General features: G+C 37.8%; 1 protein-coding gene across 2 annotated transcripts; it reads left to right on the top strand.

The window, feature by feature from the left end:
* The first annotated feature begins 25772 nt into the window (after nucleotides 1-25772).
* Nucleotides 25773-105168, top strand: KITLG (KIT ligand). Of its 2 annotated transcripts, XM_004459836.5 has the most exons (10): nucleotides 25773-26326; nucleotides 57686-57799; nucleotides 66860-66922; nucleotides 80309-80479; nucleotides 82677-82833; nucleotides 84016-84099; nucleotides 93390-93499; nucleotides 94187-94254; nucleotides 95266-95342; nucleotides 100783-105168. In XM_004459836.5, exons 1-9 carry the CDS (start codon nucleotides 26312-26314, stop codon nucleotides 95303-95305), a joined length of 822 nt encoding a protein of 273 aa, XP_004459893.1. In that variant the 5' UTR covers nucleotides 25773-26311; the 3' UTR covers nucleotides 95306-95342; nucleotides 100783-105168. The 2 variants fall into 2 exon arrangements, with proteins under 2 accessions (XP_004459893.1, XP_004459894.1); XM_004459837.5 differs by lacking the exon at nucleotides 84016-84099 and having other exon boundaries at nucleotides 25779-26326.
* The last annotated feature ends 39011 nt before the right edge of the window (nucleotides 105169-144179 follow it).

The raw sequence follows: 144179 nt of genomic DNA, 5'->3' as shown, positions 1-144179 counted from the left end.
CAGCTCCACGTGGGTCAAGGAGGCCTGGGGTTTGAACCGCGGACCTCCCATGTGGTAGATGGACGCCCTAACCACTGGGCCAAGTCCGCTTCCCTTTCTTTTTTTTTCAATTCCTAGGATATAATTATACATTTCACATGCATTTGTGAGATAAGATAAACACTTTGCTTATATCCCACCTGAGTCAGGCTTGAAGGTTTTCTAAACACTGTGTGTGGCACTAGAAACTTCATGCTGTCTTAAATCAGTATCAGTATTAAGCTACTGAAATCTATAATTAAATATCACAGATTTTTACTGAAAAACATATAAAAATCTGGCCCAGAAAGACCAGAACAGAAATAAATATGCAATTTTCATCATGTAATATGGTCAAAATGTGTTTTTTTTTAAAAGCTCCACACACTATAACAAGTATGTGCAAGAAGCCTTTTTCCACATTTGCTTGACTTTATCATGACCACTCTAGCCGATTCTTTATGAAGGATTAGGAATACACATCTTCAGCAGTGCACATGAGAAATAAACTCTGAAAAATGCAATTCCTTGGGTTTAGGAAGGACTGTGTTCTGGGAAGTATTTCAGAGGAACTGACAATAATTTTAGGCAAGAAGGACTGGAAGACAGCAGGAACTTCTTTGGCTTCTTCTGGATTTTGAATATTGAATTAGCCACTGAAGTGTGAGGTCTACATTGTCCTTTTCTTTGCAAGAAATTGCATAGCAGCAAATTTCTTTATCCTGAAGAGCTGAGAGATTCATTTTCTCAATTACCTGTTTCTCATCCAAGGCATTGGGAAGATTTCTCTTGTTGCTAGCACTGGAATTCCTTGTAACTGTGGCTTATCTAGATTAGGTAGCTCAATTTGAGAGGCTTCTATCTTTTCACGATCTGCAGCATCTGAGCGCCCACTCCTCTGAAGCACCGTTCCCACAGCCCGGAATGCAGGTCGCCCTCCTACGTCTCAGATCTTCATTGTGCCCTTACCTTTAGTTATTTTCTCATGCTGAAGCCCACTGTGGGTATCATACCTTCCCTGAATTGACCTGCCTGGAAGACACTGACGAAGGTGGCCTTGCCCGAGTACTGCAACCCTGGAGAGTCAGCTCCATCTCCCCTCCGGAACAGGGAGCGGAGCCAGGCCAGCAGGCGGGAGAGGGGCGCAGGCGGGCGCGGCGGCTTCCCCACCAGCGGCCTGGCGCCAGGGCTGGAGCTAGGAAGCCAAACCATTCAACAGCTCTCCTGAGCGCCAGGCACAGCTCTAGATGCCGCGGACAGGGCAGTGAACAGTGAACAAGATGACAAAACCTCCTGCAATTTACATTCTAGTGGGGAAAACAGACAATAGACAAATCTACAAGTAGAATATATGGTATTCCAGACAATGGTAAGTGTTAGGAAGGAAAACAAAGCGCTGATGGGGAAAAAGAGCTGTAAGGGCATTGGAGGAGGGCATGATTTTTTTAAAAAAATTTATTCCCCGCCCCACCCCCGTTGTCTTCTATCTGTGTCCATTTGCTGTGTGTTCTTCTGAGCCTGCTTGCATTGTCAGGCAGCACCAGAAAACTGAGTCTCTTTTTTGTTGAGTCGTATTGTTGCATCAGCTCTCTGTATGTGCAGCACCACTCCTGGGTGGGCTGTGCTTTTTCCCCTCAGCGTGGCTCTCCTTGCCGGGACACTCCTTGTGTATGGGGCACCCCTACATGGGGGCGCACCTGTGTGGCACAGCACTCTTTGCAGCACTGCACGTGGGCCAGCTTAGCACACAGGTTCAGGAGGCCCTGGGTATTGAACCCTGGACCTTCTATATGATAGGTGGATGCTCTATCAGTTGAGCCAAGTCCTCTTCCCAGGGTGTATGATTTTAAATAGCGTGATCAGAGAATGGTTTCGAGTGGCATAATTCTGGTTTGTACTCCCAGGTCAGCTTCCTACAAAATCCAGGCCAAGTAGGATACTACGCCTACCTTCTCAGTTTCTTCTCAGGAAAGAAAAAAACATGGGAGAAATAAATGGTATATAATGATTCAGAACACAGAATCATGGCCTACCATGTGCCATAGATTCATGTGATGCAAGGTGGAAATGTTATCAAGGAGTAGATACAGTTACAAGTTCATCCTTGTCTTGGCAGAGCCTTGAGATTTTGTAAGAAAGAGAAAGCTTGACACCCTAGGGCCTTGTGTTTTGCTTTGGAGAAGAGGCTGTGGGTAAGTGATCAGGGACAGGCTTGGGCCTGAACTCACCCGTAAGGCTGGGACAGGCTTGGCCACGTGGAAAAGCAGAAGCAACCCAAGGTTAAGAGGTCTAGAATGAGAAATGAAATGGACAGTGGGATTGGGCAGGGTGCTTTACAAATTAAATTTTAAATTTTTATTTCTTTATCTCCTTTTCATTTCACTGGAGATACAGAATGTAATCACAAACTGTTTCCAATTCTGTGACTTCCAGTGCTTTTACGTGATTAATTTTATATATGCCTTTTTTAAAGTGTCAACAACAAATTTTATGGTGTAAGGTTGATATATCTTTAGAAAACACTATTTGTAGAATTATATACATAATGATATTTTATTAAAAGTAACACAAATCATTTGAAAGGTGATATTTTAATAAAGAAAATTTTTGTTTCATTCTCTAACAAAATTTGGCTCCTTACGTGCCATATTTAATCATTTTATTGCCATTCTGGAAGGCTTCTCTGGGCTTCTCTTACCTAATAATCGATAGGCAGAACATATTAATGGGAGGGCTATTATTAAAGTTGTGCCCAATGGCCAGATGCACAAAGGAATTGGCAGTTATTTTTAAAGGATTTAGTAAGTGACGAAAACTATAGTCATCTTGTCTTTTTTGAATTCCTTTACTATTGTTTAGGTTATAAATTTCTTCTGGAAATAAAGTAAGAGCTAAATAATAAATTTACAGATTTAAACACTGACAATTCTCATCCAAGCATACGGGCTAAAGAATTTTCTTGTAATACCGTATTTGTGAATGGTATCACTTGGAATGAGAGATTGCTTCAAATCAGGCAGAACATTTATAAGGCAGAGAAAGAGAGAGAGAAAGAGGGATAGAAAGAGAGAGCATGCACACCCTCACAAGAGTGTGTGAGAAAAGTTAGAAGCAGGTAACTAACTACTAGACTGTGAGTAGGACTTTCCTTCCGCCACTGTCTTTATGGATTCCTTAATTGTTAAGCTAATCATAGGGAAAAGCCAAGGCCTTGCTACTGATTCAGAAACCCAATGCATCTACCCAGGAGAAAGAAGACAGTGCTTCTTAGACCACTTAGTCCCCACTCTGACAGATAATCCAATTTACTCCACCTGCCTCTGACCTACTCCCATAGAGACTAGCGCTCCCTTGAAGGAAATATCCCCTGGAGGCCACGGCTCAGAAAAGCTTTAATAACCAACTAGCATTTTCTTGCTGATGATACTGGTACGTATCACCCAGAGAGGATGACTGGATGCAGACCACTTCTCAGCCAGACCCTTTACCTAAATCCTTGAACCCCTCCCGAGTTACAAATTTTCGTGCCTTATCGGTAGTATGCTCAAGTTGACTCATCCTAGCTCACAAGATCAGATTGCAAAAGTTTTAGGAATTTTCCAAGCCTGTTTGCCTCACATCGATAACTTTAAATTGATCAAAGTGGGAGTATTAACACCAGGGAAATTGACAAATGTTAAAGATTAGTGTTCCTACACCCTCACCCCAGAGGAACAGTTGTTAAACACTTTGTGCCACAATACTGCTTCTAATCACTGCCTGGCTTAATTCAAAGAATTTGCCTGCTAATTCCTGCCTTATCTGATTTCCTCAGATGAATCATCTTAGCTACCTGATCCCTTCTGCCTGGCAGGTTCCTAGTCCTGTTCCATTTTAAGGTACCCTTTCTTGCTGTTCTCCTTGACTTAGTATGGCAATATGGTCGGCAGTAGTTACCTCAGCAGAAGCAATAAATGTCCCTCTAGTTCAGAGGAGGATCTGACTTCAAAGTATGGGCAAACCTGAATGTGCAGGTGAATTGCCCATTCACCAACTCCTTTCCTCATAAATAGCTGATCTTCCTTGGTGCACCCCTTTGGTATCCCTAATAAAGACAACATGCTTCCTGCTTAAGAAAGCTTCTCTTGCCAATGTAGATGACCATTTCAAGGAGGGAAAGAAAAAGTATTGGGAGCAGGGAAAAAATACAATTCACTGACTTTTTTTCTTCAAATTTCACAGTATCAGTAGGGGTAGCAAGAGACCCAGCTTAGAGCTGTCTCTAGTTGAGCTTTAATTCTGAGTGGCCATGTTTGATGAACCAGTGCAGTTACCTGCTAAAAGTCTCTTCACAAGAAAGAGCTCTAGAAAACTAGGCACTGTGGGCCTTCCCATATGCAGGGGAAAGGTAATCCTGAGAAGAATGCAAATCAGAGGTCAGGTAGGGTCACCTTACTTTTTAGGAACAGGATAAGATTGCTTTAGCCCACTCATTTCATTGATTTGTTTTAGGTGCGCCTCAAGATTTCTGGGAAAAATCAGGGTGTTTAGTTTCTATGGTTTCAGCTCAAATTTTGTGCTACTGCTTTCATCAAATTTCTTCAATTTGAGGGTCATTTTGCCACCAGGCATATAGTATTCCTATCCTCCACAATGCAAACACAATGAAAGGATTCAGCCTGTTTCTTTAATCCCCCATTCCAGGTGGGGAGTTGGCAGAAAAAGTAACAACAAAAGTCAAGACATTTCTGCATATGGAAGACTTCACTAGGGAGATATTGGGATTTTTACAACATAGGCACCCAAAACAAATTAAAATTCCTAAAAATTATTTTAGGTATTATCAAAGTAGGGATTTACACCTGTGCTGCAACTCTTTGTGACTTACACCTTTTTTCTCTCTCTTCTTTCTCAGTCTCTGTCTCTGTCTCTCTCTCATGCCCCATTCCTCACAAGGGTAATAATAATATCAACAGAAACAATTCAGATCACCCTAATCTAGGCCATCGAAATCAGCAGAACAAAGAATTTTCTTAAAACAGAATACACACACACATGTGCACACATATCCCCTGCAAGTCTTTTGTGCAATGGTTTCCCTTGTTTAAAACGGTGTAGCTTCTGTAACTCATATTTGTCTCCTAGTCCATCCGCAATGAGATCACGCCTGAAACCCATGAAATAGGGCAGAGTTGAGAGAAAAAGCAAAGTTGTAGGTAAAACTATTCTTTCATTTAAACATCTGAAGATATCTGGACACAGATGTACTGTTTTGGTTCTGCCTTAGCATGACAAAGAGAAAAGAGAAAAGGGTTCTCTACTTTGCGATAAAGCACCATTCATCATTGACACGGAGAGCACCTGAGGGCTCCCTGTGCAGTAGAAGCTCAACTGAGCTTGGTGGAAAAGAGCTGTATCAGGAAAGAGGCTAAGGTAGGAAGCCGAAGTGAGGGGAGATGCCGGAAGAATTAATCCAAGGTAAAAGTGGCAGAATCAGACAAAAGCAACAGTAGTACTCCAGCAGGGGTGTAAATATAGGTTATGGTTGGAAAATTTTTATATAAAATTAAGTAATTTTTCAACTTTCCAGAGTTAAGAGTACTAAGCATGATTTAAACAGCTAAAAATGCACATTCATTTAATCATTCACCAAGCAGTTATTAAATATTTATTTTAATTCTATTAGCAGTTGAGGCTTAGGATTTGTATGTACAATATTGGGCTTTGCTTTCATAGTTCTAGCTATCTGTATGTATTTTAAAGAAATGTCAGCAATAAAAAGTAAAATGCTCTTTTTATAGAATTTTGCAGCCATCATGGGTTAGCAGTATAAAAATCTTTTTAAGATTAATAACCAAAGCATTGACAATATCATTAAGACAAAAAAAATTGGCAAGTATTTAGGTAAGAAAGATAAAATTGTAGAATAAAACCTTTAGGTGATATAGTAAGGATGAGAGGAGGAAAGATAAAGTATCCGAGTTTGCGTTTGGAGGATCTGTACTGGCCATGGCTGTAATTCAACACAGTTAAGAAATATTAATATAGTGGCTTTTTTTTTATGCCAATCATAACTATCAGTGATAATAAGTGGGTTTATCTCCCACAGAACCCCATGTGAAACCTGGTGTATTTTTTTTCATGATCATATGTATGTTCTACAACTGAGCCATAGAGAAAGGTTAACTATATGTTATACATAATAACTTGAGCATGGAAAAATAAGAATTTTTAAGCTAGAAGAAGCAAGATATCTATGTGAATGGTCTTCTAATAAGGATATTTTAGAGATCAAGTATTTTACAATTCATTATTCTACATTGAGCTTCTGATAGTCTCTGATACATTACAAACTGTTTTGAAATAAGCAAATGACTCAGTTTCAGATGGATTTAGATAAGGCAGAGAAAGTTCCAGCAGTGACGTGCCATTTGAATCCATGACAAAGGACTAGAAAAGCATTATCAGAATGAAGTCATCTTTGATCCTTCACTTTCCACATTTGAGTAGTTGTCTAGTTCTGCTCATGCTAATTTTCTACTATTTTTAACAGCCATTCCTTACTATTTCAATGATACCAAGTTTGGGTCTTCATTATCTCTTGCCTGACATTATTAAAAAATATTTCTGCTGCTAGGCTCTTTTTATTTCAATTTATTGCCAGAATTATTTGACTGAATATAAATCTTATCATGACATAAATATACTCAGAACTTTTGATGGTTGCCTATAGTATATTAACTCACATTTAAACTAATCAGAAGAATGTCCAAGGTCTAATCTGAACCCAATTTATCTTAACGTCAATGCTCTAAATACTGGCCCTCAGAAATAATACTCAAACCATCCTAAACTAGTCAACATTTTCTGTAGATACATTGCATTTTCAGTCATCTGATTTATCATTTCCCCATAACAAATTCTTATGTTCAAAAATTCTATCCTACCTTCAAATGCCATCTTTTTTTAAAAAAATTTATTTATTTTATTTCTCTCCCCTCCCCCACCCCCACCCCCACTCCAGTTGCCTGTTCTCTATGTCTATTTGCTGCGTGTTCTTCTTTGTCCGCTTCTGTTGTCAGTCAGCAGCACAGGAATCTGTGTTTCTTTTTGTTGCGTCATCTTGTTGTGTCAGGTCTCCGTGTGTGCTGTGTGTGCGGCACCATTCCTGGGCAGGCTGCACTTTCTTTCGCGCTGGGCGGCTCTCCTTACAGGGCACACTCCTTGCGCGTTGGGATCCCCAAAGCAGGGACACCCCTGCATGGCACGGCTCTCCTTGTGCACATCAGCACTGCACATGGACCAGCTCCACACGGTCCAAGAAGGCCCAGGGTTTGAACCGCAGACCTCCCGTGTGGTACACAGACACCCTAACCACTGGGCCAAGTCCGCTTCCTGATGTATGAGTTTTGTACCCATTTCTCTCAGGCCAATTATGAGTAGTGATATGATTGGATTAAATGGATGGTATATTTTTTAACTTTTGATGAAACTACATATTATTGATAAGGGTTTTTAAATTAAACTTCAAATAAAATGAAGGCAGAAACTCAATATTTAATTAAATATAATTTTATATCTGCACAAGGAATAAAAATTAAAACCATACAAGTTTAAACAAAATAATGCAAACCTCATTTGGTATCCATATATGCAAAGGCTGGTGATTATTCACTTTTTAGAATTATTAACATCCTGCTGCCATTATTGAAAATAATTAAGAATTAAATATGGGAGGTGGACATGTCTCAAATGATAGAGCATCCGCCTACCATATGGAGGGTCCAGGGTTCGATATCCAGGGCCTCCTGACCCATGTGGTGAGCTGGCCCATGCGCAGAGCTGCCGCACGCAAGGAGTGCCGTGCCACACAGGGGCACCCCTGTGTGGGGTTGCCCCACACACAAGGAGTGCGCCCTGCAAGGAGAGCCACTCTGAGTGAAAAAAGCACAACCTGCCCAGGAGTGGTGCTGCACACACAGAGAGCTGATGCCACAAGATGACACAACAAAAAAGAGTCACAGTTTCCTGGTGCCATTGAGGGTCCAAGGGGACACAGAAGAACACATAGGGAGTGAACATAGAGAGCAGACAAAAGTGGGGGGGGGGGGGAGGGGAAAGAAATAAGTAAAATAAATCTTAAAAAAAATAGACTTAAATATAATTCTACTTTAGTCCGGAAACTGCCTGTCTTAAAAAATTGCGCAACCAGAAATTACTTGAAAACTTTTTTAAGCATAACAATGTTATCAGGTTATTGTTTTTTTAAAAAAGAGTTTCCTGGGTACTACTCCAAAATACTATATCAGGATCTCCATGAAGAGGGACTTTGGACATTATAACAAGTATCCTTGGTAACTTTGTGGTTACACAAATCTGGAAAATACAAATTTGGTATAACCTCCCTTTTTTAGTAAATGAAGAAACTGGTCTAGAGAAGTAAAACATAGATGGTTAACACAAGCCAAACTGAGACCATTAAATTTCCATTAAACTATGCTGTCCTATATTATAGTTTAAGGAAACATATAGAATAATTCAAGGTTGATAAGGTATCTCCACAGTAAAAATAGATGACTGTAATTTACAGAGTGGCAAACAGATGTATTGCAATAAAACATCAACATCTATTGTATGAATCATTTTCAAGACAGTAAGTACAATTTTGAACTACATGCAGCATAAAAAAATCAAGCATATGTTTGTAGAGCATACTTAAAAATAGCCAACTAAACAAAATAAAAACAACTATAAAAATGTTCTCTAGACTATAGGGGCATATTGGAAGTCATGTGAGGTAATATTGTAATTAGGTTATATAACTAGGTTAATTACTACAAGTAATAAATGCAAAACCTCATACAATTGTATTGGCCCCTATATCAACTACCTAGTGGTTCCATATCAAAGACTAAGAAATACATCTGCCAAGAAACATCTTTTATTTTCCTTGACAAGTTTAACTTCTGTTTTACTTTATTCCTATCCACTCCTCAGCAGATATTCTCAGATTGTTCCATACTGATTTTACTGCCCTAATTTCATAACAATTGCTCTTTTCTCTTCTCATTCTCAGAATAACATGGTACACCCTGCCCTTAAATACTGAGAAGGCAAAAAAACAACCAGCCAACCAAACAAGAAAACCTGACTGTAGTGGCTTATAGTTATGTACCTCCAAAAAACACGTTCTTGATCTTAATCTATTCCTGTGGGTATTTACCCTTTGTAAATAAGACCTTTAGATGAGGTTACCTCGGTTAAGGTGTGGCTCAACTGAAAGAAGTTGGGTCTTAATTTATTACTGGAGGCCTGATAGAGAAGATCACAGGAGCAGCCAGAAACCAGAAATTAATGGGAATTGGAAGAGAAAGGAGAAGATGCTGCCATGTGCATTGCCATGTAACCAAAAACCAAGGACCAAGGCTCACTGTCAACCAGCCCCGGAATACCACAGTATTAGGAGAGAAAGCATTGCCTTGCTGCCACCTTAATTTTGGACTTCTAGCCTCAAAACTGAAATTCATGAAATTTCCTTTTGTTTAAGCTAACCTCTTATATGGTATTTGTTTTAGCAGTTAGGAAATTAAATCCCTCTTCTAAGTAGTTGATGATCAAAGAGGAAACAATAAGTGAAATAGCAGACTCTAAGAGTAAATTGCATTTAGATATGAAAACTTATGGGAGGCACCAAAGCAGAAGACAGAGGTAAATTCATAGGGAAAATAAATTAAGATTTTAGCATAAGAAAGTGAAAAACAGAAGGCAACTAATAAAAGCAGAAAGGAATAAAATAAAATAAAATAAATTTTGAAACAATGATAAATTAATCAAGGTCAATTTCTTTGGGAGAGCTTAAAATAGATAAGCTTCTGCAAAATAAGAGCAAAAGTAATTATAGCTGCAATAAAAATATTAGAAATTAAATATAGATATATGAGGAAAATTTCAGTCATAAAAATGCACACTAGAACATTAGTAAACATGTATACCTCTTTGAAATAGCTTATGTTTATGATATAGCACACATTGCCAAAAAAGACCTAGGAAAAAGTATGAAGTCTCAGTAGTCGTTATTAAGGTAGAAATGAGGGGAAAAAATTAAAGAATTTATCTAGAAAGTTCTAAGTCTAGATGATTTTAATGGGTGAACTTTTTTGCAACATAAAATCTGTTGAAAAACCATGTATTTTGACCTGACAGAAACTGTTGAGGGAAAAAACTATAAACAATGCCATTTCCAATGGGGGTGTAATGTGATTGCTTAGGGGTTTGGATTCTAAAACAATTTGAGTTCAATTCCACTCACATTTGCCCTAACCATTTGAACCTGAGCAAGATATTTAACCTCTCTAACTCTTGTTTCCTTCATTTACAAAATAGTGACAATGATAGTAAATACCACAAAGGGCTATTGTGAGGATGAAATAGTTAACAGGGATATTTTATATTCATGAAAGGCATAATAAACCATAAACTCACCAAAAATACATATGAAGATATATAGTATTAAAATGGGTGGGGGGGAGCGGACTTGGCCCAGTGGTTAGGGCATTTGTCTACCACATGGGAGGGCCGCGGTTCAAACCCCGGGCCTCCTTGACCCGTGTGGAGCTGGCCCATGCGCAGTGCTGATGCATGCAAGGAGTGCTGAGCCACGTGGGGGTGTCCCCCACATAGGGGAGCCCCATGTGCAAGGAGTGCGCCCCATAAGGAGAGCCGCCCAGCAGGAAAGAAAGTGCAGCCTGCCCAGGAATGGCGCCGCCCACACTTCCCATGCCGCTGACGACAACTGAAGCGGACAAAAGAAACAAGACGCAGCGAATGGACACAGAGAACAGACAATCGGGGGGCGGGGCGGGGAGGGGGGGGCGGATTAAATAAATAAATAAATCTTTAAAAAAAATAAATAAATAAAATAAAACGGGTGGGGACAACCAAATGCGAATGGAAAGAGAAACTGTGGAAGGTTCATATAATGGAATACTACTCAACAATAAAAAGGAACAAACTATTGATACAACATACAACCTAAATGAATCTAATGTTCACTTAGAACATTATTCTGAGTGAAAGAAGACACAGAAAAGGACTTCATGTGTATGATTCCATTTATATGAAATTCTATGAGAGAAAAAGCTATAGTGATAGAAAACTGATCAATGGTTGACGGGGCCTAACAGTCAAGGGAGGAAATTGACTGCAAACGGACATAAGGAAACTTTTGGGGGTGAAGAAGATGGTCTATCCCAGGAGTGTAGGTGATGGTTAAATGACTTTATATATTTGTCAAAATTCATTTAAAATTGGTGAGTTTTATTATATATCAATTATACCAAAATAAGGATGATTGTGTGTGTATCTGTGTGCCAAACTATTAGAAATAGTAAGATGAACTGGCAGAAACACTTTTTTGTGGGAGTTTTAATATGCCCCTTTTACACTTGATAGGTTCACACATATATTTATTTCATAAATATTTGTGTGCATCTACTATATGCCACACACTCCTCTGGGTGTTAGAGGTATGACCGCGGACAAGCAAAAGTCCATGAACTTTATATATTATTGTCAGTGAAAATAAACAAGTAGCAAGAAATCACTAATATATTTAAATAAATAACAAGATTTTCAAGAAAATAAGAGGGTGGGAAATAGTGACTGGGGAAGAGGAGTTTTCATTTCTCTAGGATAAACACATAGGAGTGGGATTGCTGTCATATGGTAGGTACACATTAACTCTTTGAGAGGAGACCAAATTGTTTCCCAGAGTGGCTATATTATTAATGTTTTGTATTTGATTCTCTCATATATGAGAATTCCTGTGACTCTACATCCCTGTCAACACTTGGTGTTTTATTTTTCTTTTACCCATTCCAAAAGGTGTATATCTCAACCAGTTTTAATTACATTTCTTTATGGGTTAATGATGTTGAGCTTATTTCATGTACTTATCTCCCTCTCTAAATACATATTTTTTATGAAATTCTGTTCAAATATTTTGCAATTTTTAAATTGGGTTCTTTGTTTTCTTATTGAGTTTTGAGCATTCTTAATTTATTCTGGATACAAATCCTTTCTTGCAGATAGTTGATTGGCCAATACTTTCCCTTGTGTGAATTGTTTCTACTTTCTTAACAACATCATTCACAGAGCACAAGTTTTTTGAAAAAGTACAATTTATCAATTTTTTATTTTCTGAATCACATTTTTGATGTATATAACCTATTATCAAACCCAGGGTGAAAATTTTTTTTTCTCTGTTTATTTTTTCCTTAGAAGTTTACAGTTTTCAGTCTTACCTTTAGGTCTATTATCCATATTAGAGTTAATTTTTGTTTAAGTTTCTATAGACTGATGTTTCGTTGTTTTGCATAGTTTTTCCTACACTATTTGTGGAAAATATTGTCTTTTATCTATTGAACTGTTTCTACACCTTAAGCAAAAATAAAGTGACCAGTTATATGTTAAAGATGCATACTATAAATGAAAAGGCAGCTACTAAAATAGCAAAACATATAGTTATAGCTAAAAAAAGAGGAAATATGTCGAATCATTAAAAAAAAAGACACCCACCCAATTAAAAACAAGGCAGGTGTATGCCTCCCTCTAATTCTGCTCAGCCCAGTGCAGCAAACTAAATGTTGTTAAACATCTCCAAGTATCCAGAACCATGAGCAGTACACAGTGTCACATACAAACGAACCACAAGATTGAGTCTTTGACTTGAAGGAATGTACATTCTTTCCTGGGAAAACAATATACTCACATGAAACAATCTGAGAATGGTCAAGACAAGAAAGCATTTGGGTGGGTTGGAAATTGGGGGAGAAATATACAAAATGTAAGATATGGGCTCTAGTTAGTTCATAGTTCATAATAAATGTTTCACAGCAATGCAAGGTGTTGGTGGTAGGGTGATGTATGGGAGCTCTGATGATGATACGCCTGTTTGTTTTGTAAGTTCACAACTTTTACTTCATACTTACTGTTTATGTATGTGCATGTATGTACACTTCAGTAAAATTTTATTTTAAAAAAAGACAGAGAAAGGAATAAACAAAAGGATAAAAGAGGAAATAGGGATACCAAAACAAAATTGCAATGTGATAGATTTAAACCTAACTATAGGGGAACAGGTGTAGGTCAATGGTTTAGCACCTGCTTCTTATGTACGAGGTCCTGGGTTTAATCCCTAGTACACCATTAAAAAATTTTAAGTGAATCTAACTATATCAATAATCACATTAAATTTAATGGTCCAAGTAAATCCAATTGAAAAAGGAGATTTTCATATTCAATTAAAAAATTTTTTTTGAAAAGGAAGATCCAACTACATTCTGTCTATAAGAAGCATACGTTAAAGGCATTTGATTTAAAAAGTAAAAATGTGGAAAGTGCTATTCTCTTTGCTGCTGTTTTCAGCCTCCTTTTCACTTCTATTTAAAATGGTTTGCAGCACCCTTTGGATGGAAAATAAAAGCAATTATTTAATAATATGAATTATTCTTATGGTCCTTTACTCAAATACTTATTTTCACAACTAAGGATTGAGAGGTATTTTTTTTAGTGGAAGTGAAGTACTTGTTGAAAGAAACACAGTAATTTACCAAGTCTAAACTTCTACTCTGTGCCCTTCCTAAACGTTTTGCTATTAGGTAAGTGTGGTAGCCAGAATAAGCAACCCCCAAAAGTGCCCACCTCTTAATCCCTGTGAATCTGTGACTTTGTTACATAATTTGGCAGTTACATGGCAAAGGGGAATTAAGGTTGTCAGCTGACCTTAAAATAGTGAGATCATCCTGGATTATTCAATATTATTATAAAAGTGAAATCATAAAAACCCTTAAAAGTGGAAAAGGTAGGCAAAACTCAAGGCTTAAGAGATTTGCTATGAGAAGGACTCAAGTCATCACTACTTACACACAACCATATTAATACTTACAGTAAAAGTCAATGAGGGAAGCAGACATAGCTCAACTGATAGAGCATCTGTCCACCATATGGAGGGTCCAGGGTTCAATCCTTAGGGCCTCCTGACCGGTGTGGCAAGCTGGCCCACATGCAGTGCTGCCGTGTGCAAGGAGTGCCATGCCATGCAGGGGCGCCCTCATGTAGGGGTACCCCATGTGCAAGGAGTATGCCCCATAAGGAGAGCCACCCCACGTGAAAAAAGTGCAGCCTTCCCAGGAGTGGCATCGCACACATGGAAAGCTGATGCAGCAAGATGACACAACAAAAAAGAAACGCAGTTTCCCAGTGACCCTGGATAATGCAAGCGGATGCAGAAGAATACACAACAAATGGACACAGAGAGCAGACAATGGGGTGGGGGTGGGAAGAGAAATAAATAAAAAATCTTAAAAAAAACACAAACTCAATGGCCTAAACATACCATTGCAAAGATAGCATCTTAGACTGGATATAAAGGCAAGCTCAACAAATGTTGTCTACAAGAAACTATTTTTTTAAAAATCATTGATTATATTTACACACACACTCCATATCCTTCAAACAGTTGCTCCTTTTTTCTCTATCCTCCCTTCTTCTGGTAACCCCTAAAATACTTTATGTCTCTGTGGATCTGCCATTTCTAGACACCTCTTTTAAGAGGCATCATGCAATATTTGTCCTTATGTGCCTTAATATTTCACTGAACATAATGTTTTCAAGTTTCTTCCATAATGCAGAACCTCATTTCTCTTATGGCCAAAGAATATGCCATTGTGTGTAAATAACCACTGTTTGTTTATCCATTCATCTGTTGGTGGACACTTGTTTCCACCTTTTGACCATTATGAATAATGCTGCTATAAACATTGATGTACAAGTACCTATTTGAGACTCTGTTCTAACTTTCTTTTGGTATATAACTAGGAGTGGAAATGCTGGGTCATATGGTAATTTGATATTTAACTTTCTGAGGAACCACCATATTGCTTTCCACAGGGGCTGCACCATTTTACATTCCTACCAACAATGCACTAGAGTTCCAATTTCTCTGCATCTTGGATATTTTGCCCATAAGTACAGGAAAAATTCTAGATTGAAGTAAAGGGGATTTTGTTATTCCCATTTTACAGATGGAGCTTCTGAGACTCAGAGAGGTTGAGTGGCCCAATCAAACAGAATGCTAGTGACAGATACAGGTCTCATTGCTGCTGAGACAGGTACTAGGAACTCTAATCTATGGAGAAACAGGCCCAGGGAGGTTAAAGAAGCTGCCTTAAATTTTCCCGGACAAAAATGGTGCAGCCAGGACTTAAATCCAGGTCTCTGTGGGCTGCAAAACTGAAATTCTTTCCACTATAACACAATGTAAATGGAACTATGTTAGATAGGATGACTAGTCCCTCCTTTCATCTAATGAACAGTAGTAAAATAAATCACTAGGAGGCACTCTTTTACTCTTTCATTTGATTTAACTGGTCTTCAGAAGTCAAATCTGAACTATTTTCTTTATAGTGAGTTAGGTTAATGTACCATTACACTTTCTATTAATAGTTTTTGGCCAGCTCTATTTACATTGCTAAGAGGTCAAGGAGTATCTTCCTAATAATGTCAGATCCTTAATTCATTAGATTTAGGAGGACTACTACAGCATAAAGATGAATGTACAAAAACCTTTATTGAGGTTCAAATAGGAAACCTTTGAATTCCTACAAATAAATAAGATTTCAGTCACCTTTCTTTGCTTGCATTGTTCTGTGGCATATGATATCCTTTAGTGAAGTGTCTCTCTAGGAAGCCTTCTTTCTTCAAACACTTTCTTTAGGATCACTGTTGGTGTTTTTCCGTCTTTAACTACCTTATTTCTGCTCAGTGAAAAGTCTTTAGGTTTTCTTTTCTAGTTAGCAGCATTGGAAACCAGTTGAAAGGCAGCTTCTCACTTTGCACTGATAACTGATCAAGACAAACCAACAAACACAAAGGTTACAGAAATGATATTGTACAAGCATACTAAGGTTGGGTAACCAGAATCCTAATAACAGAGATTCAGGGGGAAATCAGCACTGATAATCTGCAGCTTTCAGTGTTTGCCCTGAAAAGGCTCACTGCTAGCCTAACTATTGCCTTTGCTCTACATAAAAGAATCTTGTTCTGCTTTAGGAACCTTTCATTGTCATGGAATCAGTCATTTGAATCAAAGTCCTTAAGGACATTTTCCATGCTGAGAATACTGCTTTGAAAATCGTATAATTATCCTGTGGTCCTAGTAGCTACCCAGCATGCCCTAGGACTTGACAAATTATTCTCTACCTTACAGCCACATAAGGAAACTCCTATGAAAATACGGTATGTATCAGAAACATTCACGTTACTTCTTAGCTCATAAAAACTTCCTTTAACACTAAAAAATCATTAAGAGATGCCATAAAACATCATGGTTAGAAGATTGCAGGAAGATGGTAGAGTAAGAAGCTCCAGAAATCAGTCCTTTCAACAGAACAACTATTAAACAGGCGGCAACTGTCTGAATTAACTATTTTGAAATTACAGAGTCCAGTTGGAAACTGTACTGCAGCCAAGGAAGAGCAGGAGGAAGGGACTAGAAAATAATCATAAATACCAGTAAATCACTCTCTTGGTGGGCAGCAGTTATCAGCACACATGCCCCCCCCCCACCTTGTTTGTGCTCCCAGTCTGCTCTCTGTGTCCATTCACTGTGTGTTCTTCTGTGTCTGCTTGTCTTTGCTCCAGACAGTACCAGGAACCACTACTGGCACCTCGCGGAATGGGAGAGAGGCACTTAATCACTTGAACCAACTTGGCTCCCCATCTGCTGTGTCTCTTTTTGTTGCCTCTTCTTGCTACACTAGCTCTGCGCTCAGGCCAGCACTCCATGCAGATCAGCACGTCACCCAGGCCAGCACGCGAAGTGGGCCAGCACTCCGTGTGGACCAGCATTCCATGTGGGCCAGCTCTCTACTCGGGCCAGATCACCTTCACCAGGAGGCCCTGGGAATCAAACCCTGGACCTCCCATAGGGTAGGTGGGAGCCCAATCATTTGAGCCACATCTGTTCATGATAAATGTATTTTTTTATCCACCCCCCTCACTCTGCAGCTTGCTTGCTGGCTGCTCTCTGTGTCCATTCGTTGCGCCTCTTCAGAGTTTTCACTTGTCTCCCTTTTTGTTGGGTCACCTTGCTGAGTTGGCGAATGATAATCATGTTTGATGCTTACAAGACACTCTCAGTTTGGATCCCCACAATCCCAAAGCCATCTCTTCCTTCAAGACCTCTGGAAATAGGTTGAAAAGTAGTCAAGATCCTTGTAACCTCTGAAGATGGGGTCATCACAAACAGCCAGTTTCTTGCTGAAAGAAAACACAGACAAATGAAATACATTGTTAACAAATGTCTTTTATCCAAATTTGATAAGCGGTATGATGACGCTGAAGGGAGACATAAAAATCTGCTACTTGTCTAAACAAGTTGCTTAACCAATGAGAAAAGAAAAGAAGAGAAGAGAAAAGAAAAGAAAAGAGAATTGAAAAGAGAATAGAAAAGAGAATAGAAAAGGAAATAGAGGAAAAGAATCTACAATGCAATTTCAGACTATGGAACTCATAAGAGTAAAAGTTATCTGTTTCTAGCAAGTAACCTTATTTCAGACCTATTGCTTTCCCTCTAGCAGTCCCCCAGAAAAAGACTGAGGAAAGAAAAGTCCCAATTATGTGTTACCTTTTTCATCACTCCTTGTTCATAATTTTTATAGGATGAGATAATAAGATGACTTCCATTACACCTTGTGATGACGTTTAAAACTAGAGTTGGACATTCCAAAATAGTATATTTGTCTATGTCCTTACCTTCTTTATTAACTTTGTCATTAAAGAGTAATATAGAACCAACTTGCCCATTATAAAATAAGCCATTCCTAGAAACTCCTCATTTAAATGACTCTTTAGAGAACACAACTTTCAAAAGTAGTATGTAAAAAAGAACTGAAGAGGATAACATTACTGCCACAAACAGTAACCTAATTTAATTTATTTACTATACATAAAAGTTATGAGACATATATGATAAAAGGTATGATTATATGATATATTTTTAAATGGCCATGGAGAAGAGGGACCCATGGTACAAATATATAAAAGTTGTTATATTACCTGACATTTGAGCATCTAAAATATATGTATTCGAGGAAACGGACTTTGGCCCAGTGGTTAGGGCGTCCGTCTACCACATGGGAGGTCCGCGGTTCAAACCTGGGCCTCCTTGACCCGTGTGGAGCTGGCCCATGGGCAGTGCTGATGCGCGCAAGGAGTGCCGTGCTACACAGGGATGTCCCCTGCGTAGGGGAGCCCCACTCGCAAGGAGTGCGCCCCGTAAGGAGAGCCGCCCAGCGCGAAGGAGGGAGCAGCCTGCCGAGGAATGGCGCCGCCCACACTTCCCATGCCGCTGACGGCAACAGAAGCGGACAAAGAAACAAGACGAGGCAAAAAGACACAGAAAACAGACAACCGGGGGACAGGAGGGGAATTAAATAAATAAATAATAAATCTTTTAAAAAAATAAAAAATAAAAAAATAAAATAAAATGTATGTATTCGATAGTCTTCTACAGTCTGGGAAAATCAATTAGAAAATCAATTCCACCTTCTTCTCTAGAAATTCTGCTCTGAATAATCAAAAAATCATTATCTTATTAATAATAAATCACCCTTTACTATAAATAAGGTTGGACTATTTACTCTTTGATCTTGATTCCTTGGAAGTAGATTAATTAAGTATGTACCTTACATTATATCAAAATCCTCTTCCAGTTTTAAAACCTTTATGTTTTTTTAAATAATTCACAGCTTTGGAAACCATTCAGGAAATTAGAAAAAGACATTTACAATTCAAATAAAATATTTATAATTCTCTTCTTCAAAAATAAAATTTTGAGTAAAAAAATACTTGTTTAATTACACTTTCAACAGCAAAATAGAGCATGAAAACATAGTTAACCTTTAACCAGTCATATACACATATTCTCTCTTTAGATTATTCCCATAAAAATTTCACAGCTCATTTCATTCTTTCATCCAGTATATTTTTGAGCAGCATCCTTCTGTCCTTCACTTACTGAGGGCTTATGAATTACAAATTAATTTTCCATTAAGGGTAAACTCCATTAAAGTCATAAGGAATGAGCAACCACTCTGCTTCAAAGAGGAAGTGATATTTGAACCAGGCTTTGAATGATGAAAAGGAGATTTCAAGCAGAAAATGAAGGAAAAGCTATTCCATGCTGAAGGAACAATGAGAGTACAAGAAAAAAGGTGTTAAAGAGACAATGTTGAGAAGTCCCATATGGTTATTTGGAAGGAGGTGGATAGTACAATAGATGAGCATAGGCAGCTATTAATATTGGGGCCAAATTGTGGAAGCCTTGGATTTTATTCTCTAGGCCCCAGAGAGTTAAAAATACATTTATGGAGAAGTGGCTGTGGCTCAGTCAGTTGGGCTCCTGTCTACCACATGAGAGGCCCTGGATTCACATCCTGGGACCTCCTTGTGAAGGCAGGCTCGTCCTCACGCTGCAGAGAGCTGCCAAACCCACAAGCACCTCAGAAAGCCAACTCAGCAAGGTGACCCAACAAAAAGGGAGACAAGTGAAAACTCAGAAGAGGCGCAACGAATGGACACAGAGAGCAGCCAGCAAGCAAGCTGCAGGGTGAGGGGGGTGGATAAAAAAATACATTTATCATGAACAGATGTGGCTCAAATGATTGGGCTCCCACCTACCCTATGGGAGGTCCAGGGTTTGATTCCCAGGGCCTCCTGGTGAAGGTGATCTGGCCTGAGTAGAGAGCTGGCCCACATGGAATGCTGGTCCACACGGAGTGCTGGCCCACTTCGCGTGCTGGCCTGGGTGACGTGCTGATCTGCATGGAGTGCTGGCCTGAGCGCAGAGCTAGTGTAGCAAGATGAGGCAACAAAAAGAGACACAGCAGATGGGGAGCCAAGTTGGTTCAAGTGATTAAGTGCCTCTCTCCCATTCCGCGAGGTGCCCCTAGTGGTTCCTGGTACTGTCTGGAGCAACGACAAGCAGACACAGAAGAACACACAGTGAATGGACACAGAGAGCAGACTGGGAGCACAAACAAGGTGGGGGGGGGGATTAAAAATTTTAAAAATATACTAATCAACAGTGAAGTGGCTTGCCAAACTTTTTACAGATTCAAGTATAACTCTGGTAGCAAAGATGAAAATGGACTGGAATAATAAGAGACCAGAGGCAGGAAGGCCAATGAATCTGCTGAAACAGTTTAGGTAAGATACACGAGACTCCTAAGTAGTGCAGTGATAATAGGAATGAATAATGTTCTGGAAGAAATTATCAGTGTCATATGGAGGTATTGAAAAATATTGGATGAGAGAATGGGTTAATGAATTAATAGTTTTGAGATGCACTTGGAAATTCCATCTCTAAGATGCATTTGATTTTTTTTCTCCCTTAAGTCTGTACTAGAATGTTTAAATAATTTTTTTCCTTGAGAGTTTTTTTAAATCTCACTTTCCCATCAGGTCATAATGACCAATACCTTCTTGGTTATTTGATAGTCATTAAGTATAATGATCTATTCATATTATGATTTTCTCCATGGAACAATAATTACTTTATTTTTGTTGTCAAATTCTATTTGTTATGTGATCAGTATTTATTAATAATATTAAGTCGAACATTCTGAGTTAATATTATGAACGTTTCTGGAATGTCACAAGTTTAAAAAAACTATCTCTAAATTAGTATTATAAGGCCTCAACTTTTTAAAGGAATGCAATTATTACTGTTGATTTTTAAATTTGGCTTGTTATTAAATTTTAGGTACCAAATAAAAGGAAAAAACAAAGGTCAACAATTTAAAGTCTTTACTCTGCTTGGCAATGTTTGCCAATCTTCATTCCATTATCAGGAAAAACTGAACTTAACAAAGGAGGTTCAGTTTTTGAATATTAGAAAATTTGGATTATTCAAAGAATTCTCTTTGACCTGATGTCTTACATCATTCTCAAGGCTGCTCAAATCACACATCTGTAGGGTAAAGGAAGCTTCACATTCTTGTTGCTTGGCAACTCCAAAGGAAAGAGGTGGCATTTCTCGTCAGTTCTGGTAGGAAAATCTCACAGTGGATTCTGATTGGCCTACCTTAGGTGATGTATCCAACCACCAATCCGGAGATTAGACAGGACTGCATCCTAAATTCTCTCTTCCTTTTAGAAAGAGGTGGGGGGAATAGGAGCACAGAGCTTCATGAATGACAATCCCTTCTGAAAGACTTGGAACATAATGCAAATTCTCCAGATGAAAGTGGGGTGCTGATAATAGAAGGAAAGAGAAAGAAAAGTGTACTGGGCAGGAAAAAAAAATCCTAATCCTAATCCATAAACCTGGGTTAGATCAGGCTTTTTTCACTTACTCATTGAGGGAATTTAAACAATATACTTTAGCTTGCTGATCCTCATTTTCTTATTTATCAAACAGGAAATATCTCTCCTATATATGATTGTTGTAAGAAGATAATGATATAATTTAAGCTAAGGCCTAGTCCAATTCCTGTAGCATATCTAGCTCCTAATTATATTATATCTATTACAACCTAACAGAATTTAGGAGATTCCCTGGGTGCTGCTCATTGTGTTGGTGAGCAGACAAAGTCAGTGGCTTTGGGGCGGGTGTATCTCAGTGGTTGAACACCTGCTTACCATGTACAAGGCCCCAGGTTCAATCCCCAGTACCTCCTAAAAATAAAAAATAAATAAAAATAAAATTAAAAAAAGCAACAAAGTCAGTGGCTTTAATCAAATAATCATACACACAAATGTAAAACTGCAGCTTTGGTAAATGCTACAAAGGAGAGAAAATTTGTACTTGAGATCATAATTGGAAACTTGAACAAGATAATCATGGAAGGAATTTCTTCCCAATGTATTAAATGTTGAGCTTCATGAATTTTATAATGGGAGCCTACTATTCCCACAGGAAAAATTTTTTTCTCTAAGGCTTCTGTCTACACAGGGTATAACCCTACAATTTGCCGCTTTTTTTCTTTTTAATTGAGGTGAAAATGGTATAATAGAAAATTAACCATTTTAAAGTAAATAATTCAGTAGCATTTGGTACATCTGCAATATTGTGCAATCACTACCTCTATCTAGTTCCAAAACATTTTCTTCCCCGCTAAGGAAACTCCATAACCATGAAGCAGTTACTTTACTCTCCAATGCCTCCTCCTCTCATCTCCTGGCAACCATCAATATGTGTTCTTTCTCTAAGAATTTTACCTATTCTGAATATTTCATATAAATGGAATCATACTATATGTGACCTTTTGTATCTGGCTTCTTTCATTGAGTGAAATGTTTTAGAATTTTATCCACATTGCATGTGCTAGTACGTCGTTCCTTCCTGTGGCTAATATTCCAGTGTATGTACGTGTCAACATTTGTTTATCCATTCATCTGTTGATGGACATTTAGGCTGTTTTTACTGTTGGACTGTTGTGAATAGTGCTGCTGGGAACATACATGCACATACAATTTTTTGGACTGTGTATTTTCAGTTCTTTTGGGTATAAATCTAGGAATGGAACTGCTGGGTTATATGGCTATTCTGTTTAACTTTTTGAAGAACCACCAAACTTTTCCACAGCAGCTGTACCATTTTACATTCCTACCAGTAAATGTATGAGGGTTCCAATTTCTCCACATCCTCGTGAACACTTATTTCCCGTAGATTTTGTTTTGCTTTTTAAATTATAGCCTTTTGTCCACTTTTAAGTAGCTCCCCGGTTTTCTTTGCTAAGGAAATGGATGCTGACCTTATTATGTCTCCTCTCAAACACCTTCCTTAAGGACAGATCTCTGTCTTTCTGATGTTACTTATTCCAGTGAGTTTGCTTATAACCTTTGATTTGCATACTAGCTCTTACTAATCCCTTTGATATCTGCTTTTATATTCCTTTGACTTAATTCCAAGTAACATAATTATATAAAAATTGTCGTGCAGCAGGGTGAAGGAAACAAAAAATACAGTTATGAATGAGAAAACCAATAGTGATATTAATGTAGTTAGAGACACAGAGTAGCGGAGGGAGGTGTGAGGAAGAAGGGAGGGGAAGAAGGGAGATGAGTTGAATGAAAGAAGTTGAACTGAGTTTCTTTAATAGGGTCATTATATTGGTCTCATACATATTAGAATGGTTAGATTGCTGTTTCCCAAACTTCAGTAATTCTCATACAAACTACATGATTTTTAAAAAATAAAATTTTATTGAAGTATATCATTCACACATGAACATACATAATAAGTGTATAGTAAAATTTGTGAATTTATAAAACAAACAAGCATGTCATCATACAAGGCTCCTATACATCTGTCACCACCGTGTTGCATTGTTGTAAAACATTTGTTACAAATAGGAAAGAGCATTGTCAAAATATTACTAATAACTTTAGCCCATATCATACATTTGCTGTGTTTTTCCTGCAACCCACCCTGCTGTTAACACCATATATTTGTGTGATATATTTGTTATCATTCACATATTTATCCTGTTAATCACAGTCCATCTTCCACCACTGGATTCCCTGTGTTATACAGTCCCATGTTTTGTACAATCCATTCAACGTGTACACCCAGTGGCTCTCACTTTCATCAGTTATGCTGTCATCACCCAACTACATGATTTTTATCATATCCATTTCCTTTTATTACTTATTACTTATTTATTTTTGTGCACTGAAATAAATTGAATTATTTCTAAGCAACAAGTTGAAACCATTTGTTTGGTGTGAGATATATATGTGTGTGTATATATTTAAGATATGCATTTTAATATATACTCACTTGCTAATATTAAAAGCAATAGTCATCCATGGACCACCTAAAAACATCTTGGGTACCTTGACAGTTATGAATGCCACACTGCTAAACTCGATTTGAGGCAAGGTCACAAGGTGGGCCTGTAATGCATCTGAATTAGAACCCACGTTCTCCAAACTTGTGTCCCTTACCTTTAGACCATAATGATAAATTTCAGGAATGTAGCTCCTCTGTGCATAATATATATGCAGTTGTTTGAAAGATTCTGACAAAGCAAAATAATACCTAAGAGTTAGTTGTGTTAAGGTTAAGATGACCAGAGCCTTTAGTTAAATGATTTTTCCAATACTATTCTTTTTGCTGCTATTTTCAGCCTTCTGTTCACTTCTTTTTAAAATGGTTTGCAGCACCCTTTCCATGGGAAGTAAAAGCAATTATTTAATAGTCTGATTTTTTTTCTTGTGGTCCTTTCCTCAAATATTTATTTCCCCAACTATGGAGTGAGAAGTATTATTTTAGTGGGAGTGAAGCACTTGATGAAAGATGCACAGGAGTTTACCAAGTCGAAACTTCTGCTCTGTGCCTTCCCTACACTCTTGCTATTAGGTGAGTGGGGTAGCCAGAAAAATGCAACCCCCTCCCCAAAAGTGTCCATGCCTTAATACCTGGAATCTGTGAATAAGTCACATAACGTGACAATTATAAGAAAAACAAATTAAGGTTGTTAATCAGCTGACCTTAAAACAGTGAGAATATCCTGGATTATTTGATGTTATCATAAAAATGAAATCATAAAAATCCTTAAAAGTGGAAAGAGGTGGGCAGAAGTCAAGGCTTGAGAGATTCACTCTGAGAAGGACTCAACTCATCATTACTGGCTTTGAAGATTAATTGGGGTGGCAAGTCAAAGAATGTGGATACATCTAAAAGCTGGAGGAGGCAAGAAAATAGATTTTCCCCTAGAGTCTCCAGAAAAGAATACAGTCCTGCCCACAGAAAATTCAGAGACCCATTTCAGACTTCTGACTGCCAAACTGTAAAAAGATAAAGTTGTGTTTTTTTAAGTCGCTAACCTTGTGGTAATTTTTTATAGCAGCAATAGAAAACTTAGATAGTGAACTTCAAGATTTACTAATTTCTGAACTAATTAAGGCAAATTTGGAATATTATTCTCCTAGTAAAAATACCTAGTTCCTAAATTTACACATTATTCTTGCCAATAAAGTACTGGTGTTGGCACCCAGTTAACATTTTCTGAAAAAGAACAAAAAAGCTTTTTAATGTCTTTAGTTATTAAAAACAAATACAGAAGAGTTTTGGAGAGTTAAAAGTATCTGCACTAAGCATTTTGTAAAGGCAGGATAGTCAGAGCTCTGGATTCAAATTAGAGCTGTGGCAGTTTGGGGAAATTAACCTAAGTCTCTGTTTCTTATCTGTAAAATGAGAATAAAAATGATAGAACCTATCCAGTAGGTTTGCGGAAAAATAATTAGAGAGGTAATCCAGGTAAAATTTTTACCCTGAGGCCTAGCATATAATTAAGTACACCATATAATGGTGTTATCTATTATTATTACATTACTTTCTCGATTTCAAAAAACTTCTCAAAAAAAGTGCAGCTTTTTCAAAACCCTTGCATGTTTGAGACCTGCAGGTCAACGATATATGGCTTCTCTTTCAATCTTTATTTCTAAAGGCACAGCAGTAATCCATTCTGAAAATAGCATCTCCCTAAGCAATACTTAATCTTGAGTTAACAATTCTTTTAATTATTAAATATACATTGACTAAAGTGAGAGTTAAACAAAATTAGAGAGGTTAAGGCCTAACTATAGATCCTAATTAACCTTTTTTTAAATAAGTTTCCTCAGGCGGGACGGGGTGAATTCTTTGCTCGCTGTCAAGTGAGTTTCTCTTCCCCACCACCTGGGCATAAAAGGGAGCTCTGGGCCTCGCCAGCGCCCTGGGTCTTTTCCCGACCGCGGGTGGTGCCGGTGAGCGCGGCGCGGGGAGGCCGAGCTGGGACTCGCCACGCCCGGTGCGCAGTGCGAGCGGCGGCTGCAGGTTGCCAAGCTTAGCCCTCGGCGCGCGCGGCCTCCTGCCGGTGCGTGCCCAGCAGCTCCAGGCGAGGGGGAACATTTGGCTTTCTCGGTCCAACTTCTCGGGCTCTCGTGGCCCTCCCAGGTCTCCTCCCGCGCCCTCGCCGCCGTCTCGCCTCCCCAGGGCTCCGGAAGGGAAGGAGGCGTGTCCGGAGCAGGCGGGAGGGAGCTGTATAAAAGCACTGGCGGCAAGCCGGCCCGGGCTGCACTCGCCGCTTGTCGCCGAGACCTGGAGCGCCGCTGGAGGCAGGGGCCGCGGGTAGGGCGCTGTGCTCGGGCTACCAATGCGTGGACTATCTGCCGCCGCTGCCCGTGCAGTATGCTGGAGCTCCAGAGCAGCTGAACGGAGTCGCCACACCGCTGCCTGGGCTGGATCGCAGTGCTGCCTTTCCTTATGAAGAAGACACAAGTGAGTAGGACGCACCCTGGAGCTCACCGGCTCTCCAGGAAAATCGCGCCCGGCGCCCTGGGGAAGCCGGCGCGCGCGGGGACTGGTAGTCGGGGCGTGCGGGTGCGGGCTGGGCTGTGCACGCCCGACGTGCTCGGGGAGTGCGGGGGAGGCGGGTGTGGCGTGCGAGCCGGAGCCGCCCGGCCGGGGTGAGCTCGGGAGAGGAAGAGTGGGAGTGATGAGAGGGAGTCGGTGTCAAGTTTGGAGACGCGTAGTTTAAATTTGAAGCCGTCAATCCGGAATCTCAGTTCCAGTGAAATGGAAGGATCGGCCCTTTGGCCGAGGAGTTCAAGTTATCCCGGGCAAGCATGTCTTTGCATGGGAGACATTTTCCCATGGGTTCCGGAAGGTTATGAAACAGATCCCCATGCCCCACACGCTCACGCTTTCGCGTGCAGATTTGTACAGTTCACAGGAGGATGCGGGTACAGCCAGGGGAGCGTCGCCCATCCGAAGCTCCCTACCTGCAGCCCTCGCTGGGACCTGCCCGGCCCGTTTGGGAAAACTTGGCTCCTTGTAGCGTTATCCAGGTGTGAGGCTGTGGGTGAACTCACCGGAAAAGTCAACCTGGTGTGAAACCTCCACTTTGCATCCATCTTCTTCCCTTACAAAATAAAAAGTTTTTTTTTTTTAATGGGGACCCCTAATGATAGTTAATGAGATAATTCCTAGAGTTGCTAAATTGTGCATTGTGCATTAAAATCTGGGGAAAACACAGCCCAGGGAGACAATTAGATTGTTTTATCTTGAAGCAGGTATCTGGTTGTCGTTTAGAAGGGGCCACCCCCACCCCCATTCACAGTTCATTTCACCACGGCGTTATCTCCACGCTCTTACCCCTTAGCAATTGCTCTGTGCATCTGCCGCGGTTTGAGCAAGGCTGCCCTTTTACCCCCAGAGGTTCCATCGGAGATTGCAATTCCTGAAACGTGTTTAAGGGGTAGAAGTGGGGAGGGAAAAAGGGAATTGGGGGGTTGGTACCATTCGTTATTTTAAAATGAAGACATCCATGTGCTGAAAACCCTTTCTTAAATGATCCTAACACAATATTTTAAATAGAGCACTAGACCCGGAAAAGGTACACGTTGGAGGAAAGTAGGAAGTATCAAGTCCCCCACTGGGGTGGGAAAGCTAAGAGGTAAGGGGCTTGCCAGGCAGAAAGGAAGTTTGTGAAGTCTCTAGAGGAGCAGCCTGAGACGAAAAGAAGCAGAGTATGGATCTCATTTCTTGCAAGCACATTGGATTTTCAGGCAAAGCACCGGATGCCACACCAGGGGATCTCCACTGGGTGCTGTCGAAATGCAAATTGTTAAGTTTTCTTGCACCAAAAGGAAAGTTTTGATGTAATTACTTTATCTGTACAGCCTACTCCTTTGTGGAATAATAAGCAAGGACGGGTTGCTTATTCCTTTGTATAGCACCATTGGCTCACATGAATGGTAATGGTCAGGAGTAGGTGGAGAAAGCACCACCTTCTAATACAGGAAAACCCCAAAACGTCCTATTTAAACAAGAACACTGGAGACAGATCAGGCTGCTGTCCGACACTCTGAAAGGGGCAAGGAAATATCAAGTCACTTTCAGAGTAAGTAGGACTGATGATCCTCGAACCCTTGTTTTGCAAAACAAATGTGAACTCTGTAATCTCCTTTCTCGCTTTGATTAAATGGCCGTGTAAATCGGATTACATGGAATAATTCCATTGAAAACTAGAAAGAGGTCAATCCTAGCCTGAAACGCTGCCGCGTTAGGAACTCGGTGCTGCCGACCAGAGACATTTGAGACAGCTAAGTATTTTAGAAATGTGACCTGCTCTGACCAAGTTAAAGTGCAAGCCCTTTGAGGGAACTCGCTGATGTTGAAGGGCTTGCAGGCTAAGGAGGGCAGTGCCCTTGTTGAATGAAGGCATTCTTTGCCGGGGATCTAATGACCTTCAAGGTTTCCTTTAAGGATACTTATTCCTAGCAATTCCACATTCCTGCCACTGAAAAAGGAGACATTGAAAAAAGCACAGAATCAATAAAATAACCCTGTGGAAAGAGTAGAGGAGGTGTTTAGATCCTCTTTTATATTGCCAAATTTTCTAATCCAAAATTACTAAGAAATTTTCTGTGCAACAGTGCATTGATGGAGAGTAGAACAAGGGAACCAGCTTCTAAGAAGTAGGATCAGTTGTTCTCCTGAATGTAACGCTATCCATTTTAGAGAGGCACACTACTAGTATTCAAGCCGTTTAAATAGTCATTTATGAAGATGGTAATCAATTCCAGAGTTTTATTATAAGGCAACCAGTTCCTACTCTCCTGTTATCCAAGATATAGAAAGAGAATTTGATTAAGAAAAAGAAAAGACTTTAACTTGAATTACTCAGTTCTGTAAAAAAATCATGGGGACACTAGACATTCTGGCCTTTCAGTCAAGTTAAGTAGGTGTGAAAATTCCATCAACAACCACTTGGGATTTGATGAATGATTCTTTCATTTATGTAGTGCATGTGATGGACTTAAGTATTTGTAAAATGATTACACAGGCAATAGTCATGAGAATCAGTTGTAGCAATAAATATAATCACAAGTCTAGAGAAAGGAACATGTTTTACATTTTCTCAGGTTTTTGTTTGATTGGATTTATTGATATTGTGTGGTTTTGTAGTTTCCAAAGAAATTGTGGTTGTAGCTTAGAAAGAACATCTGTTTTGATGTATAACCTTTTTTTCAAACATAGTGCTCTGACGTACTGTATATTAAATTATGATTGGAACAGCATATTTTGTAACACCAGTTAAGAGTTGGTTAAAAGTGCCATCAGTTTGATGGGCCCAGTGCCATGTTTATTCAATGCTGTACTTATATTTCAGTGTTAAGATGGTTTTTGAATGTTTTCACAATGGTTATCAGTATCAGAAATACTGAAATATAGGACTCATCTTGCAAATACAGTAGTTCTCAGAGAAGAAGCAAATAGGTTTTGCTATTCTAAAGAAAATTTCCCTTTTGTTCTGTCTGTATTTGTCATGTGGGTGATGATACGAGTTTACTTTATAGAAAAAATTAACATTTATGAAAAGGGCATTTTAAAATCTTGTTTGTAAAATCACTCAGTTTGAAATATGTGCTTTTTATAATTCTGGTTATGTAGCTTCATACATTCTGCCAAGGATTTAAAACTCAAGTGCTATGTCAACTGTATTTAATATAAAACATGGAAAATAGCCACATGTAAAACTGAAGGCCTGGGCCAATCCCATTAAAATTGCTAAATTTTATTTACATCTAAGTGCTGATTTGAAGATAGCATATTGAGTCACATTTGTTCATGAATGATTGATGATGGGAATCGTTGCACCATCAGACATAACAAAAAAAAATTCTTGCTCTAATAATTAGTTTGAATATTGGAGGTTTCTTTGCATGGTCCTTTGACTCCAGGGCACAAAGCCCTTTTCAATTCCTATCTGGGAAGTATGTAAGATATAGTGGAATGATCAGAGGTTCTAGCCTCTGAAATCTATATTCTGAAGACCTAGATATTAATTCCTGTTTTACCACTTGTGAGATAAATGACCTTAGGCAAATGGTTAAACTTCTTGGGATTTTTGTTTTATAGCCTGTATTATAATTACTAAATAGTTATAAAGATTTTTCTCACATGGTGTTGTAAGGACTAAATGAGATTTTATATCTTTATCTCAACACAGTGTCTTACTGTAGTTAGAGTCTAAATTTATTGTCCCTGGAAAAGAAAAAAAAAAAAAAGAGTTGCCTGCCGGCTGACTTTTACAAGCCAGAGAAAAGCTGGCTATTGCAGGTAAATGATGCTTCACAAGGTACAGAGACCAAGTTTTCTTCAATTTGAATCTGTCAATTCAGTACATCCTATTAAAGATTGATCCCTGTTTATAGACCATAATTAACACACATCAAACCTGGAAAGTATGAAAACAAAAGTGATATTTGGGCATGAGTTATGTCAAATTCTTTTACACTTAAGAGACGTGGTCAGCTTCCTGTTCCTGGTGTTCTTTGCACTTGCTCTTCTGAGTGAGGCCATGCATTCATTTCAGCAGAGTTTCTTTGTTGTCTTTACCAGGCAACGTGGTGCAGTGACCTTTTTTTTTTTCATTTTGCAAGTTTGGGAGGTTTTTTTCCTTTCTTTCTTTCTTTCTTTTTCTTTTCTTTCTTCCTTTGTCTTTTCTTGATTACCTTAATGTTCCCTGTTTTAAATTAGGGTAGATATTGGATATAAATATCTCAGGAGTGAACTTTTATCTTTCTGTTCTAGTTCATGAATCATGAACAGCTTCAGGAGACTATGTTTTGGTTTTAGTCACCTGTGCAGTCAGAAGGATTTATAAAACAAATTAAGAGAACACCAGGATGCTTTATAATATATGCTGTTTTCTGAGTTGGCTTTGTTTAGTCTTGGTTTCATAGGAACCATTGGCTGCAGCCTGGCTGATTTATAGAGGCAGCAAGATGTTTTGCCTTTTCACTTAATTATGGGCATACTAAAATGTAACAGGGGCTGTCATCTTAATTCTACCTATCTCCTGTCCAGAAAAAAAGGAGGTGTGCATGGGGCTGGGGAGATGGGTGATTTTCTTATAAGTAGGCCTCATGGATTCCTTTTTAAAAATCACGTTGTGCATTATCGAAACAAATACTGGCTCTTTAATTCTCATCTCTTTATGGCTACATTTTACTATTAGACTAGGCTACCACACTGGATGTTGGGAGATGGAGTTCTTTTATACCAATTTGTATAACTTTGGAAAGTTACTTAAACCTCTTTGAACCTTGGTTTGTTCAATTGTAAACTGAGAAGGCAGGGTTAAGGTGATTTCTAAGTGCCTTCCAGTTCTAAAATTCTGTATTTCTACGATACTAATAAAACAGAGGTTTGAACCAGATGGTATTTAAGCTTCCTTTGATTCTGAGATTAAGTAGCCATTGCTTTGGTTGTGTATACAAATTATAACCATCATTTCATGATTGTGAACCAGCCAATAGGGAGAAATGAAGGAGATTTAAATTGAGGCTGTTCCCCTTTTAGCCATTTCTCCCACTACGTGATGTTTTTCTTTAACAAGAATTGTGTTTACACTTTCTTATTTTGGCTATATCCACAGTTTTAGAGGAGCTTTACTTTCTCTCCTATTCTGTACGTTCTTTAAGTGAGGAAGAATCATAGGGCAAAGTCAGACAGCAGGAGGAGATTAGCACACAAAAGGTAATAATGTTCTCCTCTATTTGCCTGTCTTCTTTGTCCCTGCAGTCTAAAATGTTTGTGTGAATGGAGTTGAAATGGAGAAAGCAAACCAATGAGTTATCTGACAGTGTAGTAGAAAGAGCATTTGTGGGGAGAAGTAGAGGACCCAGTCCTACACTTGGCATTGCCTTCAGGTGCATGACCTTGGCAACTCACTGCTGCTTCCTAGCTCTGAATCTCGCCAACACTTAATCCTGAGAAGGTAGTGAAGAGGAGAGGTCTGCAACTGGAGACCAGAGCCGGGAAGAGAAGGGAGCAGCTCTTTTGCCTCAGGGAAGGAGGGTTCTTGTGGATGACACTGTGCCTCCTCTCTCCTTGCTCTGGCTGTTTGCAGGTCCAGAATAATTTTTGCCTACCTCCTTTCCTGCACTCCTCCAGGACTGAAGTCAGCAGAGCTGTGGCAAGCCTGGGTAGCTTCCAGCAGGTTTTCCGTGGAAGTCAGAAGCCACAGCAATCCTTTTCTCCTTGACAAGAGAGTTTTCAAAGGTTAGCTGGATCTACTACTCTCCCTCCCACCCCTGTCAAAGAGACAGCGACTCCTCAGAAAATAGAACAATGACAATGAAGATAATGCTCTTCTCCTGAGCTACCCTCTAAAGAGAGTTTTAAATTGCAGCAATACTCCAGACAATTAAAAAAAAAAAGCCTGGAAATAGCTAGCATTCAGCCAGCAGGATGTGGGCCTCATTTCAGCCTTGCGCAGGGTAGCTAGCTGTTTAGAACATGGGGCTGTTGAACGCGGCTGGTTAGAACATCGTGTTATTGGGTGGTGGTGGCAATTAGTTTGACTTCTCTATATTCCGGGTGCACAGATAGAAGCTCAAAAATCCACCAGTTACCTTGCAAAGAATGTCTTCGCTCTCTGCTCTCTGCAGTCACTGTGCAAAAAAGCACGAAAAGACCCCAGGGCTCGCTTAAAAAAGCAAGCTTCTTTCACCTTTGAGTAAAAGGGTAAAACATCTTAACTGTATAACTTTGTCCCAGCTGCAGACCTCGGGGAAAGAGCACTGGGAAGCTGTTCTTGTGTTCTTGTGTTTGTCTAGCACACACACTCTCTGTTGCCCTTTCAGGAGCAGGGGTTCATCTTCTGAGCAAAGCCCTGTGGGTGCCCAGAACTTTTGCCTCTTTTTTTTTTTTTTTCACCTTGACACAAAAGCCCTGAAGCAAACAAATTTCCCTTAAGTGAGTTTACTAAAGGCAAGGGCTGAATTGAATCTCATAATTGGCTTGATTCTTCTAAACGTGAGTGAGTGGGAATAAACCAGGTTGCCTCTGTATGTCACAATTTAATATTTAAGGGCGGTTGTCTATAGGAAGGAGGAACTCTTGGGGCCCTGCTGTGCTGAGGTTTCCACTGTTTACTTGGGGTCCCATTCTCAAAGCCTTCCCAGCAGCTGCCTTGTGAAAACACACAGTCTTTGGCTTCCAAGAAAAGTGTTGCACAGAAAGTGTCTTGTGTTGTAAAAGGCATTGCCACCCTCCTGGGATGTGTTGTCTATATGTACTAGCTTTTAAAAATTTATATTCATGTCAAAGCTTTAGATGCGGGGCCAGGGAGGAAGCAATGTTTTCATGTATTAATAAAATGGTTTCTAACATGATATAGAAAACTCAAGGATTGCAAAACAAACAGCAGTCACACATTATTTATAGTTCTGTGTAAACCCACATTTTAATGCTTCTGAAACAGAGCATTAGAGATTTCCATTTTTTGATGACTAACCAAAAACCTCTGGTTGCTTTGGTTTGTGGTTGCTTTAGATTGGAGCTCTGGAGATTTTAGGAAATGGCTCTATTCCTGCCGCTGCCCATAGATCTTTAGTGAGTTGTTAGCAGAAGACTGGCCCTCGCATGTCATTCTGCTGTTTGTTAAAAAGATTAATTATCACAGTACAGGGGAATGGTGGGTACTCTCGGCTTCCAGGTGGTCTCAAAATGAGGGCTGAAATGAAGGTACTATAATGGGATTAGAAAACATTAGTGAAAAATAAAAGGACACTATTAGCTCAATGTTTTTAATATTTAGATAAAATTCTATGTGGAAAAACAGATCTACAAAATAGGGTTTATATAATTCTTCCACAGTTTTTGTAACAAATAACAGATTTTATTTTTTATTGTTAACCCCTGTCCAGGGAAGCGTTTTTTAAAACTTGAGCACATGTTGGTTTATAATACATTTTTATCTATAATATTCTGTGCCTTAACTGTACCTAGAAAATGGTGGACCTCTCGCTCTCTTTTTCCATTTAAGGCTTAGATTTCTTAAAATTTCAAACAATTAGACTTTTAAACCCATAAATGATTCGACCAAATATTATTAGAACCTTCTGCACAGATGTCACACACAAATGATTCAGTTTGAAGGAATGAAATTTACTTCAACATTGTCAAATGTTTGGCATTTAAATGTGTAGCCATTTTAAAAATAGCTTCCATTATTGCTTTTTATAAAATCAAACCACCCTGATAATAGAGAACGCCAAGTTGGTTCTTAGTAGAAACAATTCTAAGATTAATTAATTCATAGAATTTTCTTCTAAGTGGTAGGTACTATTTTTTTTAATATCCCATTTTACAGATGAGAAAACTAAAATAAGGTCTTTTCCCTGCCAACTCCAAGTATTTATTGCCAAGATTAACACCCAAGAGATTGAGCTGGCACAACTATAGTAAATTATTTGTCTTATGAAAACCTTAAAGATACACATTCTTTTTACAGGAACATTGAATTTTAAAAATGATATTTAGATATTCAAAACAGTGGCTTGTAATAGAATTTGAACAACAAAAAATTTATGATTCCAGTGCCTCCCAGTGTGGCCCATACTAGATGCCGTAAATAGATGCTGAATGTTGTTGAATGAAAAAATGCCTGATCCAGCATGTTAGGCAGTGAAATCTTTCACAAGATTTTCTTTCTTTTTTTCATGGAAGACAAAATTTTACTCCTGTACTTAGTCTGTTATACCTATCTATGTGTTGGGTTGAAATTGGAGAGGTTACTTTGTTCAGGATATTTAATTTAATTTTTAGTAAATACGCAACATTGTTTATTAAGTGAAAGTAGGAGCCAGGTCGGAAAACAGAAAGCATTGGACTCAGTTATAACTCAAATATAATACTGGTTCTGTCACTTATTAGCTGTGTGACCTTCAGAAAGTTTTCCTCTCAGAACTTCACTTTACCAGTCTTTAAAATGGGCAGAGAAATAATTAGTAGTCATATTGATATGAGGATTAAATGAGAAAGCCTGTGTAGACTAATAATACAGTGATTATGTATGTCCTCTGCTAGAGCAGCAAATCAAAGCATAACAGCAAATCACACCCTGTAAGAAGTAAATTTGTGTTAGTGGTTCCTGGCTTATACTCACTTGTAGGCCTTACATGAAACAGTGGATTAAAACAATCCTTAGAGACTAACAGTCTAACTCTCTTATTTATATACTGTCCACCTTCTTTAACCCTCATAAGCACTCAAAAAATTATCTTTTCTTTTTTCAATTTATCTCCTTTACCTTTCTCCCCTTCCTGTGAAAGGAAACAACTATATAAAATAGAACAAAAGACAAGCTGCTTAAGAAGAAGACAGTGGCTTGTTGAATGAGGAAATAGTAATATAGTTTATTATCTGTTCAGTTACTCACCCTGGATGAGACACCAGCCACATACTGTGCTCACTACACTTGATTCTAGCAAAAATGTTTGGAATGGATATTATTGTTAACACCATTTGTTCTAACAAAAGAGAAAGCTAAAGTTCAGAGAGATTAAGAAAATTTGCCCAATATTAAAAAAAAAGGCAAGGAAAGTGGGAGAGCGTGGATTTGAAGCCAAGTCTATTTAATTCTAAAGATTCTACACACCGATTCCCCTTAATCACTGCAAAATAATGTGCCCTAGACACACATATATACATATGACCAAGATAAATCATCTTGAGCTTTTTTTTTTCCTTCTTTCTGAAATATGTGAGTGGAGATGATGGACTTTAATCTTAAACCTGGAAGGCTGAGAGCAGGTAAATCTGTGTCTTCTGGGTGAATGACAGTTTGGGTTTGACCCCAGCTCCTCAGTACTTCCCCAAAGGCTGTGGGTGGGAGACATCCGCATGAGCCACAGAGCCTGCCTGGTGACCAGGCTCTCTAGCCTCTTGTCTCCTTAGCCATCAAATGGAAACCTCATGTCTACCTCATCCGACTCTTGTGAGGGTGACACTATAAACTGTAAAAAGGCCATTTTGCTTTTTGGAGTTAAGAATAATTGCAGAAACCTTTGTATCTTTCCAAATAAATGGTACTTTTGTAGGTAGAAGGTAGATTTTAAAATATTTTAAAATTGTGTTTACAGATAACTTCTTGGAGAAAGAAAGATGCTACAGAGATACTGCTAATTTACTTTGATCCTATTTTCATGCTTATTTTGAAGGAAATTTTAGGTGGCTGTGATTAGATTAGGAAACTGTTGAACAATAATGTCTTTATGCATAGGCTCTTAGGCCATTTACATTGTGACCTTTGCTTTGTAACTCCTTATCAATCCAACTGCAGTAATAGTTAAAATCCATTTTCTATGTTAATGCTATGAATTTTTAAACAAATAACTATCAGAATGCTGTTATTAGGTGCATCACCATGTGGCTTACTCATCAGCAGTGAAAGCATTAGCTAAAAAGTCATGGCATCATCTGAGTACAAGTGAGGCAGTCAACAAAATAGAAGTGTGGTTAACGGAACAGACTCTACAGACGGCCTCACCTGCTTTGGTTGGCTAAGCATGTTCTTCCAAACAGGTAGAGAGCAGTGGTAACTTTCTTATAGGGTGTTTATGAAGACTACATGAAATGATCCATGGAAAGCACTTAGCCCAGCCCCTGGCACATAGGAAGCAATAAATAGACATTTACCATCATTTTTAGCCTGAAGTAAATGATAACGCTTATCGGTGGTAATGACTCTCCTTTAGTTATAAAGTCACCGTGGCTAGAGTGAAAGGGAAAGGTGAAGCAATTTATCCAAATAATTTGGGCATCAAATTCACTTTCATCCTAATAATATGATTTTTTTGCTCACTATTTGACAAAAATTGAAAGGAGAAAAAAAAAGCTAAATTTAATGTATGTAAGTATAATCTCCAGTTAGTTTACCTAGAGCAAAGATGCTTCCTCTGTCATGTGCCCGGAGGTCACAGAGCTAATGCATGGTAGAACTGCCGTAGGAACTGGGTGGTCTGGATCCAGAGTCCACATTCTAACCTCTCTGCTCTATTTAGAACTGGGGTGACCGAACATTCGTCCTTTCCATTTTGAATTGGTGAATGATACCCTATGCTTCACTCTCTGGAAGAAATCATTTGCAGCATTGACAGGAATATAGTCATTTGTCAAAGGAGAATGGAAAGAGCATGGCTTTTGTGTTAAAAGCCCCTAGGTTTTACCTCTAGTTTGCCATGGGATCATAGGCAAATTATTGAACTTTTCTTACCCTTTCCTTAGTCTAAGTAACTTCTTCTGTAAAATGGAAGAACAATACCATGCAGCTTTCCTCCCCTTTCCCTCCCTCCCTCCCATTTTTAATCTAGAAATAATTTACTGTTACCTGGTCCATTATTGACACTCACAGACTGGTACTGTCATAAAAAATGGATGTTTTTCAGACTTACCGCATGTTTTCCTTCTGTACTATTAGCATTAAATTATATTTGGGTGAAGTGTTTGACTCATTGGCCTCATGTAGACACTGGAGGGAGTTTGAGTTTCACAGATTGGGGCTTCTGTCCTAGCTCTCTTATTCACTAAGACTGTATTCATATTATTCACTGTCTTAGTTTCCCTGCTGCTGTGATAAATACCACACAATGGGTTGATTTAAACAATTCTCATGGTCTTAGAATCTGGAAGGCTCACCTCCTTCTGGGGTTGGTAGTCTCCTGGCTTGCTGCCAATGCTGGGGTTCCTTGGCTTTCCACTCACAGGGCGTGTCCTCTCCCTTCTTTTCTGGGTCCCCACTGACCTCTCGCTTTTCACTCCTCCTGTGGCTTCTTCCTTGTAAGGCCCATCCTGATTCAGTTGGCGAAACCTGAACTACAAGTAACACCTTCAAAACGGTCTATTTACAATGGGTCATACCCACAGGTATGGGACTAAGATTAAGAACGTGTTTTTTTCTGGGGTACATTACTCAGTCTACGCTATTCACTTTCTTTCTCTGAGCTCAATGCCCTCATAAGTAAAATGGGGTAGGAGGATGTAACTGAAAGAATATAAAGATTAAATGAGCTAATATATGGAAATTAACTGCTCTAGAAGTAATGCTCACTGTGTGGCATCTCTAATCATAAAGGACTAGATTATGCCAACGAACAGATGAGCATGTATTAGCCTCTCTATTCTGCATTAGTTTACTCCATGATGGCTACCATAATTTAAAACTTGTTGTTGCTGAAAAGCGAAACAGGATTATGAGGATTATGGGAAACGGGGTTTGTATAACTAAGAACGCTGGCACACATTTTGGCTACCTCACCTGTTGTTTTGAGAGTCAAGGGAGGTGATTAATAAAGCTGTATCATGCCATCCAGAGGCCTAGATTCATATTATTACTCTAAAGACTTAAGTAATAAAGAATTTAAACTGTGAAATACGTGAAAGCTTAGTTTTTATTAATATCTTTGAAAATGAGCCGCAGACTCTCTTTGTATAATATGACCATTAATACTTTGAAGAGTTCTCACATACCTGGACCCACCTCTTGATTCTGTACGACTTTAAGTAACTCAATTTTTTTTACTTTCGATTTTCTCATTTATAAAATGAGATTTATGATAGCATCTAACGTCTGTCGTGGTTGTGAGGATTAAACGAGCTACTATGTGCAAAGGGCTTAGTACCATACCAGATACTCAGAAAACATCTGTAAATGTTAGCTGGTTTAAGAAAAGCCCATTCTTTTTTTTCAGCATGTGAAACTTTTAAAATAAGTTGTATATGTCTTTTAAGTAAGTACCTATGAGGAGCAGTTTGGAAATGTTTCCATTATGTATTCAGGTTTTATTTTCTTGTTGGTGGTTGTGTTTAGAGTTTAAGGGCTTGATTGTCCAGGTTAATCTTTGAGTAAGTTTTGTATCAATCAGACAGACATGGTTACTTTTATCAGTCCTTTTCTTCAGGTAAACAAGCATTCCATTCTTTGACAGAACATTAAACTGTTATGTTCCTTTTGACAGAGTGCTGACTTGTGCAAAGCACTTGTGAAAAAGAGAAAACAGCTCCAACATTGTATAATCAGAAGGCTGTGTCTAGAGGTTCCTTGACTGAATCTTTGCCTTTTTTTTTTTTTTTTTTTTTACCTCAGTGATTAATTTGCCAACCCAGAAATGTGTGACTAAATTTTGGGCTCAGTGCAGTGAAGATTTAACTCAGAAAAGCTTGAACAAAGACCAAACAGAAGGGAAATCTCTTTAAATATTGACAAAGGAAAAGCATATAAGTCATTCTTTAAAGGTCTAAGGAGACAGGGACGGAGACATTGGAATATATTATTTTGTAAATTGCTTGCTAGGAGAGTTACACTTAACAGTTGCCTAGTTTTGTGCCATTCCCTGGGGATTTGTATCCTAGCATTTGAGAGGTAATGCAGGAAAATGGAAACAAGAACTTGCTGGTCGCACAAGACATGCGTATCCTAAATTCAGAGATGTGATGTCGGTATGTTTAGGCCCTCTAAAGGCATCTCTTTCATTATCCAACAAAAAGAATGGTGGGTTCTATGGTTTTAAAGGTTCTCTCTAACTCAAAGCAATCTACGGTTATTAATGCAAACCTACCACGTCACTACCCTGGTTAAAACCTGGACTCACTTTGCATTGCCTGCAGGATAAAGTCCACACTCTCCATACACTATACAAGGTCCTCTGTGATTTGGCTGCTGCTTATCTCCACCACTCCCTGAGTGGTAAATTTCACTCCTCGGGCCCTAACTACACACAGTGACTTACCCAGCACGCTGCACTCCTTCTTGAAGACCCTGATGGCCCCTTCCTACCCTTCACTGGTCAAACTCATAGTTTCCCCTCTGGGTAGCCCTTCCTGATATCTTTTTGCCTGTTTTGCTCTTCTTTCTCACCTTCTCTCCCCAGCATGTTTCGTAATCTTATTCTGTGCTCCTTGTAGGATTTTTAAAAAATCATATCACTTATAACATTATTTTGCAATTATCTTTTTGCTGACCTGTTTCCCTGACTAAACTGACTCATGGTGGTATCCCCTGTGGGTGGCACAGTGCCAAAATCTTGGTAAAGATTTTCTGAACCAAGCTATGAGTTAATGAACCATGCAGGAGGTATCTTTGAAGGGAAACAGCCTCCTATCAGCATTCTCAGCAGGGATTTGTGACTTGAACAGTTTTACACCTTCTGACCATAATCCAGGTGGGGTGGCACTGCTGGAGGATAACCTGGAAGGTGGGAGGAACTTTAAAGCATTTCTTTTGTGCATTGTTGTCAGTAGGAAACGCATTTGCAGCACCAACACAAAACAGTCCCACACAAAGCCCTTGTACAAACATACCTGTGCTTGAAGTAAGTGATAGATAGGTTACTTGGAGTGTTAGAAAAGGGTATGGATAGTGGATTAAATAAGGGAGAGGGAATGGGGACAAGTTGCTTGCCATTCTGTTAAAAAAAAAAAGCACAATAAATGGAATGGCAAGTGGCAAGAGTAGCTTGTTGGTCCAGGATGTATAGAGGGTTTAAGAGTCAGCAAGGATTTTAGTTAGGACAGAGCACTTTTGTTGATGATGATGACAAGGATGGTGAGGAAAAAATGACCTTTCTCTGTGCCAGGACCTGAGCTCTGTGCTGCATCTCTCCTAATCCACTCCATCCACGAAGGTGATAGTGCAATTATTCCATTTCACAGAAGAGAAATTTGAGCTTAAAGGTTGAGCAAGTTTCTCACTATCTTAAAAACCTGGTCTGTTTGCTTCTAAGTCTTCCTTGTTAACTGGTGCTACTCTTCTTCTTTTATCTAGAAAAGATTTTTTCCCTTGATACATAGACTGTTATAAATACAGTAAATTTCCTTCCTTCCAGGCTCATCCACTTTCCTGTAATATTTTCTTTTCAGTTTGTTCTGGTTAACAAGTAGCCAGTGCAATAGACAAGGATATTGTGTAGTATTGGATGCTGATATATATAAATTTCTGTCTAGAAAGTGAAAAGAAACAAATATGATGAGTAATGAATGTTAAAAGATGTTTTAGATGGCTCATTTTGAGTGATATTTAAGGAAGACATGATTGAAGAGTTTAGCAAGAAGTATTTTTCAGTACTTAAGATCAGAGAGCATTTGAGAGTGGAGGAAGAAAGTTGGAAAACGATTAACAAGAACTAATGTTTTCAAATTCCATGGGTGATTAGAAGCCACTATTTTAAGTGTCCTGAGGCAAAAATACCACTGCTTTACAACAGTACTTTAAAGTAACATTACAGAGGTTTTGTGCACTTTAGAAAGTTTATTTTGGGTACACCCCTTTGAGAGCCAAATTTTGAAAAGTTCTGATTTCTTTTTTTTAAATTATGCAACCTTATAGCTTTGACTGTTTTCCTTTTTTTTTCTAATTAGGATAAGGCTCTTGCTTTGGGTATAGAACTGAAAGCCTGACATTTCTCACAGGAGTAAAACCTTTCAAATTTTAAATAATTATATCACAAAGTGCAAAATCTACCTCCTGTCTCAATTTGCACACAAAAGCTCCAAATTGAGTATCATAACTGAGGAGTTAAAAATTGAGCAGTGATGTACAGATGTGCAAGATAATTTGTACAGATTTGGCACTTATATAATACAGAAGCTGAAGCATATCTTTTTAAATTTCATTAACTGAATATACTGCTCACATGGCCTGCCTTCATTTCCTGAGGATGTGGATCCTCATTCTCTCCCATATTGTGAGAGAATCTGTGCTATCCAAGCAGTCTCTCTGTTTCTATTTATCCCTCCTCCTGTTTTATTTCTCAGCAAAACCTATTTTGGGGAGGTGGGATTGTCCCTTGAGTCAGCTCATAAGTAGCCCAAAATGTAACTTCATAATTTCTTGCAAGTAAGTCATTTGACTTGCCAGTGTTGCTCTGAATAAAAGGTAGCCACTACAATGATCTATATTGTATAAAATTTTTTCTGCCTTTAGTGGGGATGACAGATAAGAGTCAACCAGTGCTTTGGGAAAAGATAAGTTTAGCATTTAAATCTTACCATGTCCTCACTTCTGGATGTGTCTCCTCCCAAGTGTAATCATATTCTCTGGGTGTGTTTCCAATGCAGAATCACCATGCATAGTTTTGTGGGTGTTTTCCCCATGAATGGCTGCTTTAGAAATTTTGATGGATTGCAGCTCATTGAGGAGACAGATAAATTTATTGTTGTCTATTAAACTGAATTCTAAATAAAGTAGGAAATTGTAAACTTCTCAGAGACTTCCTTTGAACTTATTGCAGGAGAATTCCTACATTCCTGGTCTGTGTTTTTTTTTGTTGTTGTTTAATTTTTTAAAAATATGCCGTTGTTGGATCAATAAAGGAAAGTAATTCTACTTTATGCTTACCTAGTTCCTTCAGAAAAAAGAGCCCTGGGGATTTTACAGCCAGATTAGCACTTTGGTTTATTATCCCATTTTGGCCACATCTATCAGGTGTTGGCATTTTCCACTGGTTGTTTATTCATGAAAAAATGCTTAGCATTTACTACCAGCAAGGTGCTATGCTGTAGGGGCCAGAGGTACAATGGTGTGTGCAACACTTATATGGTCCCTGCCTTTCATAGAGCTGGCTGTCCTCACCTGGCTTATATCCACATTTTCCATTTACATGGAGCCGGAGAAGTGTTAAAGGTACAAATAAAATGGTTAAAGGTTCAAGTTGAGAGGTGTTTAGCTGATGTCAAATTGCAGATATTTAAGAGACTTTTGCAACATTGCTCACACTTAATTGTCACCATTAGGACCTAGCAGTTATTGCCCAGAGAGTGAGACGTATGACAATGGTTTACACCCAGCTGATGAACAAAATACTTGTTTATCCTTCATTCATTGACTCTAAAAACATTTATGGGAGTGCTTTCCTGGGCCAGTGCTATTCTGAGCACTGAGGACACAAGATTGAGTGACTGAAAGCCCCTGCCTTATCGTGTTCAGATTCAAGTGTGGAGACAGGTAATACGCAAAATTGGTTGTTGATATTGCAGTTCCATTGTGTAAATATGGACACATCTGCTGAAGATTATACTGTATGCTATCCAGACTTCATCTGTGCCCCATTTTATATCCTGGGTTTATTCTGTTGAAATTGTTTAGCTGTTGCCACCACCGTAGTCTGTGCTACATAAAAAAAAAAATGGTTGTGAGCATTTTTGTGGGTACTTAGTAACAGTTAACAATGCATGCGGTCTCCACAAATAAGGAGCACGGACTATGAGTGAGGACCAGTTCAAGGTGTAAAGATAAGAATGGTGAGCAAGAATAATATAATCCTTGTCCTCATGCCATTTACATTCTCCTGGAAGGAACAGATGGTGAAAACAATAAACTAATTGGGTTAGCAAGATAATTTATGAAAATAAAAAGTGTTTCAACAGAAATAAAACTGATGTGAGAGTGTTGGAGGTTGAGGGTTGTGCTAAGTACTTAAGACAGGTTATCTGGGAGGGTTTCTCTAGTATTTGAACTGCTCTTGAGTCCTGAACGCTGAGAAGGACTTGTCATTTCAGAACCCAAGAGGGAGGAAGCGTGCAGCAGCAATTGCTAAAGGCTTGAGGCAGGAATACATTCTTGGTGTTTCAGGGACGTGAAGGAGGTCAGTGTGGTTAAAGCATGATGGGAGAGAGGGAGGGGCAGGATTCGACTATGAGGGTGGGCAAGCGGGACCTTGTCAGCCTTGGTCGGCAGTTCGAGTTTTATTGTAAGTAGAGCAGAAAGGCTTTCAAGGGTTTTAAGTAGGTAGTGATGATGCTGTATTCCTGGAAGACCACATGATAGTGAACTGCAAGCATGAAAGCAAAGAGGGCTATTTAGAGGTTCCTTGTGGTCCTTCAGGCAAGAACAATGCAGCTTGGCACGAGCTGTAGTGGTAAAAGATGAGTTGCAGAGAAGTAAATGTTTTGAGATTTATTTTGCTGGTAGAATCGATAGGATTTGACAGACTGGGTATGGAAATAGGGGAATGGGAAGAATCAAGGGTGGTGTCCAGGTTTTTGGCTTGAAATAATATCCCTGAAATTTGGAAATTACATTACTGGGGCTGCTTGTTCTAGGTGGAGTTGAAAAAGCGGCAATGATAATAACTGTAGGGAACATTTAAAGGGTGTACTATGCTAAGTGCCTAGCATACATAATTTTAATTTTATTTAATCCCCACATTAAGCCTGGGGTGTAGGTTCTATTGTTTTGACTCTTTTACAACTGAGGAAACTGAGGCACAAAGAAATTTAAAAAAAAAAAAACTTTCTGAGGGCCACAAGGCTACTAAGTGGCAGAGTAAAGATCGAAACTTGGGCAGTTTGATTCCAGAATCCATGTCTTCTAGCCCCCTTTTCTCTATTGCTTCTCTGTGCTTTAGTAAATACACTCTGTTTTCTAAAGCTGTCTTGGATTTATTGCTGAAGCTGACAGTTATCTTTTGAAACTCTGCTATTTAGGTTAACATTCACCCATCGCCCAAACAGTTCAGCTCATTTTTGCACCAGGTGGGAATGATCCTGCCTCTGTAGGGAGAGCTGACCCAAATGCAAGCCCAGGGCAGTTTCACAACCTCTCTTTATCACCTTCCCGGTGCTGATCGTTAATCTGTGTAGGAGGCAGAGCAGAAACTGAATTGTGACATTTACTGTTAGTACATCTTTTAATTTCTTGACTTCAGCATTCAAGGGATTAGTAACAATGATAAAATAATAGCAGTCATGTCATGATCCCTTTTTATGTGCCAGTCATCTTGTGGGTGCTTTATAGCATTATTTTATTTATTTAATCTTTTCAAAAATCCAAAGAAATATTATCACCAGGAGGAAACTCAGGCTCGGAGAGGTTATATAATTTGTTAGGGCGTGTCGGTGGTAGAACCAGGGTTTTAATCTCTGTCATACTTGGGTGGTGTTTTTCTGTCCTAAACTTCATCTCCTTTATAAACAAAAAATTTGCACTTGAAGTGTATTGTTACCAGAGAGGAACATGTCCGGGGCATGTAAAAAGGTAAATGCTTTGCTATACTTCTGGTGGTAGAATTGTATTAAATTCTCATGGGTTGCCAATTAATGATTCCTTATCCCCCCCCCCCAAAGACCCTTATTTCACAATTTAAATTTAAATATTACTGAGAAGTTTCTAAAGAAAGGTTAGACCAAACTTTACGAGAAATAAGTGCTTAATAATTTGGTTCTTTTCTTCCAGTAGTGCATTGGGTTTAGTTTCAGACAATATAGTCCACTCTAGCTAGTTTAAACAGAAAAGAATATTTCGATGCATATTCGATTGCTTAAAAAAATCATTGGAACGCTGGAGGAACAGGCTGTGGGCTGAGCTCAGAGCACTCCTGGTACCCAGAGTTTGAACCCAGTTGAGTCTGCTACAGTCTATAAAGCTGTGAAAGCCACAGTTCAGGGAGCTGTTACTGCTGCTAATCGCAGGTTTTGGCTGCCTCTTCCGCCACACAGGCCAGCAAAATCCATGCCCAGGATCCAGCCTCTCTTCTCAAGTATTTTCTTTCCATATCAACTCATGGCAAGTTGTGCCTGACTATTGGAACCTAAGTCACATCTGCAACCCCAGCTAACTGCAAGAGAGTGCAAGAAATGGAGTTTTTACCTTTCCAGGCTTGCAGTAGACAAAGACATTCTGGGGGAGAGTTGGAATGGGAGTTCAAAGAGCCAATCTACAGATCCTCCATACTCATTATCCTTAGATTTTCTTTTATCAAATTACTCTAAATCAGGAGCATCCAAAAGCAACCTTAAAAACCTTTTTAGATTTTTTTTGTGCCTGTTTTCCCTAAGATGTATAGCACCCAGGCTCTAGTATATAGCATACTTTAGAAGATAGGTAATCACACAGAGGGCTTGTTAAAAATGCACATTCTTGAGCTGTACCCTCTGGGATTTGGATTCAGTTTAGTACTGAGGTCTGCAGTCTAAATAAGCACCCAGGTGATTACACTTACATCTAAACATGAAACAGTCAACTCCCCTTATTTCAGTTGGGGCCCCTTTAGTGAAGAGGATGAATATTTCAACAATTTATTTGATTCAACAAAAGGCAGTTGGTATGTCCAGCACACATTGCATAATCAGGAAGGTTACTGCTGTGACCTTTGCAAATCTGGCTTGTCATCTGATGTGACTGAGAAAATGATCAAGATTGTGAGTGCTGTTTGAGCTTATGCCTTTAACCCCCCTGATTTTGATTATATTTGGAAGCAGTTGAAACCGAGTATAAAGATTTGGTTTATTTTACTGTAGTAAAAAACCCAGGTGAGGGAAAAAAAAAAAAAACAAAAAAACTTTGTTTGGGGGATTTCCTGAGCTGCTTCCTCAGATTAAGGTTTTGTTTTTTTTTTCTAGATTAAAGGGCCCTGTGAGACCAAACTTGTCAGACCCCCAGTAGCTGACCTGACAAGCCATGCAAACACCTACAACCATGGAATAAAAAAACAAGAAGTCCTCGGAAGCTAGGTCATCAGTCTCAGAGTCAGCCTGTAGAAACAGAAGACAGTGGGAGACCACATTCATTTGGCCATTGCCAAATTGTTTGGAGTTCAAAACATTTTACGGATTTTAAAAAAGTACAGAGCTTTTGATTTGTATGAGATCACACTCTTAGAAGAGAGTCACATGTTTAAAAGAGTATACATTATGCTTTATGTTTTGGTAGCTGTCTTTGTCAGGATACAACCTTCAGATCCTTCAGATTCCTGCATATCATCGTGGTTTAATTTTTAGAGCAATTAATTGGCATAATAATGAACAGTGTCAACACAAAAGAACCAGTTAGTATCCATGGAGATCTGAAGATGGATATGTGAATTTCAAAATGATCATTAAATTTTTTTCTGTTTCCAAAATTTGGCTAATATTGGGGGCCTGTTTTTCTTGTTTCTTTAGGCTCATAATTGAACTAGATCTCTAGACTAGTTTGGTTTGTTACGTATCATCATCCTCATAAAATTGATCAGAATTAACCATTGCCTAACACTTTTCCTGAAATAAAGTAAATTACATTGTTTGGAAGGAATTTTTTTCCCCCTCTGATTTTGTATTTTCACTAACGATGTATATTTTTGAATAGCTAATGCCTTCTTACTAATTGAAATATTCTACACTGCTGGTACAATTCCTATTCTATTATGCAAGTGTCTTAAAAGATAATAACATCAAAGCTTGAACACCCAGGCCCTAGGGTCTAGCCCATCCCAGGGATTTGTACACAGGGTCAAAGCCTTGGAGATTTAACTTTTGTCACAGGAGAGTTGTTCCCTGTGCAGACCATTTTAGAAAGAGAAAGGTTTAAGTTTATCATTTTAGCCGCCTCTTTCAGAACTGCCTCTTCCATTCTACCAAGACGAAAGTTAATTTTCAAGCTCTTCTAGATGTTTTCCTCTTTTTTTTTTTAAGATTTATTTATTTATTTATTTCTCTCCCCTTCCCCCCCACCCCGGTTGTTTGTTTTCTGTGTCTATTTGTTTTCTGTGTCTATTTGCTGTGTCTTCTTTGTCTGCTTCTGTTGTCCTCAGCAGCACTGGAATCTGTGTTTCTTATCGTTGCGTCATCTTGTTGTGTCAGCTCTCTGTGTGTGCAGCGCCATTCCTGGGCAGGCTGCACTTTCTTTTGCGCTGGGCAGCTCTCCTTATGGGGCGCACTCCTTGCGTGTGGGGCTCCCCTACGGGGGACACCCCGTGTGGCAGGGCACTCCTCGGGCGCATCAGCACTGCGTATGGGCCAGCTCCACACGGGTCAAGGAGGCTGGGGGTTTGAACCGCGGACCTCCCATGTAGTAGATGGACGCTCTAACTACTGGGCCAAGTCTGCTGCCCTAGATGTTTTCCTCTTGTCTTCCTTTTCTAGGCAAGCTGTTGTAGTCTTTGCTTGACTTTCTTTCGCACCCATTCACACCTAACCCCCATCCACCATGGTCTAACTTCTAGATCCAGCACTCCCTAGAAATGGTCCTCGTCAAGGTAAACTCCATTAGATATTCTTCTACAGTCCTCCTGTTGACATCTTCTAGTACTTGTTTTATTGATCAAAACCTCCCCATAATGCTTTCTTTCCTATGGGATTGCAGTATCTCATAATCAATTGCTTTCCCTCCCTTTAATTTGACTTTTCATTCTCTCATCTCTTTTGCAAGTTGTTCTTTCCGCCTAGGTAAGTGGTGGTATTCATGGTTTTGGTGATGACTTGCCAATTTCCAGCTGCCACTTTCCCCACCCCCATATGTCCTGGCTCCGGGAATATCACTACCATTTACCCATTTGCCCAAACTGAAATCCGGAAGTCATTTGTGACACCACGCCCTCTCTCCCCACCCACTTTCCTTTCATTGTCCTTCCATAATCTCTTCAACTTGTTGGCTTCTCTGCATTTCCTGCCGTTTCCCTAGATGAGGCCCTCATCATGTCCATTCTGGAATACTGCAGTAGCCACCTAACTGGCCTCCTGCCCTCAGGCTTGTTGTCCCCCAGTCTATATCCTTCATTCTGATGCCCCAAGAACCTTTCAGAAATAAGTCACACCTTGACACTCCCCTGATTAAAATCCTTCCGAGATTTCTCAGTGCCTTTAAGATAAAATCCAAGTTCTAGCAAAATGAGGAGGGCATGTGCCTACCTCTCTAGCCTCACTTACTGTGCTTATTCCTTAAAACTCACTTTCCAGTCTTGCCATGAATTTGAAGTTTTATGAAAGTGCCTTTTTCTCTTACTTTTGTGGGCATCTGCTATGTCCTCTCTCAGGGGTCTTCCCCCATCGCCCCCTGATTTAGTTACAGCTTACCTTTAAGGAAGCTGTCATCTGTTCCCAGAAGCCGTCTTTGAGCCCCTCCCTCTAGCAAAGTCAGGTTTAGCTGCATCTCTTGTGTCCTTCCTCTCTCTGCATCTGTCACCCTCTGTTGCCCAGTAGCTTGAGTCTCCTGATCATATCTTTTGTATCTTGACTTATCAGTTCATTAGGTACTCAGAAATGTTTGTTGAATCAGTAGAAGCTCTTGGTATAATGCTATTACAAGTTTGAAAGTATCCAATTGTGTTTTTATCAGAAGGTACAACTGTCACTTTACTTTTGCAGTTTCGTCCCTTTCTCTAGCTATGTAATTTTTTTTTTAAAGCTGTAGCTAAGTATATACCTTGATTTACTTACACTACTTGTTTATTTTAGCTTAGTAATAACTTGGCATTGTGGCTTCAATTAGAAACTGATTAAGCTAAAGGGACCTATAGGCCTTCCACAGCATAAGCATTTTGAATAAAATTCAATAGTTCGTTTAAAAAAAATCATTTTAATTATCTGACTGGCTCAATGTTTTTCTTTTCCGTATATATATAGGTCTTGTTTAAAACGCAGCTGGGTGATTTACTAGCACGATGGCCATAAGCTAATTACTTAATCATGCTGAGTTAGGTTTTAATCACCTGAAATGGGTAGTAATATCTACCTGGTTGATGGAGGGTTATATAAAATATTATCTGTAAACTGCTGTCCTATACCTCACCCTTAGTAGGAGCCCAGTATATGTTGAGTCCCTTTCAGTAGCATTTACATATAGCACAAGGACTGACTATTATGGTTATTCCCTCTCCCCCATTGACTGATTACCCTAAATTCCTCCTTTTGTATTAAAGCCACTGTTTGCCTTTTTATGTTAAGCAGTTCCTTTCTAGGATATTCAGTTTTTGTTCTAGGAGCATTACATCCTTTTATTTTCACTTTATATTCTAGTGATCACCCAACTGAAAATATTTTTATTTCAATTCTTAACAAAAGGATCTATATGGAGAGAGGTGGAAGAGAATGTTCCAGATTTTAGAGCACCAATTTGGACTTAAAAGCTCATTTGATTTTTACTTAGCTAGCCTGTGAACGAATGCCTTCCTGATAACAGTAAAGTTTAAAAATTGAACAAATTTGATTGGTGTTTCCTTTGCCCCTTTAAGATGGCTGGCCAGTTATTAGAGAATCATTTGAGTGTGTGTGGGGTGATTATGTATTTTCTTTATAATGTTTAGTGGTAAATTTTTAAGAAATATAAGGAAGGATGCAATAAAAGGAAGAAGTCTTATAAAATTTAATATTTGATTATTCACCTAACCGGGATCTTGGTGTTGGTTTACTTCAGATTATATTTTAAAGGTTTTAGTTCCTCTCACCTCAGAAGACCTGAACTCAGGACTAATTATGGTACCTGTATCTTGGTAACTTGCTTTCCAGGCTCTGGGTGGCTGAACCAGTTGGCTCTCTTCCAAAGCACACTGGGCTACAAGGCAACTGCCTGCTTTGCTAGCTGGCATGCGAGATTAAAAAGAAGATGAATGCTGTTTTGGCAGCAGCTGCTGTTTTGTTCAGGGCAGTCAATACCATTTTGTAGGTCTGTGCATAAAGAAGATGAGCTACACAGTCACTCCACTACCTTTTCAACTTTGGGAAGTCTGTAATGTGGACCCTGGCAATGGGTATTTTATCCCAGCTTTTCGCATTCACAGAGAGAAAGGAGTTTGTGTTTTTCAAATTTTTGCAAGATTCAAATCTGGTTTCTTGAACAGCATATGTTCCCCTGATGTTTTTGGACTGCATGCATGTTCATTTCCACTAAAGGAAAAGAGTCTGCAACCTGACTGCTGTGTTATAACACATGTTCAAATCAAATAAATTGTTTGTTTTAGGGGACTTTGCAGCTCCTTTTCCTGGTATGGCTTTTTTATTACAAAGAAGGCTCTTTTTTTCAGGAGGAACTGAAGACTGGGAGTATATTCCACAGTGGTCAGCTGATGTTGGTTCTCAGTAAAAATGAGAGTGAGATCTGACCTTGTCTTTAGGGTCTTAAGCCTCTTCTTCCTGAAAAAATTTCCCCCTGCTTTTAAGGTGCATTTCTGACATTAAATGTTATTGTTAAAACCTATTCCTAGGAAAGGACCTGCTATATATCTGTCATTTTCAATTGAGTATGAGTTTTAGTCTCTATCACTTCCCTCTATTAGGACTGTTAGTATTGCATGCTATAGTCCTAACATTGCATGCTGATTTCTCATCAGTTGTTCATCTTGTACATAATTTGAAGGCAACTTCTGGCAATGAAAGGGTTATTGGAATTTTGTGTGTTATGGGGATCCGTGTGGGGGACACTTTTTTGAGCTTGGCTCTAAATGAAAAGAAACTGCCTACAAGATTAGTTTAATGTGTGTATGCAGTGAAAGGTTATCATGAAATAGGAGGTTATCACACAGTGAGCGTGACCTAGAGAGAAAAGTTGTACGATGCTAAAACAAAGTAGCCAAAGAAAAATGTCGTATGCAGAAGCAGAGAATGTTGCAGAAAAACACAGGGAGATGATTACCCAAACTGAAAAGATACATTTTAGAGCAGAAGTCACAAATATAGGGACATTTTGCTTCAGCGTCGTATCTCCATTAGGGTGTGTGCGTGCGTGTGTGCCCGCACCCACACATTTAGGCACCCGTATGCCCTTGTTGCAGTTTCCAGACGTTGGGGAAAGAGGAAGAGAGAGAAAACAAAGATTAATATTTTCTTGATATATTGGAACACCTCACTGAATTATAAGTCCGTTGTCTATTAAGTATAACTAACTTAAACACAGGTAAGAACTAAGAAATAAATTGTAAAAGGTACCTTGAACCCCAAATCAGTGTAAAAATATCCATGTATATTATTATCCATGTACATAGGTCATACTCTTTGTTCATGGAAGATTTATTCTATTAAGTTCTTTCTCAGACTGTTCTTTCAAACATTTATGAAACCTTGTTTCCCTGGTTTCCTAGCCAATCTGAAATCCAAAGGCCATGCAGTAGTGGATTGCAGATCACCTATCATTTGAAAAGTTTTTCATTTGTTTTTCACCACCAGCCCATGAGGTGGGTGAGGTCAAAATTATTGATTCTCATTTTATAGACTGATAAACTGATAGTCAGAGGGATTAAGTCAATTGTTCAGGGTCACACTGTCAGAGACTCAGATTTTCTGAATCCGTGTTCTGTATACTGTCCATGATACCACTGGTGTGGTGTGTATTTGTTTTGCTCTTGGAAACCTTGGCTCAAGCCAAAGCTTACCCAGAAGCATGAACAAATAAAGCAGAAAAATGATGAGCTTCTTTGCTTGAAGCATGGGTGAGGGCCCAGAATCCTGCAAGGGGCAGCTCACTCTCATCAACAGGTACATCTTGAGTATCACTTCACTATACCACATTCAGTAGTTCCTTCAGAAAGCAGTTTTTTGAATTGTCTTAGCTTTCTATCGCTGCTTTAACAAAGTCCCACAAAGTTAGTCACTTAAAACAGCACAGATTTATTATTTCACAGTTTTGTAACTCAGATGTCCAAAATAGAGCTTTCTGTGCTGAAATGGTATTGGGGTGGGGATGAGGGGTTGTGTTCCCTTTTCAAGGTTCAAGGAGAGCATCTCTTTCCTTGCCTTTCCCGGCTTCTAGATGCTTCCTGAATTCCTTGCTTCAGGCCCCCTTGCTCCATCTTCTAAGCCGGCAGTGGTGAGTCAAATCCTTCTCACATTATATCTCTCTGACCCTTCTTCCTTTATTGTGTGTCTCTCTGACCTCTGCTGGGAATGGATCTCCATTTTTAAAGACCCATGTCATTAGATTCACCCAGAGAATTCAGGATAATCTCCCCATCTCAAGGTCTTTGTATCTGCATAGTCTCTTTTTATCATATAAGGCTACATATTCCTAGATTTCCAGAGATTAGGATGTAAACATCCTGGGGGCGGGGAGGGACATTATTTTGTCTACCACACCAGCTCCCATATGGGCCTGGTGCTTTGCTTGCCATCAAGATTTGATGAAACCACAAATAAGCCCATTGACAGTAAAGATACATTGCAAGTAATGAGCTGACAGTCTAGAAGAAACAGGAAAACTGAAAACAAGCAACGGAGTTAACGGACTTTGGCCCAGTGGTTAGGGTGTCCATCTACCACATTGGAGGTCCGCGGTTCAAGCCCCGGGCCTCCTTGACCCGTGTGGAGCTGGCCCATGCGCAGTGCTGATGAGTGCAAGGAATGCCCTGCCACACAGGGGTGTCCCCCGCATAGGGGAGCCCCACGCGCAAGGAGTGCACCCCCGTAAGGAGAGCCGCCCAGCACGAAAGAAAGTGCAGCCTGCCCAGGAATGGTGCCGCCCACACTTCCCGTGCCGCTGACAACAACAGAAGCGGACAAAGAAACAAGACGCAGCAAAAAGACACAGAGAACGGACAACCGGATGGTGGGGGGGATTAAATAAATAAATAAATCTTAAAAAAAAAAAGAGAAACAGACAAATTTGCTTTAAAAAAAAAAAGAAACATTTAAAAACAGTCATTCAAACAAGTACAGTAATTTGGAGTTACTTGGAGAAGAGGGCAGTTAAAATTACATAATTGAGATGCTGTACAAGTCTTTCCCTTATTTGAAGAACCTGAGCCATCAAAAATAAGCAAAGTATAATATTTCTACCTAGTGTTTAAGCAAACAGAGAAGTATGTGTACTAAATTTTTAGAAAGATTTCTGTGTATGCTAGTGAGCATTGAAAACTTCTTTTCTGTGTACAGAAGTACACATGCATTTCAACCATCTGAGAATTCTCATTAAGGAGGTATTACTTCTGTTGTGCAGAGTTCCCAGTACATTTCTGCTTTGATTGCTTCTCCATCTTAACTTTAGCTATGCCAGAGTGAATCTTTGAATTTTATGGAAGGGGAAATATTCCTTAACAGTAGCGAAGCATCTTTATATATGCAAAATAAAGTTACAATGTGAGTTTATTTAATACCTTTAAAGTAAAACATTCAAGAAATACAGATTTTTTTCAGTGATATTTCAAAGTTTATTAAGTTAATAGAAATTTAATTTTAGCCATGAATCCATGCCTGTAGAATGAACAGAATCATATCTTTATAGATAATTGTATGTAATTGATACAAAAAATATTGATGCTGCCGTGGTGAAGACATAGCTTGCAATTATAGAAGTCTGTGTTAATATTTTATAAGAAACTATCAAAGAATATTAAAAATCATAATAATGTGAATAAAGTAGAATATTCATCTGGATATGGAATGTGAAACAAACTCTTTTCCATAACACTTGGTATTTTCAAAATCATTACTAATTGTGTTAGGGACATGTTTTGGATGTTCTCTTAAATGATCCAACAGATTTCTGGGAGTGCTCTATGGGGTGGTCAAGAGCACAGGATTTAGAATCGGACAGACCAGAGTTTTTATTCTGGTTTCACCACTTTGAAGTTGTTGAATCTCTCTGTGCCCCAGTTTCTTCAGCTTTTAAAATGAGAATATGTGAAACTTAAATTTTGTTTCTTATAATATATGCAAAATGCTTGGTACATAATAAATTGTTCATTAAATGGTAGCCATTACTGACTGTGTTGTACAACAAATACATCTGCATTCACGTATTCCAACATCCTGTCCAGCAGTATTGATGAACTATCCATACTTACTTAAAGCCAAACCATCTACCTGGGAACTTCTTTTCTACTCGTGGCATTGCACAAGCAGTTCTCTCTCTTCTGACTTATGTTCACTAATTGTTCCTTCTCTACTGGAGCATCCCCATAAGCATATGGCCATCCTGGTATTACTACCATCTCATGAATAAATCTTTTACTCCCAATTTCTTGCCAACTATCACCCCACGTTGGTTTTATTTAATTGTTTATATATTTGCTCTTCTTTCTCTTTGCAGGAAATTGCTTCAAAAGAGCAGTTTATACACACTGCAATCTGGCTTTGACCCTCACCATATCAATAAAAATGCTCTTGTCATTGTCAGCAGTAGCCTCCATGTTGCTAAGTCCAGTGGTCAGTTTTCATTCCTTATCTTACTTGACCTTTTAGCAGCATTTCACAGTGTTTGACCCCCTGTTCCTTAACATATTTCCTTTACATGGCTTCCTTCTGTACCTCTGGCTTTTCCCTCTTGAGCTTCTTTGAGGCTCTCACTCTTCTGTCAGACTTCTTAAGGGTCGAACATCTTAGGACTCAGTCCTTGGTTCTTTTCTCTTTTCTAGTTTTACTTCCTTGGTGATGCTGTTATTCCTTGGCTTAAAATTCAATTTACATTTCCAAGACTATCAAGTTTATATCTTCAGCCTAAATTCTGGATTCAAATATCCACCCATCATCATCAGTGGGATATCTCAACAACACTTCAAACTGATGTACCCAAACTTAACTTCTACTCAGTCCCCAAACCTTCTCTACCCCCAGCTTTCCCCATTTCAGTTGATGTCAACAGCTATCTCAGGCCAAAAACCTTGGAGTCATCTTGACTGGTCTCTTTCTCAAATCATACTCCAACCATCAGGAAATGATTAGCATTCAGAAGACAGAATATTACCACTTTTGGTCAAGGAATTGCTATGACCTTCTCTTGCTTGGCTTATAGCAATAACTAATCTTTAACTGGTCTCTGTTTCTACCTCTTGTTACTCAAAAGTCTGTCTTCATCTTATCAGAGTAGACTTTTTTTTTTTTCTTTCTTTTTCCATATCAGTAAAGAAGGTCTTGGAGAAATATACTTCAAGGTGGGGTTAGGTATAGGAATGATGATATAAAAGCAAGCTGAAGTTTCATCAATTACATTTACATATGTGAAGGAAGACTATGTTAATAGAGGATATTTTTTATCCTGTGATTCTACAAGAAGAATTCCCTAAACAGAAATTGTTTGCACCTATAGTCTTCACTGTGGTCCAGTGGAAACAGAGTCAAAGTAGTGCAGCATGTAATCCTGAAGAGTTTAATCCTGTTGTGGTAAGAGTGACTCAGGCTTTATCATCTGGTGTACAACATCTGCTAATTCTCTGGGATGTGATTCCTCACTTACTAAGCGATCTTCTATTGCTTCATAAGTTGACCTCTTTCATAGAGTTCCCTATAGACCAGAAAATGTGCTCATCAGCTGACACAGGATTTCAGTTTATCTGACAGTTATAATTCTCATTGTAAGTAATACATTTGTATTCTGATTCAGTGTTTTTTCTTTTGAGTTTGGGTATTCTGAGTCAGTCCCCCAGAATCTGATCAAATCTAGGTACACTGATAGATTGATTTTCCATGCTTGCAATGGAGAGCACTGGACCAGATCTTGGTCATACTCATGATTTTAACAAGCCTTTCCTCATGTACATTCTTTTCTGAAATACTTAAGGTTTAAGTTATGGATATTTAGTAATGTTCATAATAGAAAGATGTGATCCCACAGTGTTCAAAGTAGCCTTAAATGAAATTAAGGATAACTGCTAAAATAGACCATGATGGTTAAGCAATATGGACGACTGTTAAAACCCAATAAAAGGGTTTTTAGTTTTGTTTACAAGCCACTATATCCATATAGGAAGCATTTATTGTCTTAGAAATTTTAGCAAGTGAAAATCACTATTTGTTCTAGTGCAAATTCTAGCTATTAATTAAAAGTAATAATCAGTTCCAAGCTACACAAATAGGAAAGGTTTCATGCACTGTGCAGCTGAGCTTTTGTGTAATTTGAGGATGATGTAAGTTTCTGATAGCTCATAAAAGAAATCTCATGTATTTTATATATCTTCACCTCTCCATGCCTTTACTCATGCTGTTTTTTTTTCCTGGAATGCTCTTCCCTTCTTTGTCTACATGCTTGCAAACTCCTTGTCCTCCAAATTCCATCCAGATTCACCTTTTCTTTCCAACTTTTCTTGGCGCTGTCTTCCTTGCACAAGTTCTCCCCCTTAAGGTTAATTGATTAATTGCTTCCTCCTCTGTGTTCCCAAGCATTTATCACAAGATGTGCTTGTTATTTATTTACCTACCTCTGAGTTTCAAGGGCATCTTCATCATTTTTGTTTCCCTAGTGACTGGAGAACAACAGCTGTCTCATAGTAGGTGCTAAATAAATGTCTTATTAAATTGGAGCATTAGACTGTTTTTACCTTGTAAACTGATTTATCCAGCAAATATTTATCAAGGGCTTTTTATGTGCAAGGCATTGTGTTAAGTGTTGTAAAGATACCATAAAGAAGTCTCTTACCCAAGTTCTTAAAAACCTAATGTATACTATAATAAAGGAAAATAAATCATGCATAAAGTAACAATAATACATGATAGCAAAGGCTCATTTTTCAAAGATATATCTATATTATTTATGTATCAAATTTATAAAAGTGAATCATTCCTTTCTGGTAAGTTTCAAGAATGTCTTCCCATTTGTGAAGAAAATATTTCTCCTTATTAAATGCCTAAAAAGCTTTAATTGAAAACATAAGTTCTGTTGATATGTTATAAATTAGATTAAATTCTTTGCTAGATCTAAAAGTATATCTTTTCCCTCACTTTAACCTGGTATACTATTTTAGACTTTTGGAGTAAAATATTGCTCAAGAGTTGTGCTGCTACTTGGCAAGCAGTCTAGTAGAAAGAGTTTCTTTTGGTGCTGTAAGGTATAAATTTTATGCATTCCCTAATTTTTGGAAAGCATTCTAAGTGATAAACATTACATGTTGCTACAAGTTCATTCCTAATTGCCTATAAGAAATTGGCTGTAGAAAGCTTTTGACAAAAATTAACAATAACGTCATTAAATTTGAATAATTAAAACCAGATTTTAACTGAGAATTTTTTAAAAAATTTGGTCAGCAGAGTTGGAATGCATAGAATTTATTTGTGTTTTTTTTTTTTGAGTATGGAAAAGTTGGTTTTTCTACATCAAGGCAGGAGATGTTAGTATTTTGAGTAATAACAGATTTTAATGGATGGTCACCAAGCACTTTTTCTATTTTCATTTAGACTTGGATTATCACTTGCATTTATCTTCAACTGCTCCTCTTTAATCCTCTCGTCAAAACTAAAGGGATCTGTAGGAATCGTGTGACTGATGATGTGAAAGACGTTACAAAATTGGTAAGTAAGGAATGTTTTCAATATTTGTGAGTCTTTTTCTTGTGCTTGTTGATAAAAGATTACGCTTTATTAAGCCAAAATAAGTTTTTTTTTCTGAGTAAAGGAAGGGAATCACTGAATTATCCTAAAGGGTAGTAGAGAACAGAAGGAAGATAGTTAAAGTCATGGAGAATTTGTTGGTAAAATTGGCCTATTGGACACCATTGCAGTGACTCAGTTTCTTTGTGGGTCCTTTCAGACAGAGCTCACTGTGTGCCGATGTGCCATGCCAGCTTGTTCCCCATTATATTTTTAGTGGGTTCCTTAGCATGTCTTATTTTTCCTCCATGTGCCTTCCCAGTTATTCTTCTTTCACGAGCCTAACAAAAGGACATTTGAGATAACAAGTTTCCCCTTACAAGAGCTTGAAGACCCATTTGCATGTGGGTGAATGTTTGCTTCCTCAGTGAATATAGTTGGAGGAGCGATTTGTTGCCCTAATGTTGAATGGATTCAATCTTTCACATTTGTCATGTGGGAACTTGACAGCAAAAGCTTTTTTTCCCCATTTTTGCACTTTTGCCTTTTGATCAATTCCAGCTTCATGCTATGCTTCTCTTAAGATGGAGCTGTTGGAAAGGGCATACTGTAATATTGGAAGGCATTTTTCCCAACTCTCACACATTAGGGAGGATTTATATGCTCATATGTACTATGGCATATGAATTCAGGATGAACAAAGTTTGAGAAGCAGTTTTGTAAGTTCTGCTTCAAAATAGCCAGTTAGTTTCACTCAGTTATTTGATTAGAGAAAAAAAGTAATGCAAAATAGAGATGTAACTAGGGTTGTAATGTAGAAAGAAGAAAGAAATGTATATTTGTTGAGGTAATAGTGTGTGGAGTGGAAGGGTCTCTGTTTATTATCCTTCCCTTGATGTACCTTTCCTATTTTGCTTTTGTTTTTGGCTTTATAACTGAAATTCAAAACAGAATTTTTTTTTTAATTAATTATTTATTTATTTTTTTAAATTACATTATGAAAAATATGAGGTCCCATTCAACCCCACCGCCCCCGCCCCCCCAAAACAGAATTTTAATACTATAGTCAGTATCTTACTAGCTTAACCTCAATTCAGAGTTAGAAACACAAATTATACACATTTTCTCAGCAGGAAATCCAGAGTGTCCAGATTTAAAAGTATTCTTTGATGTAGCACCTGAAAATGTATCAACAGGTTTTATTTGAGAGGTTGGTGACGAGAAACAATGCAACAACATTTCTGCTATATGTCCAGCCTGGGTGTTGGGTATAAGGATGGGGAATGGGGAAAAATATGTTTTAGAAATATAGATCATGGTCATTTTCCTCAAGGTGTTTGTTAGTTTGTGACTGAAGAAACAATACTAAAATGATAATATACATTTATATACTAAATTTTGTGTGTATTGGTAGAAGGCACTCATTAAATGTTGTCAAATGAATTAAAGGCATGTTGTTCTCCGATGGTTCTCAAACTTTGGTGAGCTTCACAATTACCTGGGGTACTTACTAAAAATAAAGGTGCCTGGGTCCTACTCCAAAAACCTGATTCAGTAGGCCAGAGGAGGTGGCTCTAGGTATCTATAATTTTAACAAATTTCTGAAATCAAGTTTAAGAACCACATGCCAGATGGTCTGTTCTCTCAAAGTTTAGAGAACAAAATTAGGGTCTTGACCCTAATTTGATCTCTATTTTTTTTTTTAAGATTTGTTTATTTATTTCTCCCCTCTCCTTCCATTATCTGCTCTCTGTGTCCATTTGCTGCATGTTCTTCTGTGTCTCCTTGTATTCTTATTAGGTGGCTCTGGGAACTGATCCTGGAACCTTCTGGAGTGGGAGAGAGGCGATCATTCTCTTGCACCACCTCAGCTCCCTGGTCTGCTGTGTCTCTTATTGTCTCTCCTTTGGGTCTCTTTTTTTGTTGTTGTGGCATCTTGCTGCATCAGCTCTCCACATGGGCCAGCACTCCTGCACGGGGCAGCGCTTCTGCCTGGGGCAGTACTCCTTGCATGGGGCAGCACTTCTGCGTGGAGCAGTATTCCTTGCATGGGGCAGCACTCTGTGTGGGCCAGCTCACCACACGGGCCGGCTTGCCTTCACCAGGAGGCCCTGGGTATCAAACCCTGGACCTCCTGTATGGTAGACCCAGCTTGTGAGCCTATTACCAGTACCTTATTCCCTAGGACAGCGGTTTTCGAGCTGTGCCATGGAGTCTATAAAAATGCTATGCTTTTATTTATTTATCTGAGTTTCCAAATAAGACTTGTCTTGAAAAAAGAATTTAGCTTATAAAAAGTGTTTAAAAGCCACTGCTTTAACCAGAATTTCCTGAGATATCGAGAACCCATTAGATCAGAATCTCTTGGAGTATTTATTAAAAATACAGATGTTAGGGCCCCACCAAAGAAATATTGAATCACAACTTGTGGAAATGGGATGGAGGAATTTTAATGTTTTCGACTAGCATCCTAGGTGATAGCTATTTATATAAAAGTACCAGAACTTTTGCTTAGGCAATAATGCTTATAATGTTGTGGGTTTTTTTTGTTTTTCCTGTTTTATTTTTAAATTTATTTTTTAAATTTATTTTTCTCCCCCCGGCCCCAGTTGTCTGTTCTCTGTGTCTATTTGCTGCATGTTTTTCTTTGTCTGCTTCTGTTGTTGTCAGTAGCACAGGAATCTGTTTCTTTTTGGTTGCGTCATCTTGTTGCGTCAGCTCTCTGTGTGTGTGGCCATTCCTGGGCAGGGTGCACTTTCTTTCGTGCTGGGCGGCTCTCCTTATGGGGCACACTCCTTGCGCGTGGGGCTCCCCTACGTGGGGGACACTGTGTGGCAGGGCACTCCTTGCGCGCATTAGCACTGCTCCACATGGGTCAGGGAGGCCCGGGGTTTGAACTGGGGACCTCCCATGTGGTAGACAGACGGCCTAACCACCGGGCCAAGTCCGCTTCCCTGTTTTTCCTGTTTTAAAAGAAGCTACGGGTTTCTGTTCTTAGCCTGAAACTCATTGCTTTCACTAATTCAAATTGCAATGCCAGTGACTTTTGAGTTTTATGGATATAAATAATCATAAACTCTAAGGATTGGTGGGGCAAATTCATCTTGAATTAGCGGGAATATTAGTATTGTTTGAATGCTACCTGTGCTATTACCCAGCTGTATAACCTTGGACAAATCACTGAGTTTTTCTGTGTAATTAACTTTCCTGATCTGTAAAATGAAGAACATGGACAAGATCATTAGCTCTTAATCCAAGATTCATAAGCTTCAAATCCTTCCAAATGAAAACCCAAATTGTGCCTATATGTGCCTTCTGTGCCTTTCTGAGGGAAGGATACATTACTTTCATTGGCTACTCAGAGAAGTCTTTGATTTCCCTTAAACCCTCACCCCCCCCCCCCAAAAAAAAGATTAACACTCAATAAATTAGAATTTGGGGACCTTTTTCATCTCTAAAATTCTTTTTATTCATAATGATATGTCTTCAGCTTGTACCTCTTTGAGTTTATATAGTGTGAGAGAACTTTGCTCTGTTAGGATAACCTTGGTACCTTTTATTGGAGGGAAAGAAAATCAGCTGAAAATACTCTGTTCCCTCTGCACACAGTAATTCTTACAACTGCAATCATTCCTTTGCAATCTCTACCAGTTCCGCCTTTGCATTAGGGGGCATCTTGCACTCTGCCCACCAACCTTAAGTTTGTGTGCTTGGGGGTGATTCTCATGTCTTAGAAGTACATGATTTATGACTTTGATGTCCTTTTTTTTTTAAATTTCTTCTTGGAAACTTTGCACTCCCCTCCAGTCCCTATGGTTTTCATTTGAAATCCTTCTGGCATGTTTATTCAGCATAATAGTTCATTTATTTACAGAACCTTTTGCTTTGTTTCTAAAAAATGTTGCAAGACTTGTTTTAAATGGCAAAGTCAAACGCACTACCTAAAGAAAGGGTCAGGTGTCTGGGAGAAGAGGAATCTGGGCACAGTTAGGTTGCAGCTTCCAGTGGTTCTGTTAATATAAAGAGGAATCCAAATATCAAAACCGTTCAAATTAATTTTCACCTTTAGTTGCCCCTAACAAATGTCCTCCCTACTAAATGTTTAGTTCTCTGCTAGTAAATGTTCCCTTCGTTCATGATGATGTTTGGCCCTCTTTTGGGGAATTTAATGTGACTTTGTTCCTTTTTAAAAATATTCTTATCTTTAAATATCTATTGAATAATGATTTATTTTCCTCAAAATGATTTTTTTCTTTGTCTCTGTTTTTTTTAATTGAACTGAGCTGTCAAACTTTTGTGTTTGCATTTGAGTCTTCAAAAATGTTTGAATTTTGTATGCTTTGACTTTCTAACATAGGCAAAATCAATAGTATTACGTGCCCTATGTTGATTCAAACATTCAACAGATTTTATTCAGTTCTTCCCAAATGCAAAATGCTTCTGTAAAGTGAACCATAGTTCAGTTTTAACAGGACAATGTTTTCTAGGAAAAAAAATCCCCAGTTAAAATTTTAGAAGACTGATGACAAAGCAGGTAAAGAATTATTTCTTTGAGGTAGGTCACTCTCCCATCCCTACTTTGTACTGTTCTTTTGACCCATACATCAAACTAACTGCTCTCAAGGAACATCTTCAAAGTTCAAGGCCAAAAGCTCCCTCTGCTCTATAAAACTTTCCCAATGATCAATATGTATCAGAGAAGCCAAATTTATAACAAGGTTCTCTCTGCTTTTTGAATGCTGTTCAATTTAATATAAACGTTTTAGAAATAAAATTCAAGTAGTGATCATAAAAGTTTACAACTTGAATTCCTAAGTTCTCTTCCAAATGTACCTGGAAGGGAGCCGGTGAAAGCCAGGAAAGTAACAATGGAGAGACTGCTGTAGGTAATGGTGCTGAGCAGCAGAGCCAGGGCTTGCCTCCTACCTCCAATACTCCTATGCCCATGACCTTGGAGATGCCAGTTAACTTCTCTGTGCCTCCATGTCCTCATCTTAATAACTTATAATATGTACTGCATGGGGATGTGGTAGAGACTGTATATGAACACTTTTTAAGCATGGTAAAGTGTTTTTAAAATTAGGTTTCAGTCCATTCAGAAATTAACTATCAATAAATAGGCTTACATATCCTCCAAGTAGCAAGGTGTGGCGGGATTTCAGTGTCTTGGCCAGAGAACTTCCTGAAAACTTTCTTTGACTTCTTTGAACGAATTTTTGTATATACATTACTATAAAAATGGAATTTTTAAACAATGAGATATCACTGTATATATACCTATTACTATATCACATATATTAGAATGGCCAAAATTCAAAACACCAACACCAAATGCTGGTGAGGATGTGGAACAACAAGAATTTATTGCTAGTAGGAATGCAGAATGGTACAGCCACTTTGGAACACAGTTTGGCAGTTCCTTAAAAAGGTAGACATTGGATTATCATATAATCCAGCAGTTGTGTTGCTAAGTTTTACCCAAATAAGTTGAAAACTTACGGACACACAAAATATCTGCATACAATGTTTATAGCAGTTTTATTCATATTTGCCAAAAATTGGAAGCAACAAAGATATCCTTCAGTAGGTAAATGGATAAACAAATTGTGGTATATCTATACAATGCAATAGTATTCAGCAATCCAGGAAAAAAAGAACCCAAAAAACTGCCAAGCCACACAAGACTTGAAGGAACTATAAATGCATACTTCTAAGTGAAGGAAGCCAGTCTGAGAAAGTTATATACTGTGTGATTTCATCTACATGATATTTTGAAAAAGACAAAACAGATACAGTAAAAAGATCAGTGGTTGCTAGTGATTTGGGGAGAGAAGAGTGAGGGATGAATAGGTAGAGCACAGGGCGTTTTTAGGGTTGTCAAAACCCTTAGAACTGCACAACACAAAGAGTAAACCCTAATTTAAATTGTGGACTTCAATGAATAGTAATGTATCAGTAATGGCTCATTAGTCGAAACAAATGTACCATACTTAGGTAAGATGTTGATAATAGAGGAAACTGTGTGCAAGGGAGAGAGGATGTAAGGGAACTCTCTGTACTTTCTTTTTGTGAAATTTTTCTGTAAGCCTAAAAGTGCTCTAAAAAATAATTGCCTGTTAAAAATTTTAGTATGGAATTGGCCAGCATATCCCTAATATTTTCTCTGCTCTTTAGATAGATAGCCATATCTTAAGTTTTCTGAAAACAAAATCAAACCTGTTATTTATTTATTTATTTTAAATAATGTAAACTATACTTAAGAAGGGGCTAGATTTGTGTTCAGAATTCCTGTCACTTCTTGCTGTGATTTTCCACCTGGAATAGCTTTAACTTACATGGTTGATTCATAAAGAAATAGAAGGTTGCTGCTTGGTCTCATATTTCAATTTTCACACCTGCAAAGGTAGCTCTTGTGTCTTTGCTGCCAGGGCTTACACTGAGCACATGACATCAAATGACTAGGTCAAATAAATTATAAAATAAATTATAGAAGTCCAGTTGTAAGTTTGGCCAAGAGAAGGAAAGTTAAGCATAAAGAACATGAGAGTAACCCTAAAGTAAGTGGAAAAAATGAAAAGACCTTACATGGCATCCCAGATGTGTTTTTAGTAGGGAGTGAGGATTCTACTATTTTATTCGGATAGATGAGAGTGATGATGGTGGATTCTAAATTATTGAAGTGGGGAAAATACCCTGGACAAGTGTCCAGAGGATAATGTGTAGTAGAGCTAACAGGCAGGGGAGGCTCTGCTATCAGGGAGACCTGGTTCCAATCCAGACTGAACACGTGGCCAACGTGGGGTCGCCATGCCATCTGGGTCAAGTTGCTTGACCTTGCTGAACCTCCATTTCTTTATCTGTAAAATAGGGATATCACAGGGATCTGAGGATTGGATGGACCCTTAATAAGTGCAGTACCTTGCATATAGTAAATATTTAGGAAGTGCTAGTAATTGTTATTCTTATGATCAACTGAACTGAAGAAGGAACAAAGGAGCAGCCAGATCAGGTGGTTCTCAGCCGGATGGTGGAATGAGTTGGCCGAGGGTGAGATGGCACCACTGGAAGGAGTGTGGTAATGAGCACAGTGGGATCATTTGTTACCTCGGGCCCCCTATGACTTGCCTATGCCATTGCCTGGGTTTTTCTCTCAGCAAACTGCCCTCAGATTCTATAAGCTATTGGCAAGACCAAGAAGACACGTGTATTGTGCTGTAAGAGACCTGTGGGAGATCACCTAGTCCAGCAGACATGCACAAGATCACTGCTTGCTACAGGGACACATGAAGCCGTTAGAGACAGGATGAAGGGGAATGTAAGACTGCAGAGAAGGGAGAACCACTGAAGATACAACGGTGCAAAACCACTTTTTCTACTGGATATTGTTTTAAGACCCAATAGGCGAAATCCACTGTGGCCTCTATTATTCAGCTGGAAATTTTAACAAACAATGATATATAAGAAAGGTGGAAATGAGGGAGCTGGCCCTGTGTGTAGGAAGGGAGATAGGAGAACCTAGAACCCCATAACTTACTGAGGTATATGCCTACGAATTCAGTTGCCAGTAAACGAAATTGCTCTCAATAAACAAACAAACATGGAATAAGTGTTTGGCAGATTCACTTATCTTAGTTCTTACAAGGACCATTTAACAAAGGTATGCTTATCTCCATTTTGCAGATGAGAGAAAACAAGGTTTAGAGAAGTTAAATTTTGGGAAGCGGACTTGGCCTAGTGGTTAGGGCATCCGTTTACCACATGGGAGGTCCGCGGTTCAAACCCTGGGCTGCTTTGACCCGTGTGCAGCTGGCCCATGCACAGTGCTGATGTGCGCAGGGAGTGCCCTACCACGCAGGGGTGTCCCTGCGTAGGGGAGCCCCACGTGCAAGGAGTGCGCCCTGTAAGGAGAGCCACCCAGCGGGAAAGAAAGTGCAGCCTGCCCAGGAATGGCGCCACCCACACGGAGAGCTGACACAAGATGATGCGACAAAAAGAAACAGATTCCCTTGCAGCAACAAACGCAGCAAATGGCCACAGAGAACAGACAACTGGGGGGGAGGGGGGAGGGGGAAGGGGGGAGGGCGGAGGGGGAGGGAGGGGAGAGGGGGGAGGGGGAGGGAGGGGAAAGAAAGAAAGAAAATAAATCTTAAAAAAAAAAGGTTAAATTTTATCCAAATTCTCTGATTTCAAATCTGTTGCTTGTTCACCCATATTCCACAATGAATAATGGAAATATGTTACATAATTTTTAAAATCTTAAGAGTTGTGAGGCCAATGTTCAGAAAGTCAAGACAGGCCTAGGTAAGTGATTTCAGAAAATGGAATCTAAATTATTTAAGCCCTCAAACTTTTGGATCTCCAAAATAAGTGTTTTTCTTTTGAAGTTTCACTGACTTTTTAATTTTTTTTTAAAGATGTATTTATTTCTCTCCCCCCCCCATTGTCTGTTCTCTTTGTCTTTTTGCTGCGTCTTCTTTGTCCGCTTCTGTTGTTGTCAGCAGCATGGGAATCTGTGTGTCTTTTTGTTGCGTCATCTTGTTGTGTCAGCTCTCAGTGTGTGCAGCACCATTCCTGGGCAGGCTGAACTTTATTTCACGCTGGGCGGCTCTCCTTATGGGGCGCTCTCCTTGCGTGTGGGGCTCCCCTATGCGGGGGACACCCCTGTGTGGCAGGGCACTCCTTGCATGCATCAGCACTGCGCATGGGCCAGCTGCACACGGGTCAAGGAGGCCCGGGGTTTGAACCGCAGACCTCCTGTGTGGTAGATGGACGCCCTAACCACTGGGCCAAGTCCGCCGCCCTCACTGACTTTTTTAGAATCAAGATGGAGTAGTAGTTCTCTCAAACTTAGACATACATCAGAATCAGCTGGAGGGCTTGTTAATTAACTTCAGTTGGTCTGTTATGGCCAAGAATTTGCATTTTGAAAGATTTGCATGTCTTTTTCTTCAAACCTATAAAAACAATTAATTGATGTATATGAATTTTCTTATGTCATTCTTTTTTGTTTGTTTTGTTTTGTTTTGTTTTTGGTTTCTGTAGGTAGCAAATCTTCCAAAAGACTACTTGATAGCCCTCAACTATGTCCCCGGGATGGAAGTCTTGGTATGTAAACTGCATTTCTAATTTCCATTTTAGTGGCTAACAAAAACGGATGGGAACATTCATACTCAGAGTATTGCATGCCATTTGGGAGTGTGCTGATTGCCAGGATTTGAAGAAAGCATCTTTGGTATTTGACTTATACACCTTTTTTCTCTGGCTATAGCTAAACTTTACTTATGGATGAGGGTTACAGCACCTTTTAGGCCTATACTCCCAAAGTACATAAGATCATTTTCCTTGGAGCTAGCCACAGATTTCTCAAATTTCTCTTTTTCCTTGAGCCTACCCCAAAAAAGTTTGACTGCAAAATTATCTAATTTTTTTTTCATACTTGAAAAAGCCTTATAATTTGAGAGCACACAATATTTTATCTCTGAAATGATTAGTCAGATAGATTCTTGGAATATTTAAATGAAAATATGTGGATTATGATTATAGCTCACTTCGGTACTTAAACCAGGAATTATACTTTTCTCTTTATATAATATCAGAATTCATACATTAAGAAATATTCCAAGCATAGAGAATAATGTAATATCTGTTTATCTACCACATAGTTTACCAAACCTTACCATTGTTGCACTATTTGCTTCAAATATATTTTATTAATTATGAAACATTATACATATAACTAAAGCCTGCTGTGTGCCCCTTCTCTTTGTTTTTTGTTTTTTTGGGTGACAATTATTCTGAGTTGGAGTTTTCCATTCCAGTACCTGTTTTCAAGGCTTGGGTTGAGGTTAGCATCCCTGCAGTTGTACAGAGCAAAATGGTACACAGTAGCCCTGCATGTTTGTATGCTTTTACTACAAACTATGTATCCATAAACAGCATGTAATTTTTTTTGCATTTTTAAAAATTTTACATTAATGCCATTCATTATACTGTGTTTATAACTTTGCAACTTGCCTGTATTTTTCAACATGTTTTTGATGTGTATCACATTGTTCCATTTTTATCTGTTTTAACTACTGTTACGTGTTCCTTGAGTTCATTTAAAACCATTTGGATTACTCTCTGTTCTGCTCTGCAAGTCAACAACATCGTTCCATAATTTACCGAGTACTTACTCACGTATCTGCATTGTGCACGTTGTTTTAAAGCTTTGATTAATTTCTGTGGATTAGGCTATCAAAATTATTGCCAATTTAAAATGTAGCTAATATTTATTGAGCAGTGTCATCACTATGAGCTTGTGCTTAAAATGCCTTTAAGACACAAGACTCTCATTTCAGAAAAATGACAAAGGCTACATTTCTTCTCATTATTAAGCATTCTTAGAATGAACTACCTAAAATTCTCTAGAGAATGTATCTTCATGTTGAGTCAGATATCCTCAAGCCTAGGTCAATACCTGTCCTCTTAAGCTAGGGGAAGTTCTCTGATAATAGATATGCAAAATTATAGCAGCCTGAAAGTTAATTAATTTAATCATTCTATCGCTTAGCAAGATTTGTTTGGAGAAAACTATGGAACTGGCGCTTGGTCAGATACTTTAGGAGACAAACACAGTATTCAAAACCTTATTAATAACTGGGAAAAATTATTTGGTCTTTAAATAACACATTTCCATTTTCCAGGAGATTTCTTATATTCATTTCCTTGGAGCATGAATAAAATTGTGCAGGAAGGTAAGATAGCCATTATTATTCCTGCTTTACAAATGACACACTAAGGTTTACAGCAACGAAGTATTTTGCCCAAGGTTTTACTACTATAAAGTGATGGGGTCTTCAAAAGAAACCTGCAGGTCATCTGATTCTTATCCCTGGGTTACTGGATGTGGGGATCTAAATAACTACATTAGTGAGGGAAAATGTTCTAAGAGAATTACCTAGAGAACAGGTGATTATCTATTCAGCTCTATACAGCTTCTGACTGTCACAGCATTTAGGTGAGCAATTCCCAAACTTACTCAGCTAAACCATGCAGCTCTTTGAAAAAACATGTTAAACTGAAAATAACTAAGTAGATAATTTTGCACTGGTATAATCCTAGTTTGTGCTAACACAGAGATTCCAGTATTGGCTGGTGATAGCAAAGCTTACAAGAAAAAAAATAAAGTCGTTCCACTGCCACATATTTGTCACTTGTTTCTGTAATTGAGAAAAGCCCACTATTATTTGATCTTGGCATGCTGTCCTGGCACAAATGGAGAACACTGTTCTTGGCTACTGCAGTTGGCAAGAGAAATAAGCCAGTGTATAGGACTTTGAGCAGAAACAGGGGTCTCGCCCTTTGTTTTACCTTCATTTTAAAATGTTAGTTTCTGCCAAGACCAGAGGAGTTACCCAGTCAGGAGGCCGGTGATTAGTTGTCTGTAGTCCCAGTCGCAGCTGCCTTATCATTTGTCTTTAAACAATAGAGGGTGGAGTGAGGGTGGGGTGGGGGGGTCGTATTCAACTTCTGCTTTAGGCACTGGACAGAAAAAAGCTTCTAGAATAGAATGTACTTTTTAACTTTTGTTTTAAAAACCAGCTCAGTACGCCTGAAAAAGGAAAACTACATTTTAAGGACCTCCCTAGAAAATTATTGCACATTCTCTCACCCAAATAGAAGGGTGTGATCATCCAGTTAGTAATTAAATCTAACAATAATTACCAATTCTATTTTAAACTCTTAGAGACTATAATATTGCCCAAATGTTAGGTATTCCTTTAACTTTCTAACCTTAAAAAATTTCCTTTAACTTTCTAACCTTAAAAATACCTAAACATTCCTGGTCCTTTCCATGTACTAGTAATGATTTTACGAAACAAGGAAAAAAACAGAAAGAGTTGCAGAATTTGTGCCACACATCTGCATTTGTTCTAACATCTGTACCTTTGTATAAACTATGAGTTGCTTGTGGTATTTGAGTAAAAAAAAAAATTCTTCTGTCAGTTTTTTTTCAAATCCACCCTTTTAGTTGTGTCACCTTGCGGCGGCATATGGCATATGCCTAGACCGCAGCTCTCGGCAGTATTCGAGGGAGCCTGCCTTCACAAGGAGGCCCTGGGGCACGAACCCAGAGTCTCCCATATGGTAGACAGGAGCCCTGCTGATTGAGCCACAGCTGTTTCCCTCCATCAGTTTTTTAATTAAAGCAAATTATATATTCATTCTTTTTTAAAAACGTTATTGGGAAGTAATTTCAAATTTATAGAAAAGTTGCAAGATTATTCAAAGAACCACCTATATAAACTGGACTTTATGAAAAGTCACCTGTTTTGAGTATTTTGCCTCATCTGCTTTATTTTTTTAAAAATCAGGGTTTTTTTTCCTCTTGTTTCCCCGTCACCCCCCCCCCCCCCCAAACTCCCCTCTGTTGTCTACTCTCTGTGTCCATTCACTGTGTGTTCTTCTTGTCTGTTGTATTTTCATTAGGTGGCTCCCAGAACCCATCCTGGGACCTTCTGGAGTAGGAGAGAGAGGTGATCATTCTCTTGCTCCACCTCAGCTCCCTCATTCATTGTGTCTCATATTGTTTCTTCTCAGTGTCCCTTTTTTTGTTGTTGCATCATCTTGCTGCAACAGCTCTCCGTGTGGGTGGCGTCACTCCTGGGCGGCCAGCACTCCTGCACGGGGCTGCACTCCTTGTGCGGGGTGACACTCCTTGCACGCAGCAACACTCCTTGCACGCAGCAACACTCCACATGGGCCAGAAGGCCCTGGGTTTTGAGTCCTGGACCTCCTTTATGGTAGGAGGAAGCTCTGTCAATTGAGCCACATCCACTTCCCTCATCTGCTTTATGAATTGTTTCTTTCTGTATGTACATGTATGTTTTATTATTTTTCTGAACCTCTTGAGAGTAAGTAACATCATGGCTGTTTATCCTTAAATACTTCAGTATATATTTACAAAGTAAAGGATATTCTCTTACATAACTTCATTATAATTGTCAACATCAATAAACTTATTAGGAATTAAAATACTTTATTTATTATGGTGACTATATTCCAACTATCAAAGGCGCTGTGTAAGTTTCCTAGCTGTTAAAACAAATACCACACAATGGAATAGTTTAACAACAGGAATTTATTGGCTCATGGTTTCAGAGGCTAGACGACCTGCATCCCCCTGGGGTCAGTATCTTCTGGCTGGCCAGCAGTCTTTGAGGTTCCTTGACTTTTCTGGCAGATGGCAACACACATGACATGTCTCCCTTCTCCTCCGGGTTCTGTTGACTTCCGAATTTTAGCTGTTCCCTATGGTTTTCATCTGACTTTCATTCTACTTATAAAAGACTCCAGGAATGCAGATTAAAGTGTTAAAGCCCAATTTGATTGAGTTGAGTCACACCTTAACTGAAGTAACATCTTGAAACCATCTTATTTACAATGAGTCTACACTCACCAGAATGTGGATAAAGATGGAGAACATGTCAAAACAGGGGTGCACGGTTCAGTCTACCGCAGGGCCCAATAATATCCTTCTGTTGTTTTTGCATTTCTTTTCCGTAGGTACAAGATCCAATCTAGAATCATGATTTGCATTTAGATATCATGTGTGGCAATGCACAATAATGGGTTCCCCAAAGATATTCCAGCATAATCTCCCAAACCTGTAAATGTTACCATACATGGCAAAAAGACTTTGCAGCTGTGATCAAGTTAAGGATTTTGAGGAGGGAAGATTATCCTGGATTATCTGGTAGGGCCAATATAATTACAAAGCTCCTTAAAAGTGGGAGGCAGGAGTGTCAGAGCCAGAGAGGGAGATTTGAAGATGTGTTGTAAGTTTTGAAGATGGAGGAAGGGTAAATAAGCAAGCAAATGCCGGCAGCCTCTAGAAATTGGAAAGGGTAAGGAAACAGTTCTCCCCTAGAGCCTTGCAAAGAAACACAGCCTCACGAACACCTTCATTTTAACCTATTAAGAACCCACCTTGAATTTCTGACCTCCAGAACTGGAAGATAATTTGCATTGTTTTAAGCTACTAATTTTGTGGTAATTTGTTACAGAAGCAATGAGAAGCTAATGCATCATGTCTCTTTGGGCTCCTTTCATCTAGAAGAGTTCTTCAGCCTTTGTCCTTATGACATTAAAATTTGTGAATAATACATGCCCTCTCCCCACCTCCTTAAGTAGAGTGTTTCTCATTTGAGAGTTTGTTTGATGGTTCTTGAAGATTATATTCAGACTTTGCCTTGCTTCAGCCACAATGCTACATAATTGATGTGTCCTTCTCAGGTTATCTCATCCAGAGATACAAAATGTCCGTCTTCCCTAATTGGTGCTGTTAGTTTAGATCACATTGTTAAGATGTACAACTATTTCTATATATTTACTCACTGGCAACTAATACACTATCTTTGGGAGGACACTTTAAGAGCATGTAAATGTCCTGCTCCTTATCCAAGTTTCCCCCTACCCCCCTTCTTACCATCTATGGGTGATTCTTACCTGAGCTAATCTTTACTGTGATGTCTTCATCAGTTTTTAAGTAAATTGTTTTTTAAATGGAAAAGTCATTGGCGACATGTAATGTTCCTCTCACAATAAGCCTTCCAGTCATCTTTCCCTTTCGTAGGTATGCACAATTTCTCTTCCCATCTATGGCTACCACCTTTTGCCTGGTCCTGCTTCCTCTGGTCTCTTCTCATCTCCCTTGCCATGCAAGATTTAGCATTTGAAGTTTTGACTCTTTTTAAGTAGAGAGTGTTTTTGTAGACCTCCTTGTTTGTAGACTTTGAATAGCTTCCCACCCCTAATTCTCATTCCCAGATGCCACTGTTCCCTCACAAATGCCTTTCCCTCTGCCTGGAGTGCTGGTCAGTCCCTTTATTTAGGTAACTCCTGACTCTTTCACATTTCAATTTCACTTCTTCAAGGAAGCCTTACCTCACCTTCTTGATGAGGCCAAGTGTTCCTACTAGAAACCCTTTCATAGCACTTTTCAAAGTAGCAGTTCTCCATTTCTTTGTGGGATTATTTAATTGGTAATCTTTCATTAGCTTCTAAACTTCATGAGGACAGGAACTGAAGGATTGTATGTTCTTTTTGCTTTGTCCTATTGTACCTAATGCATGGTAGGCATTTAATAGTCACCAAAATAAAGAGAAGGAAGGTGGGGAGGGAGGGAGGGAAGAAGGAAGTTTAGGTAGGTAGGTAGTTAGGTCCTGGACATGGAATCATTTGTAATTTCACAGAGGCACACATTTGAACTGAATGTAGTTCACAGGGTTAATAGGATCAAATGTGTGCCTGTTGCTTGTCAAAGTGTCTGCACCTCAGTGTTATCTTCTTTTATATGTGTATGCATTTTATAAAAGATCTAAGGTTGTAAGAGTTGTATTATGCAATTTTGAGGGATCATGGGTCCCTTGAGCTTTCTGAGTCACTTCTTTATTGAGTCCATTCCGCACTCAGGAACCTTGACATTGTTACAGCTACTTAAATGAAAGGTGAACTACGGAGTCTGATGTATATGACTTAATGATCTTGTCCCATCCTGGTCATTTTATCTTAACTATTCTTCCCCTACACAAACTTGACAGATGGATCAACATCTCCATAAATCACTGTGATTATTCTTAATTCCAAAGCTTTTCTTAGTTCTGTTTCCCTCTTGCTAATAATGCCCTTTCCATTCCCATCTATTTATATAAATTCTACTCACAAAATAGTTAAATATTTGGCAACTAAGAGTGTCTTACTAGGTGATCTAAAGATTCCTCTCTCTCAAGGTCATTTCCTCCTGTTTCAGACCCATTATCTCTCCCCTCTATCATTTGGCTGGTGAAAATTGACATCACACCTACCCTGTGCTGGGCATTTTGCCCCGTGCCGGGGCTATAATGGTCAACAACATGAACACGGTACCTGTTTTGTGGACTGTACCATTTAGTTGGTTATCTCTGAACTTCTATAGAATTTGTCCATAAAATATTCATTTTAGGTACATTGTTGTATATTGCTTACATAAATGTTTAATATTTTTTGTGTTATGTATTTGCCTCAAAGTATTATTGAGAAGTAGTTAAGATGTGAAACTCAAGATGTGCTATGGGTTCAAAAATTGTCAAATGTTGTCATTGTTATTATTTTGTAGTTGTTACGTATATTTTTCTTTTTAACTTTCCAAAAAGTAGGGATTGAAACTCTTACTCTTTTGTATTTCCTTACCATTCTTTAGATAATCCAATGCATATGGTTAGTGCACAAAAAATATTTACCAGGAAAGATTTAACTCTTAGAACAAATGCCAGATATCCAAATCCTCAAACTTGAGTACTGGGCTCATCTTTAAAATAAGTCATTATATTCAGACACTTTTCAAACATGGCCCTGGTATTGGACAGCAGATATTGAAAAGTCCCCTTTATTTTTCAAATGGAGAAACTGAATCCCTGAATAGACTGACTTGTCTGAAATCACGAAGTAAATTGACAGAGTTGGGACTAGAAACTGTGCCTCTTGTACGTCACTGCTCTCCTCGCTTCCCCCATGCTGTTTCTTTCTCACTGTGCTATTTTGTGTCTGGTCAGTAGCTGTTGATAGGCGTGCCCTGGGAAATAACACATATTTATAGTGTTTGAGTTGATTACCATCCTAATCAGATTGTGGTTTCTACATCACTTTAATTCAGACAAGAAAATGCAAAGTTAGAAATCTAAAGTGAACACTGAAGGCCCAAATTAATTGTTGCAGGAGAGAACTAAAAGAAATTATTACAAAACCCAGCTTATTCAAAGGGGAGTTAAGGTTTTTTTTCCAGTTTTTTTTTTAATTGGAGACACTATGCTATTACAGTAATGTGAGCACACAGTGTTAATATTTTGCAAATATTAAGTGTTTTTATAGGAATGCTTTAAATTTGTCTGCCCATGGAATGTTGTAGGGTAGCAGGGACAAGTTCAGCATTCTGACAATAAAGGTAAAAATCAAAAGGATGGTAAAGAAAGTCCGCTGATAGCAACTGGCATTTGCTACTTGGTTGTCATGATTACTCAGACACTTCTGCATTTATCAGTATGACTCTAGACTAATCGAAATGAGACAGAAGGGTCTATTTCCTTTCTTAAGAGATCTCTAAGGGACAATGTGTCTGGGTCCAGATGTGAATCCCAATGAGTCATGATAAGTCTGACAGAAAAAAATATTTCAGTCCTATATGCTTTCACTAAACTTGATGATAAAAGAATTAGTCAGTGTTTCAGAGTCCTTGGGTTCTAACCCTGTTTCTGTTTCAAATCTTGGACAAACCTCTTCACTGTTCTAGGCCTTGATTTTCAAAGCATTAATCAAGTTAGTGGGACTGGACCAGAAGACCTTCATTTTTCCTTTCCGATCCAAAATATTGTGATTCTAATGACTTGGCTCTAGATTCTTCTGCTCAGTCAGGGGGTAGTTGCTGAAAGCACAAGAAGAAAGAAAAGAATGCTTTGTGCCCTTGGCGTTCGAACCTCTAATTCTGGCAAGACTGAGATTTGACATACATTAAAAGAAAACAAAGCAAAAACAGCCAACTAGGCAGTAATGCCAGTAATTAGATGAGAAGTCTGGGTGAAAACTCCTTGTGAATATTCCTGAGAGGCCTAAGAATTTATGAGCCAGAGCTTTTCTTCCTCAGAATCTCTAGCTGATATTCTATTCCAATTCTTTGTAGAGGGTTCACTCTCTCACCCTGTAGAGACCAACCTTAGGCTCAGTAAGGAAGCACTTAGGTATCTGTGTAGGAATAGCTTCTAGAAGAAAACAGAGCAAAATATCAATGAAAAAACTAGCCGTTTTTGTCCACTTTCAGCTTCTGATTCCATAAAGCTCATGCTTACTGCTCTTAATCCTACCCATGCAGAATAATGTCAAATTGTTTCAACTAATAAGCCAGAACAATTTCTTGAGTGAAGCAGGGGGTGGATGTTCCAGACTTGGCAAGTCCCCAGGATATTCTAAAGCACACAGTTCTTTTCAGCCAGTATCTCAGAGTTAGCAGTTCTAGAACTACAGAGGTGATATATCACATATCTTGTAGGGTTATCAGATTTAAATTTATGTTTGGTGCTTGAACGTGCATGGATATTTTCATTGTCTTCAGAAGCAGTCATTCCTACTTGTGTTTAAAATACTTAAATTGTATTAGTTTTTTTCAATACTTACTTAATCATTTAGATGAATCATTAATTTGCTGCTCCTGGCTCATTTAAATCCCTAAGGAAGTTACAGTTTTTAGCTAAGTCTTTAGGGGCAGTGGCCTACTAGCAGGTCAGGACATACTGATTGAATATATTTGATTCAGCTAGCATTTTAGAATAATCTACGTCATAAAAATATACAGAAAAAGAAAGTACGCTGTTTCAGTATTCCTAGCTAGAGTTGCTATAATTAACCAGAAAATGTGACACAGAAGCTAGAAAGTAAAAGGAGAGGCTAGAGTTAATGAAAATCCAGGTAAATTTTCTTTACAAAGCAGGGAATGTATTTCTTCTTTTATAAATTATATGTAATGGGTGAATGAAAAACTTCAAGAAATTGAAAACTATTCTTTACATCACCCCTTTGACATTTTGTGTGACTTTGTCAACTTTCCTAATCTTTCACATTCTTCTGCTAGTGAAAGAAAAAAATGTTACTCATATTTTACTTAATACATTCTTCTCATGAATATTTTAGGTTAATATTTATATGGAACTATTTAAGTCTATAATGCCTCTGAAAGATAAGAAGTAGTGATAACAGTGCCTTTTATTAAGACAGGAAAAAATTACATGTGTGAATTTCACAACCTTTAATCCACTTTATAGTCATAATCTTGGGAGAGTTGAAAAAAAACAAACTAAATATTTCATTTGTGAGATGATAAGTTTTTCTGTTTTTTTTTTCAACAAGAAAAACTTATCTCACAAATGAAATATTTAGTTTATCATGTTTTGTCCTTGCAAATCATTGACTATATTTAATTTAAAAAAAAAAACACAAAATGCTTGATGTTCTAGTCAAAACTGGTTTCCTTTCTTGCAGGCAAGCAGGTCAAACATCTGCCTGACATTTAATATTATTTGTTCACTTCTGTTTTATCTTTTAAAAAGTGAAGAATCTTAAAAGCTAACATAGCTGGTTAAACAAATTAATGAAAAGATAGGACTTTGAATTGATTATATAGCCTTTCCCATGGGAATTATGGCATAAGCAAGAATGAATAATGAATAAAATAAGATTGTAAACTGTTTGGAAACATATGGTATTCTTGCAGTGTGGTCAAAAAGTTTATCATATCAACTCTCAACTGTTTTGTGACTTTAAAATTTTAGGCAGATACTGGTATAGCGTTAGAGTGTGGGAATTCCATGATTTAACTATAAGAAATCTTAGATTTGAGGGTTGAAAATTTTTACTGGAAAAGTTGATTTCTCAGGTTTGCTTTAGGCATGTGAAAATGAAGGGATGGGGGTTGTTATAGCTATATAAAACCTACAATAAAGAACGTTAACCTAGAGTTTAGTTGTACATAGAGATAAACAGAGGTGGTAGTAAGTGCCCCAGAGTTCCCAGTTTCAAAATAAGAAACAAACAAATGAAAACTCCTTTCTACTTTAACCAAAAAGAAAACAAAACAGTGAAGGAACCCATTCATTTATGGCATAGACAACAGAACCAAAGAAGTGCTTTAGTTCAAAATAAGGGAATTTGATTTGGTTCTTATGTGTGAGAAGATCTGAATGAAGAATAGAGAAATATTTTCATAAAAAAGAGCAAGGGAAAAAATTTGAGAAGATTAATGTGGGGAATCTTCTTGCCACTGAAATATTTCCACAGTTACAGCTGAAGGAAAGAATTGGTGAAGGCTCTTCTACCATAAAACTGCTATTCAAACTATATTTGTAGTGTGTAATCTGTCCAGTATCCTAGGAAATCTGCCCCTTACTGACACAGCTGTCTTTAAAGGGAATTCTCACCACCTAAATGGGGGAAACTTGAAAAGCAATTCATCACCACAGGAAAGACTGACAGTTTCGAAGAGACCTGTTAATGATCCAAATATGAATTTACATGTGCTTGAGATAAGCGTTGATTTAACAAAATAAAATAATCCATTCTGAATATACTTAGGAAACACATTTTCTTTAGAACTTGGTTTGTTGAGTTGAAATGACTTATATATCTAATTCCTTTTGTGGGAATGTGTTTATATTATCTCAAGCCAAAGCCAACAATCTTTAACGTTTTGAATATTTAATTCTTTCAGGAATTGGGGCTTATCTATCTTTAGATAAGCCAGTTTCCTTTTTGGCTATTTTGCGTTAATTAAAATGGTTCTGTTAAATGAGTATAAAATGGCTCACTTTCATAATCTATAATAAATAAATTACTTGACCTGCAGAGTAGAGGAATAAAGCTTGGTGGTTTGATTAATTTTACATGGCATCAATTACCATGACTAAAATATTTTAATTATAGTGGAGGTATTAAATTATTTAGGACTTTAATAAGTAAATCAATTTTAGCTATTCCTGATTATAATCTGATTTTCCTCAATGTAGTATTTTAACAGTTAAAAAATAAATCAGAACCTCCATTTTTAAAAAGTTTTATAAGATCAGAGATAAAATAAAAATAATTAATTATGCAAATTTATGACCAATTATTATATTTTAAGTACTGTTACATTAATTTTTTTTACAGTGCTTAGTAATTTCTTTATTGATTTTTCCTTAAATAAAATCAATAAACTTCCATTATAAAAACCTCAAATACCACAGTAGGGTAAAAATACAAGATTAATAATTGTTAGTGTTTTCTTGCTTATCTACCTAGAACTACATATTTTAATATTTTAAATATTAAATTTAAATATTTCAATATTTAAGTAATTTTTAAAATCTTTAAATCTATTCAAGTATACAGAAAAGCTTTTCTTAATAATCTAGACATATCTTGACCCACAACCACTTAAAGAATTGGTACAGAAACTACACCCTGTGGACCAAATCTCTCCCCCTGCCTGTTTTTGCAGGGTCCATGAGCTAACATTGATTTTTACATGTGAACATTTGCAGTCTCTATGATGATGGAGAATGCTAACTTTAAACCTCAATTAAGCAAAATGTTATCCTCAAATAAATAATTCCATTCTTCTTATTAACAGACCTGTAATGTAAAAGAAATTATATTCAATTATTATTATTGCATTTTGAATTCTGTTAATAAGAATTGTGCAGAAAAAGTTGTTTTCTCTCATATATTTACCTATGTAATATCTTCAGTTTTGCCTCTTGGTGCACAAAGCTGAAAATATTTACTATCTAGCTCTTTACAGAGAAAGTTTGTGGACCCCAGGTTTACAGTCATTTTTCTCATTCATTTATTTTTTTATTCCCTTGTGCATCTGCTCAGCAAATGTTTTTTCAGCAATTCCCGTAAGCCAGTTACTGTTCTAGGCATTGGGGATACCATAGGGAACAAGACTTTAAAAAATTGCTATCCTCATGCAATTTATATTCAAATTATCTACATTATCTCATCACAGCTACTCCCTGTGGAAGGTTCCATTATTTCCACACTATCGACAAACAAAGTGAGGTTCAGAGAATTTAAACAGTTTACCTGGAGTCTCTCGACCTCCACCAAACTCAAGACAGCTTGAGCTTCTAACTGTTGGGCAGGACCTGCTTCATGGTTATGTGACCTCTGCACTGACATAGGGCCCATCCCATGCTTAGAAAGGCCTCTTGCTTTTGGTTTAATGCTCTTGTTCTTACTGCCTTGACATTCTTAATTGTTGTTGAACAAGGGAACCTACATTTAGATTTTGTCCTGGGTCCTGCAAATTCTGTAGCTGGTTCTGCCTGTAGGCAAAACTGCTTCTCTTTTAGACCACATTCTTCCCAGTGGCTGTTGTTGTTTGTTCAGTTGGTTGGTTGGTTTTGTTTTACTTTTAAATACCACATGAATTTATGTTATTCTTTAAATCTGTCAAGTATCCTAGAAATATAAGTTATTATTAATCAGTTGTGTCATGTGACATTCCAGTCCCCCAAAAGAATGGAAGTTCTTTGAGGGCTAGAACTCTACTGCCATTGCATTTGTAATTACTTCTGTGACCTAAAGCTCTTTTGAGAACACAAGGGGTACTACAATAAGTATTCCTAAATAGAATTCAATTCCATTAAGATCTGTTCCTTGTAAAACGTAAGAGTTGACTTTGTCTTGTCTTAATTTCCTTCCATGGAAAAGCACAGTCAGAATCATTAATGCTTTCCTTTGATCTTCATGCATTTGTAGATTTTGAAATAGGATATTAGATCTGAATTAAACAAAACACAAGAACTGATCTGTTCGGGTGTAAAGAAATCCTTTGGGTAGCTGTCTATCGATGACTGAAACACTGATGGCTTTGGAGAGTACTCTGAGTTTACTGATCTTTAAATAGATGATTTTATCTTCCTTTCTTTCACTTTCTTTCAGCCTAGTCACTGTTGGATAAATGTGATGGTGCAACAATTGACAGTCAGCTTGACTGAGCTTCTGGACAAGTTTTCAGATATCTCTGAAGGCCTGAGTAATTATTCTATCATAGACAAACTGGTGAAAATAGTAGATGACCTTCTGGACTGCATGGAAGTAGAGTTGCCTAAGGTAACCACATATTCAGTGGGATTGTTTTTCAGTGCTCCTCTTTAAAACCTATGCCATTTGGGGGTGAGGGGATATGGTGACATCTTTTTATTTATAAACTTGAGTTTAAAAATCTTTTTTAAGGTAGTCACAGAAAATAGGTGTTTGCAGTTATACTGCAGTGCTGAAATATGCATGAAGACTTAAATGTTGTCGGTTAATATAAAAATAAAATTTCTTTGAACAATTGTGTAAAAACAGCCATGTTTTTATCCTTATTTCATAAGTGAAAGAAGTCCTCACAACTTTCTTATTAGGTTACAAATGTTCACTTACCTTAAAATGGGAAAATTATCTATAATGGACACTTGTCATTTAATGGGATTGTACTGGAATCAGCCCATATGTCACAACAAAGAAATGCAGCTTTGGCTCCTCCAAGTCATTGGATAATTGGTGGTTACCAGCTTCAGGATATGGGCATGACAGTGCTTTGGACTTCTAAGCACACTGCTGGAGAGTGAGGTTCTGGAGTTCAAATGCTGAATCTCTCACTTAATAGCTTGGTAAACTTAGCCTCTCTGTGCTTCACTTTATTCTGAAATGGTGGTAATGACAGGATCTATCTCACAGGGCTGACATTAGATGATTCCATGATGAGTGCTTTAGCATCACTCCTGGCAAAATAAATCTTAATACATATCGTTATTATATATTAATAACATCTTATATAGTATTATATAATAGAATAGAGTTTAGGAGAACTGCTTTGGTGTAGAACTAAAAGGGCCAAAGCTCTAGAAGTTTAAACTCAAGATTTTAAACTTATTTCTGTCCTGAAACACCCAAATGCTCCCTACCCCCTCCCATGCAAATTTCAGTTACTCCTTAAGACCCAGTATCAGTCTCATTTATACACTCCAAGCTCTGAATTCTTAACATGTTAATAACCTAATCATGTTTCATTACTTCTGTTGTTTTCACTTTCTAATATCTGAAATTGGAATGTATTTTATAATCAATGACATTAGAATTAACATCTTTTTACATCATGCTCGTATGGAGTCTGCTGATAGCGTTTATAAGAAGTGGAGGTCACAAAAAGTTGGGTACATCCCAGAAATTGTCACAGAGGAAATAACATTTGCATTGGGGCCTGAAAGAGGAGTTGGGCTGAGTAAATGGAATAGTGGGAAGACCATTCCAAATACCAAAAAATGGGCATTTACAACTCATGGCACTTTGGCTAAAATCTTGCAGGAGGTGTTTCTCAGCTATTTTGGAGATCAATTGAGTTAGTATATATAAAGCACTTTGAATAGTACATATTAAGTGCTGTGTAAGTGTTAGCTATTATTACTTGCTTTTATTTATAGAAAACCATCCATTTATGTATCCCTGAAGTATACCTTTGATTTGGTTTTTTTTTGAACTTTATATAAACTACCATACTGTTTGTATTCTATTGTGACTTCTCTCACTCAGCATTATGATCATGAGATTTATCTACTTCAATGCATATAGTACTAATTCATCTTTTAATACTTATAGAATATTACATTGATTGAATATCCCACTATTTATTAAACACCTTTCCTGTTGTTCAGTATAAAGATTTACAAACACTGTTGCTAAGAACTTTCTTATATGTTCCATAATGCATACAAGCGTTTTACGAGGGTATTTACCTAGGTGTGGAATTTCTAGATCACAGGGTGTATGTATATCCAACTTTATTAGATAATGTCAATTATATTATACTAGCAGTGTATGAGTTCTCCTTGCTTCCACATCCTTGCCAACATTTAGTATCATCCATCTTTTTAATTTTTGGCTATTTGGATCATGTGTTATGGAGGATTATTTATTTTTTAATGAACAGTAATATTTTTAATAAGCATCTCTGAAAAAGCAGTGTCCTCAATGTGTTGTCAGGATTATTTCCTTGTTATGACATTGTGTTTATGCCACAGCTCCCAATCCCTCCTCAACTGCTTTTATCAGGAGTTGAGCCCCAGACTGAACTGGATGTGATGGCTATCCTCCAATACCAGTTTGAATTACATAGTTTAAAAGAGCTATCTAAAAGTGTTAGTTTTAAAACTTCAAATACTTGAATCTTTGAAGGACATAGTTATAATATGTTACATTGACCTCACTTAAATCTATAGGCTATATAAAAATATGTTAACCATGCTGTGTTTTTTTTCCCTTCCAGAATATTAAAAAACCACTGAAAAACACAGAACGCAGGCAATTTACTCCTGAACAGTTCTTTAGAATTTTTAATAGATCCATTGATGCCTTCAAGGACTTTGTGGTGGCATCTGAAACTACTGAATGTGTGATTTCTTCGACTCTAAGTCCTAAGAATGGTAAGATATATAAGCATTTCCACTTTAAATGTAAATAGCAAGCTTGAATTTTGTATGTGTAGTTAGGGATATACCAATTAATCAAAATAATATATATAGCTATATATATATTGCGTGTATGTCTAATATAAAAGGAAATATCAGTGACACAAAATAAACTAATGTTTATAGATTTGTTAGTTTCCAAACCAAAGCAATATTCATGATTTTCAAATTAAAGAATTTTATGTGAGTAAGCAATATATGATAGTCATTCATGTATTTTCTAATCTGGTATTTGCTAGTACTTTACATTTATATTATTCCTCACCCCCACTTGTCTTCATGTTCCCTTCTCACAGCTTATCCTTATGGGTCTAACAGAGTCATGAATTCTGATTCTCATCAATGGTTCAGTAATGAGACTCCTTTTTTCTCCACTGGTTCTCTCTAATGTAGTCTTAATTTCATTGTCATTTTATTGTTTTAATGACAAATTACTAACAATTAGTCATTATTCATGTTTAGTAGCATAGGTTTACAATCAATCTTGTATTAGAGTATGGATTAGAGTCGACTTACTGATAATCTATTCATGAACTATTGTGATTAGTAATCTAAGAAAATGTGGCATTGGTGTGGAGAAAGTGGCCATGGTGGCTGCTGGGGGTAGGGAATGGGAGGAAGAGATGAGATGTGGAGGTGTTTTCGGGACTTGGAGTTGTCCTGGGTGATGCTGCAGGGACAGTTACTGGACATTGTATGTCCTCGCATGGCCCACTGGGTGGAATGTGGGAGAGTGTGGGCTATGATGTGGACCATTGACCATGAGGTGCAGCGGTGCTCAGAGATGTATTCACCAAATGCAGTGAATGTCTCATGATGATGGAGGAGATTGTTGTTATGGGGGGAGGAGTGGGGTAAGGGGAGTGGGGGGTATATGGGGACCTCATTTTTTTAAATGTAATATTAAAAAAATAAAGACCTAAAAAAACCAGAAACACCAAAAATAAATAAATCTTGGTTCTGTAAGTGGTGAATTCAATAAAACAGAACAGCAAGACCCAGTGTGAAATAAATAGAAATAATCTAGACTTGGGAAGGAGATCCGGAAAGTACTCTGGTGTTGCACTTCACCTTTGGGAACTCTGTAATTTACATAAATCACCATATAAGCCTGACACATTATTGCTTTCTATTTAGATTCCAGAGTCAGTGTCACAAAACCATTTATGTTACCCCCTGTTGCAGCCAGCTCCCTTAGGAATGACAGCAGTAGCAGTAATAGTAAGTACAAATATCTGATTTAATGCATGCATGGCTCCAATTGGCATCCATAGGAGTATCGCATGGTCTTTAAAGGAAATTTCTACAATTATTAATATTAATACTGTTCTGTTACTGTTCTTCATGTTATGGTCCTCTTGAGGATTAAATACTAGATTTGTAGAATTGCATTTCCCTAGAGCTTGAGATAATATTTAGAGAATTGGGCCAATAAATTTTCTGCTAAAATTATTTTAAATAAGGATGAAATTTCTTTTAGAAATGTGATTTAGTTAGGTATTTTAATTGTAGACTTAAAAAAGATCACTTGCATGGAATTTGTCAAACTAAATGGAATTTTAAAATTGAAAGTAAAAATGGTGATTGTGTAAAATTCTTGTACAGATATTTTTCAGTTTTGTATTTATTTCAGTATTTCCTATTGTGTGTTTGGAAATTTTGATGAGTTTCTTATTTGACTGTGAAGTTACATGTTAGAGGAGAAGATGCTTCTTTCCCTGAAATTTCTGTCCTTTTTAGCCAGGAATGCAGTTTCCTCTGAAGATTTTGTCCTCTTCAAATCCAGGCAAAGGTCATTATAAAGATCATTGGATTTACTAAATAAAATGATCTGGCTTCTTAGAGGCTACAGGTGGAGAAGCTGTGATCTTAGCTAAGAAAATCATCCCTTAAGACTTGTGAATGGGAGATTATTATTTGTTCAGGGACACAGATGACTTATCTGTAAATAGGAGTAAGTAATATAGTACAAGTCCACAACAGCTTGTCTGTAATTCTGAAATTAAAAAAAAAAACAAACAAAACTCCAATGCCCAATTTGTTTTTGTCATTTTTTTCACCAAAACCTGACTTGAGCTGAGGTGAGTCTATTTATAACCATTATTTATCCTTTTGAAAGTGAGTATTTATACATTTCACTGCAGAAGTTTATAGGGTACTATGTGGACCCCTCTGGGGTTTTATATAAAATAAAACGTTTGCAGCACAGAACCTTCTAAAATCTAAAATTGTGAATTACATAATATCTTGGATCCCTAGAGTTTCAATCAGGGATTGAGGCACCTTGTATGTATATTAGTCAATGAAGATATTTCCTACCAACTATGGATGATAGAAATCTTTTCAAAGAACCAACTTTTGACTTCTTAAATTCTTTATCATTTGTTTCTATTTCATTGATTATTACTCTTATCTTTATTATTCCCTTCCTTCTACTTATCAAGGGTTTAATTTACCCAACTTGTTCTAGCTTCTTAAGGTAGAAAATTAGATCATTGATTTTAAACCATTCTTTTGTAATATAATCATTTAAAGTCATAAATTTCCCTCCAAGCAAATTAGCTTCACCCACACACACTTAGTTATGTTGTATTTTCCTTATCATTTGTTTCAAAGTATTTTTAAATTCTTGTAATTTCTTTCTTGAGTCATAGGTTATACAGAAATGAGTTATTTGATGCTTAAATATTTGGGACTTTTAACTATCTTATTGGTTTCTAAATTCTGTTGTCAGAGAACATTTAAAATGTACATTTTAATTTTTTGAAATTTATTGAGACTTATTTTGCACATGTTCTTCACTTATTGGGTGTAGCATTACCAAACATGGTCAAGGTGGTTGATAGTATTCAGATCTTCCATATTTTTATAAAACTTTTATGTCCACTTTTTTGTCTTTTACTGAGAAAGTGATATTCAGAAGTTTTCTTTATGATGGTGGATTTGTCTGTTCTTCCTTTTGGTTCTGTCAGTGTTTTGTTTTGTGTATTTTGATGCTCTGTTATTAGATGCTAATGCAGTAATGATTGTTATGTCTTCCCAGATTGGTCAACACTTTTATCTTATTGAAATATTCCTCATTACTTCTGTTAGGACTCAACTGTCTTGAAGCATATTTTGTCTGATATTAGTAGAGCCAGTCTTTTACAGCCTGTTTCCTGGTATATCTTTTTCCTTCCTTTAAAGCACATCTCTTGTAAATAGAATATAGGTGCCTTTTGCTATTTTACTCGTTTTATCTTTGACTTTTAATTAGTCTTTCATCAAGGCCACCACTTTGTTGTTTTCTATTTGTCCTGCTTGTTTTTGATCATCTGTTCCTACTTTCCAGACTTCTTTTGGGTTAATTAAACATTTTTTTAGTGTTCCATCTTAATTACTCTGTTGACTTTTCATTGATAGCTCTATATTATTTTGTGGTTGCTTTAGAAATTACAGAATATATCTTAAATTATAGCATTCTATTTAGAATTAAATTGTAGCACTTCAGAAAATATATAAGAACCTTGAAACAGGGTAAGTTCCATTTAACTACACCCATCTTTGGGCTGCTGTTGACTTTTATATCTACATAGGGTATAAAGCCCACAATATACTCTAAAAGTTTTTGCTTTAAACCATCATATACATTTAAAGAAATGAAGGGAAGAAAAACTATATTATCTTTTATATGTATCCACATACTTATTAATTCCTATCCTCTTCAACCCTTCATGTAAATCCAAGGTTTTGTCTGGTATTTATTCCCTTCAGACTGAAGAACTTCTTTTAGCATTTTTTTGCAGGCAAATCTGCTGGCAACAGATTCTCTTTTTTCCTGTTAATAAAAAAAAATCTCTTTATTTTGATTTTAGTGATAGAGGTATTTTCTGCTGAATATGAAATTCTGGGTTTTCTTTCAGTCCTTTAAAGATATAGCCCTAATGTCTTCCCACTTCCCTTATTTCTGATGAAAAGGTAGCCATCATTTATATTGTATTTTTCTTTGTAGGTACTGTGTCATTTTCTGCTGCCTTTTTTCAGAAATTTCTTCTTTTTAGCAGTTTAAATAAGATGTGCTAAGGAATGATCTGCCTTGTATTTGTCAGGTTCCTTGGATCTGTGAGTTTGTTTTCACCCATACTCGGGGAAAATGAAGCCATTATCTTTTCAAATATTTTCTCTTCACTCCCTTTCTCCTTCATAGATACCAGTCACATATATATTAGACAGTTTGATATTGTTTCACAGATCATGGAGGTTTTGTTCATTTTTATTAATTTCTTTTCTCTCTATTCTTTAGAATGGATAATTTCCATTTATATGCTTTAAAATTCACTGACCCATTCTTCTGCCATTTCTGTTGTGGTGAATTTTTCATTTCTAAATTTTTACTTTGTGTTCTAGAATTTCCACATGGTTCTTTTTATATTTCTTTTCTGAGATTTACCATCGGTGTATTCATTATGACAATATTTTCTTTTTCGGTCCTTGAACATAGTTATAATAGCTGCTTTAAAGTTTTTGTCTCTGAATTTCACCACATAAATAATCTCAGGGCTAGCTTCTATTATACTTTGCCCCTTGATTCTGGGTTGTATTTCCCTTTAAATGGCTAAGTAATTTTTTAATATCTGCTGGATATATGTTGTTGAGTATCCAGATTTTGTTCTCTTTCTTTAGAGGCTGTTGAGTTTTGTTCTGGTCATTTACTGGCAAATCAGCTTTATCTTACTTTGACCTGCTTTTAAGCTTTTTTTGGAGAGAGAGTGCAGAGTATCTTTACTCCTAAGGCATGGGATTTTTGAGGTGTCTCTTGACTTTCTCAGAATGTCTCTGAAAATTTCTCAGAAAGTCTCTCTATTCTTGTTTTTCAGAACTATCTTGTCTCCATTCTGTATGACTGCTATGGTCTGTATTAAAGTCATGGCTTGCAGGAGTTGTTTTTGCTAGGTTTTGTGAAATCTCCCCCTGTGCATGTACAGCTTCTTATTCAACCAGGAGACTCCTGGAGACCTTTTGGTTTTGCCTTCTCCCACTCATCCTGCCCTACAAATTCCAGCCACATCAGCAACCCTGAACATTTTTGACTCCTTGTTTTAGTGAGATCACTGACCTATTTGACTATAGTTCACACCTCAGCCTGAATGTGCCTACCTGTCAGAAAGCCAAGGCATCATTGGGCCTCACCTTGTATATTTTCCCACTCAGGGATTATAGTCTTGTACTGCCTGTTGGCTAATGTCTGGATGTAATTACTTCCTAGAATTTTCCAGTACTACAATGATTTAGGTCAGGAAAGCCAGCCTGCTACCAGTTGTTCCATCATCGCTGGAAGTGAAAGTCTTTTCTACTTATTTTAAAGACAATGTAGAGAACCCACAAATGAGTCTAACTCTGTTACACTGGGGAGCAAAGTAAGGTCCAGTGACGGGGTGCCAAATTCCTTAACTGTCTGCCCTGCTTAATGGTTTCTGGATATCTCTAGGGCCTCAGGACCTCTGCTTTTGGAGGCACTGTTTACTGTGGAAGTCAATGATATCCTGCTGAGACCTGCATAAGCGTAACCTCTGGAATGACCTCCCGACTCACTTTGAAATCTCTTAGCTATAAAAACTCATTTTTATTTACCATTTCACCCTTTTGGTCAAGGTTTTTTTCCAGATGCTTTTCTGGTTGGTGCTTGGTAATAATCCCTCAGTGCCAGGGAGGCTCATCCCCAGGAGTCATGTCCCACACTGGGGGGAAGGTAGTGCATTTATGTGCTAAGTTTGGCTTAGAAATACACCACATTTGAACAATAAGGAGGCTTTTAGGAGGTAACTCTTAGGGAATGTATAATACTAGGTTAATTTTCTATTTCACAGAAAAGGTTCTTAAGTATAATCATTGATATCAAGTGCCTGGTCTACTTGTACTGAGGGGATTCTTGCTGTCCTATTAGAGAATATAGCATTTATGTAATCTAAATTAAAAATAAATTTTAAAAATTAATTAAAAAAAAAAAAACAAAAAAGTAAAATACCTGTTTTATCCTGTGCTTCAGAGTCTGTGGTTACTTTTATTATTGTAAAGATGAATGGATGGCCTTCTTTTTGTTTGTTCATTTTGCTTTGTTTTCCTTTTGTTGTTTTAAATATGGGTCTTGCATCATCATCAGATTTTGGCAGGTAATGTCATTCAGATGAATATGGCACCTGTATTCCAGTGCACAAGACTAGCTCTCATGGAGCTCACTTTCTGTTAAGAGAAGCAGATGTAAATCAAATACACATAGTACAACATATTAAAAGAAAAATAATAGAAGTATGCAAATGTTTTTGGCTATAATCTAGGCAGAGACTTTGGGAGAGGAGGATCGAGTACATTTGAAGGAAGCATATTAATTTTCAAAGATAAGATCCAAAAGCTGGTCATCATACCAGCTAAAGGATCAGTATGTATGAAAGAATGTTCTGGAGATATGAGTACCCTCTCCGTAATGTGCACAGGAGAGACATGAGATGTATAAAAAATTCCAAACCTCCTAGTTATCCAAAGTGAATTGTGTTTTCAAAATAATAATACCCTTTGGACCAAGCTAAAAGATGTTTGAATTTGAGATCCTTGAAGACAGTACTTAAATGAAATAGATGGCAATCCTTTCTTTGTCATTACCTTATACATCTTATAGAATTACAATCTTGGGTCTCACTGCCTGGGCTTGTATCCCAGCTCTAGCCATAAATTAGCTGTATGACCTTGGGCAAGTTATTTACTCTGTCTGGAGTTCCCAGTGAAATGGAAGATGATAATACCTTCTTCGTAGAATTTCTGTGACCTTTAAATGGATTAATACACATGCACATTGAGCCATGTCTTATGTAGAGTAGGTGTTCATCATTAGTTAGAACAATAGAAACACCAAGGCTGTGGATCAGTAAGTGAGCCTATAGTGAACTTTGGATCTGAATCAAGGAGTGAAGAGTTTTCTATTTCCAAAGCACCCAGAAACCCATGTTAATGGGTATGGGACTGATAAGCAGTCATTCTTAAAAAGGGAGATCAGCAAAATTGTAGCATGGGATTTCTGTGTTCTACATTTGGATGGATGTCAGACTTATTAATCAAACTAAGAAGTCAATTCCCATGAATTTTAGACAATGAAATAAGATATAATTAATATGATAACCCAGAATTTGGGACTACTCAAATCCTATTTGAGAGGAGCCTCTTTCTCCCCACAAAATCCCAGGGGACAATTTTTTTAAAAGTTCTGTTACCATATATGCAACCTAACATTTCCCCTTTTAATCACATTCAGATATAAATATTTCATTGCTGTTAATTACATTCACAATCTTGTGCTCCATTGCCACCATCCACTACCAGAACATTTCCATCATTCCAGATAGGTAGCCTTAATTCCCATTCCTTATCCCCACCCCATCTCCTGGTAGCCTGTATTCTAGATTCTGACTCTTTGAGTTTGTTTATTCTAATTATTTCAAATCATTGTGATCATACAAATTTGTCCTTTTGTGTCTGGCTTATTTCACTCAACATGATGTCTTCAGGATTCATCCATGTTGTCTTATGTGTTAGGACTTCATTTCTTTTTATGACTGAATAATATCCCATTGTATATATAGATACTACATTTTATTTATCCATTGATGAGTTGATGGACACGTCGATTGCTTCCATCTTTTGGCAGTTGTGTTTAATGCCACTGTGAACATTCATGTGCAGATATCTCTTCGAGTCTCTGTTTTTAATTATGTTGGGGTCATGTGGTAGTTCTGTACTAAGCTTTCTGAGGATACGCCAAACTGTCTTCTGCAGAAGCTGCACCGTTTTACATAGCTATCAGCAATGAATGAGTATTCCTATTTCTCCACACCTGATTGGCAATCTTTGCAAAGCTTTGTCACTGGGGCTTTGGCCCCAAACATCCTTCATAAAGGCCTTGAGGTATACAATTCAAGTCTCACTGATTTCTGTTAGTAAACACAGTGGCAAATAATGGGCATTATATCCTATAGGTGTAGGCAAGCCTTTTCTGAAAACTTGGTTTTTCTCTTCCTCCAAGAGGGACTGCAGTATCCCTGGTGAGTCAAGGACCTGACCATTGAGCCCTTTGAGTTAAGAAGAGAAATAACAGAAGTGAGGTATTGTTGACCTCTGTAGGAGATGAAGCTCCATACCTGTGGGCCCTTTCTCTTCCCCATCATCACCATACATCTCTCCTTCTCTTCTACAGGAAGATTACTGCTATGTTTTAGTCAGATTCCTGGACTTTTGTCTTGAGACATACTTCTCATGGTGGAACTTCCGTAATGATTAAAGACATGGCATTCTGGGATAGCAAGTATGCGCCTTCCTACTGCAAGTCTCTCCTCTTGCCACTTTGTTTGAGTGTTTTTCTTGAAAGCTGTCCTCCTTTTGAGGGCATCCCAAGACACCTCTCTTTCTAGTACTTTTTCTGTTTTTTTGCTAGTCAGTATGGTCTTTCCTCTGATTTAAGTGGTAAAATCAAGGCTTGGGTTTGGGCTTTGGGTAGAACAGATGGCTCATTGGAATTTTCCATTGGGTTTTGGGGACAGAATATCAGTGGTTTCATTTGTTCCCTCTGTAGGCATTGCTTAGAGCCTCTCAAAGAGGTCAGCTGGTCAAACCTATGCTCATAGCATGCAAGCATTCCCAAAAGACAGTATGGGCCACAGCAGGTTCGCCATCAAGAATACAAACATGACAGTGGAGTACAATTATTAACAGATTATGAGACTAAAATTCCTAAAATAATAAGAATTGCTTGTTACTCTGAATCTGTTTTCTCATAGAGAACACTTTAATAAATGCTAGTTAGGTCCCAGACTAGCCCAGATAACCCTATATAACCTTTAGCATAGCTACATAATTGTAATAATAGTACCTCTTTCAGTTATATCAAATCTCCTTTTATAACTCAGGTTTATTTTGGTGAGAAAATTCATGTTGAGCTCCAACTTGAAATGGCTTGAACATATCTTCCATGGGACTATAGGGTAGGTCAGAAGGACAATTAGAGTATTACAGTTATATGGAAGGAACAATTTCTTGCCCAATCCCCCTGCACCTTATATTTGATACCCCATTCCTTACTCCCTCTGTCCCCAACACATGCAGGCAAACTTCCTATTATTCAAGCCTTTGGCCTAGATCATAAAGTTCCTTAGAATTAGGAAATTTCCTGCTCCTAGTTCACAATTGGTGGGGGAATAGGCAATTCCTCTTCTTACTACAATAGATAAGATCTGTATTGTGCTTCTCAGGTTAAATTTGTAAGTTCATTTTTCCCTTTGTAAATGAAAATTCACATTTAGTGTTTTAGTTCTTTTGCTTTATGTACTTGATGGCTAGATAAGATTGTAGGTAACTCTAACATCATTGCAAAATTAGCCAAAAGCAGCTATTTTACCATGAATTTGTTTATATTTTGATAATGTAATTGTTGAAAATTTATAACTTATAAATATATTACATTTAAAAAAACCTGAAAATTTGCTATTACATACTAGCACATGTGTGTCAGTGTTCCCAAACAATTAAGTTTTTCCTTGTAAGAAAACACATAGAAGAATCTGGAATCTGGCAAACTGTTAGGTTTTGTAGTGGGAGGTGAGTTCACTGGGAAATATTGTGTGTGTGTATGTGTTTTAATTTGTGAATCATTGTGCATCCTATGGAAGAGTAAGGCAGGTTCAAGGAATTTGTCCCAAATTAATCTCATATGTCTTCTGTTTCATTAAGTTACTTATTTAGATTTAGTGTAGGCCAGCACTGTTTGGTGCTTTAATGTTAAGTAGTCTCACGTTTTCTAAGATAAAATGTCTGAAAAATCAAACACTTAGTACATAGCACCATGCCTGGTGGGTGAAGATGTGAGCGAGGAAACAGCCATGATTCTAAGCATGAGGTACCTAAAAATACCAGGGTCCACATATAACAACTTACTGTTTATAGGAGGACAGACAGGACTCACTTCATGCAGACTTTGATTCAGGTCGCAGTATCATCTTTAAAACATCTGGGCAAGATGTCAGGATTGGAGAGTGGACATAGCTCAGTGATTGACCTCCTGCTTCCCATGTACAGGTCTCGGGTTCAATTCCTTGTACTGCCTTTAAAAAAAATGTCAGGAGTGAGAAAATGAAAAGACATTATTAGAAGGTAAAGGTTTCGGAGGTGGATTTTCTTAATAGTGTAAATCATTTCCCTCAGGTATATGTTCAGCCTGTGTTCCTTATGTGTCAATATTAACCACATCAAAATTCCTCTTGTCTGAAGAATATTTTTCTTTTTAAACTTCTTTTAACTTTTGGAGAGTACATGGACTTGTTTTTGTTTTGCTTTCTCAAAATAATTCTCGGCATAAAAATCATACTTTCAAATAGTTTAAACAGAGATGGGCCAAGGGAACATTATGGAAACAGTTGGGAACAACCGCAGCATAAGGGCAAAGCCTCTAGTGTGGATGTGCTGTGTTCACTCTTGGGCTTTTTAAATTACAGGGAAGGCCTCAGATTCCACTGGAGACTACAACCTACAATGGGCAGCCATGGCATTGCCAGCATTCTTTTCTCTTGTAATTGGGTTTGGTTTTGGAGCCTTATACTGGAAGGTGAGTTGTTATTCTTTCTTTTTTTCCCCCCAAAGATCAAAAACTTTCTGATATATTTATCTGTTCATACTAATATTTACATAAATGATTAACAAACAGACCTTTTCTGAGAAAGGATCCTACCAGTAAAATAGTGAGTCCAACCTTGATTTATAGCTTCAACAAAATTTAAATCTCAGATTGGTTTCTTCCAGTCCTCATCATGCTTTGTAACCGACTCTTCTAGCTGAGAATGCATACTTAAGAAGTGGGAACTGGTTTTAATAGCCTGGACTAAATATAAAAAGACAAAACATATGCTAAAAATCTTATCTTAGAAGCCAAATATAAATTTATATTATCTGATATTTTGGATTTCTAATCATTTGTTCTCTTCTCCCTGAAGACTTGTCTAAAATTTTAAAATGTGTTAAATTCAGCTTTTTGAAATGTTTTTTGAAAGTGATTACTATTTAAATCTGGCAGATTATTACTCTTTCCCCTCCAAGATCCTAAAAATGTTGAGTTGATAATACTGCTGTGCATCTTTCATACTTTTCTTTTGGAAAATTATTTTGCATGTTGCATGCTGAACGAAATTGTTGTTGGAATTTTTATCATGAAAGGTAAAGAGGAGAATCATTTATCTCTTCAGTATTGCACCATTCATTGACATTTTTACAGTATATGTCATTGTTCTTTTCTTAGAGGAAACAACCGAATCTTACAAGGGCAGTTGAAAAAATACAGATTAATGAAGAGGACAATGAGATAAGGTATTTTGTTCTGTTAAATGTTTATGTAAAGTAAGTGTGGCATTGCCATTTCGCCTACCATGCTCATGCGCATAACATCTTTAAGAAGTTGTTCCCTTTCATTGTGGCAGCTCTTCACTACTGTCTCCCATATCTTCATCCATGTTGATGTCCACTCACTCTCTCTTCAGTCCTACATCTCCGTTTATCAGAGTGATCATTTCTGTTTTCTCTATTTCTATAAGCAGCAACCTTGCTCAGAGTCCTGGTTCTGGAGCTCTGAAGGCACATTTGATTATTCCCCTTCTTTTCCACACCATTACCAAAATCTACTGATTCCTTTCCTGGGGTCTCTTCTAAAGCTTAGCTCTTTCCTTGGCAATAGTCATTATCTTCATCCATATTTTTATTATTTCTTGCGTGAGTTACTGCTATAGAAGCTTTCTTTGCTCTAACCTGTCCTAAACCCAACCTTTGCCACATTCTTCTTTAAACCCTGATTCATAATGCCATTTTCTGTTCAAGATACTTTCAGAACTTTTTCTCTTGCATACTTAGTGTATTTTTAATTCATTCTGGCTTTCAGAGCCCTTAACTTTTCTCAGAATATTCAGTATTTTGTATTTCAAAATCAAATACAGAAATTGTTTTATGATACCTTCCCATTTGCTTCCCTTACCTTGCCCTGTATAGCCCCAGCTATATTTTCATACAGTTTAAATTCAGCACATTACTTTCCCTCATACCATGCCTGTGTGTAGACATACACATGTATTAAATGCATGCAAGCATTTTTAGCATGTGTATATGCATATACAGAGAGAGAATTTTTAAACTATTTGGGAAGACTATGCTGAGACAGATATAGTCCTCCCCAGAGTATGATTTTTGAAGATAAGCTTCCCACTGAATTTTGCAATCATTTGCTACTGGATTTACAGGAAAACTATGTCTTTTTCTGAGGCCCAGATCATGGTGTTCTTCAAAATCTCTGTCCAAAAGCAAATAAGCATTTCTCGTGTTGTTTTTCAGTATGTTGCAAGAAAAAGAGAGAGAGTTTCAAGAAGTGTAATTGTGACTTGTCTCAACACTGTTACTTTTGTACATTGGTAAGTTTTTAGAATTCAAGTTGAAATATTTAACAAGAATGATACAGCATCTTAGATACCAAAATTTAGAAACAGCATTTTTCAGTTAGTTGTCTATCAAGCAGATTCCACTATGTTAACTGAAGGTGTTACATAATAGAATTATGCATGTCTAATTCATTATATGTACCTCAAGTTTTGAAAGGCAAGCGATTTTAATCCTGATTAGATTCATCTTGTTTGGGAGTACATGTAAAAATAGTAACAATTGTGGGTTTACTTAGACTATTTTTGAGACCACCTCGGGGTTACCACCATAGGATGATAGAAAAAGTATGCCACCTATTAGATGGTGAAGCAAGAGAAAACCAAAACTGTTTCCCTGCCATTTTAAGGAAGAAAACAAGAGTCAAAATAGCTTATAAGCAGGAGAGTAAAATTGTAAAGGTGTTAAAGTGCCACTTGCCACATGACTGGTACTAACAATTGTGCCTCCTAACAGTCCAGGGCCCAGGATGCACTGAATGTAAACTAGTGATCAACTGTTTGGACTGTGTGGATCAGTGGAAGGCTTTTGGGGAAAGGAGAAAAAGACATGGCCAGAAAGAACCCATGCTTATATCTCCCCTCGTCTCTACTTTTGCTGTTCTGCAGCTGCAGGCACTGCTGGAGGAATACCCAGCATGGCACCGACCCAGTCCAGTGTCATTTCACGCCCTCCCCCTTCCACTTTTGCTGACTGGCCATTTCGTTATTCTCATGAAATCCCAAGCACACTTACCATGGTGGTGTATGGATATTCTCTCCTCTTCCAAAATCCTCAGTTCTTCCCTACCCTCCCTCATTGTCAAGAGGACCATTTATTCCCCCATATAATTACAGATGCTGTCTATGGTGAGCTCTGCCTTGTCCTTTCAGGTCACTGTCCTTCCAGCTTTCACTTCTGTCTCTGACTTAGTGGTTTACCTCCAGAGCTGAACCTTCCCCAGGGAAGCTGGGTCTTATCTCTTCTAGGAACTCACTTTTATAGTTATAGAGCATCATTTTCCAACAATCCAGCACAACATAATATTATAGTAGTTATGTAGCACTTGTCTTTAACACTTTACTCGTGTTCTACAGGTTTCCTCATTTTTGCTTTCAATCATTCCTTTGCTCACGGTATCCAAATCACAAATTGAACTCTCTTTTTTCTGTTCCCCATCCTACCTTCTTTCCAGGCTGTTTTCCTGTCAAGTAACATGAATGAACAGCCTCTTGGTCCTGCCTTTTTAATTTTTCTGAAGCAACATTCTCCATGGAGAAATCATGGTGTTTCCTAGAGACTCTTTCTGTTCTTCAATCCCAGTACAATCCACTGTTTCTTCACTAACTGCTGGTTCAGTTGCCTCAGCAAGAAGTCCACAAACCACACATCAAAAAGTTAATTGAGTCTTACAGGCTAAAGTCATGTTCTCTCTTGCTTGGTTTGGGATTCATGGCTGGGATCCAGTTTTGACACTCTTGACCCTATGGTTAAATTGTGGCATTTTTCCCGGTGGCATTTGGAGAGTGGATTATGATGGAAAAACTTAGGCCACTCATTTAGGAGGAAAAAATATGACACTTTGAAGCAACCGTAGTCAAGCAGTATAAGCATATGTCTACTAGTCAGATGACATCTGAGGACAGGAATAGGTTCTGTGTCCCCAGCACCTAATTGTTGCCCAAGCATTGTTGGCTCTCAAAAAAATCTTTGTTGAATGAGTAACTGAGTGAATGAAATAACTCTAAATGGAAGTTTAATTGAGTCATAAGGAGCATGATTCTTCTGAAATAAGGTTTGTTTTATCTTGTGTATATGAACAGGTATGTGTGTGTAGTACATGATGTGTTTAATTTGCTGGTTGTTGTCAGTAAGACAGCAAGGCAATGAGACCATCAGCAAGGCAGCTAGAGAGAATAATTTGTGTATGTATAAATAAAAAGAATTCAAATGCTGAGGGAAAGGTGAATAAGGCAGAAGAGCCAGTTTATCACCAAAGTCAAAATGCATCTGTATCATTTGTAGTCATTTATTGAGTACCCAATGAATGGAGGAAAGTCTTATGCCTAGGCCTGTACACACAGGCTTAAAACCTGCGAAGGAACTTTATATCTAGTTCAGGACACGGGGTATGGTAGAAGGAAAGTTTGGGAGAGGAGACTGATGTGTAAGAGAAAAAAATTCTCCCAAGAAAAAAAAAATAACAGCTTTTAAAAAGTACCAAGGTAGAAATGAAATGTGGAATTGAAACTTATATTGAAAAAAAACTTTGATGTAATTGTATTACTATTTTCTTGGTTAACAAGAAGGGGAAAATAAAGGAATTGACTCAGGTTTATGGCAAGGATTTCACTTCAGCAACTAAAAACAAGTTAAGACAGGGCAAATATTAGAATACTGGAACAGAAAACATATGGGATAGTTAGCTCTCTGAAGGAAATAACCTATAATTGGAAAACTAAGAGAAGTAAGGAGGGTTTGATAGTTTAAGAAAACTCAGAAGGAGTGTAGTAAGTTGTGTTTATTTGACCTCAAACATGGAAACTTCCATATGAAAAGTTAGTTTACTTAGTCACCTAGCTGATGCCAAATATCCTATGTGGTATCCCACAGGAATTTCTCAGGTACTTTTTATTTATTTGGTTGTGTTTATTGGTACAGTTTAAGAAATGAAATAAAACGGAGATAAATTAAAGAGCTTCATTTATTTTAGTATATTAAAGGACAGTTTTGTTCTTCCATAAATTGACTCTATTTATTTAGTTAGTTAGTTAGTTAATGAGTTAGTTAGTAAGTAAGTAAGTACTGGGGCCGGGGATTGACTTTGTATGTGGGAAACCGGTGCTCAGCTGCTGAGCTGTACCAGCTCCCCCCACAAATTGATTCTTAAATCCTAGTTAGGTGCATTGATGAAGGCAAAGCTTAATGTACCTTGTTGGGTCCTTAAAGTGCTTATAGCCTACAAAAGCAAATAAGTCATGTGTAAAGGACCAAATGATAAAAAAAGAAAAGAAAACTAGAAATTTACAGTTTAAAATGCAACAAAAGGCATTTATCCAAAAAATGCAATAAGAGATCAAAGACAGGGCCTTTACCTGTGGTTGTGTGGGATGAGCCATTAACACCACTCTAGATACTTGTGGGTGGTACCCCTTAGCACCATCAAGTACATAACCATGTACAATGGCCTCTTTTGAAAGGAGAAAGAAATCAGCAAGAAACAAGAGAAAGACTTTATTTGTTGTAGAGGTGGTAGAAGTCACCCTTGCACTGAGCTGGACCTTGGATGGCTAATACTCATTAGCAGCTTTAGAGAAGGGGTATCCAGACACTGGGAATGGCATAAACTAAGTCATGCAGGCCCCCAAGTACAAACAAACTTCAAGGGTCAGCTTCAACAATTGGACTCCCTCATACATAAAGGGGCAAAATGCTGAGAAAAAAGAGTAGTGATCACTGTGACGGGGGGTGTGAATTAAAATACTGGGTTTATTATACTCCACTGAATAAGTAATAAGCCATTGGGGTTTTTAGAAAAGGTATGAGTGATAGAATCAAAGTAGGTATTTAAGAAAGTAACCTGGTGTTTGTGTGGCTGGATGGAGTGGAGTGGTGAGCTGGAGGTAGAGAGTCCATTTAGAAGGCCAGTCTTGTAATCTTCAGTGGCCTGAACTAGGTTTGGGGCCATAGACATAGGAAACTCATGGACCACTTTGGAGACATTGCAGAGAAAGAATCAACAAATCAGTTACTGATGGTATGTGAGGCTTCGCAGCAGGGGGATTACTCTAGGATGATTGGGAGCCCTTGGGAATAAGCAGGTGGTGATGTCAAAATTAAAAGAAACTGAGGCCATTCCAAGATTCCAGCGTATCATTATAAACATTGTAGTGTTATTCTAAGGGAACACAACTGTCAGCCTTCAAATTTATTTTGTTTGCTAAGTGACCCAAGGACAACATCAGAAACAGATTTCCAATGATTACTTCTCTATGCTTGAGTTTCTCTAGCAAGCTTAAGCTTCGCATTTCAAATTATTCCATAGTTGTTTTTCCCATTCCTTTTGTGTTTTTGATTGCCCTTTGCTTTTCTAACCAAACTTTATTTTTAAAAATATCTGCTATGCATTTTGCATTTCTGACGTTTCTCTTAATGTCTCAGTTTTTCTTCCTGGATTTAAACTTTGCTTTCCTAAATATAATTTATCTAGTTGCTAGAGTTTTCTGTTTGATAAGTTGCTATTTAATTCAGTTTTTAGTATATAACATTTAGAGAGACTGCTCTTCTTATAATTCATATTATGGAATTGTAGACATAGCCTATGTAATGATCTGGAAGAGTTTAAAACCAGTGAACTGTGGTTCAGGGATTGATAAACAAGAAGAAAAGCAGGATAGAGTAAGTGAATAGGGAAAAGAGTTGCAAATATACATGTTTTAGCTACTGTGATTAAAGTTAGAGTGAGGATGCTGTCTAATAAAAAGTAGGTGAGGAAGCACAAATAACTTGACTTGAAAGGTGAAAATCTGAAAGCTGAGTCCAGAGCTCAACGGTTTAATACCAAAACTGAAGAACTAAAACAAAGTATAGTTTTCATGCTTCAGCAAGTACAATAAGTAGTGCTGAGGCCAAATGAACCTCCCTTGAGGCTTCTTCAGGATGTGGTGCCAGGATTTTAGTTTCTTTCTGGCTGACAGTGTTGAATGAGATCTTACTGCTGTTTCTTCTGTTGGGAGAAATGATTACTAGAGCCTGGCTAGGCAGTCAGAATTCCGGAGCTGCTCACTATGAGACTGTTTTGTTGGTGGCCTCTAACCAGTTTTTCCACCTGTTCTGGATATCTCTTTTATGCTACTGCACCTTCCTCTCCTCCACCCTCTATTTTTCAGCTTCTTTCTGCCCATGTTCCCTACCCCCTGCTTTCCTTGCCACCTGTCTAGTAACTTTTCATAGCTTTGCTAGAGAAACTCAAGGAGGAGGCCACCCTTATATCATCCATCAAAAATTGAGATAATTGATGCTATACCTGAGGGAATGAAAGCCATATGCATTGATTCATCCATCCTTTCATTTAACAAGTACTTACCAAGACTCTGTTATGTACCATGCACTGTTCTAAGTGTTGGGATACAGAAGTACACAAGACAGACAGCTTCCTGCTCTTGTGGAGCTTTCGTTCTAATGGGAGGAGACAGACAATAATCAATATGATAATTTCAGATAGGGTTAAAGATTTTTAAAAACAAAAATTGGGAGATATGGTAGTGACTGATCACTGCATCTAGAAAAATGTTGTCAAGTTCTTTTAGGCTATGTAGGTGAAGCATGCCTTATAAATCTATTTATTCTATAGTCTTATTATTAATTCAGATATTAAGAATGAAAAGAAGGGAGAAAGCAGACATGCCATAACCTCTCTTTTTCCTTCCTTTCTAGGCGGGTAACAGTTCATGTTTGCTTCATAAATGAAGCAGCTTTAAACAAATTCATATTCTGTCTGGAGTGACAGACTGCATCTTTATCTGTTCTTGCTACCCATGACTATAAGGATTATTCAGAAATTGGAACAAAGTGTTTTACTGTGAAACTGGCACTGAAATAGTCATCTATAAAGAATAACTTGGATGGAGCAGGACTCTATTTTAAGGACCTGGGGGACTTGTGGTCTTATTTAGAACTTTGCAACTGATGTTGGGAAAGAAAGAACATGTTCCAGACTGCATGCACCATTTGCATGCCTCCAGAAATGTCTAATTGCTGAAAAAACGCATAGCTTTATTTTTCAATTACAACCGGCAGCCCATGATTATCCTGGTCTCTGCAAGTAAATTTCAGCTGGGATAGTTGACAGATAATAACATTTTTTCTCAAAGTTTTTTTCTGAAAACTTTTTTTTTCTTAAAAGCCAAAAACTCAATAGCATCAGCCACTGTACAGTAGAGGATGCAGTGGAGCAAGATGATTGGAGTAGGCGACATGTCAGCCTAATAGCTGCCTGATTACATGATAAGGGTCTGCTCCTGGTATCTTTTTGATGGAAATCATGCTCATATACCACTAGACAAATGGACATGCTCATCTGGTTCTATTCATGCACGGGAGCCAGTACTGAATTAGAACAGTGATGCCTTTCTAGAGTGAAGACTCTCCCCCAAAATTCACCCATGAAGAAGCTATGAACACTGAACAGCAAAATAGTCTGCCAAGGAAGACATTTGGCATCTGTGGTGAAATCTGCCTTTTCCCTTGACCAATTTAGGGTGTATAAATTGTGTTTGTGAAAAATATTACAAAATGTCTATATTCTAAAACTATTACAGAGTCATGTAAAGGGACCTTGGAAAAACTGCCGAATGTGTGAATGTCCCATTTAAGAATTCCACCATGAGAGAGAGTAAAAATAAATTATAATATTTAGCATCTAAGGATAGAGAATCACACCCACATGCTCTCGTGGGTGTTGAAAACTAGGTTACTTGGCTTTTACAAGAATGCAAGGAATCTGGAAACTTTAGTTATTTATAGTATAATTACCATTATCTGTTTAAAGGATTCATTTATTTAAAACCAGGCACTATATAGTCATTAAGGTTTATGAATTAAAAATAAAAAGAGAAATTTATGTAATCATATGTGTCAGTTTGCTGTTTCAAATGTGTGGCAGTGTTCATTGTATTAAAAGTGAATTTGGCAGAAATTCCCAAGATGGACATTGCACTTAGGAACTAGAACTTATAAGACAGTATGTGAATTCCCTTGCCTTTTTTTGTTTTTTGTTTTTTGTAGTCAAAGAAACATCTGACTTAAGTTAAGGATTGGTTTCCTATGGTTTATTTTGATGAAGGTTCTTTTAACATCTCATGAAATATAAAAAAGAAACCCAAAGCTTCCCATTCTAACTCAATTGTTGTGACAACTTTTACTGTAACCATAAGATGACCATTTCAGTATAGTGATACCAATGGGCATGAAAAACTAACTTTCCTTAGATTTCAAAAGTCCAAGAATTTCTGATTTAGTGGATTTTAGCTTATGTTCAAAGCTAATCCAAATACTACTCCAGTAAGTGGCCTTTGCTCTTCTTCTGTACCAAAGAGCCCAGATGATTTCCACAATCCCTTCCTTCTCTAAAATGCTGTGGTTCCTCAAACACTAATCATTTCTATACAATCCAATCCAGGTGCTTTGGGAAGCTACATTAACTTGCTCAGGCCTTCACATATAACCATGGCACAATCTGTTAGTAATAAAACCAGAGATCTCTTTAACTTCAAAAAGGACCTGTCTTAGTATGTGACATTGATTGTTTTGTGAGAAACAGACAGAGGTTAATGTGAGTTATGTGTTTAGCTCATGGCCATCTGGGTTGATACTCCTTGATGTAATGGTTTGACATATTTAACTAAAGTTTTCAATTTTCTTGGGCATATGAAAAGCTTGTTAAATGAGCTTTGGAGAACAATAAATGTACTCTTGTTCTCAAAGCCAGTAGCTGATTGTAACACTCAAGGACATGGTCCTAATCAATAAAGCTAAATAAATACAGCAAGTTAAGAAATCTGGGATGGGAGGAGAAATGAAAAGTGTTCTGCTTAATTAAATGCATTGTTTCATTGAGAATTACGTGGATTACCAATTTTAAAAAACACTACAATTCAATAAAATACATGAAGAATAGGAAAATGCTGTATATTATTTTGGATATTAGCTGCTTGGGCATTTACTGTGTCATATCTGATTTGAAAAAGAAATAGATACAATTTTGCTTATTTTATCCCATGTGTATTCTGAATAATATAATTCCTCATAAATCAAGGAAAACTCACAGCTGACATTGTAAACCATGAAATCACCTTTCAAATTGGTACCATGTAGCTGATAGGTCTGTCTTGTAATGTTTCAAAATTGTAATGTTTTAAAATAATATCAGAAGGTCTGTGGATTTTAAATTACATTGAAAACTTTGCACCTCCTCAGTATTACCCAAGTCTATAAAAAACTGGCTCCAGGATAAATTATGCCTGCACAGCAATATCAGAATATTCCTAGATATTTTACTATAATCTAATGTGCTTACCACACTGCCCCTTTTTAATGAGTCAGAAACAAATCAACTTTTTCGGTATTATAAGAGAACAAGTAACCTGTTCTATTAAAATGCAAAAGTATGTGTCCGTAATAGATGGTTTGCTTTTAGTAAGAATTAAACATATTTCATTGAGCATTAAAGTATTTGGAAAACTTCTGTAATATTTTAGTACACCAATTCAATTGGAGTTTGAAATTAGCAGAAAAATCCATTCAGAAGTCATGGATATGTCTTAATGTTTTTCTGCACATAGATGTTGGCTTCAAAATTTAATTCCAATATGAGACTTTCAGTCATTCCATATCTATTCTTTTAAGAAAAATGTTTTTCAGAAAGACAGTTTGGTAGAGTGGGATTGATGTTGGGACAAATGTCAGAAGCCTCCATTTTTCTGTTAACTGATGATGGCAAATTACCTCCCCTCTTTGGATCTCAGTTTTTAAAAAAAATCTGTATGGTGAACTCTGAGGTGGCTCCTTGGTCTGAAACCTATTGCTCTAACAAAGCATTTAAAATAGAGCTGACTCTGTACCATGCAAAATATTCTGTTTCGGTGTCTGTGAACAAGCATCTTGACCGTAAAAAGTCATTGCTGTTCTTGTTTCCAATGTAAGTACGGTCCATTAGTGGACGTAAATTCAGTCTCAGGTAGGGTGAATTGGATAACCATTTCCACAAGCAATGGCTTTTCCTTTGTTTAAATAAATCATTTGGATCACCTCTGAAGAATGAAAACTAGTGTATTTTAGCCGTTTTAGTTAGGAAGATATACTATAAGAGGTGTGTAACAGTTGGAAATGCACCCACTTAAGCATTTAAATGCCCTAATTTTGTTAAAAGCCAAGAGCAGAAAATGTAAGATGCTCAAAATAAAGTTTTTGGATGCCAAAAGATATTTTAGAATAAATTTGGAAAGGGGTAATCCATTTAATTACATTTTAAAGTTGGAAAAATGGGATAAGAATTTTAGAATAAGCCTGCCTATTTTTGAGATTGCATTATTTTGAAATTAGCTTTAAAGTATAAACATTCAGATTAAAATTCTAACTAGTTCATATGTGGTGTTTGTTCACAATTCATGACGTTATGGCTTTCATTTTATAGTCTTGAAATGCCTTTGTAAAGATAAAATAATGGTACTTTTATTTTATAACAAGGTGTTATTTTAGAAGTAATACATATTAAAATGGATATTCATAATCCCAAAATGCTTAATTTTGTAAATTTATAACTGCCATCCCCAATTACATCCTTCTGATGTTTTTAAAAATGAATTTAAGGTAATGGTTTAAATTAAAAACCATTTTTTCAGTGATATGATTCCTGAGCTATAAGTCTCACTAAACATAATTTTCCAATCAAAATATCCTATTCCATATTCAAAGAACTATTGTGTGATTATAGTGTACACTTGCCACGATTTTTTAAATCAGTGGACTTGAAAAGTATTCAGACATTTAGATGGATGCACAGTCATAGTGCTAGTTCAGTCATATATTGGAGTTTGCATATGGTAATGTAAATGTATTTCAACACTATCCTAAATAGTTTTATTATGACTGAAATTTAGTTAAGTAAAAAGGTTGTAAAATGTGATGTGTATGTGTATATACTGTATGTGTACTTTTTAAAATAGGTGTATGTCCTGACCCTTTTTATACAGGTTTGAATTTGAAATTACATTATATATACATATACTTTATTGTTCTAAATAAAGAATTTTATGCACTCATTATGTGGGCTGTCATTTGATATTTTAAGATTATCACATATACCTACAACACGATTGAGCATTTATTAGCTAAAATCAAATTTTTCTACAGAAACTTTTTTCATTATCTAGTTGAAAAATAGATACAAGGGATAAGAAATCTTTTAATTGCAAACCTCCATCAATATCGATATAAGCACAGACTATTATGATAGCCTCTAAACTGATCAGACCCTTTTTAAATCTGTTCATCCCTTTAGAGTGAATTACGTGGAGAAATCTGATATTTAAATGGTTTCTCATTATTTTCACATAAACTCCTCAGCATGACATACAAGGCCGTCTTTGCTCTTCCCAACTCAACTCCATCTCCTGAAACGTTCACCATTTTGAGGCATTAAAACACATCAGCTTTCTCAATCTTGGCCTTTACACCTGCAGATCTCACGGCCTGGAACACCTTACCCTCCATTTTACCTACCAGTCTGCTACTCATCTTTGCTCTCTCCCCAATCTAGTTAGCTATTGCTCTATGCTCCCATAATGTTGCCTACTTGATCTCTCCTTGCACACATGATTACTAACAAACTTCTTTAAATCATGAGTAAGCAGCATGAAGGCTGGAACCATACATGCTGATACCCCATTGCATTCCCTGAACTTACTGCAAATAATAATTTATATGATTAAGTTGAAACAAAATTTGATCTGAGCAGCTATTATCTATTTCATTTTCCAGTAAGTTAAAAATTATTTTAAAAAATTCTTTTGGGAGTGGATGTGGCTCAAGCAGTTGAGTACCTGCTTCCCATGTGGGAGGTCCCAGGTTCAGTCCCCGGTGATTCCTAAAAACAATAAAAAAGCAAACAAAAGGCAAACAAACAAACAAAAAACCAACTCAGGAGAGCCAATGTACTCAGTGGTTGAATGCCAGGTTCCTACATGTGAGGTCCTGGGTTCAATCCCCGGCCCCAGTACCTCAAAAATTTTTCTTTTATTATGGAGAATTTCAAATATATGTAAAAGTACACAATAGTGTAATAAACCTCCACAAACTCATCATCCATCCTCACACACTGGACTCCTAAATAATCTTATTTATCCAAACCATCTTATCTATACCACTTATCTACTTCCCTTTCATATTTTTTAGGCAAATAAAAGTAGTTCATCTGTAAATATTTCTATATGTACCTCTAAAAGATAATTTTTAAAAACATAACCACAATACCCTTATCACAGCTAAGAAAAACTAACAATAATTCTTTAATATCAAAGAGGCAATAAGTATTTACATTTAAATGTCTAAATTGTCATTGAATATTGTAATATTGCATTATAGCAGGGTATAAAATCAAAGTATAAGTATCTCTCCAACCTGAAGGCTTAAGGTTGGGTTCCCCCAGGTAAAAACAGTGGTAACTGTTTCTTGGTAATTTTTTTTTTTGCATATACAGAACATATATATATATATATATATGCAATACCAATAATATGCAGTACTAATCTCTAACTTGCCTATTTCATCATATTAAAAGAATATTGCCAAGGACTATGGTTAGTGTAAGATTGTAACGATATTCTTTCATAATTTGTAACAAATGTCTCACAACAATGCAAGGGGTTGGTGGGGCGGATTGATGTATGGGACTCTGTATGATGTTATGCATGTTTGCTTTGTAAATTCACAACTTTCACTATACACTTACTGTTTATATATGTTCATGTATGAATGATAATAATAATATAATAATAATAGGGTGGGGTTGGGGGAAAATACACCAAATATAAGATACTTTGGTTATTAATAATATTTTAAGGATGCTCTTTATTTGTTAAAAATGTTTCACAACACTGTGAAGTATTGGTGTAGGGTGAGATGGGAGAATCCTGTGTGGTTATGCATGTTTATTTTGTAAGTTCACAACTTTTACTATACACATTTATTGTTTATGTATGTTTATGCATAAGTAATATACTTCAATAAAATTTTAAAAAAAGAATGTGGAACTCTGCATACACAGATAAACCATTATCCACTGTATAGCTATACCATAATAATCAGGAACTTTGAGGTTGGTTAATGGACACTGAGATTTTAATATGTTTGCTATTTGGCATTCCAATCTTTATTTAGCAAATCCAGCATACTCTCAGATGTTGTCCTTCTATATCTTACTCAAAATTATAATAACGCTATCTTCTGGGATATTTCAGCCCTTTCAGTTGGTGGCTGTGTTTTCTCTACAGCTATTATAGGGTCTGGAGGAGGGTTCTCTGCTTCATATTATCACTTCTTGGGTCATTCTTTCCTCCTTCCTAAACTAGCACTCAAACCATCCCCACCTTCATCTTTGAATCTCATGTTATCAGATTACATCTCCACTGCCATTCACTGGTGGTTCATGTAGTAATCCCTAGTTCTTCCTCTTCATTTCTTGAGGCTCACCATTCCTGAATAAATTCAGGAATTCAGTTATACTATCCTGATCCTTAGGTTTTTAAATACACACATAAATGATCCTTTCAAAACCCTGTTCTTTCAGGTCCTTGACCTTCTCTCTTCCCAGTGAACCTGCTGTCACTACCACCCTAGCCAGTCAGTATCACGGTCAAACTGTAGACCTGGCCATTGCCATTGACTGTAGCATTCCAGATCTCAATTCCATGCATCCAGTCTGTGACAGTTTGCAGTTTTTGTGCATCCCAGAAGGGATTGTGTTCTTGGAGTTAATCCATTCCTATAGGTGTGGGACCTTTGATGGGCTTGGATTCAGTTGGGGCGGGGGGACTTGGATTGGAGTACTTCAGTGAGGCAAGACCTAGGGTAGGTCTTAGCCTTCTTGCTGGAGTCCTTTATAAATGGAGGACTGAAAGCAGAGACACACAGAGAAAAGTGACAGAGACAGAGAAAACCCGAGAAGCTTGAAGAAGCAGAGTGCAGAGTCATGGAAAGAGGACCCCAAGAGGCTGAAAGAGATGAGGCGGGGAAGAGGGGAGAGATGAGCCATATGGCTGATTATACACAGCTGAGCCCTGGGCAAAAGTGAGCCTGGAGGGAAAGACAAAGACCTCAACAAAGACTGGCTACGTTTGTGCTTTATCACATGGCAAGAGCCCAGGATCATCAGAAGCCAACCTTTGGTGAGAGAGCATCTCTGATGATACCTTGGTTTGAACATTTTCACAGCCTCAGAACTGTAAACTTTTAACCTAATAAATTCCCATTATAAAGCCAACTCATTTCTGGTATTTTGCATTGGCAGCTTTTAGAAAATAAAACACCATTTTTGATTACCACCTTGTAGTTTTCCTGCTCACTCCCTGATGGAACCCAATCCCCCTTCATACACTAAGCATGTTAATCTATTGATCCTACTATTTTTCACTACCAACTCAATGATTTCGTCTCTCCTCTCTGTACCCAAGCAACATCCATGGTCAAGCATTATATTAATAGTTATTCTTTTGTCTCCATTTATCTCTCATGTTCTAATATTTGCTTGGCAAATCACAACCCTGCTCAAATCCAATTCTCCACCCACTCTGAGTCTACACTTGTATGGCTAAACATGGCTGGATCACAATATACCGTCATGCCTATTGCTATCTATAAATTTCTTCCCATGATCCTCAAGAGGGCTCTTAATGCTGCTCGTCGGTAATACCATATTCCTTTTGTCCACTCACTCTTCCAATCTCGTAAATGACTATTCCACACATTATTTTCTCTCCCCAAACCACCCACCTCATTCCCCATTCTTACTTTGAGTTGAGCATCTTAATTACTATTTCACCTTGAAAACCGAAGCAATAAGAGCACTTTAAAGGATCCTACACGTGGCAGAAATTCTGCAATGCTAAAAAACTTAAACTTCAGGACTGCCTCACGTTATGTTCCTTTTTTTTTCAATTTCTCTTCCCTTTCCCCATAGCCCTGTTGTCTGCTCTTTGTGTCCATTCACTGTGTTCTGTGTCTGCTTGTATTCTTGTTAGCAGCACTGGGAAACTGCGTCTCTTTTTTGTTGCATCATCTTGCTGCATCAGCTCTCTGTGTGTGCCATGCCACTCCTGGGCAGGCTGCACGTTTTTTGCACGGGGCAGCTCTCCTTACAGGGGGCACTCCTTGCATATGGGGCTCCCCTGTGCGGGCACACTGCTTGCACGTGGGGCTTCCCTACATGGGGACACCCCTCCTTGGCATGGCACTCCTTGCACGCATCAGTACTGTGCGTGGGCCAGCTCACTACATGGGTCAGGAGGCCCTGGGTTTGAACCCTGGACCTCCCAGGTGGTAGGCGGATGCTCTATCAGTTGAGCCAAATCTGCTTCCCATCATGTTATGTTCTTTATAAGTCTTTGGAGGGTGCCTAGCAATATGTTTGCATGGTCATATGTTTTTGTTCAACTTGCAGTCACTTTCATTTATCTTTAAGGTATTGCCAACGGTTCTCCTGTGGGAATGGCTTCCAGCAATTCTCCCACTGACCACTGTGCCAACTCACTAAGGCATCATGACACAAAGGTATGTAAACGAGGCTAAATCGTGATATGAATGTGTCCTGTGGCCCTGGCATCAGAACTATGTGGTTGATGAAGAAGAAACAAGGTTTGAAATAAATGGAGTCTGAAACCAGTTTGAGGGAAATATTCTCTATCATCATAATTAACTGATGTATGAGATTGTAAGTGGAGAATTCAGGCTTAATTAATGCCTGGGGTCAAAACAGAAGTTCTCCCCTGTCAGGAATATACTCAGTAATGCAGTATACATTATTATAAACACACCATATATTTCTTTCTCTTTTAATTGTAAGAGGGCAAAATAGAATTTAACAAAATTATTGCATTTGTAGAGCTAGTAAATCTGTATGAGATGTCACATGTTTTATGCTTTTAAATGTACTAGTCTTGAAAAAATAGACTAGAAGGTACAGTAATATCTTTAAGTGCTAAAAAGTATTAGTGAAGCCAGAAAGTACTGGTAAAAATTTTTCATTGAAAGAGTTTTGTCCTTCAAATGTCATCATGAAAAATAGCATTCTTTAAACAAAAGAAATAGCACAACAGTGATCTATTCACTGATCTTGATCCATTTTTTTACTTGTCAAAATGAAAACAGCAAATATGACTTGTTTTTTTAAAAGTCTATATAAAATGATCAATAATTGGCACACAGAGTTTAAGTAATGTGAAAATTTTTAAAGTTTTTTTTAGTTTCTTCTCTCTCTCTCTCTCTCTCTTTCATATCTCTCCCCATCCCTCCAGTTGTCTGCTTTCTGTGTCCATTAGCTGTGTATTCTTCTGTGTCCGCTTGGATTCTTGGCAGTGGCACCCGGAATCTGTGTCTCTTTTCGTTGTGTCCTCTTGCTGCATCAGCTATCTGTGTGTGCGGCACCGTTCCTGGGCAGGCTGCACTTTTTTCGCACTGGGCAGCTCTCCTTACGGGGTGCACTCCTTGATTGTGGAGCTCCCCTACATGGGGGACACCCCTGAGTGGCACAGCACTCCTTGCACGCATTAGCACTGTGCATGGGCCAGTTCATCACACATGTCAGGAGGCCCTGGATTTGAACCTTGGACCTCCCATGTGGTAGGCAAATGCTCTATCTGTTGGGCCAAATCCGCTTCCCTTGTTTGTTTCTTATTAGTAGTAATATTGAAATAATGCACTACTAATGATTGACATGATGAATGACAACTATGTGATTTTACCATTTACCATTGATTGCACTCTTTGGATGAATTGTATGATTTATTAATAAGTATCAAAAAATCTATTTGGAAAAAATTAATTGGATACCAAATTATTATAGATTATATGCCACATGTGAAAAATACTGCTTAATTATGATTATTATGCACTATTTTTAAAACAGAATAGCCTATGGATGATATTTACATTTTTTTTACAACTGAAAATTATCTGATCTGTGACTTTATTCAACAAAGTGAAACAAATTCTGGAACATTTGTAACCTGGTTTTGAAGCAAACTGTAACAACACTCTATACCAACACAGCTGAGGAAAAGATAAGCAGAAAAGGCTGCAAGCATTTATTTTTTTAAAAAATTATTTAATAAAAAATTATTTTAGAACAGTTTTGGATTATGCAGAGTTACCATATACTCCATACACAATTTTCTTATGTTAGTATGGTATATTTGTTACATTTAATGAACCAATATTGATAAATTAGTAACTTTTTTATTTGCAACATTTTCACTCTTTGTGCTGTAAAATACTATAGTTGTTGATAAATTCATAGTCTCATGTATTCACTACTATGCTATCAGACAGAATAGTTTCATAACCCTAAAAATTCCCCTGTGCTTTACCTAGTTAGTCCTTTCCCCTCCTCTTGAACCTCCTCTGAACCCCTCCTCTATAGTTTTGCTTTCCCCAGAATGTCATCTCATTGGAATAATACAGTATGTATTCTTTTCAGACTAGCTTCTTTCACTTAGCAATATGCCTTAAGAGTCACACAAGTCATTGAGTGGCTTGATAGTTTATTTCTTTTCATTGATGAATAATATTCCATTGTTTAAATGGATGTATCACAGTTTGCTTATGCATTCACCTATTGAAGGACATCTTAGTTTTTTTCAATTTGGGGCAATTATGAATCAAAGACCTATATACATTTGTATGCAAGTTTTTGCATGAAAATAAATTTTGGAATCAGTTGGATAAATGCATAGAAGCCCTATTGCAAAACTATCTTCCAAAGGAGCTGCATTTTTACAGTCAGCAATGAATGAGACTTTCTGTTGCTCCTCATCCTCACCAGCAATTAATATCGTCAGGTTGTTTTTTTTTAATTTTAGCCATTTTAATAGGACTGTAGTGTTATCTCTTTGTGGTTTTAATTTGTAACTCCCTACTGACAAAAAAAAAAAAAAGAAATTTGACCATCTTTTCATATGGTTATTTTGCATCTGTATATCATCTTTGGTGAGGTGTTTGTTTAGGAGGTGTTTTCGGGTGATTTCTTTTCCGTTGAGTTTTAAGAGTTCTTCATATATTTTGGATATTATTTCTTCATCAGATATGAGTTTTGCAAATATTTTCTCCCAATCTGTGGCTTATTTTTTCATTCTCTTAGCAGTGTTTTTCGCTGAACAATTGCAAGCATTTAAACACACACAGAGTGTATTTATCCTGTTCAATTCATTCCTTTAATCTGTCTCTACTATAACTGAAGCTTTTTTTCTACAAGTTTCCATTGTAGATGGAATATCTTAAACACACATGCCAATTCAGATCTTTCAGGATCTCTATGTGACAAGATGGTCTTCCCATTGCATCATAATTAATGATATTTTAAGATTTGGTTTAATTTCTAAAATATGCATTTTAAAGACTCAAAAGAAAAGAACACAAATAAGAAGTAAAAAATTTGATTAAGTTCCAGATACACTATTTTAATTGTGATTTAGAAACACGTTTCATAGTGTTTCATTAAAAATGTGAAAAATTACAAATTATTGATTACAGCACATATATTGGTTATATCCAGGAGATCTTTCTATCATCTTGATATTTATTAATGAACTAAGAGAAAATTTAGATTAAAATTCAATAACTGAAACAAAATTAATAAGATCATTAAGGAATAAATTTTTTTGTGATCAAGAAGCAAACTGTAACAAAAAATGTATCAGATCACACCAAAAGTTGTAATAAGTCAAAAGGAAGTGATAAATTTTGAATAGAAGTTATAAAAATGCCCTTGAGAGTGATTTATTGGAACACCATGGCAAAAGACTTAAAATTTTTGCTGATTTGACACAAAAATACTACATTCAACATAAAACTCTTAATACATCTCCACAAGGATGTCAGCTACAAATTGGTTAATGAATGTTAATTCCATAAGTATTTAATTCATTGCAATATAAGAAAACTTGAAATATTCTGAAATCTTAAAACTCATGTATGAAAAAAAACTTTACAGAAGATTTCTCAAATGTGAAAATTAAACAAATTTGCATGACATTACCAAAATAATCTGTGTAGATGTAAAAAACTTTTCTGCACTAACAAAGTTAAAAAAAAATGTTGATCAATTATGATCATGCTAGTGATGGTATTGTAACCAGATTTTGTCTAGGTTCTTGAGTATGCTGCAGAAATGAATTCCAAGAGCATGTTGGGTTAGTTAGGCCAGTAATTTATAAAAGTAGGAAGGGAAGAGAAATGGGAGAAAATAACAGATCATTGGTTCCAGGTTGAGAGGAAGGGGCTGAAAAGTGGTAAAGTGGGCTGATTTACAGACTACAATTTCCCAGTATAGATTATAAATGCACAGGTTTTACTTGCATGGCCACCATGGCAGGGGAAAGACAGTGAGAGCAGGGTACAGAAGGCAGTACCAGGCACACAGACTGGCACTGGAAAAGGAACCAGAACAGGGCGAAGGCAAGAGAGCAGGACGTTTTTGTGCTTGCTTTTTAAAACATTAATTATTCCACCCCTTTTCTAATGACATGGGAGGAGTCCCAGCTGTTTGCTGTTTTGATTGATTACCCCACTCATCATTTCCCCAGGAGGGCCCAATAATAAGGACCCTGGAGAATATCCAGGGCTTCTCCTGGCTTCTGGAGGAAATTTCATTCCGGATGGCAGAATCTCGTGACGGTCTTCCAGCAGCCATCTTGGGATTTTTGATGTCCATGTGAACTCTTTGCCAGGTTCCAGATTCATCTATTTATTCCCTATCTAGCCTGTTTCAGTATGATCATTTGAGATTATTTTATGAATCCAAAAAGAGAAAGATTTTGTTTGTAGACTAATTTATTCCTTTGGGTGTGATACCCTTTAATTGTATTAAATTCAGTTGAGGATCCTTTGAGTATATTACTTGATAAGATTACTTTGGGCTTTCAATTACACTATGTCGGTGAGGTGTGACTCAGGTTGAGTCCCTGCCCTTGCTAAATCTAACAGGAATGGACACACAGACCTAAGGCAGAGAATAAAGGGAGCCTGCACATTTTATTTTGCAATATGAGAGAGAGGATTGCTTAAGCACAAAGCTCCCAAGAGTCTGGGCCTATGCAGAAGCACAAGAGGAGACCAGCCCTACTATATGCCTGATAGTTTACAGTTGAATTTGGGAAGTATATTAGTCAGGGTTCTCTAGGGACACAGAAACAACAAGAGATATCTGTCAATGGTATGTGATTCTGTAAGAGTCTCTTCATGAAGCCGTGGGGATGCACAAGTTCATGTTCTACAGGCAGGCTGCAACCAGGGACTGCAATGAAAGTCCAATGAAGGTTCTTGATGAGTTCTGGGAGATGCTGGCTGTCCAAAGATGAGCTGGGAAATTCTCTCTCAATGCTGGAATCACTTCCCCTTTTAAGGCATTCAAATGACTGGGTTAAGTGTCACTCATTGCTGATGGCAATCTCTCTGATTGATGTAATTATAACCAATATCTATGATTTACCACTGCAGTAAAGTCAATGGTGACTAAAATCCATAAATGACCTTGTATTATAGTTAGCCCAAGGCTTGCTTGACCAAAGAACTGGGCACAATTACCTAGCCAAGTTGACACAATATCCTAGCCATCACAGGAAGAAAGCAGAACAGTCAAGACTGATGTAGGAGACCTGGAAAGAGACAAGTCCTTGCAGCTTGCAGCTGGAATTAAGAAGAAAGTAGAGCAGCTGAGTCTGAGAGAGCAAGCGCAAAGGGAAAAGCAGAGACCAGGCAGAGATCATCCACCATCTTGCTTCAACATATGGCAGCTGACTCTGGTGAGAAAGCACCTCTTTTGGTCTTCAAGTTGAACTTTCCACGGTGTTGGAATTGTAAGATTTACCCCAATAAATGTCCTTTATAAAAGCCAACACAGTTCTGATATTTGGCATTGGCACCCCTTTGGTAAACTAAAACAGAAATGAAGAATGAATTATGTTTCTAGTCTTTCTATAGAAAATGATATTAAAAGTATTTTGCATATGAAGATATTAGAAAAGAGTATGTAGTCAAAAAGAAAAGAAACAGCTTGATGGTAAATAGCAACAGCTAAAGGCAGAGCATACAAATTCTGTTTTCCTCCCCTGACCCAAGCACAGCACAGGCAAGGCCAGCACTTTTCAGACTTGAGTCCTCAGGTAACCAACTTCTCTTCACAAACTCCTCCTCTGTCATGATGGAAAAAAAGAGAGCTTTCAGTCTTTTTTCTATTAGAGCTCACACATTTATAGCACTGCGGACAATGAAGAACTGACAACTGCCCACCATCCACTCAGTTGTGCCTGTGAAAATCTTAGGCATTATCTGTAATAAATACTGTCTGCTTGCCTCCATTCACCATTGTACTGGTAATAGCTTCTCAAATCTCCTCCAGAAAACTACCCTTTCCCACTCTTGGTTTATTTATTCCATATGGGAATGACTCTATGCTCTAGCTCTGGAAAGTACAAGTCATCCATGCTTAGCCAATCAGGGTCTGTTCTAGAACATGAGAAACTCCCTTCTGCTGGAGTTACTGCCCTGTAAGGATATGAACATGGGGCAACTATCTTGCCACCATAAAAAAAACTTTCCAGAGAGAATAAAGCCAATGCATGAGATTAAGAATTGGAAAGAGAAACAAACTTAAAGATATCATCTGAACACCTGGATCCAACAATGTCTAATGTATCTGATTTACTCCTAGGATTTTTCTTTTAATCAACAATTTCCTTTTAGGCATAAGCCAGTTATGCCAACTGAGTTAAGGTTACTTGTAACAAAAACAGTTCTAACAGATATAATATTGTGCTGGTTTGAATATTTGTGGATTCCAGAAAATCCTGTTTTTAAAGTGAACCCATTCCTGTGCCTGTAAACTCATTATAGACAGAACTTTTGATTAGATTCAATTAGGGTACCTTTTGATTAGATCACTTTGATGAGATGCCTTCAGTTAAGGGTCTTTGATTAGATTTAGGACCCTGGGTGGGTCTTAATCTTCTTACTGGCATTCTTTACAAACAGCAAACTAAACAGCAAACTAAAAAAACACAGATAAAGGAAAAAAAGACACAGAGACAGAAAGAGATGTCCTGGAGGCTGGAGTCATGGAAAGAGGCCCTGAGAGGCTAAAAGAGAAGTGGCCAGGAGGAGATGAAAAAGATGAACTGTATGCCTAATCATCCACCCACAGCTTAGCTTGGGGAGAAAGTGAGACTGGAGGAGAGAGCAGAGACCACTTTCTGTCCTACTATGTGCCTGATTACCCACAGCTGCACCTTGGTGAGACAGCATCTCTTGATGATACCATGATTTGAACTACAGTCTCAGACCTGTAATCTTTTAACCTAATAAATTCCTATCACAAAGCCATAGTGTTGGGGTGGCAGGCTTGGCCCAGTGGTTAGGGTGTCCGTCTACCACATGGGAGGTCTGCGGTTCAAACCCCAGGCCTCCTTGACCCATGTGGAGCTGGGCCATGTGCAGTGCTGACGTGCCCAAGGAGTGCCTTGCCACGCAGGGGTGTCCCCCGTGTAGGGGAGCGCCACGTGCAAGGAGTGCACCTCGTAAGGAGAGCCGCCCAGTGCGAAAGAAAGTTCAGCCTGCCCAGGAATGGCACTGCCCACATGGAGAGCTGACACAACAAGATGATGCAACAAAAAGAAACACAGATTCCCATGCCACTGACAACAACAGAAGCAGACAAAGAAGATGCAGCAAACAGACACAGAGAACAGACAACTGGGGTGGGGGGAAGGGGAGAGAAATAAATAAATAAAATAAATCTCAAAAAAAAAAATCCATAGTGTTATAGAGGTATATCTACCAGTTAAATAATAAAAATATAATTTGCTTTTCTGAATATTATAATATTTATATCTGCTAGCTTTTTATAATTTATAGTTTGTGCAATTTCTTTTCTTTAAAAAAATATTCTTCTTCCTACCTAATTTAGTATTTGTAATTATCATATCATTTTACTTAAAGCCCTCACCCAAAGTATATGAACTGTAAGTCCCAGAAAACTGGATCCATTCCTGCTAGCACAATGCATCTGTCCCAATATAGTCTGTCTTCCTGCCTGCCACTATAATGCTAACCATGCTTTGATCTAAAGGCAGTTCTTTCTTTTGTGCACAGACTTAAAGCAGTAATCATGCCCCGCAAGGAGAGTTGCTCCACATGAAAAAAAGAGAAAAAAACAGTAATCAAAAGAGTCTGACTGGCAGAAATCTTTAGCATTGGCTGGTAGATCACTGGGTACCTAAAAGTAAAATAGATGGGCAGTCTACTAAAGTCTTACTTGATCTGTAAAAGCAGAAGAGTTCTATGTCCAATGAATGAAAGTCTAACTTGAATTAGAAAAACAGAGAGTCAAAACCCCTTAATTAATTTCCAGACTTGAAACAGTTTACAGACTCCAAATCCTTTGAATGAAGGGACGGTAAGCTGCCCTTGGGGAAGGACCCTGCTACACTGCCACAAATTTATACTGTTAAACTTCTTCCCCAAAGGAATCTGTAGTCTTTCACCAGGATAACTGCTCTGGGGAAAAGGAAATGACCAGACACATTGGGGATTATTAGATAATGACTTAGAAGTGATGTTAATTCCAGGAGACTCAAAATGTTACCATGGCCCACCAGTCAGAACCGGGGCTTATGTAGGTGAGGTTATAGATGGACTTTTAGTTCAGGTCTATCTCACGGTGGGTTAGTTTGTCCCTGGTCACATTCTATGGTTATTTCTCCAGTTTTGAGATGCATAATTGGAATAGACATACTCAGCAACTAGCAAAATTGGTTCCCTGACTTGTGGAAAGAGGGCTATTATGGTGTAAGAGGCCAAGTGGAAACCATTAGAACTGCCTCTATCCAGTAAATTAGTAAATCAAAAGCAATACCAGATTCCTGGAAGGATTGCAGAGATCACTGTCACCATCAAGGACTTGAAGGATTTATGGGTGGTGATTCCCACCACATCCCCATTCAATTCTCCTATTTGGCCTGTGCAGAAAACAGATGGATCTTGGAGGATGACAGAGGGTTATCATAAACTTAACCAGGTAGTGACTCCATTGCAGCTGCTGTTGCTTGAACAAATCAACACATTCCCTGGTACTTGGTATGCAGCTATCTATCCAGCAAATGCTCTTTCAGAAACAGTTTGCTTTCAGCTGGCAAGGTCAGCAGTACATCTTCACTGTCCTACTTCAAGGGTATATCAGCTATCCAGCGCCTATGCTGTAATATAGTCCACAGGGATCTTGATTATCTCTCCCTCCCACATGACATCACACAGGTCCATTATATTGCTGATATGTTGATTGGATCTAGCAAGCAAAAATTAGCAATTACTCTAGACTTATTTTTAAGGCATTTGCATGTGAAAAGGTGGGTAATAAATCCTACAAAAATTCAGGGGCCTTCTGTCCTTCCTCAGTGAAATTTCAAGGAGTCCAGTTGTGTGGGGTATGTTGAGATATCTCTTGTAAGGTGAAGGATAAGCTGTTGCATCTGGACCCTCCTACAACCTAAAAAGAGACATGGTACCTAGTTGGTCTCTTTGGATTTGGGAGAAAACATATTCCTCATTTGGGTGTGCTATTTCACCCCAATTATTGAGTGACCCAAAAAACTCCTGGTTTTGAGTGGAAACTGAAACAAGAGGAGACTATGCAACAGATCCAGACTGTGCAAGCTGCTCTGTCACTTGGGACATATGATCCAGCAGATCCAATGGTGCAAGTAGTGTCAGCGCCAAACAGAGATGCTCTCTGAAGCCTTTGGCAAATCCCTATAGGAGAGTCAGAATGCATATATACCCTTAGGATTTTGGAGTAAAGCTCTACCATCCTCTGCAAAAAAATGCTCTCCTTTTGAGAAACTGCATTTGCCTGCCACTGGGTCACAGTAGAGACCCAACACTTAACCATGGACCAACAAGTTTCCATGAGACCTGCGTGGCATATCATGAACTGAGTATTTTCTGACCCACCAACACTTAAAGTTGGATGTTCACACAAGAATGTCATCATAAAATGGAAGAGGTATATATAAGATCAGACTCTAGCATGCCCTGAAAGCACAAGTAAGTTACATGAGGAAGTGGCTCCTACTCCTGCCATTTTACCTTCTCTTTCCCTGCCCACAGCAAGGGCTTCCTGGGGACTCCATATGATCAGATGACTGAGGAAGAGAAAACTCAGGTCTGGTTTACAGCTAGCTCTGCATGCTATACAGGTACCATCTGAAAGTGTACAGTTATTGCATTAGAACCCCTTCCTGGGACATCCCTGAAGGACAATGAGGAAGGGAAATCCTCACAGTGGGCAGAACTTTGAGCAGTGCAGCTGGTTGTTTTTGCTTAGACCAAGAAATGACTGGAGGTGCGCTTGTGTAAATTCTAAATCAGCTATGGCCAATGGTTTGGCGAGGTCAGAGATTTGAAAGGTATGTGATTGGAAAATTGGTGACAAAGAGGTCTGAGGAAGAGGTATGTGGATAGACCTTTCTGAGTGGGCAAAAAACATGAGGATTTTTGCATTCCACATGAATTCTCACCAGAGGGTGGTTTCTGCAGAGGAAGATTTTAATAATCAGGTAGATAGTATGGCCTGTTTTGTGGATATCAGCCTCTTTCCGCAACCACTCCCGTCATTGCCCAATGGGCTTATGAATAAAGTAGCCATGGTGGTGAGGATGGAGGTTATACATGGGCTCAGCAACATGAACTTTTTCATTTATCAAGGGTGACCTGGCTAGAGACACTGCTGAGTGCCCAATCGGCCAGCAGCAGAGACCATGCTCATTCCTCCATATGGCATCATTTCCCAAGTGGATAGCCTGTTACCTGGTGGCAGGTTGATTCCATTGTGCCACTTCCGTCATGGAAGGGGTAGGATTTTGTTCCAACTGGAATACACAAATACTCTGGATATGGGTTTGCCTTCCCTGCATGTAATACTTCTGCCAAAACTGATATCTGTGGACTTACTGAATGTCTTATCTACTGCATTGGTATTCCACACAGCATTGCTTCTGATCAAAGAAACGATATCATAGCTAATGGAGTGCAGGAATGGGCTCGTGGAAGTCACTAGTCTTACCAAGTTCTCCATCATCCTGAAGCAGACGAATTGATAGAATAATGGAATGGCCCTTTAAAGACTCAATTGCAAACATTTCCTGCAGCCTTTTTTTTTGTTCTGCCTTTGGTTTCTTCATTGGTTTTGGTTATTTTCTTTATCTTTGCAGTTTTTTAAAATTCCTGTTTCTTTTGACATAATTTCAAACTTATAGAAAAGCTGCAAGAATAGTCCAAGGATCTCCAAATTGCCAGGTTTAACAACGGTTATGCTTTATCCTATTTGCTTTACATTCTGTCCCTCCCTACCCACTATCCACATTTTGAACCATTTGAAAATAAATCAGAGATATTGTGCTCCGTTTCCTAATTAAAAAAAAAAAGACTCAGTTGCGGCTGGGGTTTGTTTAACCCCGACGCTGACGGGGGGGGGGGGGGGGTCTGGAGGGGTCAGGCTAGACCGCAGTGGCGTCTGAGGCTGCGGCAGACAGCCTCAGAGGGGCTCTCAGGTGTGGAGGACGCACGGCAAGGGGAGGAAGAAAGCCGCGGAGACCAGGTCTGTGCGCAAGTCTGTTTTATTAAGGAAGTGCAGTGGGTTATATAGAGAATGAGGAGGGCGGGGTAGAGCAGGAGGAGTGAGGGCTACGGGGCGGCTGGGGATTGGCAGAAACTTGTGGGCGGACTTGTGGTCTTGTGCTGTTAGCTGTTGCTAGGGAAGTGGGCAGATTTCAGGTTATGGTGCAACACTCAGTTGCAGCACCAACTGCGGCAATACCTTGCACGCCTGGGGCAATATTCCTTATGAGGCTGTAAATGCTCTAAATCAGGCGTTCTTAACCTTTTTTGTTCCATAGATTACTTTGCCAGTGAGGTGAAAACCATGAACCCCTTACTAAGTCCACACCATACTGTGTATTATTTAATAAATATATCGTACCAGCACCAACATATACCAAGAATAATGTTTTTTTTTAATTTAAATTTAAGCTCATATACCCCTTGTTAAGAACCCCTGCAAGCCACTCTATGGTGCTGTTTCTCTCATACTCGGAATTCATGGGTCCAAGAGTTAAGGTGGGAATGGGAGTGGCACCACTCACTATTACCCCTAGTGATCCACTAGGAAAATTTTTGCTACTTGTCTCTGGAATCTTAAACTCTGCTGGTCTATAGGTCTTAGTTCCAAAGGAGGACTGCTTCTACTAGGGGACACAAAAATGATTCCTTTGAACTGGAAGTTAAGACTGCCCACCTGGTCACTTTGGACTCCTCATTCCTCTGAATCAAAAGGCAAAGGAGGGAATTACTGTACTAGCTGGGGATATTGATCCTAATTACCAAGGGGAAATAGGATGCCAGCTATCAAGGGAGGTAAAGAAGAGTTTACCTGAAATAAAGGAGATCCCCTAGGGCGTCTCTTAGTACTACAATGTACTATGATTAAAGTCAATGGAAAACTTCATTTAGTGCAGACTGCTGGAGAGAAATTCTTTTTGCTTTTGTTTTTCTGGAAAGATCTTTATTTCACGCTTACATTTAAAGAATATTTTTGCTGGATGTAGAATTCTAGTTTGGAAATTATTTTCTTTTAGTACACTGAAGATATAATTCCATTGCTGTCTCTTCTTTTGTTTCTATTGAGATTTCAATTGTCATTCTTATTGCTGCACTTTGAAAGGAATGTATCTTTTTTATTTTTGGCTTGAGGATTGACCTTTTTTTGTTGTTGGTTTCAACCATTTTATATGATGTCCATAGACTGTGTTTTCTTTGTATTTATTTTGTTTAGTGTATATAAGATTATTGGTCCTGTGACTTGATGTCTTTGTTCAGTATTGGAAAAATTCTCACCCACTATCTCTTCAAATATTGTTTACACTCTATTCAATTTCTCCTCTGCTTTTGAGGCTTTAATTATGGGTATGCTAAATATTTTTGTAATGCTTCATTATTCTTTTTATTTTTTCTGTTTTTGTATATGTTTGCATTTTTTATAATAAGATTTCATTATGTGTCTGTATGTATGCTTCTCTTTATTTTTATTTCATTTTACCACCTTACATATCTGATGATTTTTACTATTAATCAGAATCAGACATTGCATATGAAAAATTGTAGATATATTTTGAATTCCAGAATAATTTTATTTTCATCCTCAGAGAATTTTACCTGTTTCTGGACAACATCTAGGGGCCCTAACACTACCAAATCACTTTAATCCAGTGTTTCTTAGCTTTAGTACTATTGCCTTTTTAGATTGGATAATTCTTTGTTGTATGCATGTCTGGGGGTGGTGTGGAGCATTCCCCTGCATTGTAGGCTGTTTAGCAGCATCCCGGACCCCAACCCTCTAGATTCCAATAGTATTCTCCAGTGTACAATAAAAAATGTCTACAATATTTCTGAATGTTCACTGAGGATCAAAATTCACTGTAGGGGAAGCAGACATGACTTAAGCAGTTGGCTGCCTGCCTACCACATGGGAGGTCCTGGGTTTGGTTCCCAGTGCCTCCTAAAGAAGATAAGCAAGACAGTGAGCAGATGTGATGGGCTGGCATGGCAAGCTGACTCAACAAGATGACTCAGTGAGATGACATAATGAGATGACATAACCAGGAAACACAGTGAGAGGCACAACAAGCAGGGAGCAGAGGTGGCCCAGGTGTTTGGGTGCCTCCCTCCCACATGGGATAACCTGGGTGGTTCCCAGTACCTCTTAAAAAGAAGACGATCAGACACAGAGAGCATACAATGAACAGACACAGAGAGCAGACAGTGAGCACAAGCAGTGAAGGGTGGGGAGAAATAAATACATAAAATAATTCTTAAAAAAAATTGACTCTGGTTAATTAACTTAATTCAATCAGGGATTGAGATAATTTGAAACTGAATTTCAGTCCCTGGGAGGGTCATTCTATTCCTATTCATTCTCATACCTTTAGGGTCCCTACTCAATGTCTGGAATTTTTTTTATCAGGTCTCATCAACCTTGGCAGTCCCCAAAGTCCAGTTTTTATCCTGAGTCTGTTGAAAGCTCTGTTCAGCTTCTTACTTTGCCTTTTAGCTGCCAATTCCAATACTGGCATATGAGAAAAGCATCCTTGGATACTTTGCTGTCTCTCTGAATCTTGGTCCATAATTTTCATTGCTTCATTGGCTCTCCAGTATCTTCATATTTTTTATTAGCATTTTATCCAGTTTGTTCATAACTGGAAGGTGGATACAATGGGATCACTAGATGTAGAAATCTTCATCTCTCATCTCACATTCTTTGTTTAAACCCACTCCAACCAGACTTTCATTCCACCACTCCTTTAACACTGCTCTCAAAACTGACAGATCTCCATGTTATTAACTTCAATGGTCAATTTAGAATGCACATTTGCTGTATATTCCTGGATGCTGTATGTTCTTACTGTTTTATCTTCTTTACTGGTTGTTCCTTCTCAATCTCTTTGCTGGATCCTCAATTTCTTCTTGTCTTGTCAATGTTGAGAGTTCCATGGCTCAGTCCTCCTCACTTCTCAGAATACTCTCATTTCTTGGTGATCTCGTTCAGCCCAATGGCTTTAAATAACATAGACAAAGCAAATGCATCCAAGTAATATATCCAGTCTGGATCCTTCTTCTTGAATATTTGAACGCTATCTCAAATTTAACATCCAAAAATTGAACTTCTGATCTTACTGCAAAAATAAACAACAGCACACACACCTACAACACATAAACAAAAAACAAAAAAATTATTGACCCAGGTCTAGGTTCATATGTGTTCCATCCTGTTAGTTGTGCAGGTCAAAATCTTTCTTTCTACCCCACATCCAATCCATCAGGAAACCTTGCTGCCTTACCTTCAGACTAGATCAGAATCTTTCCTACTTGTCACCACTTTCACTATTACTATCCTTTTTGGAGCCTCCATCATTTCTCTCCTGGATTGCTAAAATCATCGCCTAGCTGATCTCCGTGTTTTTGCCCTTACCTCTCTATAGCCTTTCACAGCAAGATTAATGCTTTCATGACATAAGTCAGATCATGCTGGGTTTTTATACCATACAGCATTTGAAATAAAGCTGAAAGAAAAAACATATTTAAGGAGTTCTTTGATGCTATTATCCAAATAAACTCTTGGAACTATTAATAATTACATGTTAGATTCTTGATTCTATTCATTGTAGAGTGTTCTATTGCTGGTATCATTTTATACAATTAAAAGACTAATTATTTATTCAGCAGGCTAAATTTATTCAAGGAGTCAATATTTTGGCTTTGACTTCAGTACATCTGAAGGTATATTGTTTCTTTCAGTCTATAAACAGTGATTTTGATATTTACTTGTATCTAAATATGAGCTCACTTAATTTATGGTATTTTTTGGTTCATGAAGATTTTAATCTCAGGCAAAAGGAAATCATATGCCTAATTAAACACCTTCATGTAATATTCATGTAATGTAAAATATTTTTCACTTGAAGTATTTAAAATTGTGTTAGCATAATGTTGCCTCGAAAAGCATTCAGAAAAGAACTTGAAAAAGAATTCACTCACAGTTTATTACTCTTAAGATGTTTTATGGTGAAAAGTACTATAAAATAAAATTATCCTTCTCTGCTTTTTATGCACAATCATTTTTCATATAATACTGGGCCCTACTGTGGTAGACTACTGAAAGGGTTTTTCTAGGAATTTTTTTTTTTCTTTTTTGGGGGGAAGGGAGCCTTTAAAGGGATAATGAAGTATTTGTAGCATTATAATACTTTTAATGGTCAACTTTTCATCCTAAGCAATATTTCATTAAATGATTCATTTAATTGATAGAAAACTAAGTTTTGTAAGACAGATAAATTTAATTATAAAGAACATATGAATTTTGAAATATATACAGCAGCAGCTCAAACTTATTTCATCTCTAGCTGATGCATAGTTTATTGGAGGATGAGAAGATTTCAATGTAAGTGCTTGTTTTTTAACCAAACCATTCATTTTTGAATACAAATATTATATTAAAAAGTTTATAAAAATGTAATGATTTCATGTTTCTCTCAGAGGCAAAATCCAGAGTTCTTCAATAACCTATGTGACTTGCTGCCCTTACCCCGTTTGATTTTACCTCTTACTGCTTACCTCTGGCTCATTCTGTTCCAGCTACACTGTCCTCCTTGAGTGTTCTAAGCCCACTACCATCTTGGGTCTTTTGCACTGCCTCTCCTTCTTCTCTCTTCGCCTTCTTCTTCCAGTTATTCCTGTGACTCACTACTTCATGTTTTCTAGACTTTGCTCAAATGTCACCTTCTCAAACGTCACCATGCTACATACCTTATTTAAAATGACAACCCATTCCTTTCCCATCCCCAGCTATCCAGTCCAAATTAGTAATTTGATGTGCTCTGCATTTTTTTTTTCATAGCATTTATCATCCTCTAATATGGAAATTCCCAAACTTTCTTGTTCCATGGCACCCTTAGTTACTAAATTTTTTTTTCACAGCAAGCCTTAGGACAAATGAAATACTTAATCATCCATTGCTAAATATATAGGTCCCCAATACTTAATAAGTATTTATGTCCTAACAAGATAATAGCCATTTGAAAAAATAGTATAAAAAATTTCAAAGAAAATAATATTTGAACTTCATCCTCAAAAAATCACGACTAGGGAAGCAGCTGTGGCTCAATCAGTTGGGCTCCCATCTACCATATGGGAGGCCCTGGGTTCACGTCCTGGGGCCTCCTTGTGAAGGGAGGCTTACCGGCATGTGCCATGGAGTGCTGCCCGACCCACAAGTACCACGGAAAGCTGACTCAACAAGATGATACAATAAAAAAGGGAGACAAGCAAAAGCACAGAAGAGCATGCAGCAAATGGACACAGAGAGCAGACAGCAAGCAAGTCACAAGGGAAGAGGAGAAAAAAAAAATCACGACTACTAACTAAATGGAATGTGTGTCTGTTGGTCACTGCCCAGCTTGGTGACACTTGTATCATCCTCAACACACCACCCTCATTTCCTGATCCATGCTGATTTTTTTATAGTGCTTGCTTGTTATCATAGCTACCACTGACAAGCCAGGCTTGAAAAGATATGAGATCATCAGAAGGAATTTAGCATGACTGAATGTTGAAAATTTGAGTACATCAAGCTAATAATTTGTGCATTGTCTGATGTTGCCATGTTTCCCTTGAAAAAGTAAATAATCTGCAGCCCCCTATAATTTGGCTGCGGCATCCCAGGGTGCTTTGGCACACAGCTTGGAAATCACTGCTCTAACATATCATATAATTACATATTTATTAGGTGTATTATTTCTCATCTTCTTTACCACCATCTCTCATAATGGACTGTAATTCCCCAAGTGAAGACTATGTGGCAGTTTTGTGCTCTGAAATATCCCAAGCACTTTGAATGTCCTGGCATATGTATATTTTCAGGACATATTTGCAGAATGAATGATTATTGGCCATTTATGTTTCTTTTTCCATGAGCCATCTGTTTATATTTTTGCCAATTTTTCTTTCGGGCATTATCTTTTTATTGGTTTGTGAATATTTTTGGGGCTGGCTATGAAATGAGTCTTTTGTCTATTATATATTTTCCCAGTTTGTCTTTTGCTTTTTGATATTTTTATGGTACTTTTTGCTGCATAAATACTTAATTTTTATATTGTCAATTCTGGCATTTCTTTTTCTTTATAATCTTCACATGGTATTTTATGTTTAAACAGACCTTGCCTGCATATCATGATCCTAAATAAAGAAAAAAATTGCAGCCATAATTTTTTTATTTCTTGAGGTTCCCTTTTTATTATCATGCCTTTAAATCATTGTTTTACCAGAAGTTTATTTGAGCTATAAGATAAAGGTCCAGCGTGACATTCTTCCAAATGGCTAGCCAGCTGTCTCAACTATTCCTTAAATAATTGATCTTTCCTCACTGATTTGAAATAACAGCTTTGTCACACACTAAACTCCCATGTGTATTTTGATAATATTTCTGGAACTGTCAATTCTGTTTTAATTAGCTGTCATTTTGTTCCTTCTCAAGCACTAGCCTGTCTGAATTACTGTAGTTCTGAAAATTGTTTCATAATTTAATAGAGCTCTAATTTGGACAGTGGGCTTACAATATTACCCTTTGAAACTATTACTTATAACTTAATGCCAACAAACAACTTGGCAAGAATTAGAAATCACAATTCAAACAGAATCTAAACAAACGTTCTGCAGGAGTCTTATTTTTTTATCCACTCAAGTGTTTATTACAATTCTGCACATATTGTGGGCACAAAGAATTTCAGTGAATCAAGTAACTTCTAACACTGACAACAGGGCAGCATAAACCTATACTTGAAGTACAGAAAAGACGAGTAATGCCTGGATTTTTCTGTAGGTAATCACCTACTTGTTCAGCCATCCTATTAGAATGACCTTTTTAATACAAGGTCAGTAATGTCATGAATTTCTATCTTCTTCTAAGTGAATAGCCCAAAACCTCAAATTATGCAATTAGAAATACAAAGCAAAATATGAATAATCACCTATTTTATGATATTTTTGAATGGCGCATGTCCTTTGCTCATATCATTGTATTCGAGCAGCATAAAACATCACAGCTAAAGAGTATTATTACCTTGTAAGGACATCTTCTAAAGACTCAACAAAACCTTTATTCATCTATGAGAATTCGCAGAAGATGCATTTATATACATGTGTAAAGGATTTAAGGTAGCTTTTGGCAGGTAGACATAAATAAGCATGCAAAATGTTAAAGGACTGGCTTAAAAAGTTTTTAATGATTTAAAGACGCGGTTCAAGTACTCTCACCAGTAATTATGTCTCATTTTTGCCTGACACTCTACACAGGTCCATGAGAAGCTGGCAGCATCTAAAAATACAGATTAAAGGGTTTTATTTATTATTATTTTTCCCCCTTAGATATATGTGAAACTTGGACTTTTGGCCAGCAGCAAATACAAGGATAATTTTCTTAACTTTTGACAATGCAATGTGCTTTCTTGAGCTGATGGAAAAATATTCCTTGGAAACCAACAACAACAGCCTCCTCTCTTATTTATAAATAGTAGCAAACATACTAAATGTATAATAGTGTAAATGGACCAAGTAGGGTAAAAAGCATAGAAACAAAAAGGTACCATGTACAGCTTTTGTCACATTTAAATGACTATATCCAAAGCACCCATTTTTTTAGTCCCCAGTTTTTTAAGATTTTTGCTTGTAATCACTTATACTGTGACATGAAGTTGTTTAAGACTAAATAAATGTGTATTGCTGTTTATTATTTTGTTCCCAAAGTTGTTATTGAAATGTCTAGGGCATTCATACCATAGAAAATACGATTCTGTCAGTATAGTCAGGTAGAAGCATGTCAAACTTCTATAGAAAATGGACAAAGCTGTGATGTTTCCTGTGCCAATTAACAGCTTTGCTGAGCAAAAAGGAAGTGTGTCTAAAGATGCCTGAATAAGAACCCAGCAAGCTCAGTATTTGAATGAGAACAACTCAGCAAGCTTTCTAGGGCTTTGGCACCCATAGAGGCCACTGTAAAGAGTTCCCAGGAAGGTCGACCAATTCAAATGAACCAGAGGGATTATGTAGGAGGGAAGCATTTGTGTAGCTTGTACCCTTCAGCATATATCCAGGGGAGGACATTTGCCAATGCCTGGCACCACAGGGCTTATAAATATTGTCTAGCTGAACTTGTGAATACTGTCTTTCAAATACCAGACAAATGATGGTGCGAAAGAATAAATTCAGTGAAACCTATGAATTGTTGGAAAATTCAATGAAGTTGCAAATTTGCCTTTGGAAATAACACACACATGCCTCAAACACATAATCTGACTTAGATTCAAAGGACAAGTTTATTAACTGTGAGATACTTAACTGATGATTTGTCGATAACATTGTTAGATACAGTCATCTGAAAAATGCCTATATTTCCAGGGTTTCAGCAGTCCTTTCATTGGAATGGAGACTTACTGCATTAGAGTATAGTTAGTATCATTTTAGATGTTTAACTGATATACTTGATTATGCTAGAATTCTGTATTCCTTCAGGTATTAATTAATTTTAAGATCTAGGGACAACATATTTTTTTTATTTTAACACTATATCCTATATTTATTTACCTATATTCAAGGTTATTTTGCTTTCTTTTCTTTTTCCCTTTCCACATCCTAGTACTACATTTATTTAGTGTTGCTTTTCAATGAAATTAAAATTAATGTAATTTTTTTCAGGTTGCATTTAATACATACATTTTTCTTATGCCTCTTGAAGGAAATGAATCTAATTCAACAAATACATGATTGTTTACTAAGACCCGCAAACACTTGTAAGTTATGAGCATATTAAGATAAATTAGATCCATGTTTTGCACTCAAACGGTAAGAGATGCCACAGATAAGTAAACAACTAAATTATTTAGTATGATAAATGCACTCTCCCTTAGAGTCTATTCTCAACCCAGCAACCAGAGTGAGACTTTTAAAAGTGAAGTCAGCTCCTGTCAATTTTCTGCCTAAACTATCCACTCAGAGTCAATGGCTTGCAAGATACTGGATCATCTGGCCTCTATATTCATTTGCTCACCCTTTCCTACCACTCTTTCCCTCTATAATTCTTATCTTGCCACACTGCTGTATTTGTTCTTCCTTAAACATGACAGACACACTCTTGCTCCCCCAGATAGCTACCTACTTTCTTCTTTTAAATCTTTGTTCAAATTCTACCTTTTAGTGAGGCTTTCCTTGATCATCCTATTTTAAATTAGGTCACTCCCCAATACTCATTATTCCTTTTTTCCAGGTCAATTTATCTCCGTAACACTTCATATTGCCACACAACTTACCTTTTTTTTTGGCATTTAGTTTCTGTCTTGCCCGTTAGAATACAGCTCTATGAGAGCTGGGACCATTGCCAATTTACCTATTTATATGTTTTCAGTGCCTATAAGAAAACCTGGACCTAGAGAATTCTCACTTAATATTTGTTGAATGAATGAATGAATTGTCTTACTGGTAAGAACAAATTGCAGTGGGAGCATAAAAGCCTAAGTGATTCTTGGTCACCTGGGTCACCGTGAAGGAGGGCTTCACAGAGGATGTGACAATCTAGCTTGGCTTTAAAATAGGAGTACTTATTTTCCAATTTATAGAATTGAGTGAAAAACATGTTGATCATGGAAAAGAGTATATCAGTTAGGATGCTTTTGAACAGCTAGTAATAGAATACCTGTCTCAGAATATTTCAGTCATTGATGAACTACATCAACTCAGATCAGTGGCAGCCCTGAAATTGGGCAAGCTTTAGAGTTGGTTTTGTCCAGTGTCTCTGGCTCTTTTTCTGTGCTATCTCAGCTGTGTCTTCATCTCTGGAGGACTTTGTCCTCAGGGCGGCTTCCCATATGTGAGCAAAATAGTTTTAATGGTTCCAAGATTCAAACCTTCACATATAACAAACAAGAAAGGAGAAAACTCCCAGAAGTGGGGACTATTCTTTTTCATATCCCCAATTAATTCTTAAATAAGTCACTTTGGCCATTAGCTATGCCATAGACTGACTGGTTTAAGGCTGGTTTTATATCAATCCTTTATTATGGCAAGTGGAAACTGAGTACCATGTTTGGATAACAATAATTGGGACCATCCTTGGAGCTGGTGGTGGGAACATTTTCCCTCCAAATGCAATAGGTAGGGAAACCATCACAATATTCTTAACAAATAGTAGGTGCAAATATGAAGCATTAAGATGAGCATTAAGTGTCTTTAGGAAGATGTTTAAAGAAGAATGGAGAGGATTGATTCTGGAAGGATAACCTGAAGTCAGATTATGTAGGGACTTGCAAAACTGGATAATGTGATAAGAAAACTTCACTTTCTCAGGGAACTGTTAGAAAGCCATGAAAGATTTTTAAGCAAGAAAGTGTCATCATAGGATTGTTTACTCTTGGATTTTAACTCATTTAGAGAAATAATTCTGGACTGGAAAGAGTTTGGAGGAAGAAAAATCATCTAGGATTTTATTGTAATAGTGTGGGAGACCTTAAACTGAGGTAAAGAAAAAGGAGCTAAAAAAAAAAAGATAGAAAAAGGAGCTGAATTGGAAAGATTTTTGCACATAAAATCAACAAAACTTTGAAATCAATTAAGTAGGTGAGTATTGATAAATAAGAGGGAAGAGACAAAGATGACTCTAGGTATACAATTTGGAGACCTGGAAAAATATTATTATTTTCAACAGGAAGAAAGAGGACTCAGAGTTAGGAGAAGTATATTGGAGAAGAGAGAAATCCTAGGAGAAATGGGTAGGGCAAAACCCTTGAGGGAGAATTGGGAAAGAGTAGAACCAATTCTTTCCAGGGACAGGAGGTATAGGGAATTTTTGTTGTGTGTTGACTTCATGGTATTCATTTTCCCTTCTTTGGGGCACTTTGATTACCTTTTGGGGAAGCATTGCTTTCTCCACAGGCCACCGTATCTGTATCTGTAATTGGCAGTACTGCTTCCTCTTAGCCAAGAAGTAACTTCTGTAACCCAAGCTTAAGTCACTTGGCTGCTTTCACCCTGGAAGTTTAATATTGTACAGAGTGACAAGAGACTGAAAACAGCTTAATTCATCCCAGAGGTCAGGCCTGGAACACCAAGCTGTTTTTGCCATCAAAGAGACTGTTCTTATAATTTTCTCTGGGGCTTTCTTGGTTCCTGCAAGTTACCAAGCACGCTTCGTGTCTCCAGGCTTCTTATTGATTCTATGATCTCATAACATCCTTCTGATAAATTCCATTTTTCTTAGCCTGAGTCCATTTTTGTTGTCACAGCTGTAGAACTTTGATACAAAGGGAGAGAGAAAGATGATGAAGGAATATAATATGCTTGAAAGTGTAAATAGTGAAATTAGGGAAGTTCTTGGGTGGTATGCAAATTCACGATTATGTAAAACCAGGAGCTATGAATAGGAATGAAGATTTGAAAAAAAAACTATAAATATTTTTATGTGTTTTATTTTTTTAACTTTTACTGAAAGGAATTGTGTAACAAACTTACTAAGAATAATTAAAAGAATTGTTTTCTCATTGAGGCTGAAAAACAAAATTTTAACGGAGCTCAACCAACATAATTATATAATTTAAAAAATATTACTTATAAATCATGAAATGTGGTTTCAGAACGAAAATCATGATCCAGATTTAGGGGTTAATGGAGTCTACATGCTTCTAAACAGTCAAGAGAGTAAAGAACACAGTGGGTTGGTGAATATATACTTGATATGATGAGCCTTGCTTGGGATTCTGAGTAAGGAGCTATCCTTACTGTTCTTATGTATATGGGTGGGTGGAACAGTAACACCTTAATTTATAAAGGATGTGGCAAGGATAGAATTCAAGACTGAGCAATTCCAAGAAGGATATTTAACCATTTGCCTACAGGCAGCATACACCAAAGGGGAATCCAATCTATGATCCTAGAGGGAAAAGAAGGTTGTAACGCCAAACACAATGCTGAACTGCAAGCCCAGAGAGTAATACAATTAAAAAAAATGTAAAGATTAGTTATAATGTCAGTAATCTGGGAGGACTGGGATAGACTGAGGTATGGTCTCAGTCCTCCAAATGACTTGTTGGAGGATGTTATGGCATCAAGGCATGTATACCTGTGTGTTTAAAAGAGTTAATCACAAGAAGAAGATGAAGCTGAGTCAGTTAATAAATTGGAAGACAGGGAAGGGCACAATGAGAGCAAAGAACAAACTTATTGAAATCAAAGAAGTAGAAGTGGAAAGAGGAATCTCATTCAGAGAGAGCAAGCCCAGGAGTCAATATATTAGAAAAATAGATAGCCCTGTTGGTGGGATAGAAGTGAAGGCTATTACTGTGAAGTAGGTCAGGGAAATAGAACTAGAGTATTCAATGAGTCATAACATAAAAATTGATTTTGGTGTTTGGAAGTTGTATTAGTCAGCCAAGTTGTTTGGTTTTTATAAAAGGTATTTATTTGGGGTAGAAGCTTACAATCACAAGGCCCTAAAGAGTTCAACTCAAGGTACCATAAAAGATACTTTCTCACTCCAAGTCTGTTACCACGTATGGATGCAAGATGTCAGATGATGCCTGCAAGGGTTCAGTCTTCCTTCTCCTCCCAAGGCTCTGTGGTCCCAGTTTCTTCCAATCTCAGCTACAGCCTGGGACAAGTCTTGTCTCTCTCCTGGGGCTTGTTTCTCTGGGCTCAGCTGCTCTGCCTTCTCCACAAGGCCAGCTGTAAACTGTCAGGTGTGTGGTTCATCTCTCTTTCTGGGGCCTCTGCCATGTCTAACGGAGCCTTCTCTCTTTACTCACATATTTGTTTCTCTGTGTGCTTACTTCCTGGGTTCTAGGATCAAAACTCTAACTATCTCCTCTTCCATGTCATTTTCTCTGTGAGTCCTACTGACATGGCCCAATCAAAGCCTTAATCATTATTTAATCAAGTAAAAGCAAAACCTCTGAATCCAACCCGACCTAATATCCTAATATTCCCAAAGGAACAGAACAGTTCACAAACATAATCCAATATATATTTTTGGAATGCACAAACAATATCAGACTGCTACAGGCATTATTAATGGAAAGGGTAAAAAGAAAAATGTCAACATCTTCAGTGAAATAATTTCTTAAGATAGCATGAAGGAACTAATTGAGAGATAACCAAGAGGGAAATGATAGAAACTGGCTAGAGTGTAGATTCCTACGGCAAAAAGATTGTGTCCTGGTTTTGTGATAAGTGTGTCTGTTCTTGTTCTGTCTTTCCTTTCCTTTACTGGATCTTCAGATCTGCCTTCTAGTGTTGAAATGAAATGGTTTCTTAGTAATATGAGACTTACATCATCAGGGTGAGAAACAGGCCTCCATTACATGGATTCCTTTTTCAAGGTTATTTTCTTCATTACATGTTTTGCCAGCATGACCTAGGAGACAGTGGATGGGACACTGAATTCCCTGACCTGAGAGACAGCCATAGGAAAAGTAGTAAAGTAATAATAGGTGCAGGAAACTTTCTGGGACCTCCAGCAGCATGAGGGGGACAAGAGCTTTGGCTGGGATGCCTGGGAGAAGGATAAAACACATCTTGAGGGCATAACACAGAGGCTTCAAGAGGAAAAGATGCTTTAGGAAAAATACATTCTCAGGACAATTCATAGTACCTGAGCATGGTCTTGGGAATAAGGCAAATCTTGATTAAAATATTGGCTCTGCCAGTAATTGTGTGACCTTGAGCAATTTCTTTACCTCTCTGATCTGTTTCATCATCTTTAAAATTGCTAATACTTTCTCATTACATGCATTAATCTATGTATATAAAATAAGACCAATGGTTCTTCCTTCATTAAATATGTCCAGTATGGAAGCAGACTGTTGCGCCTGTAGAGAGTACTCTTTAAATGTTATTGTTTAAAAAATCTAACCAATTTATTTCATTTTATTTATTTTTTTAAAGATTTATTTTTATTTATTTCTCTCCCCTCCCCCCCCAGTTGTCTGCTTTCTGTGTCCATTCACTGTGTTCTGTGACCGCTTCTATCCTTATTAGCGGCACCAGGAATCTGTGTTTCTTTTTGTTGTGTCATCTTGTTGTGTCAGCTCTCTGTGTGTGCGGTGCCATTCTTGGGCAGGTTGCACTTTCTTTCACACTGGGCGGCTCTCCTTACAGGGTGCACTCCTTGCATGGGCGGCTCCCCTATGCGGGGACTCCCTGCGTGGCACCGCACTCCTTGCACACATCAGTGCTGCGCATGGGGCAGCTCCACATGGGTCAAGGAGGCCCGAGGTTTGAACTGCAGACCTCCCATGTGGTAGGTGGATGCCCGGACGTCCTATCCATTGGGCCAAGTCCGCTTCCCAAATCTAACCAATTTGATCTAAGTAGCTTTGGGTTTCCAATTCCTATTCCTTTCCATTTTTTTTTTCATTTTTTTTCTTTATTTTCTTTTAAATGTTACATTTAAAAAAATGAGGTCCCCATATAACTCCCACCCAACCCTGCCACCCTCCTTTCTATTTTAACCTCATCTTTTTCAAAATGTCTTCTAATTTCTTATTACAGTATCTTATCATTGTACAGTCATAATCTTTTCCTTGACTATGGAAATTCAATAGATATTATATATTAGGTATTGAATAAAATTTCAAAAAACAAACCACATAAAATCACTAACTTTTTCTCAACTTTCCAATGAATTCCTATCATACTGAGCATGACACTGAAAGTAACTACCATGTACTACAAGGCTCCCTTCATTTGTCCTATTTCTAAAGTAATTTCCTCCAATCATTCCTACCCACTCCATCCCCATTCCTGCTCAAGATCACTCTGTTCCAGCCCTTGCTGTTTCTAGAACATTCCAAGTACATTCTTACCTCAGAGTATTTGCTCTTGCTCTTCCTTTTGCCTGGAATCTCTCCTCCAGATCTTGGGATGGCCAACACTCTTCACTTAGGACTTTCCTGAAATGTCACATTCCTCCCATTAAGGCCTTATCTAATCAACCTATCTAATGAAGCACCCCTGCCTCAACAGTCATTTCTTTCCCTTTTTTTTACTCCTCACAGAACTTATTAACAAACGTTACAGGCCAATTTATGCATTTTCTGTATTCCCCCTTAGAAGATAAGCATTATGAGGGAAGGGAATTTTCTATTTTTACTGACATATTCCCCAGTGTCTAGAACAACATTGTGCATATAGTAGACACACAATAAGTATTTGTCCAAAGGAATGATTCTTTTCATCATTGGCCTAGGTAGATTAGATCAATTTTCATAAGAAAACTAACTAAAACATTCAGGAAGTAATTTTCTTGGTTTAATTGGAAATTGTAACTTAGAGATCAAAATGAACTCTCTTATTTATAACTTTATCACACTGACTAAAAGATTCATTGTTTAAATCAAAGTTTGCTACAGAAGTTGAAGATAGCTGTATACTTTGTGAAGAGCAAATTTAAGGAACTAATTTTCAAGTGCATATGTTTTTGAAATGTGACTTAACATTTCTGGTCCTTAAGATTGTAAAATACTTGGGACACCAATACTCCTCGGAGAGTTCTTGCTAACTTAGAGTAATCTTCCATTAAGGTTATCAAAAGTATTCATCTGTATGGATATTTCAGACTTTTGGAAAATAAAATCACGACACTTCCTGGATACTAGTTGACGAAACAACATCATTATAAGGACATACCACATTGATTTGCTCTCAAAACTTCTAGGGAAGTGGATTTGGCCCAATGGATAGGGCATCCCCACCTACCACATGGGAGGTCCAAGGTTCAAACCCAGGGCCTCCTGACCCATGTGATGAGCTGGCCCATGCGTAGTGCTGATGTGTGCAAGGAGTGCCATGCTATGCAGGGGTGTCCCCATTTAGGGGAGCCCCACATGCAAGGAGTGTACCCTGTAAGGAGAGCTGCCCAGTGTGAAAAAAGTACAACCTGCCCAGGAGTGACACCGCACACATAGAGAGCTGACGTAGCAAGATGATGCAACAAAAAGAGACAGATTCTGGGTGCCACTGACAAGAATATAAGCAGATACAGAACACACAGTGAATGGACACAGAGAGCAGACAACTGAGGGTGGGGGAGGAAGGGGAGAGAAATAAATAAAAAATATATCTTTAAAAAAACACAAACTTCTTATAAGGATTTATTCAGCAATTATTATGGGCCACCTAGCATGCCGCATATACATTTTACTTAACTATTCCAACAATTCATGAGATAGCTACTATTTTCATCTCCATGTCACAGTTCAGGCATAGAGAAGTTAAGTTAAGTTGCGTTAAGTTTGAACTCATGTAACTACCAAGTGAAGAACTATCTCAAATCCAGATCTATTTGACTTCAAAGGTTATACTCTCATTCATTTTAATCTCTGAATGTCTTGTATATAGCTTCATTATAGCACCAATCACCTTTTATGGCAGCTATGTGTAACCAAGGTTAAGGATATGTTTTATTCATCTTTTTATCCCCAGGCTTAGCATAGTGCCTGACATATAGCATATATAACTGGTTGTGAAGAGAAAAAAAAAAGAAATGAAGACCTTTCCTTTAAATAGAAAAATCTTTCCTTCCTATGTAGTTCTCCCTTTCTTTACATATAACAGGTTCATATCAACAACAATGAAGAAATAGCAAGTTTCATTATGTTGTTAAATACATTTCTCTAGTTTTTTGGTTTATTATTTTAAGCTAATCCCTTATTCTTAAAGTCATGTGCTGACTGTGAATGATTTTATATTCAGTTTTATTTATTCTTTTTTTAAAAATTTCTCTCCCCTTCCCTGGCCCCCCTCCCCCATTGTCTGCTCTCTGTGTCCATTCACCATGTGTTCTTCTTTGTCCACTTGTATTCTTGTCAGTGGCACTGGGAATCTGTGTCTCTTTTTGTTGTGTCATCTTGCTGTGTCAGCTCTCTGTGTGTGCGGTGCGGCACCACTCCTGGGCAGGCTGTACATTTTTCGTGCTGGGCGGCTATCCTTAAGGGGCACATTCCTTGTGCATGGGGCTCCCCTACACGGGGGACACCTCTGCATGGCACAGCACTCCTTGCGCGCATCAGCACTGCGCATGGGTCAGCTCATCACATGAGTCAGGAGGCCCTGGTTTGAACCTCAGACCACCCTTGTGGCAGACGGACACTCTATCCGTTGAGCCAAATCCACTTCCCTTATTTATTCTTTATACCATGACTCATTATAGGAAAGATTTAAAGTGATTACCTTGTAACAATAATAAAATAAACCAACAGAAAATAACTACATATGAAAACAGGACAATCACAGAATGAAAGAAAAAGCTCCATAAAGTCAGGAGTGGGATTTGGACAAAATTTCTTGACTTTGTTAGAAATGGGCACAAGCATTCAAACAGGAATGCTAGAATAAGAAGACATGCTCAGAGTAGTTCCTAAGTTAAAATATATGAGTTTCTCAGAAGACCTTCATTTGGAGATGAGGAATGGATATATCTCCCATGCCTTTACATAAAGAAAGGAATTTCATACAGAGAATCTTAAGCTGTGATGTTTTGTTGGGGACTAGGATTCTCTTATGGTGTGAACACGGACTTCAGAATCACATAAAACTGGTTTCAAATCGTGTCTCTATGACTGATAAGTAGGGCAATCTTGGACAAATTCTTGAATTGCTTCCATTCTTGATAACTGCAGATAATAAATATTACCTCAGAAGATTCTTTTTTTTCTTTCTCTCCCTAAGATGGCTCCCTTGTCTGTTTGCTTGTTGTCTTTGCTTGTTGTCTGTCTGTCTTTTTCTTTAGGAGGTACTTGGAACTGAACCTGGCACCTACCACATGGGAGTTGAGTGCTCAACTGCTTGAGCCACATCCAGTCCCCCAAGATTCTTTTTTTATTTTTATTTTTATTTATTTCTCTCCCCTTGCCCCCTGTTGTCTGTTCTCTGTGTCCATTCACTGTGTGTTCTTCTGCATCCACTTGTATTACCAGGCCGCACTGGGAATCTGCGTTTCTTTTTTGCTGTGTCATCTTGCACGCATTAGCTCTCTGTGTGTGCTGCGCCACTCCTGGGTAGGCTGCACTTTTTTCACGTGGGGTAGCTCTCCTTGCATGGCACACACCTTGCATGTGGGGAACCCTTACGCAGGGGCGCCCCTGTATGGCATGGCACTCCTTGTGTGCAGCAGCACTGTGCGTGGGCCAGCTTATCACACGAGTCAGGAGGCCCTGGGGATCGAACCCTGGACCCTCCGTATGGTAGAAGGATGCTTTATCAGTTGTGTCACGTCCGCATCCCTCTTAAGATTAAAAGACACAAGAATTATAAGGTGGAAAGTGCTCCATAAATAGTGGACTCCTTCTGCTAATAAATGATTATCTTTTACCATAGACTTCTAACCAATCTTCTATTTGTGAATTTGCTTATTGTCCTTTCCTGCTTCAGATCAAAATCAATGTTAAGTTTTAACAACTTACAAGCTATTAAGTTGTAATTCTATACCTATGTAGTCATATACACATTGTTTTATATTTAGTGGAGTTACTGTATACACATTTAATTTATGCATATTCTAAAAATTTTAAAAAGAAAAAAAAACTAATAAATAATGATTTTCAGAAGTGTGAGCAGTTCCCCTCACTATCTCTTTCCATGAACACAGACCTGTTTAATCCTTGAAATTTGCCTTGATTTCTATCTGTCCCACTGTGTCTCACAACAAATAAGATATGAGTGTTAAAGATACACATTTGTCAACAATCATGGCCTGTAACCAATGCCAACTGCTTCATCTAATGCTAATCTAAGAAATCAGAAATCAATTCCAACTTTGGAGGAAAAACTAACTGCATTCTACTTATGGGAAGACATTCTTAGCAGATTGTGAATGGCAATTTTGATTCTTTGTGACCATAAGTAAAATCTAAAAGCACATTTGAAAACTAGTTTGCCCAGAAGACAGACTTCACTTTATATTCTATTGTGCCAGATAGAAAAGAAGTGCTGAGAAAATATATTTTGGAAGAAAGAAAGAGATAGAGCGATGGAGATGAGAGAGAAAGGAGAGGGAGGGAGAGAGAAAAGAGAGAGATTGGAAAAAGAGAAGAAAAGCTCAAGCTCAGAGTTTAAATAGGCTTGCTGATTACATAAAACCAAATATTCAGAAACATATTATTTCCCTCTTGATTTGTGATATTAGAATACTTCAGTTCTAGTTCTCTTTTCTTATCTGGAAGTTTGGACTCTAGAGAATTTCTCTCCCTTTCTCTTTTCAGCAGGAATGAAGACATCTCAGTAGATATTCCTTTTGCCAGATTGTTGGACTGCCTCTGCCTCAGAAGGTTAGGGCTAAAAGAACACTAGTTTTGGAATCAAGAGGTTTGAGAGCTAGGCCTTCCTTCTCTCACAGTTGTGCAATCTCTGGAAACATGCCTGATCTTCTCTCTGTGGGACTCAGTTCTTTCACATCTGCAGTGAGGGAGCAGGACCAAATGATCTCCATTCGGTCATGCTGGTGAACAGTTCTTGGATTTGTATCCTATTTAATTTAGACTTTTCCCTGGTCATGAAAAGAAACAGTCTCCTTCTCTCCTTAATATTCTTAGATTGGATTTCATCTCTCCCATATAGCAGAAAACTTTTCTTTCTTCCAAATTTAAGAATTTGTAATCCCAAACTGGGATTAATTTAATAGTTTTTAGTCCATCTTCAATAAAAGAGGATTCTATGCATTCCTGTTTTATTTTCATATCTGGAAAGTATGCTAACAAAACACAAGAACCTCTCTGTATATCTTATAATTACTTAAATGTTACAAAAATTAGAGCCATATTTTACCAGGTTGATTTTTTCAGGAGATCGTGATAAGCTAATATACTACATTTTTAAAAGGATGGGATTTAATCTCCAAAGACTGATGAAGACCCTATGGCTAATTATGACAGAAGCTGTCCACTGACTCCACACTTACATTCCCTTCCCCTTCTTCCCTTGTAATGAATCCCTAGTATGTTCAAAATTAGTGGAAATCACTCCATCTCTGGGAGAGTAGATTCTTACACAAGTTCTGGAGTATGAATTATAAACAACCTGAACTAATTACAGTAATGCCAAGCCCCCCTGGGCAGTGATTGACCTCTGGGAGGTCCTGTGACTCAGTTCTGACCAAGATGATGTTAGGGAAAGCTGATTGGTAGAGGCTTCTGAGAAATTTTTCTTCCTTGATTAAAAAAAAAAGTCAGAGTCACTCAATATGGTCCTTTGGGGTATCTGTGCTTCTCTCTTCTTTTCCCTGAAGAGTAGATATAAAACCTCAAAGCACTGTAACCATATTGTAACTGTGAGGTAATAAAGGTAAAGACGAAAGCTAATATGTGAAAGATGGGTCTTTGCTGATACAGTTTAACCACCTAGCCAGCCTTGCACTCCCTTCTTCTTGATATATAAGAAAGACCCAGGAGCAGATGTGGCCCAAGAAGTTAAATGCCTACTTCCCAGAAGGGAGGTCCCAGGTTCAGTTCCTGGTGCAAAAACAAATAGCAAACAAACAAGTGGGGAAACCGACTCAGGGGACTCATGTGGCTCAGTGGTTGAGTGCCAACTTCCCTCTTACAAGGTCCTGGGTTCAATCCCTAGCCCTGGTATCTCAAAAAAAAATTTTTTTTTGAGATGTAACTATTCCAAACACAAGTGAATTCACAAAGAAGATCAAGTATCTATATATTTTTAATTTAATGATGCTTTCTCAGATCAGCAAGAGTAAAAATTTCATGACTTTTCGTTATACAGAGCTTGCTACAAAATGGTGCCTAACTTTCTCTCAATCCCTTATCCAACCAAAGAGTGGTGGTTATTTATAAAAATCATTCTCAATTTACTCTTATGCTCGCTCCTCACCATACCTATTCTTATTCTTCTTCTTTTTTCCTTCAGTCCTTCAATTTTGCCGCTGCCAACTTCATTCTCACCTAACGACAATCTCTTACTTCATCATGAAGAAAGAGGATGTTAGGCATTAATATTGTGCTGAGCAAAATAATGGCCCTCCAAAGATATCCACATCCTGATCTCCAGAACATTGTTCTGGATTATCCATGTGGCCTCAATCTAATAACTTTAGTTCTTAAAAGAAGAGAACATTTTCTGGCTGCAGTCAGGCAGAGGCAATTACAGAAGATACTGGAGAGATTTGTAGCATAAGAGACTCACCCCATGTGGCTGGCTTTGGAGATGGAGGAAAGGGGCTATGAGCCAAGGAATGAGTTTCCTCTAGAAGTTGGGAGTGGTCCTTGGCAGAAAGCCAGTAGGAAAATGGGTACACCATTTCTTTAACTGCAAGGAACTGAATTATCCCAACTGTGTGATTGAGCATGGAAAGGGAGTCTTCCCCTAGAGTCTCCAGAAAGGAACACAGTCTTGCTGATACCTTGATTTCAAACATTTAAAACCACAGCAGAGGATCCAAGTGAGCCCATAAGACTTCTGACCTACAGAAAAATGAGATAATAAATTCATACTGTTTAAGCCGCTAAATTAATGCTAATTTGTGACTGTAGCAGTAGAAAACTAATACAAACATTTAGCTCTATTCCCCATGCTTTTGGTTTCTTGCTTGAATATTTTTGGACAACATTCAGAATGAGAAATATTGATCATTTGGTAACCACTATTCTTTTTTCTTTTTTTAAAGATTTGTTTATTTCCCCCTCCCTGAGATGGCTCCCTTTTCTGTCTGCGCATTGCTTGCACGAGCTGTCTCTGCTCGTCTTCTCTAGGAGGCACCAGGAAACAAACTTGCGACCTCCCATGTGGGAGGTGGTGCCCAGTCTCCTGAGTCACATCTGCTCCCTGATAACCACTATTCTTATAGTTAACATCAAACACAAAATTATATCTCCAATCTCTAATGATACTTTTCAACTCCAAAGTTCTGGTAGAATAGTTTATATAAGGTTCTAAACCTCAAAGAAGCTTTCTTAAAGTTAATTTTCTTCATCTCATCTTGAGGTCTTTGTGATAAGGAATATTGCAATGTTTGAGAGACTGTTTCTTTGATAACCAAAGTTTTTCCAGTTGTCTTCCATCTAAATCCATACGATTTTTAACTGATTTATTAAGCTGCGCTAAGTCGGGTTCAAACAAAAGGTAACTTTATTGTTTCTCAATATTGCCCATTAGACTCATTCTTTTAACTCATTCCTTCATATTCCTAGATGAAATCTTCGAAGGTGCCATGTATTTTTAAGACACTCTCAGGTATGAAAACATAATCTCCGCTCCCCCCTTTTTTTTAATGCTAAGCCACAATCAAAACTTACATTTCTCACATTCTTATCCATTTTACTTTTTTCCCCTTTCCCTAGAGCAACCAACACTGATCCATAGAAAAGAGATACTTTTGTTCTACCCGACATGGAGGTATACCTCGCTATCAAATTCTCTCTCTCTTCTCTTGGCTATAGGCAAAACTTGCCAGCACCTAGATTTTCTAGATGTCATTCAGTTTCTAGTCTAGTCTCTATGTTTTCCTTAATTTCAGAGCACACAGACCAAGCAATTGAGTGGCATTCTTCACGTCTGCTTCTCTTGGCTTTTTAAGGAGCTGGATTCAGAGAAGCCCAGGAAAAACCTTTTTTTTAAAATAAACACTCACTCTCCAATCACTTACCTTCTATTGAAATTTTAACCTTCTTTGATATAATACTGGCAGAACAGTTTTTTTGCCAGTTACTTAAAAAATCCTGCATGGTCTATCTTATTTTTCTCATATTGGTACTTGGCACTTGTTATTCTTAGCTTTCAGACCTTGGCCTAAACTCCCAGACAGGAAGAATCATATTTTGATATCTTGTAACATTTCTTCAAAAACTCTGTGTCTATGGTAATGCCTTGCAAAGTAAGAATTAAGTTCATCCTGAAATCAGTGTAACTACTAACACCCTAATGCATGTTTAGAAAGTATCTATCCAGTGCCTAATCTTGCTATTTAGGTTTATAAAAAGGAAAGGAAACACAAGACTGATCAGAATATTTCCTGAATGACATGTCTGGAGGAAGGGTTTTTTTTTTCTTTTTCTTCTGCTTCCAGAGAAAGCTCTGACTCTTATGTGACTATGAATTGTTTTAAAAGCCAAAGGATTAAGGAAATGCTTGATAAAACCACTTCCAAATACACAGAATTTCCAAATACACAGAATTTTTCCATTTTCAGTTTATATATTATCCAAATTAAGGAGGCTTACATTTTCAGTAGTTCTTTTCCAAGATTCATGATACTTAGAACAAGGGAACTGCTAATGAAAACAGATTAATTGGTGCTTGATAAACATGTAGAACCTCAAACTGTTGAAAGAGGGATTTACTGATTGAAAAGCTTCAAAACTGAAACACAAAGATGCTATATATTTTTACAAAAAATTAACATGAGGTCCCATACATGAGGG

The sequence above is a fragment of the Dasypus novemcinctus genome, chromosome 12 (assembly GCF_030445035.2).
Source record: "Dasypus novemcinctus isolate mDasNov1 chromosome 12, mDasNov1.1.hap2, whole genome shotgun sequence".
In the NCBI taxonomy this organism is placed as follows: domain Eukaryota; kingdom Metazoa; phylum Chordata; class Mammalia; order Cingulata; family Dasypodidae; genus Dasypus; species Dasypus novemcinctus.
The sequence above is the reverse complement of the archived record's forward strand: the minus strand, read 5'-3'. Positions and strand labels throughout refer to the sequence as shown.

Bases quoted from the DNA above. Each gene is read 5' to 3' on its own strand.
- KITLG (XM_004459836.5), top strand. The intron at 80,480-82,676 runs GTAACCACATAT...TTTCCCTTCCAG, and splicing joins TGGAAGTAGAGTTGCCTAAG to AATATTAAAAAACCACTGAA. The intron at 84,100-93,389 runs GTAAGTACAAAT...TTTAAATTACAG, and splicing joins TGACAGCAGTAGCAGTAATA to GGAAGGCCTCAGATTCCACT.